At 45.8% G+C, this 105948-nt stretch overlaps 1 protein-coding gene and 1 pseudogene across 1 annotated transcript; one reads left to right on the forward strand and one right to left on the reverse strand.

Moving 5' to 3' along the window:
- The first annotated feature begins 2760 nt into the window (after positions 1-2760).
- Positions 2761-6405, forward strand: LOC115113821 (RING finger protein 151-like). The gene is made up of 5 exons (XM_029641809.2): positions 2761-3071; positions 3530-3675; positions 4058-4154; positions 4477-4706; positions 5884-6405. Exons 1-5 carry the CDS (start codon positions 3069-3071, stop codon positions 6140-6142), a joined length of 735 nt encoding a protein of 244 aa, XP_029497669.2. The 5' UTR covers positions 2761-3068; the 3' UTR covers positions 6143-6405.
- A 63-nt stretch (positions 6406-6468) lies between these two features.
- On the reverse strand, positions 6469-69563 carry LOC115113822 (testis-expressed protein 2-like; annotated as a pseudogene).
- Positions 69564-105948: the final 36385 nt, after the last annotated feature.

Below are 105948 nucleotides of genomic sequence, written 5' to 3' on the forward strand. Positions count from 1 at the left end.
AATGGGAATGGATGGACCTGTATGATAAAGCAGAGAGTTAATATTAACCCTGAAGGGGAGTTGTTTACTGTTACTGTTACTACTGCAATATTTAGTAGTATTAGTAGTATTTATCAGTATTAGTAGTATCCTAAATTAGCTTCTGCAGAGGCTAATCTACCTGGTGTCCAAACAGTAATCAAAACAGAACAAATAAAATACATAATGTACATAGCACTACTTTTACAATTGAGTCATTTAGCAGACCAAGGTGTGATGCTTCCTTGAAGGAAATGCTTTCCTTTACAGCAAGACAAAGTTGGCTGTTATCTCATGCACATAAACATTTAGAATGTATTTGAATTAATAGATAAATACAACAACGGTTAAAATCAAGATATGAACTAATAGGCTAAAACAAGGATTAAAAATGTACCAGGCAGTGATGCAACCGGTCAGGATGCTCTCGATGTTGCAGCTGTAGAACCTTTTGAGGATCTCAGGACCCATGCCAAATCTTTTTAGTTTCCTGATGGGGAATAGTCTTTGTCATGCCCTCTTCACGATTGTCTTGGTGTGTTTGGATCAATCTAGTTTGTTGTTGATGTTGGACACCATAGAATTTGAAGCTCTCAACCTGATCCACTACAGCCCCATCAGTGAGAATGGGAACGTGTTCTGTGCTCCTTTTCCTGTTGTCCACAATAATTTCCTTAGTCTTGGTTACGTTGAGGGATAGGTTGTTATTCTGGCACCAGGTGGCCAGGTCTCTGACCTCCTCTCTATAGGCTGTCTCGTCGTTGTCGGTGATCAGGCCTACCACTGTTGTGTCGTCAGCTAATTTAATGATGGTGTTGGAGTCGTGCCTGGCCATGCAGTCGTGGGTGAACAGAGAGTACAGGAGGGGACTGAGCATGCACCCCTGGGGAGCTCCAGTGTTGAGGATCAGCGTGGCAGATGTGTTGCTACCTACCCTCACCACCTGGGGGCGGCCTGTCAGGAAATCCAGGATCCAGTTGCAGAGGGAGGTGTTTAGTCCCAGGTTCCTTAGCTTGGTGATGAGCTTTGAGGGTGCTATGGTGTTGAACGCTGAGCTGTAGTCAATGAACAGTATTCTCACATAGGTGTTCCTTTTGTCCAGGTGGGAAAGGGCAGTGTGGAGTGCAATAGAGATTGCATCATCTGTGGATCTGTTTCGGCGGTACGCAAATTGGAGTGGGTCTAGGGTTTCTGGGATAATGGTGTTGATGTGAGCCATTACCAGCCTTTCAAAGCACTTCATGGCTACGGACGTGAGTGATACGGGTCTGTAGTCATTTAGGCAGGTTGCCTTTGTGTTCTTGGGCACAGGGACTATGGTGGTCTGCTTGAAGCATGTTGGTATTACAGACTCAATCAGGGACATGTTGAAAATGTCAGTGAAGACACCTGCCAGTTGGTCAGCACATGCCTGGAGCACACGTCCTGGTAATCCGTCTGGCCCCACAGCCTTGTGTATGTTGACCTGTTTAAAGGTCTTACTCACGTCGGCTACGGAGAGCGTGATCACACAGTCGTCCGGAACAGCTGATGCTCTCATGCATGCCTCAGTGTTGCTTGCATCGAAGCGAGCATAGAAGTAATTTAGCTCATCTGGTAGGCTCGTGTCACTGAGCAGCTCGCGGCTGTGCTTCCCTTTGTAGTAGTTTGCAAGCCCTGCCACATCCGACGAACATTGAATCATACTACACCAGCTTCGATCTTAGCCCTGTATTGACGCTTTGCTGTTTGATGGTTCATCGCAGGGCATAGCGGGATTTCTTGTAAGCTTAAGGGTTAGAGTCCCGCACCTTGAAAGCGGCAGCTCTACCCTTTAGCTCAGTGCAAATGTTGCCTGCAATCCATGGCTTCTGGTTGGGGTATGTACGTACAGTCACTGTGGGGACAACGTCCTCAATGCACTTATTGATAAAGCCAGTGACTGATGTTCCAGTCTGTGATAGCAAAGCAGTCCTGTAGTTTAGCATCTGCTTCATCTGACCATTTTTTTATAGACCGAGTCACTGGTGCTTCCTGCTTTCATTTTTGCTTGTAAGCAGGAATCAGGAGGATAGAGTTGTGGTCAGATTTACCAAATGGAGGGCGAGGGAGAGCTTTGTCTCTGTGTGTGGAGTACAGGTGATCTAGAATTTTCTTCCCTCTGGTTGCACATTTAACATGTTGATAGAGATTTCCTTCGGTGCTGTGGTCACTTGGCGGGATATGAAATATTATTGAAAAAACAAAGCTGCGAAATAAAAATAAAAATAATAGTAACTATAATAATAATAATAATCACAACAACAATAATAACACTAATAATAACAATAATAATAACAATAACAACAATAATATAACAAATATGTGTAATAATAGCACATTTTTCAAAACATTTTAAAAAGCTCTCTTAAAAACCTTCAGCCAATGTCAGAGACAAAAGTATTGAAATGAATGTTATATAAAATAAACTACAGAATAAAGTTGGCTGTTATTGCATTTAAAAGGTCATTAAAACCGAAAGTGTACTTTTTATTGAATAGAAACCTCCACTGAGTTCTGAAAGAGGCCTATTCATAGTAGCCCACTCACTGTGGCCATCAGTCAGAGCAATAGTTAGAGAATGCCGATGGGTTTGGAAGCTCTAGAGCCAGCCGCCATTCATTTCCATAGCAACTCCCCCTGTCAAAGCAGTAAAACCTGGAGGGTACCAAAAAAAGAGAGAGAGAAAAAAAAGATAGAACAAGAAAAAGAGAGAAAAAAAGGACCCAGGTGGTTAGTCACTAGCTCTGGACGTAGTTTTGAGTCTAACAGTAAGTACTATAGTGTGGAACTTCAGAGAAGAGGAATGACATGGATCTTTACCACTGGAAAGCTGAATGATTATTGGTCAAATGATGTCTTTTTTCCAGGGTGTTTTAGCAGTGTATTTTTGTGGCTTGGCACACAGGGATATTTGTTTGTGTTGTTGACATGTAGGCCAGTCCTAACTAAAGGGAGTGAGGGGCTGAGCTGTGGGAATGAAAACTGAAGCAACTGTGACCTCATGACAATTGACAACAGAGCAGTGAACTATGGTGAGTTAATATATATAAATATAATTTATAATGATGAGGGACTTTATGGATGAAATATGGATTATGATTTTCAAGAACAACTTTATGTCGAGAGAGCTACAGGTATCCAAAAAACTTAAGAGGTCGTAGAAAAGGAACACAGATTATTATATCTTTTTTGAAATAAGGTATGTGGTTGAAGAATTTGTGTACTGGAGTGCCTGGACCTGGCAATTTGTCAACCACGTAAACATTTGAGATTTGATTGTTCCTGTATTATGTTTTATTATAACAGAGTGGCTTTGATTTTACTAACTTACTGCTATTGACATTACTTTGATTTAGTTACCTAAAGTACAACTATCTTATTTCCTAACTAACTTCTCTTGTGTGCGCGTGCGTGTGCATCTGCGTGTGTGTGTGTGTGTGTGTGTGTGTGTGTGTGTGTGTGTGTGTGTGTGTGTGTGTGTGTGTTTCAGATTGGGGGTTACGACGTGGACCTGTTTGTGGACGGTCCAGACTATGACCTGCTCTGCACCATCTGTAGAGCTGTCCTGAGGTGTCCTGTCAGAGTGGCCTGTAACCATGTCTTCTGTAAGACCTGCATCCTACAGTGGCTCAGGAGGTACAGTACATTGGGTCATGTCCTCAGTTTAGGACACACTGTAGGTAGAAGGAATATTGTAACCATAACTGGTTATTCATTAGAAAAGACAGTAGCTGTATTATTATGAAAGGTAGGAAGCAACATCTCACTGGACACACACCGGTTGAATCAACGCTGTTTCCACGTCATTTCAATTAAATGGAACCAACATGGAATAGACGTTGAATTTACATCTGTGCCCAGAGGGATGTGTTTTTAGAACACAAGATTCTGATTTTGGTACGTTTTCACAGTGCTGAAAGATGATTACCATCTAGTTTCTTCAGGTTTTCGACTGTAGAAATTATCCTTTCAAAGTGTAAAATGAATGTTATTGATTCAATTCAGCTCTCTTCTCTAGACAGGAGACATGTCCCTGCTGTAGGAACACTATCAGTCCCAGCTTTATGTTCGTCATGTACAAATTGAGTAAAACTATCAGCCGCCTCAGGATTAAGGTGAGTTATCACCGCCTGATGTTGCTAAGTGTTTCTATTACAAAGTAATAGAGTTCATTTTTCTCTGTAAGCAATGTGTGAGGGCCTCATAGTGTCAAGGAAATAGGATGTTTCAAGCATAGAGGAACTTTCCCTGTCTCACATGTCATCATGCCTCTCATATTGAATAAATTATTTCTTCATAGATCATTCAAACAACCTTCGGCAATCTTTGACTTTCCCACACTCTTCCACTTCTTCTCCTCTCTTCTCCTCTTCACTCTAATCTCTCTCCTTCCCTCTCCGCTCATCTCTGCTCTACCCCTCTCACTCTCCCCTGTAGTGTAACAACGAGGGATGCTCAGCCACTTTCCCTCTGTCTGAGGAGTTCCTCCATAGTTCCTCCTGCCAGTTCCAGAGGGTCCCATGCCCCCACCAGGGCTGTGGTTCCTTGGTGCCCCGCTCAGCCCTGGAGGTCCACTCACAGCACTGCCAGCACTGGAGCCAGCTCTGCCCCATGGGCTGTGGTACTCTGCTCACTCAGGCCACCCAGCCCCAGCACAACTGCTTCAGGTGGGTGGGTGTTAAAACACTGGGAGTGGGTGGGTGTTAAAACACTGGGAGTGGGTGGGTGTTAAAACACTGGGAGTGGGTGGGTGTTAAAACACTAGGAGTGGGTGGGTGTTAAAACACTAGGAGTGGGTGGGTGTTAAAACACTAGGAGTGGGTGGATGAGGTGAGACAGAATGGATATAGCGTTTGTATTTTGAATTTAGAAGCATGCCTCACTTTATTTATTTGGTAGTAGATTAGGTGAGTTTTCTATCCTGGAATCCTAACTGAATATTACTGAAAAGGAAAGGAAGTGGAACAATATTCAGTTTGCATTCCAGGCTAGAATTTCCCCTTTATAATGCTCTGAGTCGACAGTCAAGTCAGAAGAAGGAATTCCCGTCGACCACGGCCACAAATTGGGGGAAACAAACATTATTTCCCATTGACCCCCATTGTAATAGAATCAACTTCGTAGATTTTTTGTTAAACAAAAATAACAAAACATGTTGAAAAGCTGCTTTGTTGTTCAATGTACATGTAACCAGGTCAAAAATCCCGACCTGTGGTTCCAATGCTCCCACGTAGGGGAATAGAGCCTGTGGCTTCAGGTGGTGTGGTGTGGGAGAGTGGGAATTGCGGGGACCGGTGTCCTAGTAGGGTACATGTAGCTATGTGTGTAGAAAACATTTCATTACAGGTAAGACATTTAAGTTGTTTAGTACAGTCCGTTTGTAACTCCACTCACTACTTTATAGTCTGTTTGTTTGTGTAGTTGGTCTTGGCTAGCTTAATGTTCTGGTTGGTTGCAAGCTTAGCACTCACTCACAAGTGGCTGCTAGCACTGTCATGAAAAGGGGCATGAGGGAAGCCCTACTATATTAGGTTTTTCTAAGTAGTGAGAGAGCTCTGGAGCAGGTAATGTTGAATAGTTATCTATGTTGTACTTTAGATATGTTGTACTTTCTTAAATGTAGTTTTGTAATTGCCTAAAACAAGCAGACAAGAAAATTGTGTTTGAAAAAGGTCACGTTTTTAATGTGAGCCAACTGGGTAACCTAGGTAATCACAGGTTGTCTTCCCCCAAGGGGGAGCCACAACATTCTATCTAATATTGATTGGGAGTATATACAAATTCTCTAAGTAAAGCTCAGTATAAATGCATGAATCCCTATGATGATAATGATGGTTACCCTAGGCAGCTGAGGCAGCATGTGGAGGCCCAGAGGCAGAGTCACAGAGCCATCGCTAGCGCCCTCCGGAGAAAGATGGGGAGAATGCAGACCGCCATGACACACGTCAGGAGGCAGGTGGCGCTCATCTGTGAGAGCCTAGAGGTCATGGGAGAGGGGGAGGAAGAAGGGGAGGGGGAGGAGGGTGGAGAGGTGTATGAGGGATATGGAGAGGGGGAGACAACAGGGGAGAGTAATACAAGCAGCAGTAGCAGCAGCTCTTGAGATGGGTACAGGTTTTTATTTGTGTTTTTTTTCTCACAAATTATTAATTCAGTTTTATGTGACATAATGGTTTTTATATCAAATCTGTTTATGCGAAAATGTGAAAATTAAAGAGGTTTTGGATTTGAATGATTTGAATGAAACTGTTCATTTCATTTTGGTGTATTTTGTAAAGACTGCAAATGTATTCTTCTGGATTGTTTTCTTTTCAGAATGTTTTTATTAGGTTGATTATTGTATTTCGGCAAAACCAAATCTCAAATGATTAAAAACATGACAAAAACACTTCCTCATGTCATGGTTTTATTCAATGATTGTTTTCATTTTCATGTATTAAATATGGACTGTCTGCTCAAAAGGACATTGAACTGTAAACAATTAAAACAGCAAGGAAACTCACACCTCATTACTGTTCCTCACATGTAAACATTGACCAAAGGTATGACTTCAGTTGAAGTTCTGTAATATAAAGTATCCCACTACATTCGGTGACACATCTACTTGTAGTGCTATGAGAACTTCAAGGGTGTCATAGCGTCATTGGGCCACAGGGAGGCACTAGTCCAACTCTGTAGTAGTTTTGTCCTGGGAGATCCTCTCAATCGACTCCATGGAGGAGTGGTCTGATGACTGGGACGGACACTGCTGGGTCTGCTGGGCCGCTGGAGGACTGTCCATCCCAGAATGCATTAGAGGCAGGTAGATGTCATCCATATTGGGCAGCACAAACACATTCTGGAATGGAGGGAAGATAGGTTCATTGTTTTATTTGGGGTAGATTGTCTTACTTTGGATTTGTGGGGAAGTTGAGGGAGGGAGGAAGGGGGGGGAGATAAGGGGGAGAGGAAAAGAGGAAGAGACAGATGAAAAAAGACAAGGGAGGGCGAGAGGTGAGAGATACAAGGGTAGACAAGGTGAGGGAGGGAGGGGTGCGAGAGAGAGGATAGAGAAGTCTAACCTGGAACCTCTATCCTGCAGCCTCTTCTCAATCCACTCAGTCACATGACAGAAGGTGACCTCCCTCTCCCCCAACTTGGGTCTGACATGCAGGTCCAGCTTGGGAGGTACACTGAAACTGTACCTGGAATACACACACACACACACACACACACACACACACACACACAGGATCATCAATAAATACATAGAGCCAGTAATCATTTGGCCGGCCTTTTACTCTAATTGACAACAAAATACTTGTCTTTCATCCTGAAGATGCAAGTACGTAAATTAATAAATAGAGTGAAGCTGAATGAATACGAACTAGGTTGTTTCAGGGCAGAGCCATAGAGTATATCTGAGTGTGGGCCAAACCATATTCTATTAGCAGGGGGAGGAGGGATATTGAGTGTGGGCCATACCATATTGTACGAATAGGGGGAGGTGGGGTATAGAGTGTGGGCTGTACCATATTCTATCAGTAATGGGGGGAAGGGATGTTGAATGTGGGCTGTACCATATTCTATCTGTAGGGGGAGGAGGGATATTGAGTGTGGGCCATACCATATTCTATGATTAGGTGGAGGAGGGATATTGAATGTAGAGCCATACCCATAGAGGATGATAGAGGTCTCTAGTGGCCAAAAGGTCATATTAGCATGGGCAGAGCCATTGAGGGCTTTCATGATTTTAATGTGGTCAACTGGGTGGAACTTCATTGGCTTATCCCTCCTGGTTGCCCTGTTGGAGTCATGTCCAACCGGATCATCAACAGGGATCAGCCAATCGTAAAGAAGAAAATTGACTACCTCAAAATTGGCGCTGCCTATGCTGTTGTAACAGTATAACTTTAGACCGTCCCCTCGCCCATACCCGGGCGCAAACCAGGGACCCTCTGCACACATCAACAACAGTCACCCACGAAGCATCGTTACCCATCGCTCCACAAAAGCCACGGCCCTTGCAGAGCAAGGGGAACCACTACTTCAAGGTCTCAGAGCAAGTGACGTCACCGATTAAAATGCCATTTAGCGCGCACCGCTAACTAAGCTAGCCGTTTCACATCCGTTACACTGTCACAGACGCTATAATGGCACAGATACAAAGATCAGTCCTCTATCTATCTCTAACGCCGTACCATATTTTATCAGTAGGGAGAGGAGAGATGTTGAGTGTGGGACGTACCATACTCTATCAGTAGGGGGAGGAGGGATGTTGACAGCCAGTGTTCCAGAAAGCTCCTGAACCTCCACTGCCAGCAGCAGGGGCGTGTTGGACATCTCCTCAATCTTCTTTTTGATGAACTCATTCTCTGTCGCCTTCTGGAAGTACTTAGACTTTGCAATTTTGTCGACAAATCTCAAAATCCGCCTGCCTGTCTTCCCGCCACCAGCAGAAACCCTGCAGAGGGGAGGAGAGAGGAAAAGAGAGGGATAATGTTTACCGTGAATGCAGTCTCCGCTAACACAGGAACATTGCCTTTAAATATCAATTGGGCTATAACAAAGAGCTTCAGCGCTACAGATTGAATCGAGCCCTTAGTGTGCAATACAGCAGAAGGTCACAGTCAGGAAAAACATCATATCATTCCACATGGCCGACTATATTGGGCGTGTAAGAGAATGGAACATCCATTACCCTTCAGGTCCAGGTAGAGTCCCCTTTTCTCCCACAATGCCTTGGGGCTCTGAGAGCAGTACTTCCTCCTCGTCAGAAGAACCGGAGGACTCCTCATCACTGTCAGCCAGAACACTGAGGAAGGGTCTGTACTTGGACACAACAACACAGGTTAAAAATCTCACTGAGACTAAACTTAAGCCTTAACCCTGACCCTAGCTTCATGTCCACATTTCACATTTCACATCCTGGTTCAACCATAACCCTAGCCTCAACCACAGAGAAAGGGTTAGCTGATTGGGTGTGTCGAAAATAAATAGATAGGGGTGTCGAAAGAGCGTAGGCGTATCGAAAGCACACGTAATTCATGTGACTATCTGTCAGTTCTTTCACGTGAGTGCAGAGATTAGTGCAAATGCGCATCGAAAAGAACTTGAGGAAGTTTGGGAAACTCAGAATGATGGTGTTGTAAAATCACTCAGGCTTTGAGAAAACACTGCATGTAAATGCAAATATCTTAACATTTTACATTTATCAAATTTCATTGCAGTTGTGCAGGCTACTGTGCGCAATGTCATTATCAATTTTGTCTATGTCCCATTCCTAAACACCGGTAGCAAGTTTGCTGAAGGGCAGACCAATGGGTGGCATACCCGGCTGAAAGTTTGCTGAAGGGCAGACCAATGGGTGGCATACCCGGCTGAAAGTTTGCTGAAGGGCAGACCAATGGGTGGCATACCCGGCTGAAAGTTTGCTGAAGGGCAGACCAATGGGGGCATACCCGGCTGAAAGTTTGCTGAAGGGCAGACCAATGGGTGGCATACCCGGCTGAAAGTTTGCTGAAGGGCAGACCAATGGGTGGCATACCCGGCTGAACGTTTGCTGAAGGGCAGACCAATGGGTGGCATACCCGGCTGAAAGTTTACTGAAGGGCAGACCAATGGGTGGCATACCCGGCTGAAAGTTTGCTGAAGGGCAGACCAATGGGTGGCATACCCGGCTGAAAGTTTGCTGACATGCCGATGACGACTAATTTATGAATCGAGTCGAGCCAAAATAGCTTACAGCCTATGCTGATAGACGTCTGATACTAGCACGTTATAATATCAGGAGATTCGAAGGAGGTTACCCTGGTGGCAGATCTTCATGTCTCGTCACGATTGCTTTCATAAAAGTTTGAGTTGTGTATGTCAAAATGATTATGCGACTGAGCAATACTATGCATGACACATAGAAAACTGGTAATAATTGTACATCTTTGCTTTCATAAAAGTTTGAGTTGTGTGTGTGTTTAAAACTGCTTTAGCATCTTCCACGCACTTCCTGAATGTGACTGAACAAAATAGGCTCGTCTGAGTGGTGTTACCTGGCAACAACCCTGTCCAATCAAGAGACCATCCAATACCAGTGTACTTTCGCCACGCCCATTTATTTTGACCCACCCACTTATTTCGACATGCCCACTACTCAGAGAGCAGTCCCGCACACAGCTACCTATAGTTGGAACCACAACCCTAACCATAAACTTAGATTTATGTCCACATCCCGGTTCAACTCTTACCCTTACCCTTAACCACAACCATAACCCTCAACCACAGAGACCAGACACACATATCCTACAACTACTTGAACTGGGCCTCATACACAATGACTTCACATTCAACTATAAACACAACCTATAAACTCATGGGACAGCAATGGGCAAGAAGTTTGCCCAGCTTATGCCAATATATACATGGCGGACTGGTAGACAACGGCATTGGCCAAATGCCAATTGCTGCCCCTGTTCTATAAATGTTATCTGGACAATATCTTCGGAGGGTGGCAACACAACCTACAAGACTTCACTACAATTATACTTTTAGGGGAATTGTCAAATCCCAACTCTTCCGTTTTCACAAAACATACAGACGATCTAAATTACTTCTATGCTCACTTCCAGGCAAGCAATGCTGAAGTATGCATGAGAGTGTAGCCGATGCGAAATGGCTAGCTAGTTAGCGGTGGTGCGCACTGGTAGCGTTTCTATCGGTGACGTCACTCGCTCTGAGACCTTGAAGTAGTGGTTCCCCTTGCTCTGCAAGGGCCGCGGCTTTTGTGGAGCGATGGGTAACGATACATCGAGGGTGACTGTGCAGAGCGTCCCTGGTTCGCTCCCAGGTCGGGGCAAGGGGACAGACGTAAAGTATATACTGTTACAATAGCACCAGCTGTTCCGAACGACTGTGTGATCACGCTCTCCGTAGCCGATGTAAGGTCAACACTCACAAGGCCACAGGGCCAGACTGATCACCAGGACGTGTACTCTGAGCATGTGTTGACCAACTGGTAAGTGTCTTCACTGACATTTTCAACCTGTCCCTGACTGAGTCTGTAATACCAACATGTTCCAAGTAGGGCTGGGCGATATGGCCAAAATCTCATATCCCGATATAGGTTATTTCATATCTTGATAACGACACATATCACGATATAGCACATTTTCTGTAAATTCAACGAATAAATAGTTTATATAAAATGACCACATGTAAAGGACCAATTTCTTATTACATTTTGAATTATACTAAAAAAAAAGGTACTTACTCATACTTAGCCCTAACCCTAACCCTAACTTAGCCCTAACCCTAACTTAGCCCTAGCCCTAACCCTAACTTAGCCCTAACCCTAACTTAGCCCTAGCCCTAACCCTAACTTAGCCCTAGCCGTAACCCAAACTTAGCCCTAACCCTAACTTAGCCCTAACCCTAACCCTAACTTAGCCCTAACCCTAACCCTAACTTAGCCCTAGCTGTAACCCTAACTTAGGCCTAACCCTAACTTAGCCCTAACCCTAACTTAGCCCTAGCCGTAACCCTAACTTAGCCCTAACCCTAACCCTAACTTAGCCCTAACCCTAACCCTAACCCTAATTTAGCCCTAACCCTAACTTAGCCCTAACCCTAACCCTAACTTAGCCCTAACCCTAACCCTAACTTAGCCCTAGCCCTAACCCTAACTTAGCCCTAACCCTAACTTAGCCCTAGCCGTAACCCTAACTTAGCCCTAACCCTAACTTAGCCCTAGCCCTAACTTAGCCCTAACTTAGCCCTAGCCCTAACATAGCCCTAACCCTAACCCTAACTTAGCCCTAACCCTAACCCTAACTTAGCCCTAGCCCTAACCCTAACTTAGCCCTAACCCTAACTTAGCCCTAGCCGTAACCCTAACTTAGCCCTAGCCCTAACTTAGCCCTAACCCTAACTTAGCCCTAGCCCTAACCCTAACTTAGCCCTAGCCCTAACCCTAACTTAGCCCTAACCCTAATTTAGCCCTAGCCCTAACTTATCCCTAACCCTAACTTAGCCCTAACCCTAACCCTGACCCTAACTTAGCCCTAACCCTAACTTAGCCCTAGCCCTAACCCTAACTTAGCCCTGACCCTAACTTAGCCCTAACCCTAACTTAGCTCTAACCCTAACCTAGCCCTAGCCCTTACCCTAACTTAGCTCTAACCCTAACCTAGCCCTAACCCTAACGTAGCCCTAGCCCTAAACCTAACCCTAACTTAGCCCTAACCCTAACTTAGCCCTAGCCCTAACCCTAACTTAGCCCTAACCCTAACTTAGCCCTAGCCCTAACCTAGCCCTTACTTAGCACTAGCCCTAACCCTAACTTAGCCCTAACTTAGCCCTAGCCCTAACCCTAATTTAGCCCTAGCCGTAACCCTAACCCAATTTAGCCCTAGCCGTAACCCTAACTTAGCCCTAACCCTAACTTAGCCCTAACCCTAATTTAGCCCTAGCCCTAACTTATCCCTAACCATAACTTAGCCCTAACCCTAACCCTGACCCTAACTGAGCCCTAACCCTAACCCTAACTTAGCCCTAGCCCTAACTTAGCCCTGACCCTAACTTAGCCCTAACCCTAACTTAACTCTAACCCTAACCTAGCCCTAGCCCTTACCCTAACTTAGCTCTAACCCTAACCTAGCCCTAGCCCTAACCTAGCCCTAGCCCTAAACCTAACCCTAACTTAGCCCTAACCCTAACCCTAACTTAGCCCTAACCCTAACTTAGCCCTAACCCTAACTTAGCCCTAGCCCTAACCTAGCCCTAGTCCTTACTTAGCACTAGCCCTAACCCTAACTTAGCCCTAGCCCTAACTTAGCCCTAGCCCTAACCCTAATTTAGCCCTAGCCCTAACCCTAATTTAGCCCTAGCCGTAACCCTAACCCAACTTAGCCCTAACCCTAACCCTAACTTAGCCCTAACCCTAACTTAGCCCTAGCCCTAATTTATCCCTAACCCCAATTTAGCCCTAACCCTAACTTAGCCCTAACCCTAACTTAGCCCAAGTCCTAACCCTGACCCTATCTTAGCCCTAACCCTAACCCTAACTTAGCCCTAGCCCTAACCCTAACTTAGCCCTAACCCTAACTTAGCTCTAACCCTAACCTAGCCCTAGCCCTAACCTAGCCCTAGCCCTAAACCTAACCCTAACTTAGCCCTAACCCTAACTTAGCCCTAGCCCTAACCCTAACTTAGCCCTAACCCTAACTTAGCCCTAGCCCTATCCTAGCCCTAACCCTAACGTAGCACTAGCCCTAACCCTAACTTAGCCCTAGCCCTAAATTAGCCCTAGCCCTAACCTTAATTTAGCCCTAACCCTAACCCCAATTTAGCCCTAACCCTAACTTAGCCCTAACCCTAACCCTAACTTAGCCCTAACCCGAACTTAGCCCTAGCCCTAACTTAGCCCTAGCCCTAACTTAGCCCTAGCCCTAACCCTAACGTAGCCCTAACCCTGACCCTAACTTAGCCCTAACCCTAACTTAGCCCTAGCCCTAACTTAGCCCTAGCCCTGACCCTAACTTAGCCTTAACCCTAATTTAGCCCTAACCCTAACTTAGCCCTAGCCCTAACCTAGCCCTAACCCTAACTTAGCCCTAGCCCTAACCCTAACTTAGCCCTAACCCTAATTTAGCCCTAGCCCTAACCTTAATTTAGCCCTAACCCTAAACCCAATTTAGCCCTAACCCTAACTTAGCCCTAACCCTAACCCTAACTTAGCCCTAACCCGAACTTATCCCTAGACCTAACTTAGCCCTAGCCCTAACTTAGCCCTAGCCCTAACTTAGCCCTAGCCCTAACCCTAACTTAGCCCTAACCCTGACCCTAACTTAGCCCTAACCCTAACTTAGCCCTAACTTAGCCCTAGCCCTGACCCTAACTTAGCCTTAACCCTAATTTAGCCCTAGCCCTAACTTAGCCCTAGCCCTAACCTAGCCCTAACCCTAACTTAGCCCTAGCCCTAACCCTAACTTAGCCCTAACCCTAATTTAGCCCTAACCCTAACTTAGCCCTAGCCCTAACCCTAACTTAGCCCTAGCCCTAACTTAGTCCTAGCCCTAACCCTAACTTAGCCCTAGCCCTAACCCTAACTTAGCCCTAACCCTAACCTAGCCCTAGTCCTTACTTAGCACTAGCCCTAAACCTAACTTAGCCCTAGCCCTAACTTAGCCCTAGCCCTAACCCTAATTTAGCCCTAGCCGTAACCCTAATTTAGCCCTAGCCGTAACCCTAACCCAACTTAGCCCTGCCGTAACCCTAACTTAGCCCTAACCCTAACCCTAACTTAGCCCTAACCCTAACTTAGCCCTAACCCTAATTTATCCCTAACCCCAATTTAGCCCTAACCCTAACTTAGCCCTAACCCTAACTTAGCCCTAACCCTAACTTAGCCCAAGCCCTAACCCTGACCCTATCTTAGCCCTAACCCTAACTTAGCCCTAGCCCTAACCCTAACTTAGCCCTGACCTTAACTTAGCCCTAACCCTAACTTAGCCCTAACCCTAACTTAGCTCTAACCCTAACCTAGCCCTAGCCCTAACCTAGCCCTAGCCCTAAACCTAACCCTAACTTAGCCCTAACCCTAACTTAGCCCTAGCCCTAACCCTAACTTAGCCCTAACCCTAACTTAGCCGTAGCCCTAACCTAGCCCTAACCCTAACGCAGCACTAGCCCTAACCCTAACTTAGCCCTAGCCCTAAATTAGCCCTAACCTTAATTTAGCCCTAACCCTAACCCCAATTTAGCCCTAACCCTAACTTAGCCCTAACCCTAACCCTAACTTAGCCCTAGCCCTAACTTAGCCCTAGCCCTAACTTAGCCCTAGCCCTAACTTAGCCCTAGCCCTAACTTAGCCCTAACCCTGACCCTAACTTAGCCCTAACCCTAACTTAGCCCTAGCCCTAACGTAGCCCTAGCCCTGACCCTAACTTAGCCTTAACCCTAATTTAGCCCTAACCCTAACTTAGCCCTAGCCCTAACCTAGCCCTAACCCTAACTTAGCCCTAGCCCTAACCCTAACTTAGCCCTAACCCTAATTTAGCCCTAACCCTAACTTAGCCCTAGCCCTAACCCTAACTTAGCCCTAGCCCTAACTTAGTCCTAGCCCTAACCCTAACTTAGCACTAGCCCTAACCCTAACTTAGCCCTAACCCTAACTTAGCCCTAGCCCTAACCCTAACTTAGCCCTAGCCCTAACCCTAACTTAGCCCTAGCCCTAACTTAGCCCTAGCCCTAACCCTAATTTAGCCCTAGTCCTAACCTTAACCCTAACTTAGCCCTAATCCTAACTTAGCCCTAGCCCTAACCCTAACTTAGCCCTAGCCCTAACTTAGTCCTAGCCCTAACCCTAACTTAGCCCTAGCCCTAACTTAGCCCTAACCCTAACCTAGCCCTAGTCCTTACTTAGCACTAGCCCTAACTTAGCCCTAGCCCTAACTTAGCCCTAGCCCTAACCCTAACCCAACTTAGCCCTAGCCGTAACCCTAACTTAGCCCTAACCCTAACCCTAACTTAGCCCTAACCCTAACTTAGCCCTAACCCTAACTTATCCCTAGCCCTAATTTATCCCTAACCCCAATTTAGCCCTAACCCTAACTTAGCCCTAACCCTAACTTAGCCCAAGCCCTAACCCTGACCCTATCTTAGCCCTAACCCTAACCCTAACTTAGCCCTAGCCCTAACCCTAACTTAGCCCTGACCTTAACTTAGCCCTAACCCTAATTTAGCCCTAACCCTAACTTAGCTCTAACCCTAACCTAGCCCTAGCCCTAACCTAGCCCTAAACCTAACCCTAACTTAGCCCTAACCCTAACTTAGCCCTAGCCCTAACCTAGCCCTAACCCTAACGTAGCCCTAGCCCTAAATTAGCCCTAGCCCTAACCTTAATTTAGCCCTAACCCTAACCCCAATTTAGCCCTAACCCTAACTTAGCCCTAACCCTAACCCTAACTTAGCCCTAGCCCTAACTTAGCCCTAGCCCTAACTTAGCCCTAGCCCTAACCCTAACTTAGCCCTAACCCTGACCCTAACTTAGCCCTAACCCTAACTTAGCCCTAGCCCTAACTTAGCCCTAGCCCTGACCCTAACTTAGCCTTAACCCTAATTTAGCCCTAACCCTAACTTAGCCCTAGCCCTAACCTAGCCCTAACCCTAACTTAGCCCTAGCCCTAACCCTAACTTAGCCCTAACCCTAATTTAGCCCTAACCCTAACTTAGCCCTAGCCCTAACCCTAACTTAGCCCTAGCCCTAACTTAGTCCTAGCCCTAACCCTAACTTAGCCCTAACCCTAACCCTAACTTAGCCCTAACCCTAAGCCAGCCCTAGCCCTAACTTAGCCCTAACCCTAACCCTAACTTAGCCTAACCCTAACTTAGCCCTAACCCTAAGCCAGCCCTAGCCCTAACTTAGCCCTAACCCTAACCCTAACTTAGCCCTAACCTAACTTAGCCCTAACCCTAAGCCAGCCCTAGCCCTAAGCCAGCCCTAACCCTAACTTAGCCCTAACCCTAACCTAGCCCTAGTCCTTACTTAGCACTAGCCCTAAACCTAACTTAGCCCTAGCCCTAACTTAGCCCTAGCCCCTAACCCTAACCCTAACCCCAATTTAGCCCTAGCCGTAACCCTAATTTAGCCCAGCCGTAACCCTAACCCAACTTAGCCCTGCCGTAACCCTAACTTAGCCCTAACCCTAACCCTAACTTAGCCCTAACCCTAACTTAGCCCTAACCCTAATTTATCCCTAACCCCAATTTAGCCCTAACCCTAACTTAGCCCTAACCCTAACTTAGCCCTAACCCTAACTTAGCCCAAGCCCTAACCCTGACCCTATCTTAGCCCTAACCCTAACTTAGCCCTAGCCCTAACCCTAACTTAGCCCTGACCTTAACTTAGCCCTAACCCTAACTTAGCCCTAACCCTAACTTAGCTCTAACCCTAACCTAGCCCTAGCCCTAACCTAGCCCTAGCCCTAAACCTAACCCTAACTTAGCCCTAACCCTAACTTAGCCCTAGCCCTAACCCTAACTTAGCCCTAACCCTAACTTAGCCGTAGCCCTAACCTAGCCCTAACCCTAACGTAGCACTAGCCCTAACCCTAACTTAGCCCTAGCCCTAAATTAGCCCTAACCTTAATTTAGCCCTAACCCTAACCCCAATTTAGCCCTAACCCTAACTTAGCCCTAACCCTAACCCTAACTTAGCCCTAGCCCTAACTTAGCCCTAGCCCTAACTTAGCCCTAGCCCTAACTTAGCCCTAACCCTGACCCTAACTTAGCCCTAACCCTAACTTAGCCCTAGCCCTAACGTAGCCCTAGCCCTGACCCTAACTTAGCCTTAACCCTAATTTAGCCCTAACCCTAACTTAGCCCTAGCCCTAACCTAGCCCTAACCCTAACTTAGCCCTAGCCCTAACCCTAACTTAGCCCTAACCCTAATTTAGCCCTAACCCTAACTTAGCCCTAGCCCTAACCCTAATTTAGCCCTAGCCCTAACTTAGTCCTAGCCCTAACCCTAACTTAGCACTAGCCCTAACCCTAACTTAGCCCTAACCCTAACTTAGCCCTAGCCCTAACCCTAACTTAGCCCTAGCCCTAACCCTAACTTAGCCCTAGCCCTAACTTAGCCCTAGCCCTAACCCTAATTTAGCCCTAGTCCTAACCTTAACCCTAACTTAGCCCTAATCCTAACTTAGCCCTAGCCCTAACCCTAACTTAGCCCTAGCCCTAACTTAGTCCTAGCCCTAACCCTAACTTAGCCCTAGCCCTAACTTAGCCCTAACCCTAACCTAGCCCTAGTCCTTACTTAGCACTAGCCCTAGCCCTAACTTAGCCCTAGCCCTAACTTAGCCCTAGCCCTAACCCTAACCCAACTTAGCCCTAGCCGTAACCCTAACTTAGCCCTAACCCTAACCCTAACTTAGCCCTAACCCTAACTTAGCCCTAACCCTAACTTATCCCTAGCCCTAATTTATCCCTAACCCCAATTTAGCCCTAACCCTAACTTAGCCCTAACCCTAACTTAGCCCAAGCCCTAACCTGACCCTATCTTAGCCCTAACCCTAACCCTAACTTAGCCCTAGCCCTAACCCTAACTTAGCCCTGACCTTAACTTAGCCCTAACCCTAATTTAGCCCTAACCCTAACTTAGCTCTAACCCTAACCTAGCCCTAGCCCTAACCTAGCCCTAAACCTAACCCTAACTTAGCCCTAACCCTAACTTAGCCCTAGCCCTAACCTAGCCCTAACCCTAACGTAGCCCTAGCCCTAAATTAGCCCTAGCCCTAACCTTAATTTAGCCCTAACCTAACCCCAATTTAGCCCTAACCCTAACTTAGCCCTAACCCTAACCCTAACTTAGCCCTAGCCCTAACTTAGCCCTAGCCCTAACTTAGCCCTAGCCCTAACCCTAACTTAGCCCTAACCCTGACCCTAACTTAGACCTAACCCTAACTTAGCCCTAGCCCTAACTTAGCCCTAGCCCTGACCCTAACTTAGCCTTAACCCTAATTTAGCCCTAACCCTAACTTAGCCCTAGCCCTAACCTAGCCCTAACCCTAACTTAGCCCTAGCCCTAACCCTAACTTAGCCCTAACCCTAATTTAGCCCTAACCCTAACTTAGCCCTAGCCCTAACCCTAACTTAGCCCTAGCCCTAACTTAGTCCTAGCCCTAACCCTAACTTAGCCCTAACCCTAACCCTAACTTAGCCCTAACCCTAAGCCAGCCCTAGCCCTAACTTAGCCCTAACCCTAACCCTAACTTAGCCCTAACCCTAACTTAGCCCTAACCCTAAGCCAGCCCTAGCCCTAACTTAGCCCTAACCCTAACCCTAACTTAGCCCTAACCCTAACTTAGCCCTAACCCTAAGCCAGCCCTAGCCCTAAGCCAGCCCTAACCCTAACTTAGCCCTAACCCTAACCTAGCCCTAGTCCTTACTTAGCACTAGCCCTAAACCTAACTTAGCCCTAGCCCTAACTTAGCCCTAGCCCTAACCCTAATTTAGCCCTAGCCGTAACCCTAATTTAGCCCTAGCCGTAACCCTAACCCAACTTAGCCCTGCCGTAACCCTAACTTAGCCCTAACCCTAACCCTAACTTAGCCCTAACCCTAACTTAGCCCTAACCCTAATTTATCCCTAACCCCAATTTAGCCCTAACCCTAACTTAGCCCTAACCCTAACTTAGCCCTAACCCTAACTTAGCCCAAGCCCTAACCCTGACCCTATCTTAGCCCTAACCCTAACTTAGCCCTAGCCCTAACCCTAACTTAGCCCTGACCTTAACTTAGCCCTAACCCTAACTTAGCCCTAACCCTAACTTAGCTCTAACCCTAACCTAGCCCTAGCCCTAACCTAGCCCTAGCCCTAAACCTAACCCCTAACTTAGCCCTAACCCTAACTTAGCCTAGCCCTAACCCTAACTTAGCCCTAACCCTAACTTAGCCGTAGCCCTAACCTAGCCCTAACCCTAACGTAGCACTAGCCCTAACCCTAACTTAGCCCTAGCCCTAAATTAGCCCTAACCTTAATTTAGCCCTAACCCTAACCCCAATTTAGCCCTAACCCTAACTTAGCCCTAACCCTAACCCTAACTTAGCCCTAGCCCTAACTTAGCCCTAGCCCTAACTTAGCCCTAGCCCTAACTTAGCCCTAACCTGACCCTAACTTAGCCCTAACCCTAACTTAGCCCTAGCCCTAACGTAGCCCTAGCCCTGACCCTAACTTAGCCTTAACCCTAATTTAGCCCTAACCCTAACTTAGCCCTAGCCCTAACCTAGCCCTAACCCTAACTTAGCCCTAGCCCTAACCCTAACTTAGCCCTAACCCTAATTTAGCCCTAACCCTAACTTAGCCCTAGCCCTAACCCTAATTTAGCCCTAGCCCTAACTTAGTCCTAGCCCTAACCCTAACTTAGCACTAGCCCTAACCCTAACTTAGCCCTAACCCTAACTTAGCCCTAGCCTAACCCTAACTAGCCCTAGCCCTAGCCCTAACCCTAACTTAGCCCTAGCCCTAACCCTAACTTAGCCCTAGCCCCTAGCCCTAACCCTAATTTAGCCCCTAAGTCCTAACCTTAACCCTAACTTAGCTAAGCCCTAATCCTAACTTAGCCCTAGCCCTAACCCTAATCTCTAGCCCTAGCCCTAACCCTAACTTAGTCCTAGCCCTAACCCTAACTTAGCCCTAGCCCTAACTTAGCCCTAACCCTAACCTAGCCCTAGTCCTTACTTAGCACTAGCCCTAGCCCTAACTTAGCCCTAGCCCTAACTTAGCCCTAGCCCTAACCCTAACCCAACTTAGCTCCTAGCCGTAACCCTAACTCCTAGCCCTAACCCTAACCCTAACTTAGCCCTAACCCTAACTTAGCCCTAACCCTAACTTATCCCTAGCCCTAATTTATCCCTAACCCCAATTTAGCCCTAACCCTAACTTAGCCCTAACCCTAACTTAGCCCAAGCCCTAACCCTGACCCTATCTTAGCCCTAACCCTAACCCTAACTTAGCCCTAGCCCTAACCCTAACTTAGCCCTGACCTTAACTTAGCCCTAACCCTAATTTAGCCCTAACCCTAACTTAGCTCTAACCCTAACCTAGCCCTAGCCCTAACCTAGCCCTAAACCTAACCCTAACTTAGCCCTAACCCTAACTTAGCCCTAGCCCTAACCTAGCCCTAACCTAACGTAGCCCTAGCCCTAAATTAGCCCTAGCCCTAACCTTAATTTAGCCCTAACCCTAACCCCAATTTAGCCCTAACCCTAACTTAGCCCTAACCTAACCCTAACTTAGCCCTAGCCCTAACTTAGCCCTAGCCCTAACTTAGCCCTAGCCCTAACCCTAACTTAGCCCTAACCCTGACCCTAACTTAGCCCTAACCCTAACTTAGCCCTAGCCCTAACTTAGCCCTAGCCCTGACCCTAACTTAGCCTTAACCCTAATTTAGCCCTAACCCTAACTTAGCCCTAGCCCTAACCTAGCCCTAACCCTAACTTAGCCCTAGCCCTAACCCTAACTTAGCCCTAACCCTAATTTAGCCCTAACCCTAACTTAGCCCTAGCCCTAACCCTAACTTAGCCCTAGCCCTAACTTAGTCCTAGCCCTAACCCTAACTTAGCCCTAACCCTAACCCTAACTTAGCCCTAACCCTAAGCCAGCCCTAGCCCTAACTTAGCCCTAACCCTAACCCTAACTTAGCCCTAACCCTAACTTAGCCCTAACCCTAAGCCAGCCCTAGCCCTAACTTAGCCCTAACCCTAACCCTAACTTAGCCCTAACCCTAACTTAGCCCTAACCCTAAGCCAGCCCTAGCCCTAAGCCAGCCCTAACCCTAACTTAGCCCTAACCCTAACCTAGCCCTAGTCCTTACTTAGCACTAGCCCTAAACCTAACTTAGCCCTAGCCCTAACTTAGCCCTAGCCCTAACCCTAATTTAGCCCTAGCCGTAACCCTAATTTAGCCCTAGCCGTAACCCTAACCCAATTTAGCCCTGCCGTAACCCTAACTTAGCCCTAACCCTAACCCTAACTTAGCCCCAACCCTAACTTAGCCCTAACCCTAATTTATCCCTAACCCCAATTTAGCCCTAACCCTAACTTAGCCCTAACCCTAACTTAGCCCTAACCCTAACTTAGCCCAAGCCCTAACCCTGACCCTATCTTAGCCCTAACCCTAACTTAGCCCTAGCCCTAACCCTAACTTAGCCCTGACCTTAACTTAGCCCTAACCCTAACTTAGCCCTAACCCTAACTTAGCTCTAACCCTAACCTAGCCCTAGCCCTAACCTAGCCCTAGCCCTAAACCTAACCCTAACTTAGCCCTAACCCTAACTTAGCCCTAGCCCTAACCCTAACTTAGCCCTAACCCTAACTTAGCCGTAGCCCTAACCTAGCCCTAACCCTAACCCTAAGCACTAGCCCTAACCCTAACTTAGCCCTAGCCCTAAAATTAGCCCTAACCTTAATTTAGCCCTAACCCTAACCCCAATTTAGCCCTAACCCTAACTTAGCCCTAACCCTAACCCCTAGCCCCAGCCCTAACTAACCCTAACTTAGCCTAACCCTAAGCCCTAACTTAGCCCTAGCCCTAACTTAGCCCTAGCCCTAACTAGCCCTGGCCTAGCCCTAACTTAGCCCTAACCCTGACCCTAACTTAGCCCTAACCCTAACTTAGCCCTAGCCCTAACAGTAGCCCCTAGCCCTAACCCTAACTTAGCCTTAACCCTAATTTAGCCCTAACCCTAACTTAGCCTAGCCCTAACCTAGCCCTAACCCTAACTTAGCCCTAGCCCTAACCCTAACTTAGCCCTAACCCTAATTTAGCCCTAACCCTAACTTAGCCCTAACCCTAACCCTAACTTTAGCTAAAATCTTAGCCTAGCCCTAACTTAGTCCTAGCCCTAACCCCTAACTTAGCACTAGCCCTAACCCTAACTTAGCCCTAACCCTAACCCTTAGCCCTAGCCCCTAACTAACCCTAACTTAGCCCTAGCCCTAACCCTAACTTAGCCCTAGCCCTAACTTAGCCCTAGCCCTAACCCTAATTTAGCCAGCCCTAAGTCCTAACCTTAACCCTAACTTAGCCCTAACCCTAACTTAGCCCTAGCCCTAACCCTAACTTAGCCCTAGCCCTAACTTAGTCCTAGCCCTAACCCTAACTTAGCCCTAGCCCTAACCTAGCCCTAACCCTAACCTAGCCCTAGTCCTAACTTAGCACTAGCCCTAGCCCTAACTTAGCCCTAGCCCTAACCTAGCCCTAACCCTAACCTAACCCAACCCTAGCCCTAGCCGTAACCCTAACTTAGCCCTAACCCTAGCTTGAGCTCCTAACCCTAACCCTAACCCTAACTTAGCCCTAACCCTAACTTAGCCCTAACCCTAACTTATCCCTAAGCCCTAATTTATCCCTAACCCCAATTTAGCCCTAACCCTAACTTAGCCCTAACCCTAACTTAGCCCAAGCCCTAACCCTGACCCTATCTTAGCCCTAACCCTAACCCTAACTTAGCCCTAGCCCTAACCCTAACTTAGCCCTGACCTTAACTTAGCCCTAACCCTAATTTAGCCCTAACCCTAACTTAGCTCTAACCCTAACCTAGCCCTAGCCCTAACCTAGCCCTAAACCTAACCCTAACTTAGCCCTAACCTAACTTAGCCCTAGCCCTAACCTAGCCCTAACCCTAACGTAGCCCTAACCCTAAAATTAGCCCTAGCCCTAACCTTAATTTAGCCCTAACCCTAACCCCAATTTAGCCCTAACCCTAACTTAGCCCTAACCCTAACCCTAACTTAGCCCTAGCCCTAACTTAGCCCTAGCCCTAACCCTAACCCTAACCCTAACTTAGCCCTAACCCTGACCCTAACTTAGCCCCTAACCCTAACCCTAGCCCTAGCCCTAACTTAGCCCCTAGCCCTGACCCCTAACTTAGCCTTAACCCTAACTTAGCCCTAACCCTAACTCCCTAGCCCTAGCCCTAACCTAGCCCTAACCCTAACTTAGCCCTAGCCCTAACCCTAACTTAGCCCTAACCCTAATTTAGCCCTAACCCTAACTTAACCCTAGCCCTAACCCTAACTTAGCCCCTAGCCCTAACTTAGTCCTAGCCCTAACCCTAACTTAGCCCTAGCCCTAACCCTAACTTAGCCCTAACCCTAACTTAGCCCTAACCCTAATTTAGCCCTAACCCTAACTTAGCCCTAGCCCTAACCCTAACTTAGCCCTAGCCCTAACTTAGTCCTAGCCCTAACCCTAACTTAGCACTAGCCCTAACCCTAACTTAGCCCCTAACCCTAACTGACCCTAGCCCTAGCCCTAACCCTAACTTAGCCCCTAGCCCTAACCCTAACTTAGCCCTAGCCCTAACTTAGCCCTAGCCCTAACCCTAATTTAGCCCTAGTCCTAACCTTAACCCTAACTTAGCCCTAATCCTAACTTAGCCCTAGCCCTAACCCTAACTTAGCCCTAACCCTAACTTAGTCCTAGCCCTAACCCTAACTTAGCCCTAGCCCTAACTTAGCCCTAACCCTAACCTAGCCCTAGTCCTTACTTAGCACTAGCCCTAGCCCTAACTTAGCCCTAGCCCTAACTTAGCCCTAGCCCTAACCCTAACCCAACTTAGCCCTAGCCGTAACCCTAACTTAGCCCCTAACCCTAACCCTAACTTAGCCCTAACCCTAACTAGCACTAGCCCTAACCCTAACTTATCCCTAGCCCTAATTTATCCCTAACCCTAAATTTAGCCCTAACCCTAACTTAGCCCTAACCCTAACTTAGCCCAAGCCCTAACCCTGACCCTATCTTAGCCCTAACCCTAACCCTAACTCTAGCCCTAGCCCTAACCCTAACTTAGCCCTGACCTTAACTTAGCCCTAACCCTAATTTAGCCCTAACCCTAACTTAGCTCTAACCCTAACCTAGCCCTAGCCCTAACCTAGCCCTAAACATAACCCTAACTTAGCCCCTAACCCTAACTTAGCCCTAGCCCTAACCTAGCCCTAACCCTAACGTAGCCCTAGTCCTAAATTAGCCCTAGCCCTAACCTTAATTTAGCCCTAACCTAACCCCAATTTAGCCCTAACCCTAACTTAGCCCTAACCCTAACCCTAACTTAGCCCTAGCCCTAACTTAGCCCTAGCCCTAACTTAGCCCTAGCCCTAACCCTAACTTAGCCCTAACCCTGACCCTAACTTAGCCCTAACCCTAACTCTAGCCCTAGCCCTAACTTAGCCCTAGCCCTGACCCTAACTTAGCCTTAACCCTAATTTAGCCCTAACCCTAACTTAGCCCTAGCCCTAACCTAGCCCTAACCCTAACTTAGCCCTAGCCCTAACCCTAACTTAGCCCTAACCCTAATTTAGCCCTAACCCTAACTTAGCCCTAGCCCTAACCCTAACTTAGCCCTAGCCCTAACTTAGTCCTAGCCCTAACCCTAACTTAGCCCTAGCCCTAACCCTAACTTAGCCCTAACCCTAATTTAGCCCTAACCCTAACTTAGCCCTAACCCTAACTTAGCCCTAGCCCTAACCCTAACTTAGCCCTAGCCCTAACCCTAACTTAGCCCTAACCCTAAGCCAGCCCTAGCCCTAACTTAGCCCTAACCCTAACCCTAACTTAGCCCTAACCCTAACTTAGCCCTAACCCTAAGCCAGCCCTAGCCCTAACTTAGCCCTAACCCTAACCCTAACTTAGCCCTAACCCTAACTTAGCCCTAACCCTAAGCCAGCCCTAGCCCTAAGCCAGCCCTAACCCTAACTTAGCCCTAACCCTAACCTAGCCCTAGTCCTTACTTAGCACTAGCCCTAAACCTAACTTAGCCCTAGCCCTAACTTAGCCCTAGCCCTAACCCTAATTTAGCCCTAGCCGTAACCCTAATTTAGCCCTAGCCGTAACCCTAACCCAACTTAGCCCTGCCGTAACCCTAACTTAGCCCTAACCCTAACCCTAACTTAGCCCTAACCCTAACTTAGCCCTAACCCTAATTTATCCCTAACCCCAATTTAGCCCTAACCCTAACTTAGCCCTAACCCTAACTTAGCCCTAACCCTAACTTAGCCCAAGCCCTAACCCTGACCCTATCTTAGCCCTAACCCTAACTTAGCCCTAGCCCTAACCCTAACTTAGCCCTGACCTTAACTTAGCCCTAACCCTAATTTAGCCCTAACCCTAACTTAGCTCTAACCCTAACCTAGCCCTAGCCCTAACCTAGCCCTAGCCCTAAACCTAACCCTAACTTAGCCCTATCCCTAACTTAGCCCTAGCCCTAACCCTAACTTAGCCCTAACCCTAACTTAGCCGTAGCCCTAACCTAGCCCTAACCCTAACGTAGCACTAGCCCTAACAATAACTTAGCCCTAGCCCTAAATTAGCCCTAACCTTAATTTAGCCCTAACCCTAACCCCAATTTAGCCCTAACCCTAACTTAGCCCTAACCCTAACCCTAACTTAGCCCTAACCCTAACTTAGCCCTAGCCCTAACTTAGCCCTAGCCCTAACTTAGCCCTAGCCCTAACTTAGCCCTAGCCCTAACTTAGCCCTAGCCCTAACTTAGCCCTAACCCTGACCCTAACTTAGCCCTAACCCTAACTTAGCCCTAGCCCTAACGTAGCCCTAGCCCTGACCCTAACTTAGCCTTAACCCTAATTTAGCCCTAACCCTAACTTAGCCCTAGCCCTAACCTAGCCCTAACCCTAACTTAGCCCTAGCCCTAACCCTAACTTAGCCCTAACCCTAATTTAGCCCTAACCCTAACTTAGCCCTAGCCCTAACCCTAACTTAGCCCTAGCCCTAACTTAGCCCTAGCCCTAACCCTAACTTAGCACTAGCCCTAACCCTAACTTAGCCCTAACCCTAACTTAGCCCTAGCCCTAACCCTAACTTAGCCCTAGCCCTAACCCTAACTTAGCCCTAGCCCTAACTTAGCCCTAGCCCTAACCCTAATTTAGCCCTAGTCCTAACCTTAACCCTAACTTAGCCCTAATCCTAACTTAGCCCTAGCCCTAACCCTAACTTAGCCCTAGCCCTAACTTAGTCCTAGCCCTAACCCTAACTTAGCCCTAGCCCTAACTTAGCCCTAACCCTAACCTAGCCCTAGTCCTTACTTAGCACTAGCCCTAGCCCTAACTTAGCCCTAGCCCTAACTTAGCCCTAGCCCTAACCCTAACCCAACTTAGCCCTAGCCGTAACCCTAACTTAGCCCTAACCCTAACCCTAACTTAGCCCTAACCCTAACTTAGCCCTAACCCTAACTTATCCCTAGCCCTAATTTATCCCTAACCCCAATTTAGCCCTAACCCTAACTTAGCCCTAACCCTAACTTAGCCCAAGCCCTAACCCTGACCCTATCTTAGCCCTAACCCTAACCCTAACTTAGCCCTAGCCCTAACCCTAACTTAGCCCTGACCTTAACTTAGCCCTAACCCTAATTTAGCCCTAACCCTAACTTAGCTCTAACCCTAACCTAGCCCTAGCCCTAACCTAGCCCTAAACCTAACCCTAACTTAGCCCTAACCCTAACTTAGCCCTAGCCCTAACCTAGCCCTAACCCTAACGTAGCCCTAGCCCTAAATTAGCCCTAGCCCTAACCTTAATTTAGCCCTAACCCTAACCCCAATTTAGCCCTAACCCTAACTTAGCCCTAGCCCTAACTTAGCCCTAGCCCTAACTTAGCCCTAGCCCTAACCCTAACTTAGCCCTAACCCTGACCCTAACTTAGCCCTAACCCTAACTTAGCCCTAGCCCTAACTTAGCCCTAGCCCTGACCCTAACTTAGCCTTAACCCTAATTTAGCCCTAACCCTAACTTAGCCCTAGCCCTAACCTAGCCCTAACCCTAACTTAGCCCTAGCCCTAACCCTAACTTAGCCCTAACCCTAATTTAGCCCTAACCCTAACTTAGCCCTAGCCCTAACCCTAACTTAGCCCTAGCCCTAACTTAGTCCTAGCCCTAACCCTAACTTAGCCCTAGCCCTAACCCTAACTTAGCCCTAACCCTAACTTAGCCCTAGCCCTAACCCTAACTTAGCCCTAGCCCTAACCCTAACTTAGCACTAACCCTAACTTAGCCCTAACCTTAACTTAGCCCTAACCCTAACTTAGCCCTAGCCCTAACCCTAACTTAGCCCTAGCCCTAACCCTAACTTAGCCCTAACCCTAAGCCAGCCCTAGCCCTAATTTAGCCCTAACCCTAACCCTAACTTAGCCCTAACCCTAACTTAGCCCTAACCCTAAGCCAGCCCTAGCCCTAACTTAGCCCTAACCCTAACCCTAACTTAGCCCTAACCCTAACTTAGCCCTAACCCTAACTTATCCCTAGCCCTAACTTAGCCCTAGCCCTAACCCTAGCCCTAACTTAGCCCTAGCACTAACCCTAACGTAGCCCTAGCCCTAACTTAGCCCTAGCCCTAACCCTAACTTAGCCCTAACCCTAACCCTAACCCTAACTTAGCCCTAGCCCTAACCCTAACCCTAGCCCTAACTTAGCCCTAGCCCTAACCCTAACTTAGCCCTAACCCTAAACCTAACTTAGCCCTAGCCCTAACCCTAACTTAGCCCTAAGCCTAACTTAGCCCTAGCCGTAACCCTAACTTAGCCCTAGCCCTAACTTAGCCCTAATCCTAGCCCTAACTTAGGCCTAGCCCTAACCCTAACTTAGCCCTAGCCCTAATTTAGCCCTAGCCCTAACTTAGCCCTAACTTAGCCCTAGCCCTAGCCTTTTTATTTTACCTTAATTTTTAACTAGGCAAGTCAGTTAAGGACAAATTATTATTTTCAATGATGGCCTAAGAATAGTGGGATAACTGCCTTGTTCAGGGGCAGAACAACATATTTTTACCTTGTCAGCTCGGGGATTCAATCTTGCAACCTTTCGGTTACTAGTCCAATGCTCTAATCACTAGGCTACCTGCCGAGATGTGTATCAGGATGTGAAACTTAAATCAGGTACAGCTGGATAAATAAATAATATTCAGCAGAGCTGTAAAAGACAAGCTCATACATGCCGAACAAAAACAAGATCTACTGGATTACATTTTAATTTGGAAACAGACCAACTAATCAACATAATGTGCATGCACAGGCTCTGTTCAGAGGTTCACTATTAGAGGAGTAGGCTGGTGTCTTCATTATTATTTCACTATTTAGTTCACAGAGGGGGCAGACAGAGCATGGCAGATGTCAGCATAGATGCCGCAAGGTTGTGGTTATTTTGTAGCTTGAAATCCAGACTTGTTTTGTGCTAATATTCCACTCCTTGTACTCCGTGTCATATTCTAATTTTGATTTATTTTACCTTTATTTAACCAGGTAGGCTAGTTGAGAACAAGTTGTCCTTTGCAACTGCGACCTGGCCAAGATAAAGCGTAGCAATTCGACACATACAACAGAGTTACACATGGAATAAACAAAACATACATAAACATAACATAACATAAACATGACAAGGAGAGGAATGATAGCACAAACAGACAGGTACCCAGCTAGGCTAGCAATTTTTCAGTTCAATTTACAATTAATAATGAAAAATGTTAGTTGTACAACGTAAATGTTGTACAGTAAATCAGATATTTTCTTTTAGATGATAGTGCAGTGGTAACTGTAATTTGACTGACCCCAGGCTGCCAGTATCAGTGAGGCTGTCTGTGTCCAGGCCTCACTCCTTAACCAGTTTGGACAGGTTGATCTTGGTCTCCAGGGTCATCTGCAGGGCCCCGGTGTAGACCACCTCCAGCTCTAGCCACAAGCCTGTGGAACACACCATTTTTATATATTTTATTTCAACTTTAATTAATGAGGCAAGTCATTTAAAAACAAATTCTTATTTTACAATGACAGCCTACCCCTGCCAAATCCTTCCCTAACCCGGGTGACGCTGGGCCAATTGTGCACCGCCCTATGGGACTCTCGATCACGGTTGGGATCAAACCAGGGTCTGTAATGACGCCTCTAGCGCTGAGATGCAGTGCCTTAGACCGCAAAGCCACTCGGGAGCCCCACATGCAGGTACGCTGTTTGTCTGTCTGTCTGTCTCTCTGCCCCCTGGCTAGTATCTCTAGAGAGAGTTAGTCTGGATGTCCTACCGTCCTGTCTCTCTGCCCACACCACAACCCGCACCAAGCTCAGCTTGTTAGTTAGTCAATGACCCACGTCACATCCATGCCTCTCCAATCACACATCATCAATTACAGATTTATACAGAGCTCCCCCCGCACAGTCAACACGTGTCACCATCATTCCTTTGGGGAATTATAATCTGTCGTAATTTATGGTCATTTTCAGACCTTCATAATCAGGGCAAATCCATTTAATCTGATCCTAAGTACCCCTCCAGAATCCAGATTAGACTGAGGATGACACGTTGTCATTGTTTTTCAATAATTGGTTCTCTGAGTAGAGTTTAATTTACTGTACTGTGGGCTGAGATACTGGGTCCAGAGTTTCTCCTGATCAAGTCACATGGTCTGGAAAAGCTCCTGTCCATTATTGCAGAAACGTCAGGGAGTGTATAAAAAGGTAGAGTGCGCTCTCTGGTTGTCACTCACCTCTGCTGTTGACCACAGGCCTGGATGCACTGGTGATTTGGGGCAGACAGGAGCCCATGTCCAGTTCAGTCAGAGTCAGCTCATTCATGAAGTAAGGCAGCTGCACAGGCACAAACAAACAAACAAACAAACTAGCTCTTCTGTTCTGCTTGTTTCCAGTGGGTGTTGTGATTATGTAGGCTATATATTACTTGCAAATGACTAAATATAAATCTTATACAAGCTCCCCTTACTCCTAAACAGAGGATTTTACACGGTGAGAGCTCACATACTCACTCTGATTCTGCTCAGCTTTTTCTGGATCTTTCTGGAGACAATGTCCGCCCAGTATTTCTCACGCAGGAAGTCCAAGAAGATTCGACCAATCAGGGCATTGACCCAGTCAGTCTGGCCCTCCCCCAGGAACTCTGGGAAATCACAGGTGCACTGTAGGGAAATAGATACACCACTACAGATTAACACACTATTTCAATTGACCATTTATCTATTTCTAGATGTTTCATTCAGGTGGTCACAGGAAATCACCCTCACTTTGTTGGCGGTGCTTGTCTCTGTGCTGTTGAGGGGTGGGCTGGGCAAGGGGCTGGGCTGCTCTGAGGCCAGGAAACGAGCCTGGAACCGTCTTGAAGGGCTCACCCCTTGCACCATCGGCATATCTAAATACAGAGATGACAGTTGTTGCTTCACAGATATGATGTTGTTGTGATCATTTTCTTTTAAGAGTGTTACATGAGAGTGCATCTGTAAGGAAACGATGGATTTAGCTTCTAGGGCCTAAGTGGACTGTGTAGGAATAAAGATGGAGGGCAACACCGTTCAGTTTACTACCAGGACAGACCAGAGTGAGGGCAGAAACACTTGTGGTTAAGTGCTTGAGAGCATCACGACAGTACTACATTCTCCTGCATGTTCACGCATCTGTAATCTAGAAATGGACCTGAACACAAGGGACTAGCCTGGGGCAAAGGTGCCTGAACAATGGAGGAAACGGAGCAGCTGCAAAATAGGGGCGTAAACGTATGTTTTTGCACCCCCACAGAAAATGATCGTGATCCATTGGGTAATTAGTTATTTTCAATGATTAGTAGTGTTTTGAGCTAGGCTGTATTAAAATAGATATGTCCATTTTATATATGAAATAATAACTAAAGGATAGCATTTTGCACTCCATGCCTCAAGATGAATGGTTTTGACGACTCTGAAATGCTGCATTGGTCCCGCCCACTGTGTTGGTTGCGTGCGGTTAGAAACCACTAATTGCACCACTGGTGTTTAAAATGAAAGGCATCTATTTTGTTTTGCTATTGTTACATTTGTATCGTCATTTCATGTCCCATCGTTTTGGTCCAATGGTGTTGTTACATATCATTTGAGCTGCGTGCACCACGAGCAAATTCATTGTATCCTTTCACTTTGCCTGTCAGAACCATGATGAGTATGTGGGATTAGGCCTCGCTGCAGCACAGACTGAGTAGCCTTCCATTCAGTGGCAGTGCATGGGGAAAAACACTGGGGAAGCCTGGGGGGAAAAAGCCATATTACAACCTATGTGTTGTGATAATTGTGTTGTTCGCTCAATAACCTGTTAGGTCATATGCCTTGCCACTGTGATATATAGTCCTAAAGGCTGAGACAATAAGAAGACACAGTGGCAGAATAAATTCCACCACACCTTTGTTTCATCACAAAACCGGAGAGCAACATCTGTCTGGTGGAGACCACAAAGCATATTGCATGTTACATGACCTACAGCATGGTCAATCAAGTTAATGTTGCAGACGTTTTCGGACCACTAAACAACTATTGATTTAGAACCAGAGAGAGTTGCCACAAGTCGCAAAGACGTTTTAGGAAAGGGACAATTTTAGCTAGCTAGCTACTGGAGGACAATAACCAACGAGATGCAACAATTCATTTTTTCCTCTGTCAATGACGTTTGGCTTATGATTTAATGTGATTGGTGTAAAGCCGAAACCAAACTGGCTTCCCCTGACACTTGTTTTTGATGCGACAGGTACATTCACAGTTGCGCTCGCTCAGTTTAGCTCAATTCTGATGGGCAATTATTGTATAAAAAAAAAGATCAAGGGAGGCCAAATACACGCGGGCTTCCCTTGCATTCAATGCTACGTGCGGCAACAATATCATACTCTTTTTGACCAAACAGCATCAGATAGATAGCCTGCACATAAAGAGACAGAGGGATGCTTTCTCTAGTGAGATACATTCAGCCTCTTGCAAATTGAAGGAAACACACAGAGACGAAAGATAAATTAGTTAATGTGTTTTTACATTTTTTTGTTGGTATTTTTGGGGGAAGGCTGGCTACCCTTGGCATCCATAAATACTCACCACTGCCTCCATCAGCCTACCAAAGGCTAAATCTGAGCAGAAAACTGCATGTCCAGTAGCTCATCGGATGTCAACGAGTAGCTCGCAAGTAGATAGTGAGAAAATAATCAGCAGGCTCCCGTGTTGAAAGTTAGGATCAAGGTTAGGGTTAGGTGTAAAATCCCATTTTAGGAAGAGAAATTGTAGAAATGGCAAATAACTAGTGACGACAGTATCTCATCTCCACTGTAAAAAGCATCTAGACATTATTATCTCTGACATTTTCAACATTGTTGCAATATCGAAATTCAATCTCCACTGTGTGCCATAATAATGAACATGTCGGAGTCAGTATATACACATCAAATCCAATTGTATTGGTCACAAACACATGGTTAGCAGATGTTATTGCGAATGTAGTGAAATGCTTGAGCTTCTAGTTGCGTCAGTGCAACAATATCTAACAAGTAATCTAACAATTCCACAAGAACTACCTAATACACACAAGTGTAAAGGGATAAAGAATATGTACATAAAGATATATGAATGAGTGATGGTACAGAACGGCATAGGCAAGATGCAGTAGATGGTATCGAGTACAGTATATACATATGAGATGAGTAATGTAGGGTATGTAAACAAAGTGGCATAGTTTAAAGTGGCTAGTGATACATGTATTACATAAAGATGGCAAGATGCAGTAGATGATATAGAGTACAGTATGTATATACATACTGTATACATATGAGATGAGTAATGTAGGGTATGTAAACATTATATTAAGTGGCATTGTTTAAAGTGGCTAGTGATACATTTTTACATAAATTTCCATAAATGTCCATTATTAAAGTGGCTGGAGTTGAGTCAGTATGTTGGCAGCAGCCACTCAATGTTAGTGGTGGCTGTTTAACAGTCTGATGGCCTTGCGATAGAAGCTGTTTTTCAGTCTCTCGGTCCCTGCTTTGATGCACATGTACTGACCTCGCCTTCTGGATGATAGCGGGGTGAACAGGCAGTGGCTCGGGTGGTTGTTGTCCTTGATGATCTTTATGGCCTTCCTGTGACATCGGGTGGTGTAGGTGTCCTGGAGGGCCGGTAGTTTGCCCCCGGTGATGCATTGTGCAGACCTCACTACCCTCTGGAGAGCCTTGCGTTTATGGGCTGAGCAGTTGCCGTATCAGGCGGTGATACGGCCCGACAGGATGCTCTCGATTGTGCATCTGTAGATGTTTGTGAGTGCTTTTGGTGACAAGCCGAATTTCTTCAGCCTCCTGAGGTTGAAGAGGCGCTACTGCGCCTTCTTCACAACGCTGTCTGTGTGGGTGGACCAATTCAGTTTGTCCGTGATGTGTATGCCGAGGAACTTAAAACTTACTACCCTCTCCACTACTGTCCCATCGATGTGGATAGGGGGGTGCTCCCTCTGCTGTTTCCTGAAGTCCACAATCATCTCCTTTGTTTTGTTGACGTTGAGTGTGAGGTGATTTTCCTGACACCACACCTCGAGGGCCCTCACCTCCTCCCTGTAGGCCGTCTCGTCGTTGTTGGTAATCAAGCCTACCACTGTAGTGTCGTCTGCAAACTTGATGATTGAGTTGGAGGCGTGCATGGCCACACAGTCGTGGGTGAACAGGGAGTACAGGAGAGGGCTCAGAACGCACCCTTGTGGGGCCCCAGTGTTGAGGATCAGCGGGGTGGAGATGTTGTTACCTACCCTCACCACCTGGGGGCGTTGTTACCTACCCTCACCAACAGCAAAGGACCTTGTGAAGATGCTGGAGGAAACAGGTACAAAAGTATCTATATCAACAATAAAACAAGTCCTATATCGACATAACCTGAAAGGCCGCTCAACAAGGAAGAAGCCACTGCTCCAAAACCGCCAGACTACGGTTTGCAACTGCACATGGGGACAAAGATTATACTTTTTGGAGAAATGTTCTCTGGTCTGATGAAACAAAAATAGAACTGTTTGGCCATAATGACCATCGTTATGTTTGGAGGAAAAAGGGGAAGGCTTGCCAGCTGAAGAACACCATCCCAACCGTGAAGCACAGGGGGAGGCAGCATCATTTTGTGGGGGTGCTTTTCTGCAGGAGGGACTGGTGCACTTTACAAAATAGATGGCATTATGAGGTAAGACAATTATGTGGATATATTGAAGCAACATCTCAAGACATCAGTCAGGAAGTTAAAGCTTGGTCGCAAATGGGTCTTCCAAATGGACAATGACCCCAAGCATACTTCCAAAGTTGTGGCAAAAAGGACAACAAAGTCCAGGTATTGAAGTGGCCATCACAAAGCCCTGACCTCAATTCTATAAAACATTTGTGGGCAGAACTCAAAAAGCATGTGTGAGCAAGGAGGCTTGCAAACCTGACTCAGTTACACCAGCTCTGTCAGGAGGAATGAGCCAAAATTCACCTCATTTATTGTGGGAAGCTTGTGGAAGGCTACCCGAAATGTTTGACCCAAGTTAAACAATTTAAAGGAAATGCTAACAAATACTTATTGAGTGTATGTAAACTTCTGACCCACTGGGAATGTGTTGAAAGAAATAAAAGCTGAAATATATCATTCTCTCAAATATTATTCTGACATTTCACATTCTTAACATAAAGTGGTGATCCTAACTGACATAAGACAGGGAACATTTACTTTATGTCAGGAATTGTGAAAAACTGAGTTTAAATGTATTTGGCTAAGGTAAACTTCTGACTTCAACTGTATTTCCTTTAACATGTGTTGTGTGCTTATTATTTGAACATTGATATGTTCTAGGGGCTATTTTTATATGGTAAGGAGCATCATGTACTGCTGGAATGTCTACCAATGGCAAGTCCATATTTTTGTGAGAAATTACACTGGTCACTCAAAACATTTATTAAGTATTTATAGTGTATAAATAGCCCACACTAGATGAGGTCACACAAAAAGACTATAACTAATGATTAGTAAATTGTTTATATGGACCTATGTTAAACATATGATTTGAGTAATGATTAACAATAAATGATGAATAAACTATTTACTAATCCATTATGAATGCTTTATCACGTGTTATTATCAAGTACCACCAGAACGTATAATCCACTAGTGTAAAACATTTGCTTGATTTCTCCTTTCCTTTCCACGTGTATTGTTAGTGCATTATATTTCCATGGCCAATGCACTGTGTTGAGATTTGTCATTATGCAACAATCACAAATAAAAGACTAGCGTGAAGTTAGTTAAAAGACGACAACCATACCAAATACAAAGACCAAAAATCAAAAACAAACAAAAACAATGTTTCTCCTACCTGATCTGGTCACACATCTACCAGGCCTTTCCTTCTCCTTCTCCATTACCATGGACGAGGACAGGAAGTGATGAAACCACTCCTCCTTCTCTCTTCCTGTCCGTCCGAAGAGGTATAGGGTTGTAGGGAGGTTCTTTGCTGGTTTGGGGGTTGTAGTGGGTCGTGTTTGGGGGTCTCCCCCTGCTCCTCTCCTGTGGTCTCCTCTTTACCCTTCTCCTCCTCCATGACCCCCTCTCCCTCTGCCAGCTCGATGCAGATAGGGTATTTCAGGTTCCACAGCCTCTTACGGGCTAGCACAGAGGGCAGCAGGAACACCTGGTATGACAGCAAGACTTATTAGAAACCTGTTATAACACAACATTAAGGGAAGTGTGATCAAATGCACGTCCTTCAGTTCAGGGCCGAAACAAGTAGGTTAAAAAGAAATAGAGCCCGCACACTCCACATGCTCCACCACGCAACTTTATTCACAAGCAAAAAATGTTCCCTTCCTGCAAGGATCTCCATCAGGTCATTGCAGAGTCTAAATGTTGTTTGTTTATAAATAAAGGTACATGGTGGAGCTTATAAGTGTGCAAGCTCTACAGCATTAATACGTGTGCTCATTATTATTCATTCTTTCCCAGCATCTCTATGTTTTGTTTATTTCCTCAAATGAAACGGTAAGCTTTGAACGGTGAGTGTAAGTTTACAGACCAAGCAGACAAACCTTGCCGTTTTGTAGCTGGAAGCAGCGTGAGCTGACAACCACAGCCTCGGGGGGCTTCTCGTCATAGGTGGCCCTACGGCTGATGTTGTTCCTGGGGTAGTCCAGGCGGAGGCAGTGCCCCTCCAGGGTGGCGAACACAGAGTGGGTAAGGGACGGGTGGTAAGTCTCTGGGTCGTACTCAAACATCTCGTTCATCCATCCCTGGGACTATGGGAACATACCCAGTTATATAGTGAGACTGTGAGAGAATACCTGAATGACACATGGGAATACACTAAAAGCATACTTCAATGACTAACACTAGCTGTTGTGCAACGAGCTGTTACATCGATTGATAATATCTTGTCCTAAAATAGTAGCTTGTCCTTCAAAACACCTATCAGTTAGTCAGAGTGAAACACCTATCAGTTAGTCAGAGTGAAACACCTGTCAGTTAGTCAGAGTGAAACACCTGTCAGTTAGTCAGAGTGAAACACCTGTCAGTTAGTCAGAGTGAAACGCCTGTCAGTTAGTCAGAGTGAAACGCCTATCAGTTAGTCAGAGTGAAACGCCTATCAGTTAGTCAGAGTGAAACGCCTATCAGTTAGTCAGAGTGAAACGCCTATCAGTTAGTCAGAGTGAAACACCTATCAGTTAGTCAGAGTGAAACACCTATCAGTTAGTCAGAGTGAAACACCTGTCAGTTAGTCAGAGTGAAACACCTGTCAGTTAGTCAGAGTGAAACGCCTATCAGTTAGTCAGAGTGAAACGCCTGTCAGTTAGTCAGAGTGAAACGCCTATCAGTTAGTCAGAGTGAAACGCCTATCAGTTAGTCAGAGTGAAACACCGTTAGTCAGAGTGAAACACCTGTCAGTTAGTCAGAGTGAAACACCTGTCAGTTAGTCAGAGTGAAACACCTGTCAGTTGGTCAGAGTGAAACACCTGTCAGTTAGTCAGAGTGAAACACCTGTCAGTTGGTCAGAGTGAAACACCTGTCAGTTAGTCAGAGTGAAACACCTATCAGTTAGTCAGAGTGAAACACCTGTCAGTTAGTCAGAGTGAAACACCTGTCAGTTAGTCAGAGTGAAACACCTGTCAGTTAGTCAGAGTGAAACGCCTGTCAGTTAGTCAGAGTGAAACGCCTATCAGTTAGTCAGAGTGAAACGCCTATCAGTTAGTCAGAGTGAAACGCCTATCAGTTAGTCAGAGTGAAACGCCTATCAGTTAGTCAGAGTGAAACACCTGTCAGTTAGTCAGAGTGAAACACCTGTCAGTTAGTCAGAGTGAAACACCTGTCAGTTAGTCAGAGTGAAACACCTGTCAGTTAGTCAGAGTGAAACACCTGTCAGTTAGTCAGAGTGAAACACCTGTCAGTTAGTCAGAGTGAAACACCTGTCAGTTAGTCAGAGTGAAACACCTGTCAGTTAGTCAGAGTGAAACGCCTATCAGTTAGTCAGAGTGAAACGCCTATCAGTTAGTCAGAGTGAAACGCCTATCAGTTAGTCAGAGTGAAACGCCTATCAGTTAGTCAGGGTGAAACACCGATCAGTTAGTCAGAGTGAAACACCTGTCAGTTAGTCAGAGTGAAACACCTGTCAGTTAGTCAGAGTGAAACACCTGTCAGTTAGTCAGAGTGAAACACCGTTAGTCAGAGTGAAACACCTGTCAGTTAGTCAGAGTGAAACGCCTATCAGTTAGTCAGAGTGAAACACCTATCAGTTAGTCAGAGTGAAACACCTATCAGTTAGTCAGAGTGAAACACCTATCAGTTAGTCAGAGTGAAACGCCTATCAGTTAGTCAGAGTGAAACACCTGTCAGTTAGTCAGAGTGAAACACCTGTCAGTTAGTCAGAGTGAAACACCTGTCAGTTAGTCAGAGTGAAACACCTGTCAGTTAGTCAGAGTGAAACGCCTATCAGTTAGTCAGAGTGAAACACCGTTAGTCAGAGTGAAACACCTATCAGTTAGTCAGAGTGAAACACCTGTCAGTTAGTCAGAGTGAAACACCTGTCAGTTAGTCAGAGTGAAACGCCTATCAGTTAGTCAGAGTGAAACACCGTTAGTCAGAGTGAAACACCTGTCAGTTAGTCAGAGTGAAACACCTGTCAGTTATTCAGAGTGAAACGCCTATCAGTTAGTCAGAGTGAAACGCCTATCAGTTAGTCAGAGTGAAACACCTGTCAGTTAGTCAGAGTGAAACACCTGTCAGTTAGTCAGAGTGAAACACCTGTCAGTTAGTCAGAGTGAAACGCCTATCAGTTAGTCAGAGTGAAACACCGTTAGTCAGAGTGAAACACCTGTCAGTTAGTCAGAGTGAAACGCCTGTCAGTTAGTCAGAGTGAAACGCCTATCAGTTAGTCAGAGTGAAACGCCTATCAGTTAGTCAGAGTGAAACGCCTGTCAGTTAGTCAGAGTGAAACACCTGTCAGTTAGTCAGAGTGAAACACCTATCAGTTAGTCAGAGTGAAACACCTGTCAGTTAGTCAGAGTGAAACACCTGTCAGTTAGTCAGAGTGATACGCCTATCAGTTAGTCAGAGTGAAACACCGTTAGTCAGAGTGAAACACCTGTCAGTTAGTCAGAGTGAAACGCCTGTCAGTTAGTCAGAGTGAAACGCCTATCAGTTAGTCAGAGTGAAACGCCTATCAGTTAGTCAGAGTGAAACGCCTGTCAGTTAGTCAGAGTGAAACACCTGTCAGTTAGTCAGAGTGAAACACCTGTCAGTTAGTCAGAGTGAAACACCTGTCAGTTAGTCAGAGTGAAACACCTGTCAGTTAGTCAGAGTGAAACACCTGTCAGTTAGTCAGAGTGAAACACCTATCAGTTAGTCAGAGTGAAACACCTGTCAGTTAGTCAGAGTGAAACGCCTATCAGTTAGTCAGAGTGAAACACCTATCAGTTAGTCAGAGTCAAACACCTGTCAGTTAGTCAGAGTGAAACACCTGTCAGTTAGTCAGAGTGAAACACCTGTCAGTTAGTCAGAGTGAAACGCCTATCAGTTAGTCAGAGTGAAACACCTATCAGTTAGTCAGAGTGAAACACCTATCAGTTAGTCAGAGTGAAACGCCTATCAGTTAGTCAGAGTGAAACGCCTATCAGTTAGTCAGAGTGAAACACCTGTCAGTTAGTCAGAGTGAAACACCTGTCAGTTAGTCAGAGTGAAACACCTGTCAGTTAGTCAGAGTGAAACACCTGTCAGTTAGTCAGAGTGAAACACCGTTAGTCAGAGTGAAACACCGTTAGTCAGAGTGAAACACCTGTCAGTTAGTCAGAGTGAAACACCTGTCAGTTAGTCAGAGTGAAACGCCTATCAGTTAGTCAGAGTGAAACACCTATCAGTTAGTCAGAGTGAAACACCTGTCAGTTAGTCAGAGTGAAACACCTGTCAGTTAGTCAGAGTGAAACACCTGTCAGTTAGTCAGAGTGAAACACCTGTCAGTTAGTCAGAGTGAAACACCTGTCAGTTAGTCAGAGTGAAACGCCTATCAGTTAGTCAGAGTGAAACACCTGTCAGTTAGTCAGAGTGAAACACCTGTCAGTTAGTCAGAGTGAAACACCTGTCAGTTAGTCCGAGTGAAACGCCTATCAGTTGGTCAGAGTGAAACGCCTATCAGTTAGTCAGAGTGAAACACCTGTCAGTTAGTCAGAGTGAAACACCTGTCAGTTAGTCAGAGTGAAACACCTATCAGTTAGTCAGAGTGAAACACCTATCAGTTAGTCAGAGTGAAACGCCTATCAGTTAGTCAGAGTGAAACACCTGTCAGTTGGTCAGAGTGAAACACCTATCAGTTAGTCAGAGTGAAACACTTGTCAGTTAGTCAGAGTGAAACGCCTATCAGTTAGTCAGAGTGAAACACCTGTCAGTTAGTCAGAGTGAAACGCCTATCAGTTAGTCAGAGTGAAACACCTGTCATTTAGTCAGAGAGTGAAAATATACCATGACACATAGAGAAAGCTACAAAGCAAAATATCTATCAATGTTGGACTTGACTTAAACCCTTTTGCTCTTTGGGGAGCATAGGTAATTCAATGGTATCAATGTTAGATGGAGAGTGAAAGTCTCAGAACTCTCTCACACTGATGACCATGATTAACTCTACCCTGAGGCTCGGTCTAACCTCCACCTTAAAAACAAACCCGTCAATTAACCAACAAGGGAATTATACCTCCTCCCTAAGACAGTCTGTCCCTCTTTCCCCTTTTTGGTGCTACACTTTACCACTGATAACACTGTTCTGCCTACCTGCCACTGAACCTAACAAATTACACAGCCCCAGCCTCTCTTGCTCAGCTAATTTCCGCTGGAACTGACAACGCTGGCTCAGAGCAATACCCTGCACCTGGCAAGGCTGTGCTCTGCTCTGCTGTGAGACATCACTAACGAGGCTCTGTGTCTTTTTTTAGGAACTTTTTATTGGGAGACGTTAATTTCATTCCAGGCACTTTTATCTGTCGCACAGGGACCACATTAGAAATGATTCATGCTCAGAGGGAGAGAGAGAGTGTCACGGTCGTCCTCCTCTTCATCTGAAGAGGAGAGGCGAGAAGGATCGGAGGACCAATATGCAGCGTGATATGTGTTCATGTTGAAAGTTTAATTAAAGAAAGAACTGAACACTGAAACACTATACAAAACAGTAAACAAAATAACAACCGTGACGCTAATGTGAGCTGCGCTGAAACAAGCCATCAACCTAGACAATCACCCACAAACAAACAGTGCAACCCAGGCTACCTAAGTATGATTCTCAATCAGAGACAACTAATGACACCTGCCTCTGATTGAGAACCATACTAGGCCGAAACATAGAAATACCCCAAAACATAGAAAAACAACCATAGACTGCCCACCCAACTCACGCCCTGACCATACTAAATAAATACAAAACAAAGGAAATAAAGGTCAGAACGTGACTGAGAGAGAGGGGGAGTGGATATGCTGAGGTTCTAAAGACAAACTTTCTAAAGTTCATGCCACAGTATGGAGGAGGAGAAGTGTCATTTAAAAAGATGGTTTTCTATTCAGCAAATTCTTGTGTGGGTGTTGATGTCTGTCAAGACCAAGATCATACTCTGACTCCATATGTTATAAGTCCCCATTCAGACCTAGCTGGGCTTTTGTGCTGAGCGAAATTAACTGTACAAAAAGGAATTAACTGTCATGATCGTCGTATGAAGGCGACCAAGGCGCAGCGTGGTATGCGTACATTCTCTTTATTAAAAGAATGAACACCGAACAAACTAACAAAATAACAACCGAAACGTGACGCTATACAATATAGATACAGGCAACTACACATAGACAAGATCCCACACCAGAAAGTGGGAAAAAGGACTGCCTAAATATGATCCCCAATCAGCGACAACGATAAACAGCTGTCTCTGATTGGGAACCACATCAGGCCAACATAGACATACAAAACCCCTAGACATACAAAACCCCTAGACATACAAAAAATCCTAGACATACAAAAACCTAGAGTACGCACCCTAGTCACACCCTGACCTAACCAAAATATATAGAAAACAGAGATATCTAAGGTCAGGGCGTGACATTCACCTTCAGGTTTTTATGTCCACGCATTTCATTTCCTGACAACAACAAAAACATGGTTGAACATTGACTTACCTTGAGGACGTCTGATTTGGTGCTGAGGGCATCAGAGTGCTGAACAGCCTCAGTCAGGGCCTGAACGTCGCTGTGTGGATGTGGCTGAGCGGTGTGTATTGTTGAGCCCAGCCTAAGAAGCAGAAGCCCTAGCAGGAAGCCAAAGGCCATGCCCAGAGCCAGGCCTGACATGTAGGGGCCCATGGGGAGAATGAAGTAGGCGTATGACAACACAGCCACACAGAACAACCCCATGCGTGGTGGAGGTGGTAGAGAGGTGGGTTGACTGACCACACCATGGGGTCCTGAGGAGATCAGAGAACCAGGCAATCTCCGCAGAAGACTGTGATGATGTCTCTCAACGGCCACAACCTGCATGACTTCATCGTTGGTGCAGATCTCCAGTTCCTCTGTCTTGTCATTTAGTTTGCTATCGTGGTGATTGTGGACAGAACATGGTCTAATGGGCAGACCCTTCCTGGGATGTCTGGCACAAGGCCAGTCAAACACTGGCGGAGAGCCACCGTCCGCTCTCTTGGTACTCCGCAGAGGAGACTCTGTGTTACCCACCTCTATGCTGTCCATCCTCCCCACACAGACCCCTCTGGAGCTGAGGGAGTCGGCTGAGGGAGTCCCTGTAGCTCTCTGGTGCTTGGGGCTGCCTGCTGCTGCATTCTCCTTCTCATCCCCCATGATCTTACTAAACATACTGATAGGCTTACTGAACATAGGCTCCTGCATGGCCTCAGAGAGCTTCCGCTTCGTGTCCTCCAGCTCCATCTTGAAGAAGCCCGTCTTGGTGCCCTCGGACGGGGATAGAGTGACTGGCGAGGGTGGGGCGGTACGGGAATCTCCGTTACTCCTTCCCTTAGGTTGAGTTAGGTTTTTCCACTGGAGGTTGAGGCGGGAGTCAGACTTGGACTGGGACACCTCTGGCTCTGAGCGGGAGATCTCAGTAGAGATGGATTTGACCAGGCTGAGGAAGGGCCGGGGTCTAAGGGATGAGCCCTGAGGGAGCTCTAGCTCCGTGGACAGGGATTTCACCAGGCTGACCAGGGGCTGGTGGGTGGGGGTGACTGGGCTGGGGGAGAGGAAGCTAGGGGCTAAGATGGAGGAGTCCACCAGGGACCCAGGGGAAGAGGGGGAGAGGGGTATGTGGAAGGCTGGGCAGTACAGGAAGTGTTGGTTCTCCTCTGTGGAGTTCTGTCTCTCCTTGGAGAGGGAGATGTAAGGGGTCTGGTCGACATAGTCGGGTTCCAGGGGGAAGATGAGCTTGTTGTCATCCAGACTGTCCCAGTCACCCTCTGTGCCTGTTAGCTGGATCACGATCCCTCTCCTGAGCCCACCATGGTGGGCCCTGACTGGGGGAGCAGGAGATGGACAGCGGGCCGGGCTCTGGGGGTCATGGGGTGGCCTTACACCTCCCATTCCACCTCCTCCATCTGCTCCTTCTCTTCCACTCGCCTCATTTTCTCCTATCTCTGCCATTTCTTATCTTTACATTGGAGACCAAGGCGCCTAGGAGTTAGCATAAGAAATAAGAACCCAGTCAGCTACTGTTCATTATTAAGACCCAGGAGAGAGGGAGAGAAAAAAGAGAGAGGGCTTCTTTTGACATGTTTATGCATCATTTTAATCATCAAAATGTTCCTTTTAATGAGAGGAAGTGTGAACATAGCTTGGCAGGAGAGGGGAAATTACTTACATTTAAATCTCTGTATTGACGTCTGCCTACGTCTGAATCAGGACCTGATAACAACATTTCCCTCTCCCCCTGCTGTGGTTTCACATTTGTGTGTGTGTGTGTGTGTGTGTGTGTGTGTGTGTGTGTGTGTGTGTGTGTGTGTGTGTGTGTGTGTGTGTGTGTGTGTGTGTGTGTGTGTGTGTGTGTGTGTGTGTGTGTGTGTGTTGGAAAGTAGGGCCTATCCAGAAATAGATGAGAGTTTCCTCCCCATATGTTGTTTAAAATAGGGAAGAACACAGTGCTTCAATCCAATTCTGTACTTTGTTAGGGAAGAAGTGCTGATTAAAAGGTAAGATTACACTCATTCACAAGGCTACACTAATATAATAATTATTAATGCATATTAACTTACAGAGACAATACACGTTTTATAAGCCTTCACATGTAAACAGTGTTTGTAGAGGTATTGGTCTTTCACACAATACTGTAAGCCTAAATGGAAAGGAAAGGGGATACCCAGTCAGTTGCACAACTGAAATGTGTGTTCCGCATTTAACCCAACTCGGGGGGATGCATTAATCGACATCAATGGTGTCTGGGGAGCAGTTGTTGTTGGGGGTTAACTGCCTTGCTCAAGGGCAGAACGGGACATTTTTCCACCATGAAGATTCAGACCAGCAACCTTTCAATTACTGGCCCAATACTCTTGACCGCTAGGCTACCTGCCGCCACGTATGCACTTCTGCTCTACCAAGCGTATGATTGGTGGTCTCTTATACACACCCCCCTGCATTGTTGCCATGCAACTAAATTAATTTGAGATTCTCCAAAACTCAATCTAAGCTCAATCAAGAAGACGTATCTCTCATACTCATCCATCACAGATGTCAGTTTAACGTCTAGTTTTGATTTACATTTGGTTGAGTTCTCAACTAACGTGAATTCAACAACAAATGTCACCATGTCATTGGATTTAGGTTAAAAGTTGGGTGAAAAAAATATGAAATTCCCTTACGTTTACGACATTTTGCGAATCCAATCAGTTTCCAGGTTGATTCAAAGTCATCACATAGATTTTTGGGGGGTTGAAATTATGTGGAAACAATGTTGATTCAACCAGTTTTTGCCCAGTGGGATCAGTCTGTCTTACTCTCAGCACTGTCGTCTTCGCACAGAGAAGCCCGTCAACATGATGTGATTGGTTCTTGCTTTAGCAGCTTAAAGAGCAGCTTATGTAACACTAAGATGAATGGTAACGGTAGTCAGACATGCTTTCACTCACCTCCTTCTGGCAGCCAGACAGACATTTTGACAGCCTGTATGTTTACATCTATTCTGTTCCCACGGTACTAGAGTGCTGAGTGGAAAAGAGCTAACGGAAAGCTGAGAATGTAGGGACTGTGAGTGTGGAAGATGATGATGATGACCCAATGAGATCCCAGTTCCTCCACCAGTCTATCTGGGGATTTGTCCGAAATGGCACACTTTTCCCTACATAGCGCACTACTGTTCGTAGTTTTAGTGCACTATATAGGACTTCCAGCCAGGACAATGGCAACAATAGAGACAAAACAAGATAAACAGAAAGCAAACATTTTACTTCATCATTATCAGCTACATATGTGAATCGTAATAATCTAGCTAGCCAGCTAGTTAAACAGGCAAAATGACCTAAAATGAAGGTTATGCAAGGTAGACAAACATTTTTTGTGGGTGTCTATCAGTTCTTCATGGCTAGCTTGCTATCCAGTTAGCCCTGTTGACTTACTATGGACTTGGGACTTACCCATTCACTGAACCGTCTTCCAGCCAGGACAATAGCAATAGAGACAAAATAAGATATACACAAAGCAACAGTTTTGCTTTATAACTATCAGCTAGCTATATGTGAATAGTAATAATGTAGCTAACCAGATAGTTTAACAGGCAAAAATGACCTAAAACTAATATTATGCAAGACAGATGTAAATTATTCTGTCGTAGCTAGCCAGTTAGCCCTATTGATTTAATATGGGCTTGCTATCTACGGTACATTGGCAGGTAAACATGCCAAAATGATATACACACACTCTCATTCAAATACACACATACACAGACACACACACATGTAAATAGTGCCAGACATGCACTTAAACATATACAGTTGGCCTTGCTGTTATGATTTGAGTTGGTTTTTGCATTGTTGTTTTCTGTTTTCTGTTTTTCTTTTTCTCTTTAGTTAATTTTCTTGGTTATTGGTGCATTGGGGGGTTCTTGGGGGTGGGGAATGGAATGAATTAAATTTCTTTTTTAATTTATTTTCTTGGGGGGGGGCTGTGGGAGGGGTCTCAGATGGTTGAGAGGCAGCTATTGGGGAACTGTGGGGGGATCTTGGAGGGTTCAGATCCCCGTTTTTGGCCTTGTGGGAGATCTGTCGACATGCCCTTGAGCAGGGCTTTGACCCTGGATGCTTCGGTGTGTCACTCTCTGAATGGGAGTCTGTTGGATGACTGGTATGATGTAGTTGTTGAGCAGGGCTTTGACCCTGGATGCTTCGGTGTGTCACTCTCTGAATGGGAGTCTGTTGGATGACTGGTATGATGTAGTTGTTGAGCAGGGCTTTGACCCTGGATGCTTCGGTGTGTCTCTCTGAATGGGAGTCTGTTGGATGACTGGTAGGGTGTAGTTGTTGAGCAGGGCTTTGACCCTGGATGCTTCGGTGTGTCGCTCTCTGAATGGGAGTCTGTTGGATGACTGGTATGATGTAGTTGTTGAGCAGGGCTTTGACCCTGGATGCTTCGGTGTGTCTCTCTGAATGGGAGTCTGTTGGATGACTGGTAGGGTGTAGTTGTTGAGCAGGGCTTGACCCTGGATGCTTCCGTGTGTCTCTCTGAATGGGAGTCTGTTGGATGACTGGTAGGGTGTAGTTGTTGAGCAGGGCTTGACCCTGGATGCTTCGGTGTGTCTCTCTGAATGGGAGTCTGTTGGATGACTGGTAGGGTGTAGTTGTTGAGCAGGGCTTGACCCTGGATGCTTCGGTGTGTCTCTCTGAATGGGAGTCTGTTGGATGACTGGTATGATGTAGTTGTTGAGCAGGGCTTGACCCTGGATGCTTCTGTGTGTCTCTCTGAATGGGAGTCTGTTGGATGACTGGTATGATGTAGTTGTTGAGCAGGGCTTGATCCTGGATGCTTCGGTGTGTCTCTCTGAATGGGAGTCTGTTGGATGACTGGTATGATGTAGTTGTTGAGCAGGGCTTGACCCTGGATGCTTCGGTGTGTCTCTCTGAATGGGAGTCTGTTGGATGACTGGTAGGGTGTACTTGTTGAGCAGGGCTTTGACCCTGGATGCTTCGGTGTGTCTCTCTGAATGGGAGTCTGTTGGATGACTGGTATGATGTAGTTGTTGAGCAGGGCTTGACCCTGGATGCTTTGGTGTGTCTCTCTGAATGGGAGTCTGTTGGATGACTGGTATGATGTAGTTGTTGAGCAGGGCTTGACCCTGGATGCTTCGGTGTGTCTCTCTGAATGGGAGTCTGTTGGATGACTGGTATGATGTAGTTGTTGAGCAGGGCTTGACCCTGGATGCTTCGGTGTGTCTCTCTGAATGGGAGTCTGTTGGATGACTGGTATGATGTAGTTGTTGAGCAGGGCTTGACCCTGGATGCTTCGGTGTGTCTCTCTGAATGGGAGTCTGTTGGATGACTGGTATGATGTAGTTGTTGAGCAGGGCTTGACCCTGGATGCTTAGTGTGTCTCTCTGAATGGGAGTCTGTTGGATGACTGGTATGATGTAGTTGTTGAGCAGGGCTTGACCCTGGATGATTCGGTGTGTCTCTCTGAATGGGAGTCTGTTGGATGACTGGTATGATGTAGTTGTTGAGCAGGGCTTGACCCTGGATGCTTCGTTGTGTGTCTCTCTGAATGGGAGTCTGTTGGATGACTGGTATGATGTAGTTGTTGAGCAGGGCTTGACCCTGGGATGCTTCTGTTGGATGGTGTGTCTCTCTGAATGGGAGTCTGTTGGATGACTGGTATGATGTAGTTGTTGAGCAGGGCTTGACCCTGGATGCTTCGGTGTGTCTCTCTGAATGGGAGTCTGTTGGATGACTGGTATGATGTAGTTGTTGAGCAGGGCTTGACCCTGGATGCTTCGGTGTGTCTCTCTGAATGGGAGTCTGTTGGATGACTGGTATGATGTAGTTGTTGAGCAGGGCTTGACCCTGGATGCTTGGTGTGTCTCTCTGAATGGGAGTCTGTTGGATGACTGGTAGGGTGTAGTTGTTGAGCAGGGCTTTGACCCTGGATGCTTCGGTGTGTCTCTCTGAATGGGAGTCTGTTGGATGACTGGTATGATGTAGTTGTTGAGCAGGGCTTGACCCTGGATGCTTCGGTGTGTCTCTCTGAATGGGAGTCTGTTGGATGACTGGTATGATGTAGTTGTTGAGCAGGGCTTGACCCTGGATGCTTAGTGTGTCTCTCTGAATGGGAGTCTGTTGGATGACTGGTATGATGTAGTTGTTGAGCAGGGCTTGACCCTGGATGCTTAGTGTGTCTCTCTGAATGGGAGTCTGTTGGATGACTGGTATGATGTAGTTGTTGAGCAGGGCTTGACCCTGGATGCTTGTTGGTGTGTCTCTCTGAATGGGAGTCTGTTGGATGACTGGTATGATGTAGTTGTTGAGCAGGGCATTGACCCTGGATGCTTCGGTGTGTCTCTCTGAATGGGAGTCTGTTGGATGACTGGTATGATGTAGTTGTTGAGCAGGGCTTGACCCTGGATGCTTCGGTGTGTCTCTCTGAATGGGAGTCTGTTGGATGACTGGTATGATGTAGTTGTTGAGCAGGGCTTAACCCTGGATGCTTCGGTGTGTCTCTCTGAATGGGAGTCTGTTGGATGACTGGTATGATGTAGTTGTTGAGCAGGGCTTGACCCTGGATGCTTCGGTGTGTCTCTCTGAATGGGAGTCTGTTGGATGACTGGTATGATGTAGTTGTTGAGCAGGGCTTAACCCTGGATGCTTGGTGTGTCTCTCTGAATGGGAGTCTGTTGGATGACTGGTATGATGTAGTTGTTGAGCAGGGCTTGACCCTGGATGCTTCTGTGTGTCTCTCTGAATGGGAGTCTGTTGGATGACTGGTATGATGTAGTTGTTGAGCAGGGCTTGACCCTGGATGCTTTGGTGTGTCTCTCTGAATGGGAGTCTGTTGGATGACTGGTATGATGTAGTTGTTGAGCAGGGCTTGACCCTGGATGCTTCGGTGTGTCTCTCTGAATGGGAGTCTGTTGGATGACTGGTATGATGTAGTTGTTGAGCAGGGCTTGACCCTGGATGCTTCGGTGTGTCTCTCTGAATGGGAGTCTGCTGGATGACTGGTATGATGTAGTTGTTGAGCAGGGCTTGACCCTGGATGCTTGGTGTGTCTCTCTGAATGGGAGTCTGTTGGATGACTGGTATGATGTAGTTGTTGAGCAGGGCTTGACCCTGGATGCTTCGGTGTGTCTCTCTGAATGGGAGTCTGTTGGATGACTGGTAGGGTGTAGTTGTTGAGCAGGGCTTTGACCCTGGATGCTTCGGTGTGTCTCTCTGAATGGGAGTCTGTTGGATGACTGGTATGATGTAGTTGTTGAGCAGGGCATTGAACCTGGATGCTTCGGTGTGTCTCTCTGAATGGGAGTCTGTTGGATGACTGGTATGATGTAGTTGTTGAGCAGGGCTTGACCCTGGAGTCTTCTGTGTGTCTCTCTGAATGGGAGTCTGTTGGATGACTGGTATGATGTAGTTGTTGAGCAGGGCTTGACCCTGGATGCTTCGGTGTGTCTCTCTGAATGGGAGTCTGTTGGATGACTGGTATGATGTAGTTGTTGAGCAGGGCTTGACCCTGGATGCTTTGTGTGTCTCTCTGAATGGGAGTCTGTTGGATGACTGGTAGGGTGTAGTTGTTGAGCAGGGCTTTGACCCTGGATGCTTGGTGTGTCTCTCTGAATGGGAGTCTGTTGGATGACTGGTATGATGTAGTTGTTGAGCAGGGCTTGACCCTGGATGCTTCGGTGTGTCTCTCTGAATGGGAGTCTGTTGGATGACTGGTATGATGTAGTTGTTGAGCAGGGCTTGACCCTGGATGCTTGGTGTGTCTCTCTGAATGGGAGTCTGTTGGATGACTGGTATGATGTAGTTGTTGAGCAGGGCTTGACCCTGGATGCTTCGGTGTGTCTCTCTGAATGGGAGTCTGTTGGATGACTGGTATGATGTAGTTGTTGAGCAGGGCTTGACCCTGGATGCTTCGGTGTGTCTCTCTGAATGGGAGTCTGTTGGATGACTGGTATGATGTAGTTGTTGAGCAGGGCTTGACCCTGGATGCTTGGTGTGTCTCTCTGAATGGGAGTCTGTTGGATGACTGGTATGATGTAGTTGTTGAGCAGGGCTTGACCCTGGATGCTTGGTGTGTCTCTCTGAATGGGAGTCTGTTGGATGACTGGTATGATGTAGTTGTTGAGCAGGGCTTGACCCTGGATGCTTGTTGGTGTGTCTCTCTGAATGGGAGTCTGTTGGATGACTGGTATGATGTAGTTGTTGAGCAGGGCTTGACCCTGGATGCTTGGTGTGTCTCTCTGAATGGGAGTCTGTTGGATGACTGGTATGATGTAGTTGTTGAGCAGGGCTTGACCCTGGATGTTGTGTGTCTCTCTGAATGGGAGTCTGTTGGATGACTGGTATGATGTAGTTGTTGAGCAGGGCTTTGACCCTGGATGCTTGGTGTGTCTCTCTGAATGGAGTCTGTTGGATGACTGGTATGATGTAGTTGTTGAGCAGGGCTTGACCCTGGATGCTTTGGTGTGTCTCTCTGAATGGGAGTCTGTTGGATGACTGGTATGATGTAGTTGTTGAGCAGGGCTTGACCCTGGATGCTTGGTGTGTCTCTCTGAATGGGAGTCTGTTGGATGACTGGTATGATGTAGTTGTTGAGCAGGGCTTGACCCTGGATGCTTCGGTGTGTCTCTCTGAATGGGAGTCTGTTGGATGACTGGTATGATGTAGTTGTTGAGCAGGGCTTGACCCTGATGCTCGGTGTGTCTCTCTGAATGGGAGTCTGTTGGATGACTGGTATGATGTAGTTGTTGAGCAGGGCTTGACCCTGGATGCTTCGGTGTGTCTCTCTGAATGGGAGTCTGTTGGATGACTGGTATGATGTAGTTGTTGAGCAGGGCTTGACCCTGGATGCTTCGGTGTGTCTCTCTGAATGGGAGTCTGTTGGATGACTGGTATGATGTAGTTGTTGAGCAGGGCTTAACCCTGGATGCTGTGTGTCTCTCTGAATGGGAGTCTGTTGGATGACTGGTATGATGTAGTTGTTGAGCAGGGCTTGACCCTGGATGCTTCGGTGTGTCTCTCTGAATGGGAGTCTGTTGGATGACTGGTATGATGTAGTTGTTGAGCAGGGCATTGACCCTGGATGCTTTGTGTGTCTCTCTGAATGGGAGTCTGTTGGATGACTGGTATGATGTAGTTGTTGAGCAGGGCTTGACCCTGATGCTTCTGTGTGTCTCTCTGAATGGGAGTCTGTTGGATGACTGGTATGATGTAGTTGTTGAGCAGGGCTTGACCCTGGATGCTTGTTGTGTGTCTCTCTGAATGGGAGTCTGTTGGATGACTGGTATGATGTAGTTGTTGAGCAGGGCTTGACCCTGGATGCTTGTAGTGTGTGTCTCTCTGAATGGGAGTCTGTTGGATGACTGGTATGATGTAGTTGTTGAGCAGGGCTTGACCCTGGATGCTTCGGTGTGTCTCTCTGAATGGGAGTCTGTTGGATGACTGGTATGATGTAGTTGTTGAGCAGGGCTTGACCCTGGATGCTTCGGTGTGTCTCTCTGAATGGGAGTCTGTTGGATGACTGGTATGATGTAGTTGTTGAGCAGGGCTTGACCCTGGATGCTTGGTGTGTCTCTCTGAATGGGAGTCTGTTGGATGACTGGTATGATGTAGTTGTTGAGCAGGGCTTGACCCTGGATGCTTCGGTGTGTCTCTCTGAATGGGAGTCTGTTGGATGACTGGTATGATGTAGTTGTTAGATGACTGGTATGATGTAGTTGGTGGATGACTGGTATGATGTAGTTGTTGGATGACTGGTATGATGTAGTTGTTGGATGACTGGTATGATGTAGTTGTTAGATGACTGGTATGATGTAGTTGTTGGATGACTGGTATGATGTAGTTGTTGGATGACTGGTATGATGTAGTTGTTAGATGACTGGTATGATGTAGTTGTTGGATGACTGGTATGATGTAGTTGTTGGATGACTGGTATGATGTAGTTGTTAGATGACTGGTATGATGTAGTTGTTGGATGACTGGTATGATGTAGTTGTTGGATGACTGGTATGATGTAGTTGTTAGATGACTGGTATGATGTAGTTGTTGGATGACTGGTATGATGTAGTTGTTGGATGACTGGTATGATGTAGTTGTTAGATGACTGGTATGATGTAGTTGTTAGATGACTGGTATGATGTAGTTGTTAGATGACTGGTATGGTGTAGTTGTTGGATGACTGGTATGATGTAGTTGGTGGATGACTGGTGTGATGTAGTTGTTAGATGACTGGTATGATGTAGTTGTTGAGCAGGGCTTGACCCTGGATGCTTCGGTGTGTCTCTCTGAATGGGAGTCTGTTGGATGACTGGTAGGGTGTAGTTGTTGAGCAGGGCTTTGACCCTGGATGCTTCGGTGTGTCTCTCTGAATGGGAGTCTGTTGGATGACTGGTATGATGTAGTTGTTGAGCAGGGCTTGACCCTGGATGCTTCGGTGTGTCTCTCTGAATGGGAGTCTGTTGGATGACTGGTATGATGTAGTTGTTGAGCAGGGCTTGACCCTGGATGCTTCGGTGTGTCTCTCTGAATGGGAGTCTGTTGGATGACTGGTATGATGTAGTTGTTGAGCAGGGCTTGACCCTGGATGCTTGGTGTGTCTCTCTGAATGGGAGTCTGTTGGATGACTGGTATGATGTAGTTGTTGAGCAGGGCTTGACCCTGGATGCTTGGTGTCTCTGAATGGGAGTCTGTTGGATGACTGGTATGATGTAGTTGTTGAGCAGGGCTTGACCCTGGATGCTTGATGTGTGTCTCTCTGAATGGGAGTCTGTTGGATGACTGGTATGATGTAGTTGTTGAGCAGGGCTTGACCCTGGATGCTTGGTGTGTCTCTCTGAATGGGAGTCTGTTGGATGACTGGTATGATGTAGTTGTTGAGCAGGGCTTGACCCTGGATGCTTAGTGTGTCTCTCTGAATGGGAGTCTGTTGGATGACTGGTATGATGTAGTTGTTGAGCAGGGCTTGACCCTGGATGCTTGGTGTGTCTCTCTGAATGGGAGTCTGTTGGATGACTGGTATGATGTAGTTGTTGAGCAGGGCTTGACCCTGGATGCTTCGGTGTGTCTCTCTGAATGGGAGTCTGTTGGATGACTGGTATGATGTAGTTGTTGAGCAGGGCTTGACCCTGGATGCTTCGGTGTGTCTCTCTGAATGGGAGTCTGTTGGATGACTGGTATGATGTAGTTGTTGAGCAGGGCTTGACCCTGGATGCTTCTGTTGTGTGTCTCTCTGAATGGGAGTCTGTTGGATGACTGGTATGATGTAGTTGTTGAGCAGGGCTTGACCCTGGATGCTTCGGTGTGTCTCTCTGAATGGGAGTCTGTTGGATGACTGGTATGATGTAGTTGTTGAGCAGGGCTTGACCCTGGATGCTTAGTGTGTCTCTCTGAATGGGAGTCTGTTGGATGACTGGTATGATGTAGTTGTTGAGCAGGGCTTGACCCTGGATGCTTGGTGTGTCTCTCTGAATGGGAGTCTGTTGGATGACTGGTATGATGTAGTTGTTGAGCAGGGCTTGACCCTGGATGCTTCGGTGTGTCTCTCTGAATGGGAGTCTGTTGGATGACTGGTATGATGTAGTTGTTGAGCAGGGCTTGACCCTGGATGCTTCGGTGTGTCTCTCTGAATGGGAGTCTGTTGGATGACTGGTATGATGTAGTTGTTGAGCAGGGCTTGACCCTGGATGCTTCGGTGTGTCTCTCTGAATGGGAGTCTGTTGGATGACTGGTATGATGTAGTTGTTGAGCAGGGCTTGACCCTGGATGCTTCGGTGTGTCTCTCTGAATGGGAGTCTGTTGGATGACTGGTATGATGTAGTTGTTGAGCAGGGCTTGACCCTGGATGCTTGGTGTGTCTCTCTGAATGGGAGTCTGTTGGATGACTGGTATGATGTAGTTGTTGAGCAGGGCTTGACCCTGGATGCTTGGTGTGTCTCTCTGAATGGGAGTCTGTTGGATGACTGGTATGATGTAGTTGTTGAGCAGGGCTTGACCCTGGATGCTAGTTGGTGTGTCTCTCTGAATGGGAGTCTGTTGGATGACTGGTATGATGTAGTTGTTGAGCAGGGCTTGACCCTGGATGCTTAGTGTGTCTCTCTGAATGGGAGTCTGTTGGATGACTGGTATGATGTAGTTGTTGAGCAGGGCTTGACCCTGGATGCTTAGTTGTGTGTCTCTCTGAATGGGAGTCTGTTGGATGACTGGTATGATGTAGTTGTTGAGCAGGGCTTGACCCTGGATGCTTCGTGTGTGTCTCTCTGAATGGGAGTCTGTTGGATGACTGGTATGATGTAGTTGTTGAGCAGGGCTTGACCCTGGATGCTTAGTTGTGTGTCTCTCTGAATGGGAGTCTGTTGGATGACTGGTATGATGTAGTTGTTGAGCAGGGCTGCTGGATGCTTAGTGTGTCTCTCTGAATGGGAGTCTGTTGGATGACTGGTATGATGTAGTTGTTGAGCAGGGCTTGACCCTGGATGCTTAGTTGTGTCTCTCTGAATGGGAGTCTGTTGGATGACTGGTATGATGTAGTTGTTGAGCAGGGCTTGACCCTGGATGCTTGGTGTGTCTCTCTGAATGGGAGTCTGTTGGATGACTGGTAGGGATGTAGTTGTTGAGCAGGGCTTTGACCCTGGATGCTGATGTGTGTCTCTCTGAATGGGAGTCTGCTGGATGACTGGTATGATGTAGTTGTTGAGCAGGGCTTGACCCTGGATGCTTCGGTGTGTCTCTCTGAATGGGAGTCTGTTGGATGACTGGTATGATGTAGTTGTTGAGCAGGGCTTGACCCTGGATGCTTCGGTGTGTCTCTCTGAATGGGAGTCTGTTGGATGACTGGTATGATGTAGTTGTTGAGCAGGGCTTGACCCTGGATGCTTCGGTGTGTCTCTCTGAATGGGAGTCTGTTGGATGACTGGTAGGGTGTAGTTGTTGAGCAGGGCTTTGACCCTGGATGCTTGTGTGTCTCTCTGAATGGGAGTCTGTTGGATGACTGGTATGATGTAGTTGTTGAGCAGGGCATTGACCCTGGATGCTTCGGTGTGTCTCTCTGAATGGGAGTCTGTTGGATGACTGGTATGATGTAGTTGTTGAGCAGGGCTTGACCCTGGATGCTTCGGTGTGTCTCTCTGAATGGGAGTCTGTTGGATGACTGGTATGATGTAGTTGTTGAGCAGGGCTTGACCCTGGATGCTTGGTGTGTCTCTCTGAATGGGAGTCTGCTGGATGACTGGTATGATGTAGTTGTTGAGCAGGGCTTGACCCTGGATGCTTCGGTGTGTCTCTCTGAATGGGAGTCTGTTGGATGACTGGTATGATGTAGTTGTTGAGCAGGGCTTGACCCTGGATGCTTGGTGTGTCTCTCTGAATGGGAGTCTGTTGGATGACTGGTATGATGTAGTTGTTGAGCAGGGCTTGACCCTGGATGCTTCGGTGTGTCTCTCTGAATGGGAGTCTGTTGGATGACTGGTAGGGTGTAGTTGTTGAGCAGGGCTTGACCCTGGATGCTTCGGTGTGTCTCTCTGAATGGGAGTCTGTTGGATGACTGGTAGGGTGTAGTTGTTGAGCAGGGCTTTGACCCTGGATGCTTCTGTGTGTCTCTCTGAATGGGAGTCTGTTGGATGACTGGTATGATGTAGTTGTTGAGCAGGGCTTGACCCTGGATGCTTCGGTGTGTCTCTCTGAATGGGAGTCTGTTGGATGACTGGTATGATGTAGTTGTTGAGCAGGGCTTGACCCTGGATGCTTGGTGTGTCTCTCTGAATGGGAGTCTGTTGGATGACTGGTATGATGTAGTTGTTGAGCAGGGCTTGACCCTGGATGCTTCGGTGTGTCTCTCTGAATGGGAGTCTGCTGGATGACTGGTATGATGTAGTTGTTGAGCAGGGCTTGACCCTGGATGCTTCGGTGTGTCTCTCTGAATGGGAGTCTGTTGGATGACTGGTATGATGTAGTTGTTGAGCAGGGCTTGACCCTGGATGCTTCAGTGTGTCTCTCTGAATGGGAGTCTGTTGGATGACTGGTATGATGTAGTTGTTGAGCAGGGCTTGACCCTGGATGCTTAGGTGTGTCTCTCTGAATGGGAGTCTGTTGGATGACTGGTATGATGTAGTTGTTGAGCAGGGCTTGACCCTGGATGCTTCGGTGTGTCTCTCTGAATGGGAGTCTGTTGGATGACTGGTATGATGTAGTTGTTGAGCAGGGCTTGACCCTTGATGCTTCGGTGTGTCTCTCTGAATGGGAGTCTGTTGGATGACTGGTATGATGTAGTTGTTGAGCAGGGCATTGACCCTGGATGCTTGGTGTGTCTCTCTGAATGGGAGTCTGTTGGATGACTGGTATGATGTAGTTGTTGAGCAGTGCTTGACCCTGGATGCTTGGTGTGTCTCTCTGAATGGGAGTCTGTTGGATGACTGGTATGATGTAGTTGTTGAGCAGGGCTTGACCCTGGATGCTTGGTGTGTCTCTCTGAATGGGAGTCTGTTGGATGACTGGTATGATGTAGTTGTTGAGCAGGGCATTGACCCTGGATGTGTGTCTCTCTGAATGGGAGTCTGTTGGATGACTGGTATGATGTAGTTGTTGAGCAGGGCTTGACCCTGGATGCTTCTGTGTGTCTCTCTGAATGGGAGTCTGTTGGATGACTGGTATGATGTAGTTGTTGAGCAGGGCTTGACCCTGGATGCTTGGTGTGTCTCTCTGAATGGGAGTCTGTTGGATGACTGGTATGATGTAGTTGTTGAGCAGGGCTTGACCCTGGATGCTTGGTGTGTCTCTCTGAATGGGAGTCTGTTGGATGACTGGTATGATGTAGTTGTTGAGCAGGGCTTGACCCTGGATGCTTGGTGTGTCTCTCTGAATGGGAGTCTGCTGGATGACTGGTATGATGTAGTTGTTGAGCAGGGCTTGACCCTGGATGCTTGTGTGTCTCTCTGAATGGGAGTCTGTTGGATGACTGGTATGATGTAGTTGTTGAGCAGGGCTTGACCCTGGATGCTTCGGTGTGTCTCTCTGAATGGGAGTCTGTTGGATGACTGGTATGATGTAGTTGTTGAGCAGGGCTTGACCCTGGATGCTTCGGTGTGTCTCTCTGAATGGGAGTCTGTTGGATGACTGGTATGATGTAGTTGTTGAGCAGGGCTTGACCCTGGATGCTTCGGTGTGTCTCTCTGAATGGGAGTCTGCTGGATGACTGGTATGATGTAGTTGTTGAGCAGGGCTTGACCTGGATGCTTGGTGTGTCTCTCTGAATGGGAGTCTGTTGGATGACTGGTATGATGTAGTTGTTGAGCAGGGCTTGACCCTGGATGCTTGTAGTGTGTCTCTCTGAATGGGAGTCTGTTGGATGACTGGTATGATGTAGTTGTTGAGCAGGGCTTGACCCTGGATGCTTAGTTGTTGTGTCTCTCTGAATGGGAGTCTGTTGGATGACTGGTATGATGTAGTTGTTGAGCAGGGCTTTGACCCTGGATGTAGTGTGTCTCTCTGAATGGGAGTCTGTTGGATGACTGGTATGATGTAGTTGTTGAGCAGGGCTTGACCCTGGATGCTTCTGGTGTGTCTCTCTGAATGGGAGTCTGTTGGATGACTGGTATGATGTAGTTGTTGAGCAGGGCTTGACCCTGGATGCTTGGTGTGTCTCTCTGAATGGGAGTCTGTTGGATGACTGGTATGATGTAGTTGTTGAGCAGGGCTTGACCCTGGATGCTTCGGTGTGTCTCTCTGAATGGGAGTCTGTTGGATGACTGGTATGGTGTAGTTGTTGAGCAGGGCTTTGACCCTGGATGCTTCGGGTGTGTCTCTCTGAATGGGAGTCTGTTGGATGACTGGTATGATGTAGTTGTTGAGCAGGGCATTGACCCTGGATGCTTCGGTGTGTCTCTCTGAATGGGAGTCTGTTGGATGACTGGTATGATGTAGTTGTTGAGCAGGGCTTGACCCTGGATGCTTCGGTGTGTCTCTCTGAATGGGAGTCTGTTGGATGACTGGTATGATGTAGTTGTTGAGCAGGGCTTGACCCTGGATGCTTCGGTGTGTCTCTCTGAATGGGAGTCTGTTGGATGACTGGTATGATGTAGTTGTTGAGCAGGGCTTGACCCTGGATGCTTCGATGTGTGTCTCTCTGAATGGGAGTCTGTTGGATGACTGGTATGATGTAGTTGTTGAGCAGGGCTTGACCCTGGATGCTTCGGTGTGTCTCTCTGAATGGGAGTCTGTTGGATGACTGGTATGATGTAGTTGTTGAGCAGGGCTTGACCCTGGATGCTTCGGTGTGTCTCTCTGAATGGGAGTCTGTTGGATGACTGGTAGGGTGTAGTTGTTGAGCAGGGCTTGACCCTGGATGCTTCGGTGTGTCTCTCTGAATGGGAGTCTGTTGGATGACTGGTAGGGTGTAGTTGTTGAGCAGGGCTTTGACCCTGGATGCTTCTGTGTGTCTCTCTGAATGGGAGTCTGTTGGATGACTGGTATGATGTAGTTGTTGAGCAGGGCTTGACCCTGGATGCTTCGGTGTGTCTCTCTGAATGGGAGTCTGTTGGATGACTGGTATGATGTAGTTGTTGAGCAGGGCTTGACCCTGGATGCTTCGGTGTGTCTCTCTGAATGGGAGTCTGTTGGATGACTGGTATGATGTAGTTGTTGAGCAGGGCTTGACCCTGGATGCTTCGGTGTGTCTCTCTGAATGGGAGTCTGCTGGATGACTGGTATGATGTAGTTGTTGAGCAGGGCTTGACCCTGGATGCTTCGGTGTGTCTCTCTGAATGGGAGTCTGTTGGATGACTGGTATGATGTAGTTGTTGAGCAGGGCTTGACCCTGGATGCTTGGTGTGTCTCTCTGAATGGGAGTCTGTTGGATGACTGGTATGATGTAGTTGTTGAGCAGGGCTTGACCCTGGATGCTTCGGTGTGTCTCTCTGAATGGGAGTCTGTTGGATGACTGGTATGATGTAGTTGTTGAGCAGGGCTTGACCCTGGATGCTTAGTGTGTCTCTCTGAATGGGAGTCTGTTGGATGACTGGTATGATGTAGTTGTTGAGCAGGGCTTGACCCTTGATGCTTGTGTGTCTCTCTGAATGGGAGTCTGTTGGATGACTGGTATGATGTAGTTGTTGAGCAGGGCATTGACCCTGGATGCTTGGTGTGTCTCTCTGAATGGGAGTCTGTTGGATGACTGGTATGATGTAGTTGTTGAGCAGGGCTTAACCCTGGATGCTTCGGTGTGTCTCTCTGAATGGGAGTCTGTTGGATGACTGGTATGATGTAGTTGTTGAGCAGGGCTTGACCCTGGATGCTTAGTTGGTGTGTCTCTCTGAATGGGAGTCTGTTGGATGACTGGTATGATGTAGTTGTTGAGCAGGGCATTGACCCTGGATGCTTCGGTGTGTCTCTCTGAATGGGAGTCTGTTGGATGACTGGTATGATGTAGTTGTTGAGCAGGGCTTGACCCTGGATGCTTCTGTGTGTCTCTCTGAATGGGAGTCTATTGGATGACTGGTATGATGTAGTTGTTGAGCAGGGCTTGACCCTGGATGCTTCGGTGTGTCTCTCTGAATGGGAGTCTGTTGGATGACTGGTATGATGTAGTTGTTGAGCAGGGCTTGACCCTGGATGCTTCGGTGTGTCTCTCTGAATGGGAGTCTGTTGGATGACTGGTATGATGTAGTTGTTGAGCAGGGCTTGACCCTGGATGCTTCGGTGTGTCTCTCTGAATGGGAGTCTGCTGGATGACTGGTATGATGTAGTTGTTGAGCAGGGCTTGACCCTGGATGCTTCGGTGTGTCTCTCTGAATGGGAGTCTGTTGGATGACTGGTATGATGTAGTTGTTGAGCAGGGCTTGACCCTGGATGCTTCGGTGTGTCTCTCTGAATGGGAGTCTGTTGGATGACTGGTATGATGTAGTTGTTGAGCAGGGCTTGACCCTGGATGCTTAGTTGTGTGTCTCTCTGAATGGGAGTCTGTTGGATGACTGGTATGATGTAGTTGTTGAGCAGGGATTTGACCCTGGATGCTTGGTGTGTCTCTCTGAATGGGAGTCTGTTGGATGACTGGTATGATGTAGTTGTTAGGGTTGACCCTGGATGCTTCGGTGTGTCTCTCTGAATGGGAGTCTGCTGGATGACTGGTATGATGTAGTTGTTGAGCAGGGCTTGACGCTGGATGCTTCGGTGTGTCTCTCTGAATGGGAGTCTGTTGGATGACTGGTATGATGTAGTTGTTGAGCAGGGCTTGACCCTGGATGCTTCGGTGTGTCTCTCTGAATGGGAGTCTGTTGGATGACTGGTATGATGTAGTTGTTGAGCAGGGCTTGACCCTGGATGCTTCGGTGTGTCTCTCTGAATGGGAGTCTGTTGGATGACTGGTAGGGTGTAGTTGTTGAGCAGGGCTTTGACCCTGGATGCTTCGGTGTGTCTCTCTGAATGGGAGTCTGCTGGATGACTGGTATGATGTAGTTGTTGAGCAGGGCTTGACCCTGGATGCTTCGGTGTGTCTCTCTGAATGGGAGTCTGTTGGATGACTGGTATGATGTAGTTGTTGAGCAGGGCTTGACCCTGGATGCTTGGTGTGTCTCTCTGAATGGGAGTCTGTTGGATGACTGGTATGATGTAGTTGTTGAGCAGGGCTTGACCCTGGATGCTTCGGTGTGTCTCTCTGAATGGGAGTCTGTTGGATGACTGGTAGGGTGTAGTTGTTGAGCAGGGCTTTGACCCTGGATGCTTCGGTGTGTCTCTCTGAATGGGAGTCTGTTGGATGACTGGTATGATGTAGTTGTTGAGCAGGGCATTGACCCTGGATGCTTCGGTGTGTCTCTCTGAATGGGAGTCTGTTGGATGACTGGTATGATGTAGTTGTTGAGCAGGGCTTGACCCTGGATGCTTCGGTGTGTCTCTCTGAATGGGAGTCTGTTGGATGACTGGTATGATGTAGTTGTTGAGCAGGGCTTGACCCTGGATGCTTCGGTGTGTCTCTCTGAATGGGAGTCTGCTGGATGACTGGTATGATGTAGTTGTTGAGCAGGGCTTGACCCTGGATGCTTCGGTGTGTCTCTCTGAATGGGAGTCTGTTGGATGACTGGTATGATGTAGTTGTTGAGCAGGGCTTGACCCTGGATGCTTCGGTGTGTCTCTCTGAATGGGAGTCTGTTGGATGACTGGTATGATGTAGTTGTTGAGCAGGGCTTGACCCTGGATGCTTCGGTGTGTCTCTCTGAATGGGAGTCTGTTGGATGACTGGTAGGGTGTAGTTGTTGAGCAGGGCTTGACCCTGGATGCTTCGGTGTGTCTCTCTGAATGGGAGTCTGTTGGATGACTGGTAGGGTGTAGTTGTTGAGCAGGGCTTTGACCCTGGATGCTTCTGTGTGTCTCTCTGAATGGGAGTCTGTTGGATGACTGGTATGATGTAGTTGTTGAGCAGGGCTTGACCCTGGATGCTTCGGTGTGTCTCTCTGAATGGGAGTCTGTTGGATGACTGGTATGATGTAGTTGTTGAGCAGGGCTTGACCCTGGATGCTTCGGTGTGTCTCTCTGAATGGGAGTCTGTTGGATGACTGGTATGATGTAGTTGTTGAGCAGGGCTTGACCCTGGATGCTTCGGTGTGTCTCTCTGAATGGGAGTCTGCTGGATGACTGGTATGATGTAGTTGTTGAGCAGGGCTTGACCCTGGATGCTTCGGTGTGTCTCTCTGAATGGGAGTCTGTTGGATGACTGGTATGATGTAGTTGTTGAGCAGGGCTTGACCCTGGATGCTTCGGTGTGTCTCTCTGAATGGGAGTCTGTTGGATGACTGGTATGATGTAGTTGTTGAGCAGGGCTTGACCCTGGATGCTTCGGTGTGTCTCTCTGAATGGGAGTCTGTTGGATGACTGGTATGATGTAGTTGTTGAGCAGGGCTTGACCCTGGATGCTTCGGTGTGTCTCTCTGAATGGGAGTCTGTTGGATGACTGGTATGATGTAGTTGTTGAGCAGGGCTTGACCCTTGATGCTTCGGTGTGTCTCTCTGAATGGGAGTCTGTTGGATGACTGGTATGATGTAGTTGTTGAGCAGGGCATTGACCCTGGATGCTTCGGTGTGTCTCTCTGAATGGGAGTCTGTTGGATGACTGGTATGATGTAGTTGTTGAGCAGGGCTTAACCCTGGATGCTTCGGTGTGTCTCTCTGAATGGGAGTCTGTTGGATGACTGGTATGATGTAGTTGTTGAGCAGGGCTTGACCCTGGATGCTTCGGTGTGTCTCTCTGAATGGGAGTCTGTTGGATGACTGGTATGATGTAGTTGTTGAGCAGGGCATTGACCCTGGATGCTTCGGTGTGTCTCTCTGAATGGGAGTCTGTTGGATGACTGGTATGATGTAGTTGTTGAGCAGGGCTTGACCCTGGATGCTTCTGTGTGTCTCTCTGAATGGGAGTCTGTTGGATGACTGGTATGATGTAGTTGTTGAGCAGGGCTTGACCCTGGATGCTTCGGTGTGTCTCTCTGAATGGGAGTCTGTTGGATGACTGGTATGATGTAGTTGTTGAGCAGGGCTTGACCCTGGATGCTTCGATGTGTGTCTCTCTGAATGGGAGTCTGTTGGATGACTGGTATGATGTAGTTGTTGAGCAGGGCTTGACCCTGGATGCTTCGGTGTGTCTCTCTGAATGGGAGTCTGCTGGATGACTGGTATGATGTAGTTGTTGAGCAGGGCTTGACCCTGGATGCTTCGGTGTGTCTCTCTGAATGGGAGTCTGTTGGATGACTGGTATGATGTAGTTGTTGAGCAGGGCTTGACCCTGGATGCTTCGGTGTGTCTCTCTGAATGGGAGTCTGTTGGATGACTGGTATGATGTAGTTGTTGAGCAGGGCTTGACCCTGGATGCTTCGGTGTGTCTCTCTGAATGGGAGTCTGTTGGATGACTGGTAGGGTGTAGTTGTTGAGCAGGGATTTGACCCTGGATGCTTCGGTGTGTCTCTCTGAATGGGAGTCTGTTGGATGACTGGTATGATGTAGTTGTTGAGCAGGGCTTGACCCTGGATGCTTCGGTGTGTCTCTCTGAATGGGAGTCTGTTGGATGACTGGTATGATGTAGTTGTTGAGCAGGGCTTGACCCTGGATGCTTCGGTGTGTCTCTCTGAATGGGAGTCTGTTGGATGACTGGTAGGGTGTAGTTGTTGAGCAGGGCTTGACCCTGGATGCTTCGGTGTGTCTCTCTGAATGGGAGTCTGTTGGATGACTGGTATGATGTAGTTGTTGAGCAGGGCTTGACCCTGGATGCTTCGGTGTGTCTCTCTGAATGGGAGTCTGTTGGATGACTGGTATGATGTAGTTGTTGAGCAGGGCATTGACCCTGGATGCTTCGGTGTGTCTCTCTGAATGGGAGTCTGTTGGATGACTGGTATGATGTAGTTGTTGAGCAGGGCTTGACCCTGGATGCTTCTGTGTGTCTCTCTGAATGGGAGTCTATTGGATGACTGGTATGATGTAGTTGTTGAGCAGGGCTTGACCCTGGATGCTTTGGGTGTGTCTCTCTGAATGGGAGTCTGTTGGATGACTGTTATGATGTAGTTGTTGAGCAGGGCTTGACCCTGGATGCTTCGGTGTGTCTCTCTGAATGGGAGTCTGTTGGATGACTGGTATGATGTAGTTGTTGAGCAGGGCTTGACCCTGGATGCTTGGTGTGTCTCTCTGAATGGGAGTCTGCTGGATGACTGGTATGATGTAGTTGTTGAGCAGGGCTTGACCCTGGATGCTTGGTGTGTCTCTCTGAATGGGAGTCTGTTGGATGACTGGTATGATGTAGTTGTTGAGCAGGGCTTGACCCTGGATGCTTCGGTGTGTCTCTCTGAATGGGAGTCTGTTGGATGACTGGTATGATGTAGTTGTTGAGCAGGGCTTGACCCTGGATGCTTGGTGTGTCTCTCTGAATGGGAGTCTGTTGGATGACTGGTAGGGTGTAGTTGTTGAGCAGGGATTTGACCCTGATGCTTGGTGTGTCTCTCTGAATGGGAGTCTGTTGGATGACTGGTATGATGTAGTTGTTGAGCAGGGCATTGACCCTGGATGCTTCGGTGTGTCTCTCTGAATGGGAGTCTGTTGGATGACTGGTATGATGTAGTTGTTGAGCAGGGCTTGACCCTGGATGCTTCTGTGTGTCTCTCTGAATGGGAGTCTGTTGGATGACTGGTATGATGTAGTTGTTGAGCAGGGCTTGACCCTGGATGCTTCGGTGTGTCTCTCTGAATGGGAGTCTGTTGGATGACTGGTATGATGTAGTTGTTGAGCAGGGCTTGACCCTGGATGCTTCGGTGTGTCTCTCTGAATGGGAGTCTGTTGGATGACTGGTATGATGTAGTTGTTGAGCAGGGCTTGACCCTGGATGCTTCGGTGTGTCTCTCTGAATGGGAGTCTGTTGGATGACTGGTATGATGTAGTTGTTGAGCAGGGCTTGACCCTGGATGCTTCGGTGTGTCTCTCTGAATGGGAGTCTGTTGGATGACTGGTATGATGTAGTTGTTAGATGACTGGTATGATGTAGTTGGTGGATGACTGGTATGATGTAGTTGTTGGATGACTGGTATGATGTAGTTGTTGGATGACTGGTATGATGTAGTTGTTAGATGACTGGTATGATGTAGTTGGTGGATGACTGGTATGATGTAGTTGTTGGATGACTGGTATGATGTAGTTGTTAGATGGCTGGTATGATGTAGTTGTTGGATGACTGGTATGATGTAGTTGTTGGATGACTGGTATGATGTAGTTGTTAGATGACTGGTATGATGTAGTTGTTGGATGACTGGTATGATGTAGTTGTTGGATGACTGGTATGATGTAGTTGTTAGATGACTGGTATGATGTAGTTGTTGGATGACTGGTATGATGTAGTTGTTGGATGACTGGTATGATGTAGTTGTTAGATGACTGGTATGATGTAGTTGTTAGATGACTGGTATGATGTAGTTGTTAGATGACTGGTATGATGTAGTTGTTAGATGACTGGTGTGATGTAGTTGTTAGATGACTGGTATGATGTAGTTGTTGGATGACTGGTATGATGTAGTTGTTGGATGACTGGTATGATGTAGTTGTTGGATGACTGGTATGATGTAGTTGTTAGATGACTGGTGTGATGTAGTTGTTGGATGACTGGTATGATGTAGTTGTTAGATGACTGGTATGATGTAGTTGTTAGATGACTGGTGTGATGTAGTTGTTAGATGACTGGTATGATGTAGTTGTTAGATGACTGGTATGATGTAGTTGTTAGATGACTGGTATGATGTAGTTGTTAGATGACTGGTGTGATGTAGTTGTTAGATGACTGGTATGATGTAGTTGTTAGATGACTGGTGTGATGTAGTTGTTAGATGACTGGTATGATGTAGTTGTTAGATGACTGGTATGATGTAGTTGTTGGTTGACTGGTCTGATGTAGTTGTTAGATGACTGGTGTGATGTAGTTGTTGGATGACTGGTATGATGTAGTTGTTAGATGACTGGTATGATGTAGTTGTTAGATGACTGGTATGATGTAGTTGTTAGATGACTGGTATGATGTAGTTGTTAGATGACTGGTATGATGTAGTTGTTGGATGACTGGTATGATGTAGTTGTTGGATGACTGGTATGATGTAGTTGTTGGATGACTGGTATGATGTAGTTGTTAGATGACTGGTGTGATGTAGTTGTTGGATGACTGGTATGATGTAGTTGTTAGATGACTGGTATGATGTAGTTGTTAGATGACTGGTGTGATGTAGTTGTTAGATGACTGGTATGATGTAGTTGTTAGATGACTGGTGTGATGTAGTTGTTAGATGACTGGTATGATGTAGTTGTTAGATGACTGGTATGATGTAGTTGTTGGTTGACTGGTCTGATGTAGTTGTTAGATGACTGGTGTGATGTAGTTGTTGGATGACTGGTATGATGTAGTTGTTAGATGACTGGTATGATGTAGTTGTTAGATGACTGGTATGATGTAGTTGTTAGATGACTGGTATGATGTAGTTGGTGGATGACTGGTATGATGTAGTTGTTGGATGACTGGTATGATGTAGTTGTTGGATGACTGGTATGATGTAGTTGGTAGATGACTGGTATGATGTAGTTGGTGGATGACTGGTATGATGTAGTTGTTGGATGACTGGTATGATGTAGTTGTTAGATGGCTGGTATGATGTAGTTGTTGGATGACTGGTATGATGTAGTTGTTAGATGACTGGTATGATGTAGAGTTGTTAGATGACTGGTATGATGTAGTTGTTAGATGACTGGTATGATGTAGTTGTTGGATGACTGGTATGATGTAGTTGTTAGATGACTGGTATGATGTAGTTGTTAGATGACTGGTATGATGTAGTTGTTAGATGACTGGGTGATGTAGTTGTTAGATGACTGGTATGATGTAGTTGTTAGATGACTGGTATGATGTAGTTGTTGGATGACTGGTATGGTAGTTGTTATGATGTATGATGTAGTTGTTAGATGACTGGTGTGATGTAGTTGTTAGATGACTGGTATGATGTAGTTGTTAGATGACTGGTGTGATGTAGTTGTTAGATGACTGGTATGATGTAGTTGTTAGATGACTGGTATGATGTAGTTGTTGGTTGACTGGTCTGATGTAGTTGTTAGATGACTGGTGATGATGTAGTTGTTGGATGACTGGTATGATGTAGTTGTTAGATGACTGGTATGATGTAGATGTTGATGTAGTTGTTAGATGACTGGTATGATGTAGTTGTTAGATGACTGGTATGATGTAGTTGTTAGATGACTGGTATGATGTAGTTGTTGGATGACTGGTATGATGTAGTTGTTGGATGACTGGTATGATGTAGTTGTTGGATGACTGGTATGATGTAGTTGTTAGATGACTGGTGTGATGTAGTTGTTGGATGACTGGTATGATGTAGTTGTTAGATGACTGGTATGATGTAGTTGTTAGATGACTGGTGTGATGTAGTTGTTAGATGACTGGTATGATGTAGTTGTTAGATGACTGGTGTGATGTAGTTGTTAGATGACTGGTATGATGTAGTTGTTAGATGACTGGTATGATGTAGTTGTTGGTTGACTGGTCTGATGTAGTTGTTAGATGACTGGTGTGATGTAGTTGTTGGATGACTGGTATGATGTAGTTGTTAGATGACTGGTATGATGTAGTTGTTAGATGACTGGTATGATGTAGTTGTTAGATGACTGGTATGATGTAGTTGTTGGATGACTGGTATGATGTAGTTGTTAGATGACTGGTATGATGTAGTTGTTAGATGACTGGTATGATGTAGTTGTTAGATGACTGGTATGATGTAGTTGTTGGATGACTGGTATGATGTAGTTGTTAGATGACTGGTATGATGTAGTTGTTAGATGACTGGTATGATGTAGTTGTTAGATGACTGGTATGATGTAGTTGTTAGATGACTGGTATGATGTAGTTGTTAGATGACTGGTATGATGTAGTTGTTAGATGACTGCTGTGATGTAGTTGTTGAGCGGCTTCACTGCAAGTATATTATATATTTTGGATTCAATAAAAACATTTTTTTTTTATTAATACATATCAAAAAACACAGCATGTATATATTTTGTATAAAATATTTTAGTCAGGCAACATATGAGATGGTGAATAGGCAACATTTCATTCTGAAGTCGGAGAATATTTTCTCTCGCTTCAGCTTATTGATTTCAATACATTTTGAGTAATATTTTACATGGTTGCGTCATATTTCTTTGCATACTTTCCGTTGAAGCTTGGATCGATGCATGCTTTGAAATAGGTCTAAATGGAGTATGCATTTGAGGAGTGCCCTCCATGCTCCGTTTCACATACTTTCATTTGTACTCATTCTCTGACCCTCCTGTGCCCAAATTTGTGTGCTCGGAGCACTGTGGTACGCATTTTGAGAAACCCCCACAGAGTCCCAGACAGGGTGCACCGTGCATTCACATAAATAGTAGCAATATACACACATATGTACATGAGTGCACACACACAAACAGTATATGCAGGTGCACACAAACACACACACACACACAAACAAACAATTCTCTATCTCTCTGTCTCTCTCCAGGGACCTCCTCCACACATAAAAATACAAATCTGCACAAAACGTATTCTGAGTGAGAATAAAGCCTTCACCTCTAACTGTAGTAATCTGTTCTCCATGGCCTAAGCCAGTGGCAGCGCTGTGCTATGACAGACATAGAATGCATCCCAATGGCACTCTATTCTCTTTATAGTACACTACTTTTGTCCACAGCCCATAGGACTCTGATCAAAAGTAGTGTCCTACATATAGGGAATAGGATGCCATTTTGGGAAGCATCCATGGTTATGAAATGCCTCAGGCAGTATTATCTATCAGGTAGTATTATCTATCAGGCAGCATTATCTATCAGCCAGCATTATCTACCAGGCAGCATTATTCTACAGGCTCAACCACAGTTTAGCTAATATAATGCTTGACACACGATGATGGACTGGTGGACATTTGATGTGCCAACTCAGCATGTAATGTAAAGAGCAAGGACTATCAGTCAGTGGAGCATGCAAAGGGAGACGTCATGCTGGTGACACTGGCAGTATAGAACAAGGTAACTATCAACTAGTTTACCAGTTGCAGTGGTACATGGATTTTCTATTGTAGGGTTAAGTAAAATTCTACCTAAAATGAATTCCCAATCTCATGTGTACTGTAGTATACTGTACAGGCTATAGAGGAAAACTTTATAGGAAGCAGCAAGTATTTGCCCTGATATTCTGAGATAGCCACTGTCATTATGTCTATGGAGGAGTGTTGCTTTTAAGCCCTACAAGGCTGTATGTTCATTTCTCTTTATTGTTTTTGTTGCTGGTTCTAATTCAAATAAATTATGATGAACCTAAATCACGCTACGCCTTGTCTACCCATTTCGATGAGCGTTACAATATCTTCCAAATAAATTGGAACTGGAAGTGGTACAAAATAATAAACAGTGATCTCATTGATACATGTATGGTATAAATGGTGATCAGTTATTGTGATAAATGATGCCCTGTCTAGAAACAAAATACAAAAAAGTTCCTGGCATGCTATGACATAAATTAACTAAATGCTATAAATAAAACATGTCAAGCCATAGGATGTTCTTACAGGTCTGTAAAGCATGTGAGGCGCCAAAACATATTGAATTAAAAATCAATAATATCAAAACGGACCTCAACTCACTTGGTTATCGCCACAGCATGGACACCCACCACACCACTTGGTTATCGCTGCAGACGTACACAACTTCTTCTCGTGTAGGCTATTCTTAAATCCTCACACTTTGAGAAGCGAACTACATTCTCCACGAGTAACTTGACTATACTATTTGCAATTCAATCAGTTAAATTCAATAGTATTTATTCTCGAAAATAACGGTTTGTCAAGATTTTCGAACGCGACCTGAAGAGATGTCCCGCGAAATGCACATAGTGTGCGCTTGTCACATAAAGCCTGGCTATAGCTTCGCGCACTTGTGTTACAAATTGTAATTCTTCACGAATAATATTGCCGGTCTTTCGTATTTCAGTGAAGTGAAGTCACTGCCTGGTATACACGTAGATATATCAGCTGCAAACCGATCTTAGAATAGAAGAGATCATGTGACTCCAGTTCCACTATGCGCTGCGCTCGCTCACACTTACCCCTCGGAGATTGACTCTGTTCTCTCCAGATGTGACACTCGCTTCCAGCATCAGCAGCAGCTAGAGCTCCTCTCAGAATCTCACCAATCTGATCAAAAAAAACATGGCTGCAGTGCACATTAATCAGTGCACTTTAAACGGCGATGATCAAATGGTGTTGCTTCTATGTAGCCTACCTCTGCTTTTTTTATGAGGTTTAGCTTCATTCTGAAGTCACTAAGGCCATGTGAAACAACATAGGAACTGGCCACTACATTCCTTCACCCAAGCAAGCCGATACAAAGTTTACAATCACATGTCGAGTCAGTCTAAACTTTTAAATTGAAATAGTCAAAACACCATCATTATGTAGTAAAACCATGAAAAGTAGTGCTTGCGCCTAAACTGAGATCTGGTGTTTGGAGGGTGTTTAAATGTAAACCCAATGTAAGTGTTAGGATACACAGAATGGAAGTACTGGTTCTTCAATCTGAATATTTGTGTTTTTAAGTGTTTCAGTGCATGTAAAAGTCAGTATCAAAACAATGTTTGGGAAGACTGTGTCCTTCATACACTCAAATGGTTTCGAAATGCCAGTGGTTTATAGGATAAATATTGATTGATGAAGGTTTTCAGTCAATATTTTGATCAACATTTTAAAGAAAACTGGGAATTGAATACTTTTTTATGGGTAGACAATGGAACTAATTATAGGCTACAGTTGCCAGGTCCATCGTGAGACTAGAAATAATTGTACAATTAAAATGTTTAGGGCTATGTAAATCATAGCAGTGGTATCATGTATAAAGTGGCCTTTCATCACTGGTACCCATGTGAGAAAGTGGATGTGAACTTGGGTGTCCTGCTTGTCAAAACACTGCCTTCGTCCACTCAGCCAGTGTTCAGGACAAAACGGTTGTGCTGAGCTGCCATTGTTACAATGTGCACATGGGGCACAATTCAGACTGTAGATAAGTACACTTCAACATGGACTCAATAAAACATGGACTTCAGTCAATGTTAAATAAACCTCTCAAGTCTGAATAGGGCCTAGGGAGAATATGTTTGTGCTAAATTCCATTTAGCATATTGCTATTGATATGTTTAATCATTGTAATGTATTAATATTGTAGCATTCAATAACCTAAATATACATTCATATACTATCATTACTGCTTGTTATTATTTGCTGTTTATCTGTCTTCCTGCAGAAAAGCGTACATACAAACTAAATTATCCATTAGCTGGCCAATTCTAACCTCAGCCAATCAAGGCCAGGTTCACAGATGGTCAACTCAACTGTCAATCATATCATTGAACTCAACTGTACTGTGATTCCATCTGTCTGAACAACCTTCCATGCCATGTACCATCATCTGAATATAAAGACTCAGGTCAGATGCATTTGCATAATGGCTGACTGGTTCATTGCATTGATCCATGGGCTGAAGTTTTGCAAAACGTTTGTATGTGTAACGGCTCTCGTTGGTAGAAGGAAGAGTGAACCAAAGCGCAGCGTGCAAAGTGTTCATGATATTATTATTTTTTAAACACTCAAACAAAATAACCAAAGTGAAAACAAAAGCGCCCAGTTCTGTCAGGTATAGACACTAAACAGAAAACAAGATCCCACAAAACCCAAAAGGAAAATGGCAACTTATATATGATCCCCAATCAGAGACAACGATAGACAGCTGCCTCTGATTGGGAACCACACTCGGCCATAAACAAAGAAATAGAAAACATAGACTTTCCCACTCGAGTCACACCCATCACATAGAGAATAATAGGGATCTCTAAGGTCAGGGCGTGACAGTATGTGCTACTGTTAACATTTACATTTACATTTAAGTCATTTAGCAGACGCTCTTATCCAGCGACTTACAAATTGGTGCATTCACCTTATGACATCCAGTGGAGCAGCCACTTTACAATAGTGCATCTAAATCTTTAAGGGGGGGTGAGAAGGATTACTTTATCCTATCCTAGGTATTCCTTAAAGAGGTGGGGTTTCAGGTGTCTCCGGAAGGTGGTGATTGACTCCGCTGTCCTGGCGTCGTGAGGGAGTTTGTTCCACCATTGGGGGGCCAGAGCAGCGAACAGTTTTGACTGGGCTGAGCGGGAACTGTACTTCCTCAGTGGTAGGGAGGCGAGCAGGCCAGAGGTGGATGAACGCAGTGCCCTTGTTTGGGTGTAGGGCCTGATCAGAGCCTGGAGGTACTGAGGTGCCGTTCCCCTCACAGCTCCATAGGCAAGCACCATGGTCTTGTAGCGGATGCGAGCTTCAACTGGAAGCCAGTGGAGAGAGCGGAGGAGCGGGGTGACGTGAGAGAACTTGGGAAGGTTGAACACCAGACGGGCTGCGGCGTTCTGGATGAGTTGTAGGGGTTTAATGGCACAGGCAGGGAGCCCAGCCAACAGCGAGTTGCAGTAATCCAGACGGGAGATGACAAGTGCCTGGATTAGGACCTGCGCCGCTTCCTGTGTGAGGCAGGGTCGTACTCTGTGGATGTTGTAGAGCATGAACCTACAGGAACGGGCCACCGCCTTGATGTTAGTTGAGAACGACAGGGTGTTGTCCAGGATCACGCCAAGGTTCTTAGCGCTCTGGGAGGAGGACACAGTGGAGTTGTCAACCGTGATGGCGAGATCATGGACGGGCAGTCCTTCCCGGGAGGAAGAGCAGCTCCGTCTTGCCGAGGTTCAGCTTGAGGTGGTGATCCGTCATCCACACTGATATGTCTGCCAGACATGCAGAGATGCGATTCGCCACCTGGTCATCAGAAGGGGGAAAGGAGAAGATTAATTGTGTGTCGTCTGCATAGCAATGATAGGAGAGACCATGTGAGGTTATGACAGAGCCAAGTGACTTGGTGTATAGCGAGAATAGGAGAGGGCCTAGAACAGAGCCCTGGGGACACCAGTGGTGAGAGCACGTGGTGAGGAGACGGATTCTCGCCACGCCACCTGGTAGGAGCGACCTGTCAGGTAGGACGCAATCCAAGCGTGGGCCGCGCCGGAGATGCCCAACTCGGAGAGGGTGGAGAGGAGGATCTGATGGTTCACAGTATCGAAGGCAGCCGATAGGTCTAGAAGGATGAGAGCAGAGGAGAGAGAGTTAGCTTTAGCAGTGCGGAGCGCCTCCGTGATACAGAGAAGAGCAGTCTCAGTTGAATGACTAGTCTTGAAACCTGACTGATTTGGATCAAGAAGGTCATTCTGAGAGAGATAGCGGGAGAGCTGGCCAAGGACGGCACGTTCAAGGGTTTTGGAGAGAAAAGAAAGAAGGGATACTGGTCTGTAGTTGTTGACATCGGAGGGATCGAGTGTAGGTTTTTTCAGAAGGGGTGCAACTCTCGCTCTCTTGAAGACGGAAGGGACGTAGCCAGCGGTCAGGGATGAGTTGATGAGCGAGGTGAGGTAAGGGAGAAGGTCTCCGGAAATGGTCTGGAGAAGAGAGGAGGGGATAGGGTCAAGCGGGCAGGTTGTTGGGCGGCCGGCCGTCACAAGACGCGAGATTTCATCTGGAGAGAGAGGGGAGAAAGAGGTCAGAGCACAGGGTAGGGCAGTGTGAGCAGAACCAGCGGTGTCGTTTGACTTAGCAAACGAGGATCGGATGTCGTCGACCTTCTTTTCAAAATGGTTGACGAAGTCATCTGCAGAGAGGGAGGGGGGAGGAGGGGGAGCGGGAGGAGGATTCAGGAGGGAGGAGAAGGTGGCAAAGAGCTTCCTAGGGTTAGAGGCAGATGCTTGGAATTTAGAGTGGTAGAAAGTGGCTTTAGCAGCAGCGACAGAAGAGGAAAATGTAGAGAGGAGGGAGTGAAAGGATGCCAGGTCCGCAGGGAGGCGAGTTTTCCTCCATTTCCGCTCGGCTGCCCGGAGCCCTGTTCTGTGAGCTCGCAATGAGTCGTCGAGCCACGGAGCGGGAGGGGAGGACCGAGCCGGCCTGGAGGATATGGGACATAGAGAGTCAAAGGATGCAGAAAGGGAGGAGAGGAGGGTTGAGGAGGCAGAATCAGGAGATAGGTTGGAGAAGGGTTGAGCAGAGGGAAGAGATGATAGGATGGAAGAGGAGAGAGTAGCGGGGGAGAGAGAGCGAAGGTTGGGACGGCGCGATACCATCCGAGTAGGGGCAGTGTGGGAAGTGTTGGATGAGAGCGAGAGGGAAAAGGATACAAGGTAGTGGTCGGAGACTTGGAGGGGAGTTGCAATGAGGTTAGTGGAAGAACAGCATCTAGTAAAGATGAGGTCGAGCGTATTGCCTTCCTTGTGAGTAGGGGGGGAAGGTGAGAGGGAGAGGTCGAAAGAGGAGAGGAGTGAAAAGAAGGAGGCAGAGAGGAATGAGTCAAAGGTAGACGTGGGGAGGTTAAAGTCGCCCAGAACTGTGAGAGGTGAGCCGTCCTCAGGAAAGGAGCTTATCAAGGCATCAAGCTCATTGATGAACTCTCCGAGGGAACCTGGAGGGCGATAAATGATAAGGATGTTAAGCTTCAAAGGGCTGGTAACTGTAACAGCATGGAATTCAAAGGAGGCGATAGACAGATGGGTAAGGGGAGAAAGAGAGAATGACCACTTGGGAGAGATGAGGATCCCGGTGCCACCACCCCGCTGACCAGAAGCTCTCGGGGTGTGCGAGAACACGTGGGCGGACGAAGAGACAGCAGTAGGAGTAGCAGTGTTATCTGTGGTGATCCATGTTTCCGTCAGTGCCAAGAAGTCGAGGGACTGGAGGGCGGCATAGGCTGAGATGAACTCTGCCTTGTTGGCCGCAGATCGGCAGTTCCAGAGGCTACCGGAGACCTGGAACTCCACGTGGGTCGTGCGCGCTGGGACCACCAGATTAGGGTGGCCGCGGCCACGCGGTGTGGAGCGTTTGTATGGTCTGTGCAGAGAGGAGAGAACAGGGATAGACAGACACATAGTTGACAGGCTACAGAAGAGGCTACGCTAATGCAAAGGAGATTGGAATGACAAGTGGACTACACGTCTCGAATGTTCAGAAAGTTGAGCTTACGTAGCAAGAATCTTATTGACTAAAATGATTAAAATTAGCAGTCACTGTGTTAAGGGTGTGTACTGGAGGCAAAGTCAGGTGCAGGAGAGCAGAGTGTAGTGAACAGGCGCACTTTTTATTCCGGTCCACAAAAGTACATAAATGTGCCCAAACACGGAACATAGACAAAAAGTATGGCGCGTAACAATACCCACATAACATAAATACAATTTCACACAAAGACATGGAGGGGAAAATAGGACTAAATACATGCAGTGTGATTAGGGAATGAAAACCAGGTGTTTATAGAACAAGACAAAACAAATGGAAATGTGAAAAATGGAGCGGCGATGGCTAGAAAGCTGGTGACGTCGATCGCGGGAACGCTGCCCGAACAAGGAGAGGAGCCGACTTCGGAGGAAGTCGTGACACATTGCCTATTGTTTTTCCATGAATGTTAAGTATAATGCCATATTCTCATTGATTTGGAAGAATTGTAATATGATAAATACCTTACAGATCTTTGAACTGACTTACTTTATAAATAAAGAACATTTGAAAATACCTGTTAATGTTTTGTTGTCTTTTGATCAGTTGCTAAGAAACAATAAAGCATTTGAAGCTTCAAAATCATGTCTTGAAAAAGTAATTTTGTACTCAATAATTATTAACTTGGACAAACTTATTAACTTGTATTTTCACAAAACTATATTTTCTTGTGTGCTTTTCTGAGCATAATACTGTATATTTGGTATTTTGGAATAACCAATGAGGAGTTAATCAACACACCATATGAGAGCAGGGAATATACAACACACAGGCACCTTAATTGGAGAGGATGGCTGGAATGGAATAGTATCGAACACATCAAACACATGGAAACCATACAATTCCATTTACTCCATTACAACTATTATTACGAGCCATCCTCCCCTCAACAGCCTCCTGTGTTACAATAAGAGGAGGGAATCTTATTTACAGTATCTGGAAACTCCAGAAGAAGGCGATATAATTCTGCACTACACAAGACTCGAAACACCATCATAGTGTTTTCAACCTTTTCCAGGTTTGTGCTCCCAGTTTCTGGCAAGGTGTTGCATAACTCCTGATTAAGTGGTGTTACAACACACCATGTCGTGTTTTAGAACACCTCAGGATGAAAGTTTCAAAACACCTTAAATCTGTCACAAAACCCTCGCAACCATGTGTTTCAATACTTCAGCAAAGTTAAGGTTTAATCTCCTTTAATTGGTGGCAGCTCAGTTGCCACTAGTTTTAGTGTTTCAAAGCACTTCATTTTAACAGTGTATTTTTCACAGGCCAAGGATGCTACGGTAATGCTCTCGATTTCGACCCCATTCTATAGAAGCCTTTATTAACTTGTCCTATAGATACAAATAGCAGGAGTCAGCTCTCTGGCCTGGAGCAGGAGAACACTTATGAAAGCAGGGGAAAGGGATAAAAGAATGAACAGGGCTGTCCATCTCTCTTGGCCTAAATACAGAGAGACCTGGAAATGATAAGGAACATTGCATATAGTGTTCAGACTCACTGCTGGAGCTGGGTTGGAATAACCTCTCTACCATCTCTCTCTCTCTCTCTACCATCTCTCCATTTCTCTCCCTGTCTTTCTTTCTTGCTTTCACGTTCCTGCTGTCTCTTTTCTCTCTACCCCCTCTCTCTCTTGGATAATCCCCTATTAGAGGATACCTCTGACCAAAGAAACAGTTATTGTTGTAGCTATTCTCAAGGGTACTGTGACATCACACCGTTCATCCCTCTCCTCGAACACAAGACTGATGTCACTGATGCTGTTTTCTTACAATGGGAGCAGAGCCAAGTACTGAATACATAATCCACATCAAGCAGAGTCATCTCTTTCAAGTCCTATATTGGCATGGTCTGCATCCTACATGGCACCCTTCTCCCTATATAGTGCACTACTTTCGGCCAGGGCTCATAGGGCGTTGGTCAAAAGCAGTGCACATGTAGGGAATAGGGTGCCATTTGGGATGCAGCTATGGTCCAATGGCTTCCTCAGGGGTCCTTGATATAAATGAATGAAGACACATTTATTCTTTGGCGTACATTAACATATCATTATAATGACTGATTTACATAAGGATATCAGCAGATGTCACAAAGTGCTTATACAGAAAGCCAAACTAAAATCCCAAACAACAAGCAATGCAAATGTAGAAGCTTGGTGTCTAGGAAAGACTCTCTAGAAAGGCAGGAACCTAGGAAGAAACCTAGAGAGGAACCAGGCTCTGAGGGGTGGACAGTGTGGGTGCAAATATAACACATAGACAAATGCATAAGATGTATAGAATAGCTGAAGGAGGGGGTCAGTCAAATGACTAACTGATGACCAATAGACATAGTTCGCATATTTTTGAGCTAAGTGCAGAGCCAAAGCATAGGGCTGTAAAATAGAGGAATGTATAGTATTTTTAGTATAGCTGGACACTCTAGAAACTGAGGAGACACATAGTCTGCTGATCCTAGATAATACACAAACAAAAGAATGCGTTTAGCTAAGTGCAGGAACAAAGCAAGTGTCTTGTCATCATTATAATCTGACGGAAAGCAGGTATGGGTGTTATTGAGCTGAACAAGCAGGATGCACGGATTGGAATGTAACGTAATTTACATGTGGGATGGGCTCATATGCAATATGTGGATAAATACTGGAGCCAGGGCTCTGGAAAAGGTGTGTGTTCCGCGGAGCACTCCGGCTTGCTATACTCTTGTATTAAAAGTCTATAATTGAATTCAAAGTTCTTGAGTGTGTCATATTTGAACCGATTTTCTACCACAACAGTCCTCTTCTGGCTGTGCCAAGTGAAGATTATAACAGTACATGGCCATTAAGGCCAGATTTTTCTTCAAGATGTTCAAATGTTCATAGATGACCAGCAGGGTCAAGTAATAATCGCAGTGGTTGTAGAGGGAGCAACAGGTCAGCACCTCAGGATTAAATGTCAGTTGACTTTTCATAGCCAAGCACTCAGAGGTCGAAACAGCAGGTGCAGCAGAGAGAGAGCGAGAGCGAGAGCGAGAGCGAGGGTCAAAAACAGCAGGTCCCGGGACAAGGTAGCACGTCCAGTGAACAAGTCAGAGTTCCATAGCCACAGAAAAAACAGAAGAAACTGGATCAGCAGCACGACCAGGAGGACTGGGGACAGCCAGGAGTCATCAGGCCAGGTAGTCTTGAGGCATGGTGTTAGGGCTCAGGCCATCCAACAGAGAGAGAGTGAGAGTGAGAGAGGTGGGATTATTATAGGGAGCATACTTAAATTCACACAGGACACCAGATCAGACAGGAGAATTTCACCAGATAGGACAGACTGAACCTAGCCCCCCCCCCCCCCCGGGACACATAGACTGTTGCAGCATAGATACTGGACGCTGAGACGGGGTGGGTCGGGGACACTGTGGCCCTGTCCGACGATATCCCCAGACAGGGCCAACCAGACGGGGCCAATCAGGTAGGATATAACCCCACACACTTTGGCAAAGCACAGCCCACCACACCACCAGAGGAACATCAACAGACCACCAACTTACTACCCTGAGACAAGGCTGAGTAAAGCCCACAAACATCTCCTCCCCCACACAAACCCGAGGTGACACAAAACCAGACAGGAAGATCACGTCAGAGATTCAACACACTCAAGAGACACACCCTTCCCAGGGACAGCATGGAAAAGCACTAGTAAGCCAGTGACTCAGCCCCTGTAATAGGGTCAGAGGCAGATATTCCCAGGGGAGAGAAGGGACCCGGCTAGGCAGAGACAGCGAGGGCAGTTCGTCACTCTAGTGTCTTGCCGTTCACCTTCGCACCCCTGGGCCAGACTACACTCAATCATAGTTAAGAAACAGATTACCGACCATGTCGAACCATGTCGAACCGTACCTTCTCTGCTATGCAATCTGGTATCAGAGCTGGCCATGGGTGCACCTCAGCCACGCTCAAGGTCCTAAACAATATCATAACCGCCATCGATAAGAGACATTACTGTGAAGCCGTATTCATCGACCTGACCAAGGCTTTCGACTCTGTGAATCACCACATTCTCATCGGCAGACTCAACAGCCTTGGTTTCTCAAATGACTGCCTCGCCTGGTTCACCAACTACTTTTCTGATAGAGTTCAGTGTGTCAAATCAGAGAGCCTATTGTCCGGATCACTGGCAGTCTCTATGGGGGTACCACAGGGTTCAATTCTCGGTCTGACTCTCTTCTCTGTTTACATCAATGATGTCGCTCTTGCTTCTGGTGATTCTCTGATCCACCTCTACGCAGACGACACCATTTTGTATACTTCTGGCCCTTCTTTGGACACTGTGTTAACAAACCTCCAAACGAGCTTCAATGCCATACAACTCTCCTTCCGTGGCCTCCAACTGCTCTTAAATGCAAGTAAACCTAAATGCATGCTCTTCAACCGATCACTGCCCGCACCTGCCCGCCCGTCCAGCATCACTACTCTGGACAGTTCTAACTTAGAATATGTGGACAACTACAAATACCTAGGTGTCTGGCTAGACTGTAAACTCTCCTTCCAGACTCACATTATGCATCTCTAATCCCAAATGAAATCCAGAATCGGCTTCCTATTTCGCAACAAAGCATCCTTCACTCATGGTGCCAAACATACCCTCGTAAAACTGACTATCCTACCGATCCTTGATTTTGGCGATGTCACTTACAAAATAGCCTCCAACACTCTACTCAACAAATGAGATGCAGTCTATCACAGTGACATCCGTTTTGTCACCAAAGCCCCATATACTACCCACCACTGCGACCTGTATGCTCTCGTTGGCTGGCCCTCGCTTCATACTCGGTGCCAAACCCACTGGCTCCAGGTCATCTACAAGTCTTTGTTAGGTAAAGCCCCGCCTTATCTCAGCTCACTGGTCACCATAGCAGCACTCACCCGTAGCATGCGCTCCAGCAGGTATATCTCACTGGTCATCCCCAAAGCCAATTCCTCCTTTGGCCACCTTTCCTACCAGTTCTCTGCTGCCAATGACTGGAACGAACAACAAAAATCACTGAAGCTGGAGACTTATGTCTCCCTCACTAGCTTTAAGCACCAGCTGCCAGAGCAGCTCACAGTTCAATGCACCTGTACATAGCCCATCTGTAAATAGCCCATACAATTACCTCATCCCCATACTGTATTTATGTATTTATACATTTACATTTAAGTCATTTAGCAGACGCTCTTATCCAGAGCGACTTACAAATTGGTGCGTTCACCTTAAGACATCCAGTGGAACAGCCACTTTACAATAGTGCATCTAAATCTTTTAAGGGGGGGGGGTGAGAAGGATTACTTTATCCTATCCTAGGTATTCCTGAAAGAGGTGGGGTTTCAGGTGTCTCCGGAAGGTGGTGATTGACTCCGCTGTCCTGGCGCCGTGAGGGAGTTTGTTCCACCATTGGGGGGCCAGAGCAGCGAACAGTTTTGACTGGGCTGCGTGGGAACTGTACTTCCTCAGTGGTAGGGAGGCGAGCAGGCCAGAGGTGGATGAACGCAGTGCCCTTGTTTGGGTGTAGGGCCTGATCAGAGCCTGGAGGTACTGAGGTGCCGTTCCCCTCACAGCTCCGTAGGCAAGCACCATGGTCTTGTAGCGGATGCGAGCTTCAACTGGAAGCCAGTGGAGAGAGCTGAGGAGCGGGGTGACGTGAGAGAACTTGGGAAGGTTGAACACCAGACGGGCTGCGGCGTTCTGGATGAGTTGTAGGGGTTTAATGGCACAGGCAGGGAGCCCAGCCAACAGCGAGTTGCAGTAATCCAGACGGGAGATGACAAGTGCCTGGATTAGGACCTGCGCTGCTTCCTGTGTGAGGCAGGGTCGTACTCTGCGGATGTTGTAGAGCATGAACCTACAAGAACGGGCCACCGCCTTGATGTTAGTTGAGAACGACAGGGTGTTGTCCAGGATCACGCCAAGGTTCTTAGCGCTCTGGGAGGAGGACACAATGGAGTTGTCAACCGTGATGGCGAGATCATGGAACGGGCAGTCCTTCCCCGGGAGGAAGAGCAGCTCCGTCTTGCCGAGGTTCAGCTTGAGGTGGTGATCCGTCATCCACACTGATATGTCTGCCAGACATGCAGAGATGCGATTCGCCACCTGGTCATCAGAAGGGGGAAAGGAGAAGATTAATTGTGTGTCGTCTGCATAGCAATGATAGGAGAGACCATGTGAGGTTATGACAGAGCCAAGTTGTGTTTATCTTGCTCCTTTGCACCCTAGTATCTCTACTTGCACATTTATCTTCTGAACATCTATCACTCCAGTGTTTAATTGGTATATTGTAATTACTTCACCACCATGGACTATTTAAATAAAGGTGAAATAAAATAAAAAATATTTAAAAAATAGGACCTACTGAAGAGATGAGTCTTCAGTAAAGACTTAAAGGTTGAGACCGAGTCTGCATCTCTCACATGGATAGGCAGACCATTCCATTAAAATTGAGCTCTATAGGAGAAAGCCCATCCTCCTGTTTGCTTAGAAATTCAATGGACAATAAGGAGGCCTGCATCTTGTGACGATAGCTTACATGTAGGTATGTACAGCAGGACCAAATCGGAGAGATAGGTAGGAGCAAGTCAATGTAATGTAGGTTAGCAGTAAAATCTTGAAACCAGCCCTATCCTTAACAGGAAGCCAGTGTAGATAGGCTAGCACTGGGATAATATGAATACATCTTTTGGTTCTAGTCAAGATTCTAGAAGCAGTGTTTAGCACGAACTGAAGTTTATTTGGTGCTTTATCCGGGTAGCCGGAGAGTAGAGCGTTGCAGTCATCTAATCTAGAATTGACAAAGCATGGATTAGCTTTTCTGCATCATTTTTTGACACATTTTTGCAACGTTACGAAGATAGAAAAAAGGTGCCCTTTAAATATTTTTGATATGTTCGTCAAAAGAGAGATCGGGGTCCAGAGTAAGTCAAATCAAATCAAACTTTATTTGTCACATGCCGCGAATACAACAGGTGTAGACCTTACCATGAAATGCTTACTTACAAGCCCTTAAAACTTCTTACTCGTTGGTTATTACTGTATTGTCGGAACTAGAAGAACAAGCATTTCGCTACACTCGCATTAACATCTGCTAACCATGTGTATGTGACAAATAAATTTGATTTGATTTCGCCCTATTATAAAAGTGCCAGCCATTGAAATCAGTGGTAGGATGAACATTTTTTGGGGGTGTGATGGTTTGTCCTCTGGGTTTCGCCTGATATTTAAGTTCTGTTATACTCACAGACATTATTTTAACAGTTTTATAAACTTTAGAGTGTTTTCTATCCAACTCTACCAATTATATGCATATCCTAGCTTCTGGGCCTGAGTAGCAGGCAGTTTACTCTGGGCACTCTTTTCATCCGGACGTCAAAATACCGCCCCCTATCCCAAAGAAGTTAACCAGCAGTAAAGTTCAAGAAAGAGTTAAGAAAACATTTACCAAATAAACAAAAGTAAAAAATAAATAAATAAGTAACACAATAAAATACCAATAACGAGGCTATATACTGGGGGTACCGGTACCGAGTCAAGGTGTGGGGGTACAGGTTAGTCAAGGTAATTTGCACATGTAGGTAGGGGTTGTGAGAGAAATTACAAGATTATGTTATAATACTGTTATTGCATCAAATGGTTGTTTTATGCAAAATAATAGAGGGTTCTTATAACTCTATTCTGTCTGTATGAATTGAAAGTGGACCTCTATGGGGGTTAAAACTGTCAGAGGATTTACGATGCTTTGGGGTGATAAACCTAACAAGACCGCATTCCATAGCATGAGTTGGTGTTTCTGTTCTTTAAGGTACCTGGGAGAGATGACTCCAGAGCCAGACCCTGGTCTCTACACAATGGGAACAGTTTTTAGCATCACCACCCTGGATGGTTCCGACCTAGAATGTGTGGACATCTATAAGTACCTAGGTGTCTGGCTAGACTGCAAACTCTCCTTCCAGACTCATATCAAACATCTCCAATCCAAAATCAAATCTAGAGTCGGCTTTCTATTTCGCAACAAAGCCTCCTTCACTCACGCCGCAAAACTTACCCTAGTAAAACTGACTATCCTACCGATCCTCGACTTCGGCGATGTCATCTACAAAATAGCTTCCAATACTCTACTCAGCAAACTGGATGCAGTTTATCACAGTGCCATCCGTTTTGTTACTAAAGCACCTTATACCACCCACCACTGCGACCTGTATGCTCTAGTCGGCTGGCCCTCGCTACATGTTTGTCGCCAGACCCACTGGCTCCAGGTCATCTACTATAGCCCACCCAACATCCCCATACTCATCCCCATGTTCATCTGATCATTTATCACTCCAGTGTTAATCTGCTCAATTGTAATTATTCACTCCTATGGCCTATTTATTGCCTACCTCCTCATGCCTTTTGCACACAATGTATATAGATTTTTTTTTTCTACTATGTTATTGACTTGTTTATTGTTTATTGTTTACTCCATATGTAACTCTGTGTTGTTGTCTGTTCACACTGCTATGCTTTATCTTGGCCAGGTCGCAGTTGCAAATGAGAACTTGTTCTCAACTAGCCTACCTGGTTAAATAAAGGTGAAATAAATCAAATAAAATAAGTATCTTTCATACAAATCTTAACCTTGTGACCAATTCCATACATCTGTTGTTTGTCATGTAGACTAAAGGGGGTGTATCTTGTCTATAAAATACCTTTTTACCTTTGTCTCGAGGCTCTCAATGAATCATCTGAGGGTGATTCGACAACCAGACATCAATATTGTCGAGCACCCAATTGATTATTTTATATGTGTGTGTTGTATTGACCTGCTGTCACGCCCTGACCTTAGTTATCTTTGTTTTCTTTATTATTTTAGTTAGGTCAGAGTGTAAGAAGGGTGCGTTGTTTAGTTTTTGTATTGTCTATGGTTGCCTAGATTGGTTCTCAATCAGAGGCAGCTGTTTATCGTTGTCTCTGATTGGAGACCATATTTAGTAGCCATATTCATTGGGTATTTTGTGGGTTATTGTCTATGTGTAGTTGCATGTCAGCACTAGTGTTTATAGCGTCAAGTTAGTTTTGTTGTTTTGTATAGTTTGTTCAGTGTTTATTCCTCATTAAAAGAAGAATGTATTCATCTCACGCTGCGCCTTGGTCTCCTCGTTATGAGGTGAATAAAGATTTAGTTTAAGTATAACTCTGACTTGTCTCTCCTCATTTGATAGTAAAGAAATTAAAGTGACTATGCATAGATAATAAACAGCGAGTAGCAGCAGTGTAAAAACAAATGGGGAAGGGGTCAATGTAAATAGTCCAGGTGGCCATTTGATACATTTTTCAGCAGTTTTATGGCTTGGGGGTAGAAGCTGTTAAAGAGCCTTTTGGTCCTCGACTTGGCGCTCCGGTAGCAGAGAGAACAGTCTATGACTATTTTTTGGTCTTTCCTCTGACACCACCTAGTATATAGGTCCTGGATGGCAGGAAGCTTGGCCCCAGTGATCTACTAGGCCATACGCACTACCCTTTGTAGTGCCATACCAGGCAGTGATGCAACCGGTCAGGATGCTCTCAATGTTGCAGCTGTAGAACTTTTTGAGGATCTGGGGACCAATGCCAAATCTCTTCAGTCTCCTGAGGGGGGAAAGGTGTTGTCATTCCCTCTTCAGAGCTGTTGGTGTGTTTGGACCATGATAGTTCATTGGTGATGTGGACACAAAGGAACTTGAAACTCTCGACCTGCTACACTACAGCCCCGTCGATGTTAAAACCTCTTGCTTCTACCTGAGACGCTTGCGTCCCAACTAGAGCTCTGGAAATGCAAATGCGCTACGCTAAATGCTAATAGTATTAGTTAAAACTCAAACGTTCATTAATTGTTAAGGAGCAAGCGAATTTTCGCAGTCAAAAAAAAAAAAATCGCGCAACATTTCAGCGCCCTGCTATTCATGCCAGGAATATGGTATGTTCATTTGGTTAGTTTGTGTGCAAAGGAAACAGTCAGACCTTTCCAAAAGTGTTTAAATCACGCCTGTGCCATTTACAGAACGTGCGTTTCGGTCGAATAGGTCATGAAAATCTGTTCACTGAAAGTGTAAAAATATATTCTTCCGCGCCTGCAGGCAATTGTTTACAGAGAACAGAATTAAATAGAGCCGCGTTCTCATTGGCTACAGCTTCCCCATGCTGTCTACAGTTACGTCATTAGTTTCGCAATTGATTCTTGGTCTAACCCAAACAAGAGAACTACTTTCCTACTGCCACCGCCCAGATTTTCGAGCGACCATTTTCAGCCATGTATTTCTCAACGGACCAGCTAACGATTCCACACGGTCTAATGAGGTATTTTATCGCTTATTAACGTGTAATAATACCTAAAGTAGCATTACAAACGTATTTCGAAGTGTTTTGTGAAAGTTTATCGTCGACTTTTGGCATTTTAAAAGTGGAAGTGGCGCAAGGATATTTATTTCCATTTTCTGTGATCAGGTTTTCCTGCGCTTTCCGATGTAACGCACGTTATGTTATAGCCACAGTCATGATTTAACCAGTTTTAAAAACGTCCGAGTGTTTTCTATCCACACATTCTAACCATATGAACGTACTATATTCCTGGCATGAGTAGCAGGGCGCTGAAATATTGCGCGATTTTTAACAAAATGTTCAAAAAATTAGAGGGTAGGAGTAAGAGGTTAATGGGGCCTCTTCAGCCCGCCTTGTCCTGTAGTCTACGATCAGCTCCTTTGTCTTGCTCGCATTGAGGGAGAGGTTGCTGTCCTGGCACCACACTGCCAGGTCTCTGACCTCCTCCCTATAAGCTGTTTTATTTGAGATGACTGTACAACCATCAAGATTAATTGTCAGATTAAACAGCAGATATCTTTGTTTCTTGGGACCTAGAACTAGTATCTCTGTTTTGTCAGAGTTTAAAAGTAAAACGTTTGCCACCATCCACTTCCTTATGTCTGAACCAGAGGCTTCCAGGGTAGGCAATGGGCTTTCACCATGTTTCATCGCAAATGTACGGCTGTGTGTCGTCCGCATAGCAGTGAAAGTAGACATTGGGTTTCCGAATGACATCACCAAGAAGTAGAATATATTGTGAAAACAATAGTGGTTCTAAACGGAACCTTGAGGAACACCAAAACGTACAATTGATTTGTCAGAGGACAAACCATCCACAAAGACAAACTGCTTTCCGGCAGATAACATCTAAACAAGGCAAGAACTTGTCTGTGTAGACCAAATAGGGTTTCCAATCTCCTCAAAAGAATGTGGTGATCGATGGTGTCGAAGGCGGCACTAAGGTCTAGAAGCACGACAGATGCAGAGCCTTGGTCTGACGTCATCAAAAGGTGCAGTCTCAGTACCATGATGGAGTCTAAAACCAGACCGAAGCATTTCATATACATTATTTGCCTTCAGGAAGGCAGTGAGTTTCTGCACAACAGCTTTTACAGTTTTTTGGAGAGGAATGGGTGATTCGATATAGGTCCATCCTTTTTTTTCTGGGTCAAGGTTTGGCTTTTTTAGGACAGGCTTTATTACTGCCACTTTAAGTAAGTTTGGTACTGTTAAGGTTCTAATTTTTCAGAGTAAATAACTTATGGACACCAGAGACGTTTTAACCAAGTTTAATTCTGCCCAAAGATTCTGTACAGCTGTAGTCAGACAACCCAATATTTGTCCCATCCAGATATTTATATGCCACTTAAGACACTCCCTGTCTCCAATCCTTACAGTTTATGCCCAACAGGAAGAAGGTAACCAGATACTTCAACATTAACCCTGATTACTCCCTTAAGGGGAACTGACCTCACCCCTCATTTGCTGACCTCAACCCCTCCTTCACCTAATCCACAGATATCCATCTATCTTCCTTATACCAACAAGTCGCTCTCCTCTCCTCCATCAAACACATTCCAAAGCCTTCTGGCTTTCTACAGAGAACCCTTAACTTCTGACACTAAACCCATTCTCTTCCACTCTTTCTATTCAAGGCTTCATTTATTTAATATCTCAATGTTCAAAGTTTAGCCGATTCCAACAGTACACATCCGGAGGATAGTGAGTTGTTTATTATGTTCAACATAGGAGGGCCAAGCACAGGAAGTAGCTCTTTCAGTAGTTTAGTTGGAATATGGTCTAGTAGGCAGCTGAAAAGTTTAGAGGCCTCTACATTATGGACAAGATATGTGTAAGAAATCCATTATCAAAACAGTTTATTAAATTCACATTTACTACAAAAACCAAGGTATGAATACGGGGGTGTGCATGTTTTGTTAAACATCTGTATAATTACTATTTTTGGGATTCACAGATTTCACCCTCCCTACACCTCTGATCAATATAACTGGAAACCTGTTTGATCACCATGCATCCCAAAATCATTCTGGCTATGGATCCAGAGAACATCAACATGCCAGAGAATATATTATATATGTCACGGGACTTGGGATTCTGCTGTGAGTTTACCTCATATTTAGATTTTTTTTATTTCACTTGGCAAGTCAGTTAAGAACAAATTCTTATTTACCTTGGCCTTGGAACAGTGGGTTAACTGCCTTGTTCAGGGGCAAAACAACATTTTTTTACTATGTCAGCTCGGGGATTCGATCTAGCAACCTTTCGGTTACTAGCCCAACACTCTAGCCACTAGGCTAACTGTTTTGCCACTAAAAATACTGATAACTAAACTAGTGTGTTATTGTTATGCGTATGATTAATAATAATAATAACAGGGGAGGGGGGTAGTTAAAAAATGTACCCCAAAAGGTTCTTCAAAAGGTTCTTTGAGGATCCATTAAAAGGGGTTCTTCGAGGACCTTATAGGGGTTCCCCCCACAGTTTCAATTAGAAGAACCCCTAAAGGATACTCCAGGTACCTTTTCTTTTTAGAGTGTGTGCTGCATTTTCTATAGGCCTATTGTTTCACTTTTCTTTGTAACACTTTGATATCTTGATAATATGCAGCTGTTTATAGGGCAAATCCCAGATTAAACAATAATAAAACAGTCGCCTTGCCTCTGTTTTGGTAAAAAGCTGAGGGATGGGCCTGGAGAAATCTACACAGACTTGCTGTCACATCTAACTTACCCAAAGACCTACACAGGCTTGCTGTCACATCTAACTTACCCAAAGACCTACACAGGCTTGCTGTCACATCTAACTTACCCAAAGACTTACACAGGCTTGCTGTCACATCTAACTTACCCAACGACCTACACAGGCTTGCTGTCACATCTAACTTACCCAAAGACTTACACAGGCTTGCTGTCACATCTAACTTACCCAAAGACCTACACAGGCTTGCTGTCACATCTAACTTACCCAAAGACTTACGCAGGCTTGCTGTCACATCTAACTTTTCCAAATTCCTACAACAATATTTTAACTACAGGTTCTAACTGGCAATGCAAATGGAACAAACAATGCTTATTCTGTTATTAATTCACATTGAGTAGATGAAATGCAGATGCTCTGTTTATCTGTCATGATTCTGTTATACTGATAAAACAATAAATTACTATAGTTTACTAGAAACCATTGCCCCTCTTACATTGTCTCCTTCATATTTACTCAGAACTGGAAAAATCAGTCAGAATTTAGGTTATAGACTTTTGCAGTTCATGTCCAGCAGGTGGGGCGATATCTCTGGTTATGAGCCACTGAGAGCACCCCGGCTCAGGGCATCAGGGGTGGTATACCCAGTCGTTGGACATGAGTCTTTTAGAGCAAGGAAAATGCTGGCCTGAATTGGAAAGGTGTAGACTGGTGGAACTAAGACTGTAGCTGTATCAACATTTTGACAGTGAGCTTCTTTGTCAAATCAAAGGTTATTGGTTGCATACACATACTTAGCAGATGTTATTGTGGGTGTTGTGAAATGCTTGTGTTCCTAGCTCCAACAGTCCAGAGAATAAATATGTACAGTATGTGATGGGATGTATAGGCATTATGTACAGTATGTGGATAGAATATATAGTATATCTCAAGAATGCGTGGATAGAATAGTATGCACAGCAATAGTTGAATAGGATGGATCTGACTAGAATATAATTGTTAGGTATTTCATGATGTACAAGAGGACCAGGGTTGGTCTCTCTCTCTCTGCCCCAGCAGGAAGTCATTCGGTGAGCCTGTGAGGGAGAGGAGTGGCCCTGCAGCCCAGCTAGGCTCAGAGGGGTATCATTACTCTACTAGCACGACTGACACATACATAGACACACAGCGCCCTCTCATGAGTCACATACTCACTCATGTCTGAACCAGTTACTAGTCTACTGTGTGTCTTGAGGGAGCTGATGTGTTTTTGTGGATTTCACCACAAACAAGTTTTAATGCTTTCTTTCTTTCTAAATATTGCTCCTTGTAGTGAGCATTCATTGCATAACTCAATGTTTGAGAGTTTACTGGAGCCCATTAAAACATGAAGTCAATGCCACCCTATTCAACTATTTCTGTATTCAATATATACTGTTGTATCCTACGTATTCTACAGATACTGTATACTAAACATTTTATCCACATACTGTCCATAATGTCTAGTGTATATATATATATATATATATATATACACAGACACACTCTGGACTACGACATATAACAATAGCATACCTTTGACCTATATATCCCTCACAATGCCCTTTGAAAACCAACATATGATGTCACCTACATTAGGGTTAAACAGTCGGACCTGGCAGTTGTCATTATCGTGTTTCCTATCAGAGGCCACCGATCAAAAGCATGACTGCGCCTTTACTCTAATGACATGTTGTTGTGTGAGTGCTTTCATAGACATCTTCTCAGCAGTTTGTCCTTTTATCAGGCCATAGCAAACACACACACACACACACACACACACACACACACACACACACACACACATATATGGGACGATCTGAACGATAGATGACTGGGCAGCAGAAACGTGTAATCAGGGTAGAGCTGAAGAGACCAGACATCACTTCACAATCCTGGGCAGTGCAGGCCAGCCCGACCCAAAGCAGTGTTTTGGCTGCCTCAGAGAAGTATGTGTCTCCACATACTTAGGTAAGCCACAAACTGGTTTGAACAGTGTATTCTGTTGAGGCATACGTACATAGACGACCAGTTGTGCCATGCTGTGTCCTGACATGTAGCTCTTCACACTGAGATCAGTGACATTTTAGCCATAGGGAATTACCCTGACACTAACTGAAACTCTATAAGACACTATGTCAATCTATTTTTGCTTAGTAGTCAAATACACCAAATACTGTATTGCACGGGAATAAAGTGAAGTTGTTTACGTAGTACTGTTTGGGCCAGTCATTAGAATGTAGCTCCCTGTCTTTTTTAAAGCAGAGTTGTTTATACAGGATATGAGTTGAAGGTGATTTGAGGACACTGCTGAAGCTGAGGTAGTGAGCTTGATCAGAGAGCAGAGACGTGTCATGCACTCATCTGAAACCACAATCCTTGAAAATCTAACACTGCATATAGAGGATGTATCTAAGAGTATTTGAAACTAACACTTCGGGTAAAGTGGGGGATGAGGTCAATGTTTGATACAGATGTAACATTTTCAGAGAAGGTTGAAATAACTTAATCAGTCTTAGCAACACACCATAAAAACAGGAAAGTAAACCTTATACAGTACACACCACAGCTGATTTTGTCCAGTGGGTGTCATTCAGGACAGGGACACACAAATACAAAGTCACCCGACGCTAGCAGTGAGACAGCAGATGAGTGTACATGGGACCTATGGACCAGCATACTCCTTCATACACACACACACACGCACGCACAAACACGCACACAGACACACACACAAACACAGACAATGCCGTCCCCATGGGAGAGTTCAGCACTCTGTTGTCTGCTTACTGCCATTAAAAATACCTGGAAACTGTCAAACGCAAATGCCTCGTCCCATAGGGGTAGCTCTACTAAAGGTATTTACACACCTGCGTATCTATCCACACCACTTATCCAGGCACATGTTGGTGGCATTCAGTTTGAAGAGAGAGATCCTAATGGCTTTTTTGTCATTCCTACAGTCATTTTTAATTGCACCAACATGCTAAAACAATATAGAACTTTCATTTTGAGCCTACCAACATTCTGTAACATTCAATAACATTTTTACCACACCAACATTCTAATTTGCAAGATAGTGGATAAAATGGCTGGATTAAAATGACTAGTGCCCCCACCACATTATTCTAAGCCTCCAGGGACCCTCACCTGCCAATGGGACAGGATCACATCACATCTGGACAGCATTAGCCTCCATTTCCCCCTGTGGCTGGCAAATAGCCACATCCATCTTTATCCTCTGACACGCTGTATGAGCCCCAGACCCCACCACATAGTACAATGTAACCTGCATTTCTAGGGGCCCTTAAGACCACACACACACTCACAGCAATGCATCAAATAACATGATCCAGCTGACAGGCTGTGCAGTGACCTACTGATCAATGTTAAGGTTACAGTCAAAGAGAACAGTATTGAAATATTTCAAATCAATCTAGGAAGTTAGAAATTGACAATGGAACAAGATGACTTCTCGCCTTTGTGTCCTCAAATTGTATTTCAACAAGAAGGTTCAGTTGGCCCTTACACAGCACTCTACTACTGTGGGTTTAAACAAGAAGGTTCAGTTGGCCCTTACACAGCTCTCTACTACTGTGGGTTTAGACAAGAAGGTTCAGTTGGCCCTTACACAGCACTCTACTACTGTGGATTTAAACAAGAAGGCTCAGTTGGCCCTTACTCTGTTCTCTACTACTGTGGATTTAAACAAGAAGGCTCAATTGGCCCTTACTCTGTTCTCTACTACTGTGGATTTAAACAAGAAGGCTCAATTGGCCCTTACTCTGTTCTCTACTACTGTTTATATAAACATGTTGTTTTATTACAAGAAGGCTCAGTTGGCCCTTACATAGTTTTCAACTACTGTGGATTTGTGGAGAAGTTAGCATGTCTTGGGGGTATGATCTTTGACCCTCTGTAACTTTCTCACTCATCATTATTCACAATTAATTCAGGATTATTCATAATCATGGTAGCATTCACGTTCAAGTAAAAGTGTTAAAAAATATATTATATTCTTATTTACAATAAAAGTGACTCCAAAAGGACACAATACCTTATTTATCATTAATTTTGATTGGGCACAAAATAATCTGAAACACAACCAAAACAAACAACAAATGCATCCAACATATTTTTACAGTAACAAGCTTAATGTAGCCATTGCGTGCTATGAATATAGGACCAAATACCTAACTTTTTACTACTTTAATATACAAGTGAATTTATCCCAATACTTTTGGTTCCCTAAAATGGGGGTTTATGTAGAAAAAGTGCAACAATTTCTAACAGTCTGCACTTTAACCTCATAGTCATTGTATAATTTCAAATCCAAAGTGCCAAAACAACAAGAAATGTGTCTCTGTCCCAATACTTTTAGAGCTCACTGTATATACAGTGAAGTCGGAAGTTTACATACACTTAGGTTGGACTCATTAAAACTCGTTTTTCAACCACTCCACAAATTTCTTCTTAATAAATTGTATTTTTGGCAAGTCGGTTAGGACATCTACTTTGTGCATGACACAAGTAATTTTTCCAACAATTGTTTACAGACAGATTATTTAACTTATAATTCACTGTATCACAATTCCAGTGGGTCAGAAGTTTACACTAAGTTAACTGTGCCTTGAAACAGCTTGGAAAATTCCAGGATATGATGTCATGGCTTTATAAGCTTCTGATAGGCTAATTGACATCATTTGAGTCAATTGGAGGTGTACCTGTGGATGTATTTCAAGGCCTACCTTCAAACTCAGGGCCTCTTTGCTTGACGTCATGGGAAAATCAAAGGGAATCAGCCAAGACCTCAGAAAAAGAATTGTAGACCTCCACAGGTCTGGTTCATCCTTGGGAGCAATTTTCAAATGCCTGAAGATGCCACGTTCATCTGTACAAACAATAGTATGCACGTATAAACACCATGGGACCACGCAGCCGTCATACCGCTCAGGAAGGAGACGCGTTCTGTCTCCTAGAGATTAATGTACTTTGATTTGAAAAGTGCAAATCAATCCCAGTACAACAGCAAAGGACCTTGTGAAAATGCTGGAGGAAACATGTACAAAAGTATCTATATCCACAGTGAAACGAGTCCTATATTGACATAACCAGAAAGTCAGCTCAGCAAGGAAGAAGCCACTGCTCCAAAACTGCCATAAAAAAGCCAGACTACGGTTTGCAACTGCACATGGGGACAAATATTGTCCTTTTTGGAGAAAAAAGGGAGGCTTGCAAGCCGAAGAACACAATTCCAACCGTGAAGCACGGGGGTGACAGCATCATGTTGTGGGGGTGCTTTGCTGCATTTACATTTTACATTTAAGTCATTTAGCAGACGCTCTTATCCAGAGCGACTTACAAATTGGTGCGTTCACCTTATGACATCCAGTGGAACAGCCACTTTACAATAGTGCATCTAAATCTTTTAAGGGGGGTGAGAAGGATTACTTTATCCTATCCTAGGTATTCCTTAAAGAGGTGGGGTTTCAGGTGTCTCCGGAAGGTGGTGATTGACTCCGCTGTCCTGGCGTCGTGAGGGAGTTTGTTCCACCATTGGGGGGCCAGAGCAGCGAACAGTTTTGACTGGGCTGAGCGGGAACTGTACTTCCTCAGTGGTAGGGAGGCGAGCAGGCCAGAGGTGGATGAACGCAGTGCCCTTGTTTGGGTGTAGGGCCTGATCAGAGCCTGGAGGTACTGAGGTGCCGTTCCCCTCACAGCTCCGTAGGCCAGCACCATGGTCTTGTAGCGGATGCGAGCTTCAACTGGAAGCCAGTGGAGAGAGCGGAGGAGCGGGGTGACGTGAGAGAACTTGGGAAGGTTGAACACCAGACGGGCTGCGGCGTTCTGGATGAGTTGTAGGGGTTTAATGGCACAGGCAGGGAGCCCAGCCAACAGCGAGTTGCAGTAATCCAGACGGGAGATGACAAGTGCCTGGATTAGGACCTGCGCCGCTTCCTGTGTGAGGCAGGGTCATACTCTGCGGATGTTGTAGTGCATGAACCTACAGGAACGGGCCACCGCCTTGATGTTAGTTGAGAACGACAGGGTGTTGTCCAGGATCACGCCAAGGTTCTTAGCGCTCTGGGAGGAGGACACAATGGAGTTGTCAACCGTGATGGCGAGATCATGCAGGAGGGACTGGTGCACTTCACAAAATAGATGGTATCATGAGGTAAGACAATTATGTGGATATATTGAAGCAACATGTCAAGACATCTGTCGCAAATGGGTCTTCGAAATAGACAGTGACCCCAAGCATACTTCCAAGATTGTTGTCCTTAAGCCATTTTGCCACAAAGTCAAGGTATTGAAGTGGCCATCACAAAGCCCTGACCTCAATCCTATAGAAAATTTGTGGGCAGAACTGAAAAAGTATGTGCAAGCAAGGAGGCCTGCAAACCTGACTCAGTTACACCAGCTCTGGCAGGAGGAATGGGCCAAAATTCACCTCATTTATTGTGGGAAGCTTGTGAAAGGCTACCGGAAATGTTTGACCCAAGTTAAACAATTTAAAGGCAATTCTACCAAATACTAATTGAGTGCATGTAGACTTCTGACCCATTGGGAATGTGATGAAAGAAATTAAATCTGAAATACATCATTCTCTCTACTATTATTCTGACATTTCACATTCTTAAAATAAAGTGGTGATCCTAACTGACATAAAACAGGGAATTTATTACCAGGATTAAAATGTCAGGAATTGTGAAAACCTGAGTTTAAATGTATTTGGCTAAGGTGTATGTAAACTTCTGACTTCAACTGTATATCCACATTCTATTATTTATCTGCTTGGTGAACTATACACAACCCTAGACCCTCATAATAGTATTCAATCCATTCAAGACTAGATGTCTAGCAGAAGCATCTCTGAAAATGCAAGCTATGTACTGTATCTCTGCCTCATCCTATCGCTACTCGGAGACAAGCTGTGGTAGGGAATGTTAGTAAACACCACCTCTGATTCCTGTCCAGTATTGTTGTTTGTCCTGTGAGAGAGATAACCGTGAAAGACATCAACCAATGTGTCGAACAGCTGCGATGCAGGCCCTGAAACTGTTTCATTTGTTCCTCCCGCCCTCTGCAGGGATTTAGAACTATGTCTATGTCCCAAATGGAACCCTATTTCCTATATAGTGCACTACTGTTGACCAGAGCTCGTAGGACTGTGGTCAAAAGTAGTGCACTATGTAGAGCATAAGGTGCCGTTTGTGGCACAGTGACCTGGAACTGATCTCAGAAGTGTTGTTTTACTGTGAAGAAATGTGTTATGTAACTATTTCTCTGTTCTGTTCTTTCTCCCTGTACAGTCACACAGGCCTAAGAGACAAGATGACGAGTCCAGCTTTTGAATAGGCTGTCACAAGAGTTTGGTTGATGTTAGAAAAATAGTTTAAATTATACTCTAACTAGTAGCCTACAACTCATAGACCCAAGGTGCTGCAGAATCTATTTTCAAAAGAAAAACATTTTGACATTCTGACATACAGATGTAGGATCTTAATTTGATCACCCTGTTGTAGGAGAAATTTGAGGACATTTAAGGTTTGAAAAGGCTTGATTTTCCCTTACAAAAAAAAATGTAGCCACCCCTACAAACATGTCTGTTACTTATAATCCACATAATAATTCACATTTCCTGTTGCTGCAGGATTATTTCCCTACTGTAGCAAACTGGTTCAAATTAAAATCCTACATCTGTAAGTAGCCTGTCTCTTTACTCATTTTTATTTGCTTTTTGGTTTCTAGAAGTTTCTCTGAAATGGTTAGCCCCCATGGACACTTCTGTTTATTTATGGATAAACTGGTTTGTGATACATTATATTTTCTTTCTCTGTGGAAGCCATCGAAGAAGAGGAGACCAGCATGATTGCAGTCCTTATTCCATAGATGACATCATACTGTAGGCTATAGAATCACGTGGTTTGGGATTCTCTCTGTATGTGTCCCCACTAAATTTGACATTTTAGTCATTTAGCAGACACTCTTATCCAAAGTGACTTATAGGAGCAATTAGGGTTAACCCACTGGGCACAGACATCAGTTCAACATCTGATTTACATTTGGGTAAGTTGTCAACTAACGGGAATTCAACGTGACATCAACAACAAATGTCATCATGCCATTGGATTTAGGTTCAAAGTCGGTTCAAAAAGATGAAGTGCCCTTACGTTGACAATGTTTTGCAAATCCAATCAGTTTTCCACATTGATTTTTAGGGTTGAAATGACATGGAAACAACATTGATTCAATCATTTTTTTTCCCAAGGACACATTGTTAGATTTTTTACCTAGTCGGCATGGGGATTAGACCCAGCAACTTCCTGGTTACTGGCCCAGCGATCTTTAACTGCTAGGCTACCTGCCGCCTTCTACGTAGTAATGTATATGAAATACATACTGTATTGCAGAGCTTAGGATAAGTTGTTGGATTTGTTGCAAAAAGGAAACATCAGGTCAAGAAAGACCCCACGTGCATGCACACACACCCCACGTGCACGCATACCTACCGCGCACACACACACACACTTCATGTGGAAAGTGGGTCCACATGCTGTCCACAGCAGGTTGTTATGGGTGGTCCATTCAGATCACAACCTATCAGAGCTGGGCTGATTGCTTACTCCTGTAGATTAAAGACCAGATACCTCTGTTGAGGTTGGTTTCTTCTCTGACTTAAGGCCATGGTTTCATTGTTCCTGGGAATGCATATTGTTGTCACGACTTCCACTGAAGGTGGCTCTTCTCCTTGTTCGGACGGTGCTCGGCGGTCGTCGTCGCCGGCCTATTAGCTGCCACCGAAGGTGGCTCCTCTTCCTGTTCGGACGGTGCTCGGCGGTCGTCGTCGCCGGCATATTAGCTGCCACTGAAGGTGGCTCCTCTTCCTGTTCGGACGGTGCTCGGCGGTCGTCGTCGCCGGCCTATTAGCTGCCACCGAAGGTGGCTCCTCTTCCTGTTCGGACGGTGCTCGGCGGTCGTCGTCGCCGGCCTATTAGCTGCCACCGAAGGTGGCTCCTCTCCCTGTTCGGACGGTGCTCGGCGGTCGTCGTCGCCGGCCTATTAGCTGCCACCGAAGGTGGCTCCTCTCCCTGTTCGGACGGTGCTCGGCGGTCGTCGTCGCCGGCCTATTAGCTGCCACCGAAGGTGGCTCCTCTTCCTGTTCGGACGGTGCTCGGCGGTCGTCGTCGCCGGCCTATTAGCTGCCACCGAAGGTGGCTCCTCTTCCTGTTCGGACGGTGCTCGGCGGTCGTCGCCGGCCTATTAGCTGCCACCGAAGGTGGCTCCTCTTCCTGTTCGGACGGTGCTCGACGGTCGTCGTCGCCGGCCTATTAGCTGCCACCGATGGTGGCTCCTCTTCCTGTTCGGACTGTGCTCGGCGGTCGTCGTCGCCGGCCTATTAGCTGCCACCGAAGGTGGCTCCTCTCCTTGTTCGGACGGTGCTCGACGGTCGTCGTCGCCGGCCTATTAGCTGCCACCGAAGGTGGCTCCTCTTCCTGTTCGGACGGTGCTCGGCGGTCGTCGTCGCCGGCCTATTAGCTGCCACCGAAGGTGGCTCCTCTTCCTGTTCGGACGGTGCTCGGCGGTCGTCGTCGCCGGCCTATTAGCTGCCACCGAAGGTGGCTCCTCTTCCTGTTCGGACGGTGCTCGGCGGGCGTCGTCGCCGGCCTATTAGCTGCCACCGAAGGTGGCTCCTCTTCCTGTTCGGACGGTGCTCGACGGTCGTCGTCGCCGGCCTATTAGCTGCCACCGAAGGTGGCTCCTCTTCCTGTTCGGACTGTGCTCGGCGGTCGTCGTCGCCGGCCTATTAGCTGCCACCGAAGGTGGCTCCTCTTCCTGTTCAGACGGTGCTCGACGGTCGTCGTCGCCGGCCTATTAGCTGCCACCAAAGGTGGCTCCTCTTCCTGTTCGGATGGTGCTCGGCGGTCGTCGTCACCGTTCTACTAGCTGCCACCGATTCCTTCTTCTTTTCTGTTGGTTTTGTCTTGATTGTTTTCACCTGTATCTTATTTGTTGTTAATTAAAGGGCTATTTAAACTCCCAGGTCCCGCCTACTTTTGTGCGGGTTTATCTTTTATGTCAGTGGTGTATTATTGTTTTGCTCTTATGTGTTTGTTGTCCGTTATTTCCCCTGGTTGGGGGACTTTTGTCATTTTGCCTGGTTGTTGTCTGGACCCAGCTGAATAAAACGTATTCATTGGAAGCACTGCTCTCTGCACCTGACTCCACACCCACCACTCCTAGCGATCCGTGACAATTGTCCATATTTCAAAAGTTGTTTTGACACTGTTCAACCAACATTGACTTTCGTTACCCAAATACTGCGGTGCATATTTTACCAATATATTTCATTTTTTTGCTATGAGAGACTTCTGTTGGCTTTTTTTCAGGTTAATATTTATTTTTCCCATGGGTATTGTTAGTCTTCATGAAAAGCTCTTCAGCATATACAGTAAATCCAATCTATTACACTACTTCAATAAATATCATGACCATTTAATGACCTGTCTTTTGAACTACTCTAATGGCCTCTTAAGTACTGTGAATGTGCCACTCCATCTTATTCATCTGCTTTTTCCATCTAGCAGCAGCAACAGCAGTAGAAATGTACTTAAGGCCTCAAGACTTCCAGTTGTTCTCTCCCAATGTTGTGTCTGGCTCTCCAGACGGTATCACTAACCTCTGAATATAAGACCACTGTGCTTTTTCCCCAGTCCCTACAGTTTTATAAGGACTTAACCCAGTAATCATGGTCAGTGTATTTGTTTTAACGTGAGGCCCTGACTGTTTTCACTCAGTATAACCCAGCTGATGTCCTCAGCTCTTTCTCTTTCCCAACATAAAGGCAGATCTCAAACAGTTTACATACAGACGTAGGGGCTTATTTTGATCACTCGGTTGCAGGAGAACTTTCCTGCTATCCAGGAAATGCAAAACTTCTGCATCTGCATTTCCTCCTTTTCCTCTACTTTGTGACACCTGCTGATGTAAAAGGGGCTTTATAAATACATGTGATTGATTGATTGTTTAAAAAGGCTTCTGAAATTTGTAATTACCACTTTAATCAAGAAAAAAAGAATTAACCCCTACAAAAATGTCCACTAATTATCCATATAATCCACATAACTCACATTTCCTGTTGCTGCAGGATTATTTTCCTGCTGAAGAAAACTGGCTCAAATTAAGATCCTACATCTGTACTAGTTCGCGTTGAGTAATGAGTACAAAGAAACAATCAGACCAGAAGTTAACAGGAACATCTCTGCCTGGTCTGGTTTTATTAGCCTCAGACTGGAAGATTTAGGATCAACTCACCTTCCCCTAATCCTAACCTTAACCATTAGATGGAAAAAGTATCTCTGATCTCAGAACAGTGTCTGGTTGCAACTTAACACTTTTCTTTTAATTAGAGACAATGACGGTGTTTAACCACAATGCAGCGCATTAAAGCCTTTAATGGTCGTTGGACAGGCATCAGCTTGGCTCTCCTCCACGGCATCTTTGTCATCTTTAACTTCACAGGCTGATACATTTTTTTATTATTCCCCAAATTCCCACATCTCACAGGAATACGTTCCTGCATGGGCATGCCTGGCACATACCCTCGGAGCTGCTCCTGTTTGAAAGCACTTTTGCGCTGCCTGCCTGCTAGCCCACCTGCTAGCCCTGCAATAATCCCCTATACTTAGCCACCTAACCGCAGTACTCTGTCCTACAGTTATGGAATATGGCCCTATAAATGGGTTTCACAAAACAGAGAGATACATAGAGATATAGATAGGGATTGGGAGAGAGAGAGAAAGGGAAATAGAGGGAAAGAGAGAGAGATAAAAAGAGAGAGAGAGGGAAAGAGAGGGGGAGAGAGAGAAAGAGAGCGAGAGAGCGGGAGAGAGAGAGCGTAAGAGAGAGAGCGGGAGACAGAGATAGAGAGACTTACAGAAAGAGAGACAGAAAGGGTTGGATGGGTGCTGGGATCTTTTGTACACTACAGTGCCTCTTCTCCATGATCAGAATGGACTCATTAGTGTAGCGGCAGTTAAGTTGTTTTCTATTCAGCTGTTTTGAGCAAACATGGTTAGCAAGACTGCTCTACATAGCATTATAGATTAACTCTACATAAGCTTACTGTAAAAGCTGAATGAAAACAACATCTTGCAGAGATTGGAAAGACACTAAAGTTCACCCAGGAGTTACCACAAGGATACTCCCCTCCTGTTTTACTGAATTCAGTGCCACCCTTGTCATCAGCGCCTTAGGGGGGTTGACGATATTGATTTGAAGTTTTCCAAAGAGGACTGTGAGAACAGGGGAAGCTGATAGGACATGGTTGCGCCTTTCAACAACTGTCTTTTCTCTGTGGGATAAACAGCCAGAGAGGGAGCAGTCAGATCTCTTCCTTCATTATAGCAGCCTCCAGTTCTTTGAAAGGGATGAGTTGTCAAGTTCTGCATGATGTGCCATGGCCCCTTCTGTCCCTTATAACAGAAGGGCTCCCTAGGGCTGTGTGTGTGTGTGTGTGTGTGTGTGTGTGTGTGTGTGTGTGTGTGTGACATTCCATCCAGGTGAGTCAATAGGCCAGTTTCAAGAGCATCTCTTCAGCAGATAACCCATGCACTGTATCGCCTGTAGTCCTGTACCAGCTCACTATCCGTCACCCTCTTCAAAACACTAAAATTGAGAAGTGTTGCTCATACAGTTTCACCAGAGACAGTGAGGTGCTAAACCAGGTCTATCCAACCCTGTTCCTGGAGAGCACCTGATTCTAATAATTAGCTGGTTGATTAACTGAATCAGGTTAGTTACAACTGGGATTGAAAACCTACAGGAGGGTAGTTATACAGCAATATAGTTCGAGAGACATGTGCTAAACCATTGTGGAATGCTTTTAAAACATTGAACAAAGCTATTACTCTGAAATGTTTTCTATTTTTGTTTCACAAAAATAACTGTTTGGTAGTCAGCCACCTCTCTTTCTCTGTGACAGACAGGACATCAGTGCCAAAACCCTGATCCATACTTCCCAACAATACGTCAGCTTCTATGAAATAGGATTTTGGCTCCTCATGACACGACAAGTGATAACGTTTATATTTCCGGATCCCTCTTTGAAGAGACAGGACAGGTCGTCATAGGGACTTACCCAGGATGACAGACCATAATCTGCTGCCAAGCTTTGTACAGTTGTCTCCTTCCCACAGCTAGAACCTTACACAGGTGGGTAGGAATTCAACAAGGGAATTCAACACGTGTGTGTGTGTGTGTGTGTGTGTGTGTGTGTGTGTGTGTGTGTGTGTGTGTGTGAGAGATTTGAGAGATGAAATTGTTTTTAACATCCTAAGACAGGGAGCTACTGTAAATCATTTATTTTAGCTTTAAAGACTGGAGCACATTGACAGGCCCCTGGGTAAAAGTAACAGAAGGTCAATAGATATTGTCATTGGGTTTGGATTTATTTTCCTTATAGATGTGCTGTCATGCCACTGGTCAAAGTCATCAATACCTGCCAACATTGAATCCTAAAATGCAGTAGCATCAATATTTCATTGACTGTAAACACTATATAACAAAAATCCCTGCACTGGACTTTACTACACCTATCAGTTGTTCTGCTGTTAATACAAGAATTCAGTCTGTCACCTCAGACTGCATGTCATCAGAGGCTTCTTTACACTCTGCTAACATAGTAAACACAACAACAGCAACATCGCCACAGTCTGCCACAGATAGCAGATGTGCTGATGATTCTAGTGGGCAAAACTATAAACAAAATGTTTCATACAGCTGAGTTACAGAATACACTAAACATCCCTGTCTCCTCTTCCAGCTGAACAAGATGTATGACAGTTAGCTGATGGAGAGAAAACTGAGTCTGAAAGGAAGGATTCAAGTGAGCTGAACAGGGCTCTTCATCAGATCACTGAGCTGGGTTTCTACAAGTCTAATTATATGAGCTGAACAGGACTCTTCATCAGATCACTGAGCTGGGTTTCTACAAGTCTAATTATATGAACTGAACAGGACTCTTCATCAGATCACTGAGCTGGGTTTCTACAAGTCTAATTAAATGAGCTGAACAGGGCTCTTCATCAGATCACTGAGCTGGGTTTCTACAAGTCTAATTACATGAGCTGAACAGGACTCTTCATCAGATCACTGAGCTGGGTTTCTACAAGTCTAATTATATGAACTGAACAGGACTCTTCATCAGATCACTGAGCTGGGTTTCTACAAGTCTAATTAAATGAGCTGAACAGGGCTCTTCATCAGATCACTGAGCTGGGTTTCTACAAGTCTAATTAAATGAGCTGAACAGGGCTCTTCATCAGATCACTGAGCTGGGTTTCTACAAGTCTAATTAAATGAGCTGAACAGGACTGTTCATCAGATCACTGAGCTGGGTTTCTACAAGTCTAATTATATGAACTGAACAGGGCTCTTCATCAGATCACTGAGCTGGGTTTCTACAAGTCTAATTAAATGAGCTGAACAGGGCTCTTCATCAGATCACTGAGCTGGGTTTCTACAAGTCTAATTATATGAACTGAACAGGACTCTTCATCAGATCACTGAGCTGGGTTTCTACAAGTCTAATTAAATGAGCTGAACAGGACTCTTCATCAGATCACTGAGCTGGGTTTCCATGAGTCTAATTATATGAACTGAACAGGGCTCTTCATCAGATCACTGAGCTGGGTTTCTACAAGTCTAATTAAATGAGCTGAACAGGACTCTTCATCAGATCACTGAGCTGGGTTTCTACAAGTCTAATTATATGAACTGAACAGGGCTCTTCATCAGATCACTGAGCTGGGTTTCTACAAGTCTAATTATATGAACTGAACAGGGCTCTTCATCAGATCACTGAGCTGGGTTTCTACAAGTCTAATTATATGAACTGAACAGGGCTCTTCATCAGATCACTGAGCTGGGTTTCCATGAGTCTAATTATGTGAACTGAACAGGGCTCTTCATCAGATCACTGAGCTGGGTTTCTACAAGTCTAATTAAATGAGCTGAACAGGACTCTTCATCAGATCACTGAGCTGGGTTTCCATGAGTCTAATTACACTGAACAAAAAAAGAAATGCAACATGTAAAGTGTTGGTCCCATGTTTATGAGCTGAAATAAAAAATGCCAGAAATGTTCCAAAAAGCTTATTTCTCTCAAATATTGGGCACAAATCTGTTACATCCCTGTCAGTGAGCATTTCTCATTTGCCAAGATAATCCATCCACCTAACAGGTGTGGCATATCAAGAAGCTGATGAAACAGAATGATTATTACACAGGTGCATCTTGTGCTGGGGACAATAAAAGGCCACTCTAACATGTGCAGTTTTGTCACACAACACATTGTCACAGATGTTTCAAGGGAACGTGCAATTGGTATGCTGACTGCATGAACGGCCACCAGTGCTTTCTCCTTTCCACCAATTTCCACCAGTGCTTTTGTCAGAGAATACCATAAGCTACCTCCAACGTCATTTTAGAGAATTTGTCAGTATGTCCAACCGGCCTCACAACTACAGACCATGTGTAACCACGCCAGCCCTGGACCTTCACACCCGGGTTTTTCACCTGCGGGATCATCTGAAGGAAGGGGGGGGGGGGGGTGTTGTAAGTCTGATAAACTGTAACTTAGTTAAATCTTTTAAACAGTTGCATGTTGCTTTTATATTTTTGTTCAGTATATATGAACTGAAGCCAGGTTAGCACTACAGCAGCCCTCCAATATAACACAGTAGACTAGGGACTGTTGGGCTGCAGTCAGTAACAAGGGAATACAGGACAGGCTCAGGATGAACCAGGACAGGCTCAGATTGAACAAGGGCAGGCTCGAATTAAACAAGGACAGGCTCAGGTTGAACAAGGACAGGCTCGGGTTGAACAAGGACAGGCTCGGGTTGAACAAGGACAGGCTCAGATTGAACAAGGGCAGGCTCAGATTGAACAAGGACAGGCTCGGGTTGAACAAGGACAGGCTCGGGTTGAACAAGGACAGGCTCAGATTGAACAAGGACAGGCTCTGGTTGAACAAGGACAGGCTCAGGTTGAACAAGGACAGGCTCAGGATGAACAAGGACAGGTGCAGATTGAACAAGGATATGCTCAGATTGAACAGGGACAGGCTCAGATTGAACAAGGACAAGGTCAGATTGAACAAGGACAGGATCAGGTTGAACGAGGACAGGTCCAGATTGAACAAGGACAGGCTCGGGTTGAACAAGGACATCCTCAGATTGAACAAGGACAGGCTCAGATTGAACAAGGACAGGCTCAGATTGAACAAGGACTGGCTCAGATTGAACAAGGACAGGCTCGGGTTGAACAAGGACATCCTCAGATTGAACAAGGACAGGCTCAGATTGAACAAGAACAGGCTCAGGTTGAACAAGGACAGGCTCAGATTGAACAAGGACAGGCTCAGATTGAACAAGAACAGGCTCAGGTTGAACAAGGACAGGCTCAGATTGAACAAGGACGGGCTCAGATTACACAAGGGCAGGCTCAGATTGAACAAGAACAGGCTCAGGTTTAACAACGATATGCTCAGATTGAACAAGGACAGGCTCAGTTTGAACAAGGACAGGCTCAGATTGAACAAGGGCGGGTTCAGATTGAACAAGGACTGGCTCAGATTGAACAAGGACAGGCTCAGATTGAACAAGGGCAGGCTCAGATTGAACAAGGACAGGCTCTGGTTGAACAAGGACAGGCTCAGGTTGAACACGGACAGGCTCAGGATGAACAAAGACAGGCTCAGATTGAAAAAGGATAGGCTCAGATTGAACAAGGACTGGCTCAGATTGAACAAGGACAGGCTCGGGTTGAACAAGGACATCCTCAGATTGAACAAGGACAGGCTCAGATTGAACAAGGACAGGCTCAGATTGAACAAGAACAGGCTCAGGTTGAACAAGGACAGGCTCAGATTGAACAAGGACGGGCTCAGATTAAACAAGGGCAGGCTCAGATTGAACAAGAACAGGCTCAGGTTTAACAACGATATGCTCAGATTGAACAAGGACAGGCTCAGGTTGAACAAGGACAGGCTCAGATTGAACAAGGGCAGGTTCAGATTGAACAAGGACAGGCTCAGATTGAACAAGGACAGGCTCAGGTTGAACAAGGACTGGCTCAGGTTGAACAAGGACAGGCTCAGATTGAACAAGGACAGGCTCAGGTTTAACAAGGACAGGCTCAGATTGAACAAGGGCAGGCTCAGATTGAACAAGGACAGGCTCTGGTTGAACAAGGACAGGCTCAGGTTGAACACGGACAGGCTCAGGATGAACAAAGACAGGCTCAGATTGAAAAAGGATAGGCTCAGATTGAACAAGGACAGGCTCAGATTGAAAAAGGACAGGCTCAGGTTGAACGAGGACAGGCTCAGATTGAACAAGGACAGGCTCAGGTTGAACAAGGACAGGCTCAGATTGAACAAGGACAGGCTCAGATTGAACAAGGACGGGTTTAGGTTGAACAAGGACAGGCTCAGATTGATCAAGGACAGGCTCAGGTCGAACAAGGAGAGGCTCAGGTTGAACAAGGACAGGCTCAGATTGAACAAGGGCAGGCTCAGATTGAACAAGGACAGGCTCAGGTTGAACAAGGACAGGCTCAGGTTGAACAAGGACAGGCTCAGATTGAACAAGGACGGGCTCAGATTGAACGAGGACAGGCTCAGGTTTAACAAGGACAGGCTCAGATTGAACAAGGGCAGGCTCAGATTGAACAAGGACAGGCTCTGGTTGAACAAGGACAGGCTCAGGTTGAACACGGACAGGCTCAGGAGGAACAAAGACAGGCTCCGATTGAACAAGGATAGGCTCAGATTGAACAAGGACAGGCTCAGGTTGAACAAGGACAGACTCAGGTTGAACAAGGACAGGCTCAGATTGAACAAGGACTGGCTAAGGTTGAACAAGGACAGGCTCAGATTGAACAAGGACGGGCTCAGATTGAACAAGGACAAGCTCAGGTTGAACAAGAACAGGCTCAGATTGAACAAGGACAGGCTCTGGTTGAACAAGGACAGGCTCAGGATGAACCAGGACAGGCTCAGATTGAACAAGGATAGGCTCAGATTGAACAAGGACAGGCTCAAGTTGAACAAGGACAGGTTCAGGTTGAACAAGGACAGGCTCAGGTTGAACAAGGACAGGCTCAGGTTGAACAAGGACAGGCTCAGGTTGAACAAGGACAGGCTCAAATTG

This window comes from Oncorhynchus nerka, linkage group LG28, assembly GCF_034236695.1.
Source record: "Oncorhynchus nerka isolate Pitt River linkage group LG28, Oner_Uvic_2.0, whole genome shotgun sequence".
Taxonomy (NCBI): Eukaryota; Metazoa; Chordata; class Actinopteri; order Salmoniformes; family Salmonidae; genus Oncorhynchus; species Oncorhynchus nerka.

Bases quoted from the DNA above. Each gene is read 5' to 3' on its own strand.
- LOC115113821 (XM_029641809.2), top strand. The intron at 3,676-4,057 runs GTACAGTACATT...TCTCTTCTCTAG, and splicing joins ATCCTACAGTGGCTCAGGAG to ACAGGAGACATGTCCCTGCT. The intron at 4,707-5,883 runs GTGGGTGGGTGT...TGGTTACCCTAG, and splicing joins CCCCAGCACAACTGCTTCAG to GCAGCTGAGGCAGCATGTGG.